At 40.8% G+C, this 114107-nt stretch overlaps 11 protein-coding genes, 1 long non-coding RNA gene and 1 other non-coding gene across 16 annotated transcripts; 7 read left to right on the top strand and 6 right to left on the bottom strand.

Moving 5' to 3' along the window:
* Window positions 1–15354: 15354 nt before the first annotated feature.
* On the bottom strand, window positions 15355–16670 carry LOC107281330 (AT-hook motif nuclear-localized protein 27). Its single transcript, XM_015787083.3, has one exon. It carries the CDS (start codon window positions 16455–16457, stop codon window positions 15681–15683), a length of 777 nt encoding a protein of 258 aa, XP_015642569.1. The 5' UTR covers window positions 16458–16670; the 3' UTR covers window positions 15355–15680.
* A 3773-nt stretch (window positions 16671–20443) lies between these two features.
* Window positions 20444–29297, bottom strand: LOC107278729 (protein STRICTOSIDINE SYNTHASE-LIKE 10). Its single transcript, XM_015786907.3, has 2 exons — window positions 28472–29297; window positions 20444–20757 (listed from the first exon to the last, which is right to left on the bottom strand). The coding sequence occupies exons 1-2, from the start codon at window positions 29295–29297 to the stop codon at window positions 20540–20542; spliced, it is 1044 nt and encodes a 347-aa protein (XP_015642393.1). The 3' UTR covers window positions 20444–20539.
* LOC4341560 (cinnamoyl-CoA reductase 2) lies at window positions 24705–27754 on the top strand. Of its 2 annotated transcripts, none has more exons than XM_015785501.3 (6): window positions 24705–24900; window positions 25077–25243; window positions 25464–25649; window positions 26552–26714; window positions 27059–27245; window positions 27416–27754. In XM_015785501.3, exons 1-6 carry the CDS (start codon window positions 24771–24773, stop codon window positions 27546–27548), a joined length of 966 nt encoding a protein of 321 aa, XP_015640987.1. In that variant the 5' UTR covers window positions 24705–24770; the 3' UTR covers window positions 27549–27754. The 2 variants fall into 2 exon arrangements, with proteins under 2 accessions (XP_015640987.1, XP_015640988.1); XM_015785502.3 differs by having other exon boundaries at window positions 24998–25243.
* Window positions 29298–32903: 3606 nt separating the features above from the next.
* Window positions 32904–33941, top strand: LOC107281309 (protein STRICTOSIDINE SYNTHASE-LIKE 10). Its single transcript, XM_015786906.3, has one exon. It carries the CDS (start codon window positions 32904–32906, stop codon window positions 33939–33941), a length of 1038 nt encoding a protein of 345 aa, XP_015642392.1.
* Window positions 33942–38354: 4413 nt separating this feature from the next.
* Window positions 38355–41168, top strand: LOC4341559 (cinnamoyl-CoA reductase 1). The gene is made up of 6 exons (XM_015785651.3): window positions 38355–38534; window positions 39008–39177; window positions 39494–39679; window positions 39960–40122; window positions 40374–40560; window positions 40935–41168. Exons 1-6 carry the CDS (start codon window positions 38408–38410, stop codon window positions 41065–41067), a joined length of 966 nt encoding a protein of 321 aa, XP_015641137.1. The 5' UTR covers window positions 38355–38407; the 3' UTR covers window positions 41068–41168.
* A 2706-nt stretch (window positions 41169–43874) lies between these two features.
* Window positions 43875–48514, top strand: LOC9266919 (cinnamoyl-CoA reductase 1). The gene is made up of 6 exons (XM_015785652.3): window positions 43875–44055; window positions 44128–44301; window positions 44475–44662; window positions 44809–44977; window positions 45195–45399; window positions 48097–48514. The coding sequence occupies exons 1-6, from the start codon at window positions 43890–43892 to the stop codon at window positions 48227–48229; spliced, it is 1035 nt and encodes a 344-aa protein (XP_015641138.1). The 5' UTR covers window positions 43875–43889; the 3' UTR covers window positions 48230–48514.
* Window positions 48515–49103: 589 nt separating this feature from the next.
* On the bottom strand, window positions 49104–49184 carry TRNAL-CAG (transfer RNA leucine (anticodon CAG)). Its single transcript has one exon. It is a non-coding gene; the product is annotated as a tRNA-Leu (tRNA).
* Window positions 49185–56055: 6871 nt separating this feature from the next.
* On the top strand, window positions 56056–60129 carry LOC4341556 (uncharacterized). Its single transcript, XM_015787783.3, has 8 exons — window positions 56056–56582; window positions 57085–57208; window positions 58394–58520; window positions 58747–58783; window positions 58890–59109; window positions 59207–59322; window positions 59400–59495; window positions 59610–60129. Exons 1-6 carry the CDS (start codon window positions 56349–56351, stop codon window positions 59290–59292), a joined length of 828 nt encoding a protein of 275 aa, XP_015643269.1. The 5' UTR covers window positions 56056–56348; the 3' UTR covers window positions 59293–59322; window positions 59400–59495; window positions 59610–60129.
* Window positions 60130–60396: 267 nt separating this feature from the next.
* LOC4341555 (brefeldin A-inhibited guanine nucleotide-exchange protein 1) lies at window positions 60397–68882 on the bottom strand. 2 transcript variants are annotated; one of them, XM_015787781.3, is made up of 12 exons: window positions 67740–68882; window positions 66465–66782; window positions 65929–66256; window positions 65365–65787; window positions 65000–65292; window positions 64647–64920; window positions 63894–64396; window positions 63467–63788; window positions 63032–63377; window positions 62255–62913; window positions 60982–61728; window positions 60397–60892 (listed from the first exon to the last, which is right to left on the bottom strand). In XM_015787781.3, exons 1-11 carry the CDS (start codon window positions 68744–68746, stop codon window positions 61120–61122), a joined length of 5082 nt encoding a protein of 1693 aa, XP_015643267.1. In that variant the 5' UTR covers window positions 68747–68882; the 3' UTR covers window positions 60397–60892; window positions 60982–61119. The 2 variants fall into 2 exon arrangements, with proteins under 2 accessions (XP_015643267.1, XP_066167963.1); XM_066311866.1 differs by having other exon boundaries at window positions 65929–66266; window positions 67740–68347.
* Window positions 68883–70792: 1910 nt separating this feature from the next.
* LOC4341554 (bZIP transcription factor 50-like) lies at window positions 70793–72983 on the bottom strand. The gene is made up of 3 exons (NM_001421651.1): window positions 72489–72983; window positions 71865–72085; window positions 70793–71403 (listed from the first exon to the last, which is right to left on the bottom strand). The coding sequence occupies exons 1-3, from the start codon at window positions 72926–72928 to the stop codon at window positions 71150–71152; spliced, it is 915 nt and encodes a 304-aa protein (NP_001408580.1). The 5' UTR covers window positions 72929–72983; the 3' UTR covers window positions 70793–71149.
* Window positions 72984–80080: 7097 nt separating this feature from the next.
* LOC4341553 (cell division cycle protein 27 homolog B) lies at window positions 80081–90331 on the top strand. 2 transcript variants are annotated; one of them, XM_015788841.3, is made up of 16 exons: window positions 80081–80457; window positions 81517–81589; window positions 81803–81912; window positions 82781–82827; window positions 82933–83030; window positions 83656–83951; window positions 84544–84690; window positions 85670–85802; window positions 86773–86987; window positions 87066–87131; window positions 87913–88032; window positions 88120–88196; window positions 88476–88595; window positions 88715–88934; window positions 89287–89568; window positions 89834–90331. In XM_015788841.3, exons 1-16 carry the CDS (start codon window positions 80353–80355, stop codon window positions 89900–89902), a joined length of 2178 nt encoding a protein of 725 aa, XP_015644327.1. In that variant the 5' UTR covers window positions 80081–80352; the 3' UTR covers window positions 89903–90331. The 2 variants fall into 2 exon arrangements, with proteins under 2 accessions (XP_015644327.1, XP_015644326.1); XM_015788840.3 differs by having other exon boundaries at window positions 85670–85910.
* Window positions 90332–95064: 4733 nt separating this feature from the next.
* Window positions 95065–101311, bottom strand: LOC4341551 (AT-rich interactive domain-containing protein 6). Its single transcript, XM_015788495.2, has 14 exons — window positions 100866–101311; window positions 100105–100710; window positions 99973–100012; window positions 98766–98818; window positions 98592–98637; window positions 97938–98030; window positions 97397–97516; window positions 97270–97321; window positions 97129–97201; window positions 96836–96902; window positions 96532–96582; window positions 96134–96226; window positions 95911–96045; window positions 95065–95543 (listed from the first exon to the last, which is right to left on the bottom strand). Exons 2-13 carry the CDS (start codon window positions 100698–100700, stop codon window positions 95944–95946), a joined length of 1386 nt encoding a protein of 461 aa, XP_015643981.1. The 5' UTR covers window positions 100701–100710; window positions 100866–101311; the 3' UTR covers window positions 95065–95543; window positions 95911–95943.
* A 5111-nt stretch (window positions 101312–106422) lies between these two features.
* LOC136356803 (uncharacterized) lies at window positions 106423–107406 on the top strand. The gene is made up of 2 exons (XR_010741800.1): window positions 106423–106987; window positions 107106–107406. It is a non-coding gene; the product is annotated as an uncharacterized lncRNA (long non-coding RNA).
* The last annotated feature ends 6701 nt before the right edge of the window (window positions 107407–114107 follow it).

Here is a 114107-nt window from a genome sequence, read left to right as displayed (position 1 = left end):
CTTGCCCCTGCTCTATCTATGAATGAAGTTGAAGATGTGATTTGCTAGTTCATCCTTATTAATTGATGAAAGGAAAATTTGTTAACGAACTCATGATTGGTACCTAAACAAGCCTGTCGCCACGTACGTCTTTCTAAAATTAAAGTACACCTAAACAAGTAGACGCAGAGAATGTCTCTCTCATGCCTAAGCTCTAGCTAGGGCGTCGGGGCACCTAATTAACCTAATTCGGCATTGCAAAGTCTGCGCTAATGCTGATTAATTAATTAAGCCTTCCATTTTCATAAGCTATTATTGCCTTCTTCACGAGACCAGAATGTATATATATATACATATATACATATATATATACATACATATATATATACATACATATATATATACATATATATATATATACATATATATATATATACATATATATATATATATGTACATATATATATATATGTATATATATATATATATACACACACACACACATATCACTAGTCATGCATGCTATATTGCTATGTCTATCATAATTAATCCTACCTACACACAACCACAAAGTCATTTTGTCATTAGACGAGTGACGAGAGCTAGAGCATCAGAGAATCTTGATTAATTTCTAGTCCTTGCAGAGCTATTGGTTGACAAAACCGCAAAGTGCTGGAGCTCAATTAGGCAATTAGTATAGCGTAGTCTTTGTCTCCCCGACCGTATTCGTTTGCTTGATGTTAACATGACGATTTCGGTGTTCAGAGACGACGTGAGCTCTGTACCTCGCTGAACTCTGTAGCCGGGCCTTCAGAAATTCAGAATGGTGATTAGGTTTCACACCCGGTCACGACCAGATAATAACAGCGAAAACAACATCAATCGTTGTATGAGAAATAAACAGGGCACCATATGCAGTGGCATTTGATTGGCCAAGCGACTACAGCAAATCTGAAAAATCATTTGGTTGGATGGTTTCTCTAGACTTGAGGCCGACGTGTAAAAGTCCCCGTGAAAAATACATGGAACTCGATCGATATCATATTGCCCGGGCTCCACGACGTGGCTCCACACCATTGATTTGTGACATAGTTCATCTATTTTAAAATATAAGCAATTTTAGGTTCTTTAGAAAAACTAAGGTAGAGGGAAAATATTCTCTTTTAGTCACTTCAGTGAAAATTTTTTTGAATTACTTATATTTCCTTCCTAAACAATTCATTGATTAAAAATGTGTTGATTTCCGTACATTGGAAGCAGTGACTAAAATACTTATTGTGACGTAAATATTAAATCCTAAAAATACTTATATTTTAAAATAGAAGAAGTATAATTGTGGAAGAAAATCATGACAGGTCCTGTGTGAATGGGTTAACACAAGTCAGCAGGAGCTAGGTCAGTCAACTCAGTTAGTTAAGATGATCATGCATATAGATTTATATTGACGAAAATGCTCGTTTGACATCTTAAATCATTGACGAGACTAGCTTGTAAACTTATGTTGACAAACCAGCTCCGAGCTAGCTAGATCTGGCGTTCAAACATCCAATCCAACCTTTTTTCTTAAAAGAAAAACCTTTGGAAATGTACGTTTTCATTTGAAACGCATGAAAAATATCCGCGTTCCTGTATATATATCCTCTAGAATAACCATGGGAGTTCACCTTTTTTTCCATAAAGTTGTCTTTCTTTTATGAAGAAAAAAAGTATGTTGAATTTCGTTTTTTCGATGCACCAGGGACGTCTTTTTTCTTCGTCTTTTTTTTTCCCCTTGAGACTGACCAGAGACTCCGAACAGGGGAAAGCTGAGGATATATATGGGCGACAATTTTGTCACGGCAGCTGGCAATAGTTTGGCGATTGGTACGGCGATCTGAAAGTTTCTGATGAATTGTTGCGCGCGACAGGGGGAGGTCGCCGGGCGCGGGCATGACGGCGACAGGGCCGCGCGCCGGTCTCCAGCTCCGGTTCCACGTACGACGTTGGGCAAAGAGACACCGGACAACCCCAGGTGCCCTGCCGCGTACCACTGTCTGATCATCAGCCAAACAAACAGGAGAACATGCATGCGCGCCGAGATTGCACGGCGCGTCGGCGCTACCTACAGCAGTTTTATCTGTTCAGGGTTGTTTTCTCCATCCACACGCTGCTGGCTGCTGGAGATGGTCTTGCCTTTGGTTTGTTGCAACGAGCCCATGACACAAATTGTAGGATCGAAACACAAGAACTAAATTAACCAACTAAGAGGGGGTGAATGGTTGGTATGCCCAAAAACCCAATCTAGCTTTTTGCAGAATAAAAAGTTACCCTTAAATTCGATGATCTGCGATCTGACCGAAGATGTAGCGCCGGTCAGACCGCCTGGCAACGAGCCCATGACACAAATAAGGCTGTCAAAATCTTGATTATGTCATACAATTGTATGGCTTTACTCATCTAATTAAGGGATCTAATTCTACTGTAGAATTTTACAATCGTATATTCTACAGTAGAATTTACGATTATTATGTATGCGATTCTATGATTGTAGTCTTACTTATAAACCTCTGATCCTTACTCCGGACCGTGATTTTAACACTTTTATATAGGTTTAAACATTTTTAAAAGAATTTTAGGATTCTTAAATAGTGGTATACTACAAATATTCTGGCACTTATATATCTTGACCTCAACAAAATGGATCTTCAAATATTGTTGTGCTTTTTGCACTTTTTTTAAAAAGCATTATTAAAGTATTGGATCTTCAAATGTTGTCGTGCTTTTTTTCACTTTTTTTTAAAAAATATTTTTAGAAAATAACGAATTCCTAGTTGCTAGCTAGGGCCAATTCTAGAGCACCACAATTCACAAGCACCGTTATGGCACCATGTATCATGCAGTAAAACCTCATGAAAGTATGATCATTGCTTGCATAACTTGAATATGACATAACCAGGTTTAAAATTCTGTTAGAAACCGGCAGGGTTCAAAACGTACATAAACCGCTCGATTTTTCTGTTAAGCTTAAACAAAATTAAATTAAATTCTAATTTCTTTAACAACATTTATCTAGATTTTATCTTATTTTCTTTGGGGTTTATCAACGGTTTATGCACAATCTAAAGGTGGTATCGCTCGTAAGAGGTTTTAATACAGTATCGGAATTATAAACCTGGACAGGACAGCGACAAAACGAGCCCCAACACGTACTATAGTGTCCCCCAACCACAAGAGAATGACTATTGTGGTGTGGTGAAATGCAATGTCAGCAGATCGAGTACGTTGCAGGTGCAGCACAGGCAGCACAGTCCACGGAGTTGGAGTTTAGCACGCTAAGCAAAGCCGCCGAGGGGAGTGAAGCCAGGACGAGCCTTTCGCCGTCTATGTCGCCGCGCTGCCTCCCAAATGCATCCGCACACAAGACACCTCAGGGCCCCAGTGCTAAACTCCCCATTTGTCTCTGCTATCTCCTGGTTCTCTGAATAATGATTGGAGTGTGCAACATGACTGTGCAGAGATTCACTAAGAACAGTGAACAGAGGATGATGCTTGTTTAATGCCTTTGGCCTTTTGGTATTTAGGGTTGGGGGTCCTAGAGATTCCAAAGCAGGATATAGGCTCGTTTAATTTGTTGGTGTAGAATTATTCTTTTAATAAGAAGGAATGTGTTTGGGTATGGAAGATTTGGTGGCAGGTCATATCAAATGTTGTTCTGTATGGAGAAAAGTTGTTTGAACAATTTATTGCGTGTTCTACGTGATCTTGGTCGAGGTAACAGTAGGTTAATCCGAGCAGGGAGTGCACAGGGAGCTTGGTCTTGTTTGATCGGCCGCAGTAGAGCAGCAATTAATTAGGCCCTGTTGGTGAGTTGGAGATTCTAAGTAGTAGCGGGTGAGAATATGAAATATTTAGGTTTCTTATACTCTGGCTTCTGTTTTATTTTTTATTCTACAAGTATAAATTCTTAAAATATGTGTTAGAGTATGGACAGTTTGAGGAGCTGTAAATTCTTATAGTTGCCAGAATCCTTCTAAATAGGGTCTTAGAAGTGATTTGGTATGACTAGGAATCTAGGATGATGAAGGCGCAACAAGAGAAGTTTCAAACATCTCATCTCAACCACCTTGAACTTTCATTGGGTTCTCTCTTTAAAATCATGTTTAGAAAGCATGAATTTGGATTTTGTATAAACAATGTAAATTATTAGTTGTCTCTTTATTGAAAGAAAAATAGTTGTCTCTTTTATTTAGGATGGTATATGTCTATGTATACTATTGGACCTAAAACTTCGATCTAAGAAAAATCTTGCAAATATAAATGAGCAATTTGAACTGCTTGTACAACAACTTATAAATACAAGGGCGTCAAACAAATCTCTATTTGCAATATTTATAACTTATAAAAGATCATACCAACTTATAATAGTTTAATTTATAACTACTACATTCTACTCCACCCGTCCTATAATATAAGAGAATTGGGTGGATGTGACACATTCTAGTACAATGAATATGGACAGATGGTGATAAATCTAGACAGACCATCTGTTCAAATTTATTGTACTAGGATATGTTATATCCACTTAAAATCTCTTATATTATAGGACGGAGTAAGTATTATTAAGTCTACTGGCTAGGGGTAAAAGCCATATCAGTTTTTCACCCATTTACTGTTGCACGTGCACACTGACTTTTTTTTATAGTAACATACTCCATCCATTCCAAATTGATCATCATATAATCTTTTTGAGAATATTCCAAAATGATCATCATATTTGTATTCATTTATTAAGTTTATTTGTTATTTGTGCATTGAAGTAAATAAACATTGATGCATGCATCCATGCACAAAGTGTTTTGATTTCCTATTGGCTAAAAAATAGTGGGTAATGTGCATGCATCGAGTTTGTTGTCAGAATAAATGTAGTATGAGAGAGTTATTATATTTTCTTGGTCTTAATGCACCCATGTAATATGATGATCAATTTAGAATGGAGGGGGTATGATCCTTGATAACATATTTAGTGGTATGTTTTCAAGTACATTCTTGTTGGCTTATTGATTATTGATTATCGTGAGCACGTTTCTCAAGTTAGCATATACTTCCTCCGTCCTATAATATAATAATCTAGGACTAGACGAGATCATAGTACAACGAATGTGTCCAGATTCATTTACTATGAAATGTCTCGTCCGGTCCTATATTACTATATTATGGGACAGAGGGAGTAGATATTTTTTAAGTAAAACTTTCTTCATCTATATTTCTTATTTTAAAGTCAATATACCTTATTTCTATCAACTTTTTTTAACATTGATAGGTTTATAGAAAAATATAACAACATTTTTGCACAAAATAAATATAATGTAGATATTTAGTGGTAGACTTGATGAAACAAATTTGGTGCTGTTCATACTGTTACTAAAATATGTTTCATCCATCATGTATCGAGATCGCATCCTTGAGTTCTGAAATATACACGCTCCTTGAAAAAATACTTTCTTTTACGACCGTAGGTAAGATCGAGGTCTGGGCTAGAAAACCATCGAATTAATGAACGAATAATCCAATATACACCCTCCGTCTCAAAATATAAACATTTTTATAATAGTATCAAGTCAAATATTTATAACTTTGACTATTAATAATAAGAAAATAAAAAAGTTCAATCATATAAAATTGATGTTAATATATCACTAAACAAACTAGATACAACTCTTTTTATTTAAAGCATATTATTGTTAGAGATATTATTGATTAAAGTAGCATTTTAAAAACTGTGTCAGAGTCTTAAAAGTATTTATATTTTGGGGTCGAGGGATTACCAATTTGTTTAGCCCAATCATGTTGCTTTTCCAGATGACGTCCACTACAGTGAAGAAAGCTCGCCTATATATATACGCATAGCACGCACAGCTCGCCATCCTCCATTTGCCACGCACCGGCCGCGATCACCTCGCAGCAGCCTGCGGCGGCGGCGGCGGGCGGCAGGAAGAAGCGTGCGGTCAATGCCGACGACCCGTCAGGGGAGCTACGGCAAGCCGGCCAGCAGCAGCCGGCGGCGGCGCCGGCATCATCAGCGTGGCCGCGGCGGCTTCCGGCTGGGCCTGCTGCTCCGCCTCCGCGTGCGGCTCTCCGGCCTCCTCGGCCTGCTCGCCCGGAGCGTGGAGGAGCTCCGGTGCTGCCCCGGCGTCAGCAGGATCAGCTGCTCGACGGTGGCGGCGGCGGCGAGATCAGCGCGTAGCAGAGCGCCGTCGTCGTCGTCGTCGGCGGCGGCGGCGCTTTGCGGCGGGCCGCACGGCCGCCGAGCCGCGCCGGCGGTGAGGGACCAGAGCTCGTTCTACGCGGAGGCCATCGCCGACTGCCTCGAGTTCATCAAGAGCAGATCATAAATGATTTGTCAAATTAGCTTCTTTTATGTACAATTTCTCCCCCCCCCCCCCTTTTTTCACCTTAATTTGCTACTCCCCCGTTTTAAAATGTTTGACACCGTTGACTTTTTAGTATGTGTTTGACTATTCGTCTTATTCAAAAAATTTAAGTAATTATTTATTATTTTCATATCATTTGATTTATCGTTAAATATACTTTCATGTATTTTACAAAAAAAATTTAATAAAACGAACGGTCAAACATGTGCTAAAAAGTCAATGATGTTAAACATTTTGAAACGGAGGGAATATTTGATTTATTCGTAGCATTCTTAACAAGTGTAATGTACATAGTGTTCTACTACTAGTATACATAGAAAGCTTGATATTTTTTTAGGGTGTGGCTGTTCATTTTGTGTTCTTCAGAAGAGCAAAAAGCTTTGCACATGGGCGCTAAAATTGTTCGAATTCTACTACTAGTATACATAGAAAGCTTGATATTTTTTTAGGGTGTGGCTGTTCATTTTGTGTTCTTCAGAAGAGCAAAAAGCTTTGCACATGGGCGCTAAAATTGTTCGAATTTCAACGAAGAATTAGGTGAACTTTTGCTTGCAATGAGCCAATGACCAATAGTGATTGTTCGAGTATCCAACCGGTGCTTTTGTCCTACCAGAGTCCCTAGTCCCTACGGAGAGTACAAAATTTTGAAATAGGATAGGCAGTTAGAACAGATAATTGACACCTTAATTATAAACAATTAACGATAGGTTGAAAGCCTGGAATGGTACTTGCACCGTTTTCTTCTGACAAAACAATTAAAACAGGCTTTTACCAAACTCGATGATTTAAGTAGGTTACTACACTCTTCGTATTTTTAGCTCCTTTCATTTATCCCGACATAAGTTTATTTTTAAATACTCTATAATGATTCTATTGGAGTTTATAAAAGTAGAGGATAAATACTTTGAGAGTAGATAAAATTGAAAATGATTGTATTGGGATTTAATAAAGCGGGTATGTCAAGATTACGGATAAGACATACCCTCTATCCTTGGAGTTATGAGATATACGGATACGGTATATCTACAAGTATAGGGAAAGAATCTGTTTAAGTTAGGAAATAGTATTCACAAAAGGAGAAATAACAGAGTCCTACTCGAAGAAAATTAGGATACTGCTTTGTCGTACAGGGCCTGTTGTCTCCGAGTTCTACTTAGAGACTAAGCTGATCTACGGTATAAATACAAGCCCCCGGGGTACAGGGCATCGAATCTTAGTGCAAGACACCCGCCACTACAGATGCAATCTAGAGGACTTGAAGCCTACTCAGCAATAGATCTCGTCGAGCCCCTCTCGACAAGGATCTCGTCGGTAATCTCGGAGTTCAGTTGTTCCTTTTTTACTATGTTGTTTCTTCCACAATCCCATATAAAATGGATTAGGACAATTATCTTACGAGGGGTCTAAACCAGTATCGTGTAGATTCTTGTACCAACGTACCCCAATATGCTTCGAATACGGTTCACGGGTATCCCCATCAACAGGGTGTACTCTAGTCTTTTTGGTTTTGTATTTGTACAAATGGGATGGGTGAAAAATAAATTTATTTTGGCACGGAAAGAGAGTACAAGATAAGGAGAACAGCATTAAGAAAAAGCAAAGAAAAAAGAAAAGTAGGATAACAAAGGGAAATGATCGTAGTCATGACTCATGAATAGGGGTAAAAATGGTTAAAAACACAACCAATCATTTCCATAATAATAATTTTTTTCAGGTGGCACATGGATAATTTCTTTGGCCAATGGAACGAGGAGCTCCTTATTAATGACACGAGGTTTTGGCCCTAAGAGGAACGTTCTTTCTGCGGAGGAGAAATTTACGCAATTTTGTCAAAATTTCTTCAGAAACTGAGAGGCCCAGCGTGAAACAAACCAACAGAGGAAAAATTCAGCATCAGCTCAATGGCCCATATCGCTCTGGTCGGGCCAGGCCAGATCCATCTCCACCTACAGACCGGCCCACGATTGCGCCATCCCTTGGGCCGTCTCCTAGATCAACTACCACCAGGCCCATTCACTTGGACTTTGCGCCATTGCGATTTCATTTTTTTTTTCGAATATCGTTCAAACAGTTTTACATTGACTCGGATTTGGCGCGACGCGAAGTACTCCCTCCGTTCGATAATGTAGCAATCTATAATGGAACGAAACCTATCCTTAAACTACGAATCTGAACATAACTATTCTAGGTTACTATATTATATTATTGGATGGAGGGAATACAACATCGTGGAAATATGCTCCGCGCCATGCTCGACGAGGTGATAGTCCAGTCTCCCCTGACGCCCGTGTCGCCGAGGCTGCAGGCTACCACCGATCTCACACGGGAGTCGGGACGTCGGCACGTGCTCTGAGGAGCCACGAGTCGGAGCGCGTCCATGGCCTCGATGCCGGCATAGTCCGCCGGTGGAGGGCGTCCGTGAATGGCCGAGCTCCTCAATGCCGCGGCCACCATGGAGAAGTTGTCTGAGGTGCTCGAACACAACGACGAGATTGAGCCACTTAGTTAGGAAACGAAAGGTAAATAAACGATGAAAAACAATAGATTAATCACATAAGACACGAGATTTAACGTAGAAAATCCTCTCAAAACAAGAGAGAAAAAACCACGGGCACCAGCCAGCAAAATACCTTCACTATATCGGGATAAGATTACAACGTTGAACATAGATACAGTTAATCGAACCTAGATATCCAGTATTTGTTACTGAAGTAAATATTGCATTAAGGGTCCCTTTGAAATGGAGGATTAGCAAAGGAATTTTGGAGGATTCATTTTCCTAAGGATTTTTTCCTATAGAGCCCTTTGATTCATAGGAAGAGGATAGGAAAACTTCCATAGTATTGCATTCCTATGATCAATTCCATAGGAAAATAAGCAAGAGGTTAGACCTCTTGTGAAACTTTCCTTTGTTGAGTGTATCCTGTGGTGTAATCGAAGGGCTCTTCTCTTTATTTCCTATGTTTTCAATTTCTGTAGGATTGGAAAAACATACAACTTCAATTCCTACGTTTTTTCTATTCCTGTGTTTTTCCTATCCTGCGTTTCAAAGGAGCCCTAAGAGTAATATAGGTCAAATACTCCTTCTGGTTTCAAATAACTGTAGCAATTAATTAGGGCATGTTCGTCTAGATGAAGATAAAGGTTTTTTAGTGCACGTAAAATGAAACAATCCATTAGTATATAATGGTTAGTCGAGTATTAATTATTATAAATTTTAAAAATAGATTTGTTTGTTATTTTAGAGCATTTTTTTATAGAAAGTTTTTATGCAAAACACATGGGTAGTATTTATACAGAAGTATTTTCTTAGAAAAATAAGCGGTCAAAGTTTAAAAATTACGAGTATGTAGAGCATTTCGGTGCTACTCTCTGTAAAATATAGCAATCTAGAATTGAATAAGACATATCTTTATTACAACGAATTTAAATATAGCAATATATAAATTTACAATTCATTATATTAGAATATGTCATATGTCCACTCTAGTTCTAGATTACTTTATACTGGTAAGGAGAGAGTACAAGTTCCAGTCAAGAACTTCATCATCAAATCGACCTCCCCCACACCTCACCTCATGCTCAGTCCACTCCTTGAGCAGTTTGAGTCACCCGTGCATAGCACATGCAGTCAACACCTCACACACACACACCCACGGAGCAGTCTCGCCAAGGCCAAGTACACAAGCAATGCGTGGTGGAGCCGTGGACACTGCGCTGCATCAGTGCATCGCATCGCAAGAACCAAAGCAGAGCTCTCGGTTTCGGTTCTCTTCTCACACGCGCGCGCACGGCGCGCACACACATGTTGCAATGGTCAAAGCGTCAAGATTCAAGAACCTGATCATTTCTGGGTTTTTGTCATCACACCGCATCGGCACTGACAGGCATCAGACCGTCAGAGGAGACGCCCTGCACAGGAACACATCGATTTCCTGCTTGGCCCTGCAGAAGAAACTCATCGATCACACATCTTCAGAGCCATGGAAGGCAGATATTGGACTTGGAGTACTTGGAAATGATGAAGCAGTCAAGCTGACCACCAAGGAAGCATTTGCAAGCAAAGTGAAGAAGGAAGAGGGCAATGCAACATGGTCAGGCATGGAAGCTACTGCCTCCGTCAAAAAAAAAAAAAAAAAGACAAACCCTGGTTTCCGTGCCAAACGTTTAACCGTCCGTCTTATTTTAAAAAATTATAAAAAAAATTAAAAAGACAAGTCACGCATAAAATATTAACCATGTTTTATCATCTAACAACAATGAAAATACGAATTATAAAAAAATTTCATATAAGACAGACAGTCAAAGTTGGACACAGAAACCCAGGGTTTGCCTTTTTTTTGGGACGGAGGAAGTAGGCTACAGAGAGATAAAGAGCATGTTTAAATCCCCTAACAAATTTTTACATCCTGTCACATCGAATATTTAGACACATGCATGGAGTATTAAATATAAACGAAAAAAATAACTACTTCCTCCGTCCTGAAATATAAGCATTTTTGGACCTCGTCACAGTCTTTGAGATGCTACTTTGACCAACAATATCTACAAAAATAAAATGTTATAAATAAAAAGAGTCGTATATTATAGTAGTTTGATTAATGATAAAACTAGTAACATCAATTTTATATGATTGATTTTTTTTATTTTATTACTATTAATAGTCAAAGTTAAAAAGGTTGACTTCACACTATGCTAAAAATGCTTATATTCTGGGACGAAGGGAGTAATTACACAGATTGTGTGTAATGTGAGACGAATCTTTTAAGTCTAGTTACGCCATGATTTCACAATGTGGTCCTCTCTTTTTCCAACTCGGATTTACCATTGGCTACTAATAACGGATTAATTAGGCTTAATAAATTCATCTCACAGTTTACTGACAGATTCTGTATTTTTTTTTGTTATTAGATTACACTTAATAATTTAAATGTGTGTCTGTATATCCGATGTGACACGCCAAAATTTTACAAACTTGGTCTAAACAAAGCCAAAGCTGCAGAATCTTGCAGTCAATCTTATGCCCACTGCTCCTTCCCTTCTCATGTTCATGTTCCCCCTCTCTCTCCCTTCCATGGCTGGCCTAGCCGCCTAGCTAGCTCAGCCTCGATCCAATTCCCAAGCTCAAATCAGAGTGAGAGAGACCTGTAAAGGCCAAAGGGAATAAAAGAGAGAGAGAACAAAAACGGACACCATAACTGACGCTGCTTCCTTCCTTTATCAAGGGTACACTTGGTTCTTTGTGGTTTGACCCACCAGTAGCTTTGCTTGGACAGTTTCTTGGTGGGCCAATTGCTCTGTGGTTTTTAAACCCTCCTTCAAACACTGTTTGCTCAAGCTTAGGCTTTTTTGGTGGTTATATCATGACATTTTTTTAGCTAACTCTGCCGTTACTTTAGACTGTGTACTGTAAGAGCAAGTTTAATAGTATAGACAACTACTAGGTCCAAATCATTTATAACAAATGTAATAGTTATTTCATACAATAGTTGCTTACTATGCTATTAATGCATGGCCCTACCTGTCATACACACATTACGTTTTGAAGTCCGTGCTACAGCTAGCTATAGATTTGTAGTTCACTGCTCTTCTCTCTTATACTTTATCTCTTTAAAATATGTTTATAGCTAGTTTATAGCATGCTATTATACCTGCTCTAAAGCTGTCCGTGCTACAGCTAGCTATAGATCTGTAGTTCACTGCTCTTCTCTCTTATACTTTATCTCTTTAAAATATGTTTATAGCTAGTTTATAGCCTGCTATTATATCTGCTCTAAAGCTGCGTCTCTCTTTAAGCCTCTCTCGTTTCACAGTGGAACAGGTAAAGACTAGAGAGTTATATGCTGACGGTATGTTTCAGCTAAAAGGGTTGTTCTAATAAAAGATAATTTAGTAAGAAGGATTTTGATATGGTAATACTAAATGTTGTTTTTTATGCATGATGAAATTATCCATTATTTATTCTTAATTTGTTTGTTATTTTTCTAAAATTTCTTTGGATAATTATGTTTGTTACTTTTGATCTGAAGATATTAAATAGTTTTACTCATCTGTTTAGAAGTTGGTTTGAATGTATTAAAAGATATATTTTACTCGGAGTATCTACTTTATGCATGGCTATATAGTTTAGTAGGAATGATTTTTTTTCTTTTATAAAACTACATCTAAATCCTATATATTGGCTTCGGTTTTGAGCCAAGTTACAAAGGTGTGATAAGGACAATCAATTAATTTATTTTTGCATGCCAAAAATTAGAGACAACAATCATGCACATATTTGTCAACTTTGGAGATATAGAATTGAGTTTTGAATAAGTTGTATCTCTTCATTTTAATGGCTAAATTGTCTTTTCGTCATTATTTATTAGATACTACTTTTGGCTCATGTGTGTCAAAGACAATATAATAAGTGGCTATAACTTCTATTGAATGGATTTTTCCATTATAAAAAAATGTTTGTTTGAGCTTTAGGGCCTGTTTGGGGAGCTTAAGATTATAAGAAGCAGCTGATTGGTAGCCAGCTTATGAGAATCTAGAAAAGCTAGGTTTTCCAGCTTCTGAGTTCTAGTTCATTTTCTGAATTCTACAGCTACAGCTTATCAGAATCTAGATCAAAAACTGAACTGTTTGGGAAGCCTATGATTCTGAGAGAAGCTACAATAGCTAGATGCTCCCCTAAACATGCCCTTAGACATAGCCAACTTTAAAATTTTTACTTATTGTCCTAAAATATAGTAATAACTTCACGAGTCAGGCATAAGTACATGGAAATTAAATAGAATAATGTTATAATTAGTTAAAAAGAGAATGTAGACTAATATATTAAATGAGATATTGTTGTGATTGGTTAAGATAAAAGAGCAAGTGTGCTAGGAGTATTATATTCTGGATAAATTTTGAAGGGAGTAGTACTTGATTATAGGTTTCTTTGGAACAATAGAAACTAAAAATTATAGGAATAGAAAAAACACATGATTAAAAAAGAAATATATATATGAAAATTAAGACTGTATGGTGATATATTAGATAGAGAAGGGAGAGAGAAGTTGCATGGGAAACTCTTAAAAGAATATGAAAACATAAGGTTAGACCTTATGCTCGAATTCATCTAAAATGTGAAGGTTTTTTTCCTACCTTTGAAATTCATTTGAATCAAATCTAAAAACCAAATGACCTACATAAAAACTATTCCTTTGGATTGAATTTCTCTAATTTTCCAAAAAAAGAATCCTTGGATCCGTAGAAGTACAAGCGGTTTTTTCATCTTTTTCTATCCAGTCTTGACTTTTAGACTAGTAGTACAATTTTGCATAACATTTTTATCCTAAAATTATTTTTAGTTACATGGTTAGTGCCTTCTGCTTTTAAACCTGAAAAAAAATGTGTAGTGCAAACTTCGTGTGTAATGCATACCTAGAAACTGTTGTAGGAAAGTTACTCATAGTAAAAATTTACTCATAATAACATGGATAAATCCCAGACGAATATTTTTATCCTAAGATAGTCTTTGGTTTGTATTATATAGACATACACGGAGTTCATTTCCCTTTAAACCTTTACCCAATAAACACCTTCTATAGAAGTTGGAAGTTTGCTAGCAGTCTATCAAGTTTCACACTGTCATGTGTGTGATCCTTTCTCTCTGATAGTCTGACCAGTGCTAAAAGTGAAAAGAAAAGGGAAAGAAGAGAAGGATGCTGGGTTCAGTGGGTTCCATGCACATGCAAAAGCCTAGCCTTTGGAAGTTACAATGGCAGGCTGCTGCTTCTTTAGAAAACATCCAGGCTATGGTGCTTTGCTGCAAGCAAGATGCTGCTGAATCGAACTTTTCTGTTTTCTAGTAAAAATAGCCATATAAAACCAGGCCAAAGAAGGAAATGAAAACACAAGATATGGTCAATTGAAATTCAAGTAGAACTGACCAATGATCAAAGCAAATTGAACTTAATGTACACCATATTATACAAAGGATAAATCAAGCAGATCATCACCTAGTCCCGTCTGAAGGAGCTGGGGCAAGGTTTTTGGAGGAATTATTTCAGTTCTTATTGAAGATAGAAAAAAAAGTATTTCAAACATAACCTTTGAATTTAATTTTCATACCATTCGAATGGAGGGCGAGAGTTCAATCCTGAGATGGGTAATAGTGGGATGGTGTGAGGAGAGAGAAACACAAAATATGGCGTGCGATCATGTCAGATGGAGGAGACACTACTTTTGGTGCTCGAGATGGCATGTTTGCGGGTTTTTCGCTCAGACGTGCTATCTTCTGGATGGCATTCGTGATAGCTTGACTGTTGTTGGAGATGCTTTTATGTACGTTACAAATGCGAGCAAATATATATCAATTCTTTTTAGAAAAAAGAGTGAAGGCATTAATACTTCAACGTTCTCGAATAAATGACACTGGCACATTCATGTTTGAACTTTCATCACTCATCTTTTTTGAAAAAAAGAGAAGAGAAATACTTAAAAAAAATATTCTACATTATCGAATTGTTTAGCGTCGTAAATGTAATCAAACAACTTTCATTCACTTTAATGTAATTACTAAAGGTATTTTGTGATCATTAAAGGAAATTTGTGATCAAAGTGAGACGGCTATAGTAAACAGTAATATTTATTCGAGAACAAAGGGAAATTTAAGATACCATCTTTGTCGGACAAAAACAATCTCGAGTGTATACATCTGATCTGTTTTCTCTCTACATATGCTAGATGGAATTTATCCTTACATAAAAATCTACATTGTCACTTTCTTTAGGATTTCTTTTTGACTAATTGAATGGCATATACAAACACGAGAGCATGTGTAAACAAACTGTCTAAAACGTCCAACAAGTATAAACAAAAGCAAATTGGAATCGGATATGACTGCCACGAGGCAAGTAAATGGAATAAGAGAAGATAATTGAGTTTTTCCCTAATTTAGCTTAAGATAAAAACAAAACACAACCCACAAGCATTAACCAAGATTTTGAAACTAGAAAAAGTTGGAACATTAGCCTCAAATTATCACACAAAATGCTTGGGCTAACTGATCGATGCACCTCACCACCCTTTGAATTCTACTGATATCTTAACTCGAGCTTAATTTGCTTCCTTGAGGTCACACACCATTTCCCATATTTTCTCCACAATAAAATCACAATGAAAAGGTGAAACAAAATTACAAGACTAGCCCAAGAAGAGCATTTTCCGCTAATCAATTGCACGAACTCGCGAAAAACCTAGCTTCCCTAGAGATTGTTAGGTTGAAGAACGCCATGGATGATTCAGCTCAGATCATGATCATACGCCGCCTGCCCAGGCGTATGGCGGCGAGCGGTGGTCGGGGTAGGTCGCGGGCATGGCTTGAGGGTGGTGCGAGGATGGCGGCAATGGCAGCTGCTGCTGTTGCACTTCTTGCGGCGCCGAGGTGGACGTGGCGGCGGCGGCGGCGGAGGAGAGGTCGGGCTTGACGTCGGCGACGTCGGCGGCGTCGGCGAGCGGGAGGCGCTCGTAGACGGCGTTGGCGAAGGTGGCGGCGAAGAGGGTGACGGGGCCGGCGGCGACGAGGGGCCCCACGACGCAGCCGCCGACGACCTGGCCCTGGCCGGCGGAGAGCAGCACGGAGAGGCCGGACGCGCCGGGCGGCGCGGGGGGCGGGAGCACGGTGCCCGTTACGGAGAGGAGCTCGAACCTTCCCGGGAGCGGCGCCGCCGCGCCGCGCACGGCGACGTCCGCGACGGCGCCCGACGCGCCCATCAGGCACACCCCGCGCCCGCGCCGCCGCGCGTACTCCGCGACGCACGCCGCCACGTCGGCCCCCGGCGCCACCTCGATGATGTGGGAGTGGAGCGCGTCGGGGCTGTCCCGCGTGATGATCACCGGCGGCTTCGGCTTGTTCTTCGACCCCAGCGGCCTCCCCCTCGGCCGCCGCAGCGGCACGATGGCCCCCGCCGCCGCCTGCTGCTTGCTCTCCGGCGACGCGGCCCCCGCCGGAGCCGCCGCCGGAACGTTCACCGGCGGCGGCGGAGGCGGGAAGTCGAGGGCCGCTTGCCACCACTTGTTGTTGCTGGCGGCCATGCACGTATCGATCAGCTTCTCGCGCTCTCGCTGCTCTGGCGTCGCCGGTCAGATCTCGAAGGCGATGGCTATAGAGATAGAGTGTAGAGAGAGAGAGAGAGAAGAAAGAGTGAGAGATGGGAGATGGGGTTGGGTCGTCTCGTCTTGGCTGGCTTTGCTGTTGCTGCTGCTTTGGTGCGGCTGTTTCGGGTTGGGGTTGCCCTTTTGCTTGCTAAGTTGTAACCATGAGAGAGAGAAGCATATGGAGGGGAGGGGAGGGTCGCGACGGGGGCGTGGACAGGTGGAGGGCGGTGTGGTGTCCAGTGCAGCAGTTCGCTGCTGCAGTCGCGGGACACCGGATACGTGTCGCCGGAGGCAGACACCGTCCCGTCGGCTCGGCGCCAACCTGTAAACGAAACGACGTCGTCTCCATCCGCCCCCCCGCGTACGTTTCCGGCGACCCTTTTTCACCACCCGACGCAGAAACCGCCGAGAATTGTTCGTTTTACATCTTTATACGGATCGACGAGTTAACTTTGGGGCTGTTCTGATTGAGGCTGTGTTTAAATTAGGGGGTAAAAAGTTTTGGTGTGTAACATCAGATATATGAACACACATTCAAAATATTAAACGTAGATTAATAATGAAAAAAATTATAGAATCTGCCTGTAAATTTTAAGATGAATTTATTAAGCCTAATTTATCTGTCATTAGCAAATGTATACTGTAGCACCACATTGTTAGATTATGGAGCAATTAGGCTTAAAAGATTCATGTCGCAATTTACACGCAATATGTGTAATTAGTTTTTTTTTTTGCATATATTTAATATTACATGCAGCATGTGTCCAAACATTCAATGTGACATGGTGAAAAATTTTGCTAGGGGATCCAGACCATGATACCATTTTTCCACCATATTATTTTTTGGGTAAAGTTGCTAAAGAGTATCTATATTTGGTTTGTTGTCAAACTTTGGTAAATAAATAAGTAATCCTATCAAAATTTTAGTAATATTGCTAACTTACCATGATTTTGACATTAACAAAATTTTGTAAGGTTTATTTTGGCTATAATCTAAACAGCCCATTTATTTTCCTTTCAAAAAGAAAAAAAAACAACCTTGTTGTGCATTAATGGTTATAGGTAGATCTCTATTTTTTTCTTTCAAAACATCATATGGAGGTACCCTCCATCACATAATAAATTAATCTAGTACCGTTCGAAGTAGACGCTAGTACAGAACACATACACTCACTCCAAATTCTCATTGTTATAAAAGTTACGATATAGCAGAACGATGGTTAAACTTCTCGATCGCTCCCCAGACACGTCAGATGACGATATAGGAACACATGATTTTATTAACGAAGTTCAGACAAAACCTACATCTCTGGAGCTAGATTAACACTTTGTTGTACATTATATATTTTACAGGAATTTTACGCTGAACAGTTCGATTTAAGTGATTTAACCATAGTGTAGAGAGTTCCTTGGTTTAGAGGGTGAGTAGGACAGATATATCTGATTTGATGGATATGGTTAGTGATCTGTCTGGGATGGACGGAGCTAAAATACGTACAAACCTGTCAAACTGACCGCAAATGATGCTAATCCTCTGTACCTGACCTTGCATTCTGCATCTCTTGGCCTATAATAATACGAGGTCCTAAAATATGATTATCCTTCTCGTTAATCTATTATTGAGTGCAAGTGGCTCTTAGTCAACTGGTTGATCCAGGTTTCAAACTATTCAGGCCGCGACAACCAATCTCTATCTAGCTATTGCAATTTTGTTATACTCGAATTGAGTTCACAGAATTATTACTCCATAATATAATAAATCAATCATTTTGTAGTTTACACACAGCGACAAGATTTTACTTGCACCAATCAGATGATAGTCTATCTGATAGTACTATGATTCAATGGTACTATCAGAATGCAATCCGCTGCAACAATCATAATGTTCAGCTGCCTTGTTCCCTGCAGTCTTCAGTTGATGGTTACAAAATCAATAACTACCTGCTGCTGGAATTGGACAAAATTAACAGCGACTGTAATCAGCTGGCTGGGTTAATGGCTTAATGACTTCATGGAAAATAAATTAAAGATATTCAGGCCACTGATCTATGCTTGACCGTTCAATGCGTGTTTATTGAAGAACTGGTCCGGAATATCGGCGTCTGATCATATGACTTTTCCATATTATCTTCAGGTATAGTCTATCTATCCCTGCTCATAGATAATGACCCTAGTTTGTTGCCCTATCAGGAAGGCCGTACGTTGCAAACATCCACAAGATAATAGTAACATTTATGGAGTACGAACACTTAAAAAATCTGAACATATAGCATCTAGATTATGACTGGTTTAGATATCTTCAAAAAAATATGCTTTCTTAAAAAATAATTTCTTAAACCACTTGTTTTATCATGATAATACTCCCCTGTCTTAGACAAAACTATTTTTAGAGTCCAATATAGACATTCTCGATGTCCAGAGTCGAACTTATCAAAAGTTCAATATTTTTTTTCTAAAACAGATAGAATATTGTTAAGTTTTTTTTAAAAAATATTTAATTTGTCTATACCATCGACTAGATAATTTGTAGTAATAATGCACTCAATAATCTAAATCAAACTGCGCCTTAGACCCTATTTAGAAATCAGAACAGAAAAGTTTTTTTTTCTGTATATGCTGAAACGAGAACCACCAATTCCACACCCAAAAAAAATAAAAATATTAGAAAGTGCTTAATTTCATAGAACTTTGATGCCTTCCTTGAAACAGAGAATTACTGCAAAAGCTAAACTGGTATGATGTGCTTAATATCTTAAAATGCATGAGTTCCAAAAAGGAAAAAAAAAACCCTTGATCAAATTGAACCATCCTGCATCCTGGAATCTGGACCATGCCAAGCATGCCCTTTTCAGCTTTCACCCACACCACACCATGTCACCACCATGCACACACAGCTAGCAGCTAAACCACTTCACAACTCCACTCTTAATTAACCTTTCTTCTCACACAGCTGTACACACACAACCAAAATCTTTAAATTAATCAGCCTCATAACATGCCAATCATCCCTAGCCCTTCGAACTCGGCGACAAACAGATCGAGTCACCCCCGGGCAGGGGAGATTAAACCCTTAATTAATCCCCATGGCTAACGCCTAAACCCTCCAACGTGTCGTGTAATCGCGTGTATTATAGTAGGCGGCAGCGGCGCCGTGCCGTGCCGCGAGGGTGAACGCCCATGTGCGCGAGCGAGCCAGCCCGATGCGATCGAGAGAGAGAGATTAGATTAGCGACAAAATCATCATGGCCATGGCCGCCTCGGAAAGCGTTTTCCAGGGCCCTAATCCATCCTGTGTTGCTGTCACAGCTTGGGGGGTGTTGTTCTTGGATTAGTTTAATTGATCTGCTGCGTGATTGAAAGCTAATTAAGCTGTGGTTGAAGTGGTGCCCCATCAGGGCTTTTGTGCCGACCAGTGTGTGTGTGTGTGTGTGTGTGACAATGTGAGGTGATCTCTGATCGATCTTAGGTGGATCTGGCCCCTTTTGCAACCTCTGTCAGAGTTGGCCATTTGGCATTAGCTGGGAGCACAAGACAAGGTATCTTTGGTGATGTACTAGTATTAGCTTGGTGTACTTGCGTGATGAGTTTTATTTGGGGACCTAGTCCGAGAGTCTGGACGAGTATTCATTCCAGACCTGGGTCGCCATCGGTTCCCCTAATGCAGATTATAAGCCATATGGCTTACTAGAGAAAAACCATTAGTGAAATACTTATATATGTGTTCTATGAGATTTAAAAACTTATCAATGTTGTACAATAAGGTATGGTGAAAAGTCACAAAATAAATTTAAGTTTTAAATTTTAACCTTTTTAGTAGCAATTTATAAGTTGTAGGACAAATAATGGGAGCCTTGAAGTTACAACTTCGGTCTGCCTTTTGCAAGTTCAAGAAGTGATACACATGTAAATAAACTAATCTGCTTACAAACTATATAGGTACATTGCAAAAGAATCAAAAGCACACAGATAATGCAGAAATCTAACATATATCCTAAATCTAAGTGCACAACCTAAATAATCTAGCTGCTTTTGACGACTCCGACATACGGCAATTCAACATTTCCCATGTATATTTTGCCATCCTTCCTCTCCATCACTTCGGTTGGCCTCAAGCTCTTTGGTCCTCTCATCTGTTGAACCAGCTTCCCACCAGCACTAACCCTCATAGCAACCAAGTGACTATCCGGACCAAAGGGAAGCTCATACTTCTCGCGATGAAGCGCTATCCAATAACCACCTTTTCCATCAGGCCTCACATTATCAGGATAGCCTGGCAGGTCAACAAATGGTTCAGATTTGCCAGTCTTCGGGCCTCGGATCCAATGCCTCATCAACTTACATGGCCCGGTCAATGCAACGATCAGATGTGTTCGGTCAGCGCTCATGGCGACACCGTTCGGGTAGGTTATGTTGGATTGAAGAACGGTGACTTGGTTAGTTCGTGGGTCATACTTCATGAGCCGTCCGGTCGAATCCTTGGTCGCCGTGACTTGCTCGTGCTGAGATCGTTGGTAGTTCATGCTGCTGTCGGTGAAATAAACATCTCCGGTAACCTGATCAATGTCCACCCCATTGGTGAAGCGAAGTGGCACGCCATCAGCCTTCATGGCTAGCACGGTTGCCTCCCCGCCTTTTGGACCAACTCGCATCAATCCCATGTAGGCGTCGGCGATGTACAGGTTGCCGGTTTTGTAGTGAAACCGTAGGCCTAACGGGCGGCCGCATTTGCTCTCGGTCTGGACCGTGGGGAGAGTCGATGCCGCGCACTTGTTTTTCGTGTAGCTGGGGCTGTACGTGTAGGTGCTCCAGCCAGCGGCCTCGCCGTTCCACCTCATGATGCGGCCGTCGGAGACGCCGCTGTACGGGCCGCGGCCTTTGCCGTCGAACGCGACGCTCTCCGGGCCGACCAGTGATCCGCCGAGGTCCAGATGCTGGCTCCGCCGGGCGTCAATGGTCTTGAACATTCTCGTTGTGGCTGTGGCGGCGGCAGTAGGGGACGGCGAGAGCAGCACGAGGAAGACAATGAGCGCGAACGCCGCCGCGGTCGCCGCTTGCCTCGCCGTGCTTCTCATGGCTGTAGCCTGTAGGAGCTCGGCCGTGTACGCGCGCTGTCTCAGTCTGATCAGTTGGCTGCACTGCACGTACGCTTGGCTCTCGTGCTGGTGCTCTCGTTCGCTGCAGCTGCAGGCTTTGGTTTGGTTGAGAGATTGGAGGAGCAGCGTGGTGCTTATATAGTAATATGCGGCTGGGTTTTGTCAGCCAGGTCCGAATCGGAGCTCGGCCGCGGGGTGACCTGCGATCCGAGCTCGATCGATCGCAAGGTATGTTCGCTCGATTCGGACTCCGAGTTTTGAGAGATTCCGAGTCGGGAGAGGCCCGGTTGCAGAGGGTTGACAGGCCAGATGATAATGGACTGTTGGGCCGGACCGGGCTCGGTTTATTGGAACATGGACCTGCGGACTCCGAAGCCCATCTCTCAGAATTCAGTTATTCAGCACAATCCGTTGCAGTCTTGCAGAAGTCCAATTTCTATGGAAGTATATAGTTTCTCGTTAACTTTTCTTAGCATACATAACAAAACTCATGTACCATGAACTCATGTATAACAAATCTATTATTGTAAAAGTGTGGTCTGACAATATTATGCAACATGGTTGTCGGTTACAATACTCTTGTCTATAACAGCGTTGTTGGAAAAATAGGTCACCGACTAGGCTATCACCTACTTAATAAATAATACCCTAAGCTGTTGGATTTCATTTGAGCTGTTGTAAAAAACTGCAAATTCATAGAGATGGTACAGTCGTTGACACTAGATTGCAAATTTGTACTCTTTCCGTCCGATAAAAAAATCAATCTAGCACTAGATTTTATACATCTTAGTACAACGAATCTAGATAGATATTTGTCTAGATTTATTGTACTAAGAAGTACCATATTCAGTTTTAAATTTGTTTTTTTTACGGAGGGAGTACTGAGGAAGGACTTGGGATGGCTAGCCTCCACACCTTGCTAAACTTGGTTAGTTGACTGCAACTTTTAGCTAACGAGATAGCTAGCCTGGACCCATTTTTTAATGTTGGCTACAATTTGATATTATGGTTTTTTTTCTTACATAATAGAAAAGGGCTATATCTCCGGCCTCTGCTCATGGACACACATCCAACAAGTCTTAGAAGAACTTAAAAAAGATGTGATGGGACAAACCCCCCAACTCCCGCCCGCCAATAAAAGGGTCAACTGAAATAACGTTTTCAAAATTACGTAGATTCTAGCACGAAATTCTGTAGGTACTGTACCATCCAAATTGGAATAAAAGCTCCTTGGCTACCAATTCTAAACATGTAGCACCAATGCGCATAGTATCATGTTATTCCTATAAAACATCGTACCCAAGAATGGAGTAAATTGAAACACATGAAGATAACCTATAATGTTAGACAATTTCTTATGGTTAAAAAATTTATCATTACGGCAACGTCAGATTGACCAACAAAGCGCACTAGCTTCAAATGAAATTATTATTTTTTGGGCCTAGGCACTCCCTTTAGCCATGATACTCCCTCCGTCCCACAATATAAGGGATTTTGAGTTTTTGCTTGCAATGTTTGACCACTCGTTTTATTTAATTTTTTTTTTGCAAATATAAAAAACGAAAAGTTGTGCTTAAAGTACTGTGGATAATAAAGTAAGTCACAAATGAAATAAATAATAATTTCAAAATTTTTTGAATAAGACGAGTGGTCAAACATTAAAAGCAAAAATTCAAAATCCTTTATATTATGAGACGGAGGAGTATTATGCATTTGGTGACTACCCATAATTATTCTCTTTTTTTTTCTAGAACACAATAATTATGACGACCCACACTTCTCATTATGTGCCAACAATAATGCCGTACACTATAATGGGATCCGAAGAAATAGGAAATAATTACTTATGGGAGAAGGTGGGCATGTTTGGTTTTTTATGTTTGTTTTTTCCCTTTGTGCGCGGTATGGTGGGAGGGGATGTGCAGAGGGCGACTGTGTGAATAGGATGTGCAGACACTCCACATGTTAAATTTTAAGGCTGTGTTCGTTTCCACAAGAAACACGGAAAATGAAATATTCCATTAGCGCATAATTAATTAATTATTAGCTATTTTTTTAAATAAAGTGGATCAATATGATTTTTTAAACAACTTTTATATAGAAACTTTTTGAAAAAAAACGTACCGTTTAAAAGTTTGAAAAGTGTGTGCGTGGAAAACGAGGGAGAGGGGTTAGGAATCATGAGAAACGAACTCAGCCTAAGTCTCAAGTTTGTTTGTGGCTAGAAACCAAATAAACTTCATGGTTTTACTATTGGTCCTTTACATATTAAAGGTTTCTTCGAAACACGTGATTAAGAAAACGAAGGAATAAGAAAAAAAATATAGTTGTGCAATACAGAAAAAGAAAAGAAAAAAATAATCGTTTGATTGAACCATAAAAAAAACATTAGAATTGGATAAGAGAGATAGATCCATTCGAAACTTTTCATGAGACTGAATCTTATGTTAAAAAATCCTTCAAAACTTATGTGGATAGAGGGCATTTCTTAGAAATTTCATATGATCTAACAAATTGTTATTTCCAAGGATCATATAAAAAAAATCCAATATGATATGTTTTTACTTCGAATTAAAAATGGTCTAATTAGGGGTTCTCGAGATGTGAACCTGCAGTGCTATCCTTATCCTCTGTCCCAAATAATTATACTCGTCTCTATCCAGTTCAGTTTTTGAAAAAAAAAAAGATCACTATCCAGTCCCAATCAGCTGCTACAACATTTGTCAACTCTCACGTTCTGCACAGGCTCAATAACCAGTTTGTCTGGTGAGTTAATTAATCAGTGCTGCTCGAAGTAGACTAAAGGTGACATCGGCTGGCCAATTGCTGAAACTATATCGTTTAACGTATTAGCAGAAAAGATAATTTAGAATTTAAACTTTTACATACATATTCTTAATTATTTAAGCGTTAATATTAAAAAAGAAAACTACAATGAAACAAAACCTTTAAAATTAATCTCAAAATTAACTTGTATAAGACTTAAATTTTGATATCCATGCGACATAATATAGTAGAACTAGCACACTACCGGTAGACGGTAGTACTACAACTCTACAAGCCACAGACAGGAAACAGGATTTCTCCTCTTGGGTGACACTGACACGAGCTAACCGAAGTCTAGACGTCGTGCTGTAGCAGCAGTTGTACCATAGCAATGTTGGGCGGCGACGGGAGAACGAAGACGGTGTGCGTGACCGGCGCCGGGGGCTTCGTGGCGTCGTGGCTCGTCAAGCTCCTCCTCTCCCGCGGCTGCTACACCGTCCATGGCACCGTCCGTGATCCAGGTATACCCTCACTTCCTGGGATCTTTGACGAAATCGATCTCCTCCTTGCTGAGTTCTTGGATGAACCATTCAGAAATTTCCTTCTGATGCTGCTCAGAGATTTTGATATTTACGGCGTTCTGCTCTTGTTCTTGATTGATTGATTGGTGCGCGTGTGCTGGCGATTTTGTGCGAAGGCGACGCCAAGAACGCCCACCTGATGTCTCTGGACGGCGCCGCGGAGAGGCTGCGGCTGTTCAAGGCCGACCTGCTCGACTACGGCAGCGTGGCGGCGGCCATCGCCGGCTGCGACGACGTCTTCCATGTGGCCTGCCCCGTGCTCCTCTCCGCCCCCAACCCAGAGGCACACCTCTCTCTCTCTTTTTCAGCAAAACAATTCCTTCTCTTCTCCATTGACTTGTTCAAACTGTAGACTGCAGTTACTGAAAATCGACAAAATCAACAGTTTCTACTAGAAATGATTTGTTGAAACAGTTGATTTCTCAACAAGCAGTAGTAGCTGAAGTCTGCAGAGAGTTGTAAACCGTCATGTTCTTGTAGCTAATGAATTGATGTTGCTGTAGGTTGATATACTTGCTCCTGCTGTAACGGGCACGACGAATGTGCTGAAGGCTTGTTCAGAAGCTAAGGTTGGGAGGGTTGTGGTGGTGTCATCTGTCTCTGCTGCGATGGTGAATCCTAACTGGTCTGAGGGCAAGGCCATAGATGAAGATTGCTGGTCTGATGTCGATTACTGCAGAGCCACTAAGGTGATACCAACCAAACCAACACAAGGCTTATTGCTCATGTACTATATGCAATGAGATAAATGACTGAGGGGCCCCTTCGAATCGTAGGAATGAAAAAACAAAGGAAAAGGAAAAATATAGGATTTTGATAGGAATTTAATTGTAAAATAGAGAATTGCAATACACAGGAATGACCGTTTGATTAGACCGCAGGAAAAACACACGAATCGGATTAGAGAGATAGACTCAAAGGAAATATTCTAAGAGGTTGGAGCTCTTGCTAAGTTTCCTTCAAAATTTCTATAGGATTATCCGTTTCATAGGAATTTCAAATGATAGGATATGATTCAATCCTTTGTTTCAAATGCCTTCATAGGAAATTTTCCTATAGGATTAAAATCTTTCCAAAATTCCTATATTTTTCCTACAAATCAAAGGAGCCTTGAACTCTTGACAAGTACTTCCCCCGTTTCACAATGTAAGTCATTCTAGTATTTTCCACATTCATATTGATGTTAACGAATCTAGACATATATATAAGTCTAGATTCGTTAACATCAATATGAATATGAGAAATGCTAGAATGACTTACAATGTGAAACGGAGGGAGTAACAGATTTTGCTTGCAACATGATGTTGGATTTACTAGATAAGTATCCAAAAAAACTTACTATTAGAAATTACAAAGCAAATTTGCATGAATAAACATCTTGATAGTCAACGCTAGTTGGAATACTGTTTCTGTTAGTTCACTAGTTTTTGCTGTTGCTTAAATATTCGGTGCCTTGAGACTTTAGTCTGAGATGATTAATTCAAGTGAGCAATAGTGCAATACTTTGCCTTTTTTCTTCTTTACATATCTTGGTCATGTAGGCATATGGTTCTCATATGTTCCAATTTCGCTTGATACATCGGTTTGGCAGAATTGGTATACCCTTGGGAAAACACTTGCGGAGATTGAGGCCTTTGATTATGCGAAGAGAAGTGGATTGGATCTTGTGACACTCTGCCCATCGTTGGTGATTGGACCTTTGCTGCAACCAACTGTGAATGCGAGCAGTACAGTCATACTTGGATGTCTGAAAGGTTGAGCATTTTGCCTCACTTTGCTATGCTCCAGTGATTCATTATACTCCCTCCGTTTCAAAATGTTTGACACCGTTGACTTTTTAGCACGTGTTTGACCGTTCGTCTTATTCAAAAAAATTTGTGAAATATGTAAAACTATATGTGTACATGAAAGTATATTTAACAATGAATCAAATGATATGAAAAGAATAAATAATTACTTAAATTTTTTGAATAAAACGAACGGTCAAACACGTATTAAAAAGTCAACGGTGTCAAACATTTTGAAACGGAGGGAGTATAAATTATCTTTGTTTCTGTGGCTGCTTCAGATTGAGATCCATTTTATTATCTCTCGGCAGGTGATTGTGAGGTAAAAATCAAACTGAGGAACTTTGTGGATGTCAGGGATGTTGCCGATGCTCTTCTTTTACTGTATGAAACCCCAGGGGTCTCCGGACGATACATCTGCAGTTCACACGCAAGAAGGATGCCTCATATCATTGACTTACTAAAGAGCTGGTATCCCGGTTACAAATTTGCCGACAAGTGAGCCTCTGCTCTTGGGTTGAAATGTAGAATAGCGAAATCTTTCCTTCGTATGTATGAAGTATTGCACTTTGCATCTGTAGAACACGGCAATCGTTATGCTTTTGCTGCATTTTGAATTAGTAAAGTTTCCATATGAATTCTATGAAACCCCTACATTTCAATTACAGGTTTGTGGAAGTGAGCGATGAGCCGCAATTCAACTCGGGGAAGCTAGAGAAGCTAGGATGGAAAATCAAGCCATTTGAGGAAACACTCAGGGACAGTGTTGAATCTTATAGAGCTGCAGGTGTCCTGGATTGAGCAAATGGTGTCCTGTGTATATACCAACACAATTGAAGGAATTACCAACACATTGATCGGGTTCTAGGCTTAGTTTAATAGATCTACTACATAGGTGTTTGTTTTGATCGACCTTAATTGGATCTGGCCTCTTTGGCAACATCTGTATGTAAGAGCTGCCTATTTGGCAGCAGCTGGGAGTAGAAGATAAAATTATCTTTTGGTGATGGATTTGCGCTGAGAATTATGCCATTTATGCCCTGAACATGAGAGTGACTTGATGTACCTGTGTGATAAGCTTTATATGAGGCCTTACGGGAGAATCTGGATGCATAACCAGAGGAATGAAAATCACTAAAATGCACATGTAACCAAACTAATCTGCTTACAAATTACAGTACACAGCAAAGGAATCAAAAGTACACAAATTACGCATAGATCTTACACATGCTAAAACCTAAGGCATCGTTCGTTTAGGGGTGATAGGGGAGATTGGCTCTCTTTTTCCGCGCGCACGCTTTTCAAACTACTAAACGGTGCGTTTTTTGCAAAAAAATTTCTATATGAAAGTTGCTTTAAAAAATCATATTAATCCATTTTTAAAATTTAAAATAGTTAATACTCAATTAATTATGAGCTAGTGGCTCACCTCTTTTTACGTATCTTCCCAATCTCCTCAATCCACTTCTCCTCAAACACTCCCTAAGTGCACATCCTAAATAAATCTAGGTACTCTTCACGACTCCGACATACGGCATCTCAACATTTCCCATGTATATTTTACCATCCTTCCTCTCCCATCACTTCAGTTGGTCTCAGGCTCTTTGGTCCTCTCATCTGTTGCACCAGCTTCCCACCAGCACTAACCCTCATAGCAACCAAGTGATTGTCCGGACCAAAGGGGAGCTCATACTTCTCACGATGGAGGGCTACCCAATAACCACCTTTCCCATCAGGCCTCACATTATCAGGATAGCCTGGCAACTCGGCAAATGGTTCGGACTTACCAGCCTTTGAGCCTTGAATCCAATACCTCATCAACTTACATGGCCCCGTCAGTGCAACAATCAGATGTGTTCGGTCAACACCAATGGCGACACCGTTCGGGTAGGTTATGTTGGATTGAAGCACGGTGACTTGGTTGGTTCGTGGATCATACTTCATAAGCCGTCCCGTCGAGTCCTTGGTCGCCGTGACTTGCTCGTGCTGAGATCGTTGGTAGTTCATGCTGCTATCGGTGAAATAAACATCTCCGGTAACCTGATCAATGTCCACCCCATTGGTGAAGCGAAGTGGCACGCCATCAGCTTTCGTGGCTAAGACGGTTGCCTCCCCTCCTCCTGGCCCAACTCGCATCAATCCCATGTAGGCGTCGGCGATGTACAGGTTGCCGGTTTTGAAGTGAAACCGGAGGCCTAACGGACGGCCGCATTTGCTCTCGGTCTGAACCGTGGGGAGAGTCGATGCCGCGCACTTGTTGTTCGTGTAGCTGGGGCTGTACGTGTAGGTGCTCCAGCCAGCCGCCTCGCCGTTCCACCTCATGACGCGGCCGTCGGAGACGCCGCTGTATGGGCCGTGTCCCTTGCCGTCGAACGCGACGCTCTCCGGCCCGACGAGTGATCCGGTGAGGTCCAGATGCTGGCTCCGTCGGGCGTCAATGGTCTTGAACATTCTCGCTGTGGCGGCGGTGGCGGGGGACGGCGAGAACACCAGGACGACGATGAGCGCGAGCGCCGTCGCCGCCGCCGTTGGCCTCGCCGTGGTCCTCATGGTTGCACGATCGAGCTCGCGAGCTCGTGATCGTTGGCTGTTGGTGTTGGTTTTGGTTGGCTTTGGTGGAGGAGAAGCGTGGGGATTATATAGCTAGGCCGCGGCGCGCGCGTTGTGCCATTGCCAACAATGCCAAGCTCCGAGTCGGACAAGTTTTGAGTCGGAGAATCCGAGTAGGCAGGCAGCATGGCTCGCTTGACAGTCGACTCGGATTCGGGGCTCCCAGAGTTTGTCAGAGTTTGCCGAGTTAGAAGGCCCAGTGAAACTTTTCCTAGGCTAGTTTGGACAAGTAGCCAAGTAGGCCAGATGATAATGGGCTGGTTGGGCCGGATCAGCTCGGTTTGGGTGTTGTGACATGGGCCTGTAGAATCCGAAGCCCGCCTCAGAATTCAACACAAATTGGTCGGTGAAAATGGTTTTCTACGCATGATTAGCAAATGGATACACTGGCTCAGTTGGTTACCTCCCTTTCCAACATCTCTCCATTGTTTTCCAAGTGTACGCTTTCAAACTACTAAACGGTGTGTTTTTTGCAAAAAATTTATATACGAAAGTTGCTTTAAAAAGTCATATTAATCCTTTTTTAAAAAAAATTAGTAAATACTTAATTAATCATACAATAATATATGCTTTGTTTTGCGTGCTGGGGAGAAGGGTTCCCACCAGCTTAGTTCGTATGTAGTAGTTGGTTGCTCATTTTGGAAGTTGGGAATGTCTAGCACTCTAGCATTCTTGCTGGGGCCAAGGATGGCAAGGAACATGATTCGTATATGGATGAGAACTCAGATGCTTATAATTCTTTTTGTTCATTTGTATCTAGACATATCTCTGATCTCAGAGGCGGATCTAGTATGGGACAGTGAGGTCTTAAGCCCCAACCGATGGCGCGAGTACCATAGGAGCTCTCACAAAGTCCTAACTTTTTGCTATATATAGATAGGAAGGGGGCTCTAACTTTATCTAGTTTGTTTAAACTTCCCAGCTATCTCTTCCTATATCCACCACTATCTGATCCGTTTGTTCATTCCATGAGGTGTCGATTTCTTGTTTCTGACTAGCAGAACAGATATTACATTGCTATATGAATATATGTATTTTATAGCTTATTATAAAATTTTAAAATTTTATTTGACTTACTATACTTATAAGCTAAATTTTAAATTTTAAAACTTAATTATTTTATTTGACCTTTTGGTTTTTTTCATCATAATTTTTTTACAACATTTGCTTTTGAACCATAAAGGACACACATATAAAATTTTCGTTCACAAATTATTTTTTAAGTTGATAATAAGCAATTCAGATAAGTATATGCATAAGAAAAAGATAAGACTGGAAAAATTGAGTAAGGATCTTGGCCAGGCTGAAATTGAGCGAAGATTAAAATTCCAGGTCGTATTTTGCAGGATGGAAGCATAAAAACTTGTGTATTTGTGCAGTTCTCTCCCCGAAACACCATAATATATAATCAAATCTTGTATTGTTCTCATATTCCGGTGTGGCCAATAGGCAACATATCCTATGTACACAGGCCCTCACGTGTACACACGTGCACACCAATTAAAAAATGTCACCAAAAAATCTAGAAAAAATCATATATATATTTTCAATTGTATTACACCTAGGGTTAAAATCTTAACATCAAATTCATTATATTTTAGCCGTAACAAAAAAAAACAAAAAATCTGACAGTTTTAAGGTTGCAATTTTGTCAGAATTTTATCTTTTTTGTTATTCTCTATGTAGAATGAATTTGAAGATGCGACTTTATACGTAGATGTAATACTATTGAAAATACATGTATGAATTTTCCTAGAATTTTTTGTGATAATTTTTAGTTGGTGTACACGGTGTGTACACGCGAGGGCCTGTGTGCATAGGATATGCTCCCGTGGCCAATAATAATTTAGTACTGGAGTGTTTTACTTGATCTTGTTGTTGAGATTTTTTTTATATTGTTTAGTGTTTGGAAATGAATATCTGCAACGGTGCTCACAGATCTATGAGCACCGTTGCAGATATTCTAGAATAAGATACGATTGACTGCTTGTACATGGTTTATATGGCTGGTGTCTGTTGTCCGTCTTTACCATTGAAAAGAAAAAGACATAATACAACGGTGGAACAACAGCGCTTGATATGTTATTACCAAAATGTATAATACGAACATTGAACTTTTTGTCATTTTTTTTAGTAACATTTACAGTCAACAACGTTTACTCAGTATCCTTATATATAGTAGCAAAGTCATTTTGATGCCAATAAATATTCCTCATTTCTCGTATGTCATTTAAATTAAATAGGTATGACAAATTTTCACATGCAAGAAAGGATAAGAGAGATAGACTTAAAAGAAAAATTTTCAATAGGTAAAAACTCACGCTAACTCTTCTTTAAAATCTACGTGTATTGAGCCATTCCTTAGAAATTTCATAGGATTTGAGAAACTACAACTCTTTTTTTGAAAGGATTCATATAAGATTTGAATCTTGTAGAATTTCTCAACAAATCATTTGTTTCAAATAGGGCCTGAAGATGTCAGTTTGCCCTTTGCAGTATTGTTCTCTCCAATCAGTTACCACAACGTTTGACAACTGTCACATTTGGCGCGAGCTCAATAACGAAGTTTGAGAAATCACACATGTGCTCACATTTACTCCTATTTATTCTTTCAGTGGTAGGCGACATACCCGTCGACAGCGAGACGTCTATGGTGACTTCATCAATATAAAAATATGCCGACCGATTCCTTCGAAGGTGCTCATAGGGATAGGGTGTACGTGCGTTTTTAAGGGTGGGTGTGCGTGTGTTGCGTGTGTTCTAAGCACCTACGTTTCTAACTTTGTACTGTGTTTCTAAAAGAAAAGCTAGTGCACTACTGTAACAAATCAGATCAGTTCATACTGGTGAAGCCTGAAAGGTCCAAGCCGCAGGATCTTCTTCCCCTTTGGGTGACATTGACGCGAGCCCGCTGAAGTCTAGACGTTGTTGCAGTGCCAATTTGCCATTAGCACTGACCCAACATATCTGATCGTTGCGTGCATTGACCGATGCCGGAGGCTTTTGTGGCGTTGTGGGCTCGTTAGCTGCTGCATCCTGCATTTCAGCATTCACTGTAATTATCTGATCGCGCCAAGCTCGTTGGATTTGCTCAACGTCTGAAACTCTGAATCCTTGTTTAGAAAAAAAAAAAAACCTGTTGTATTGCACTTGTAACACTGAACTTCATTGAAACCCATCGATGATTTTCTGTTAGAAGACTCAGTCGTGTAAGTTCAGTTCTAAACGGGCTGGGCTTGTAATGGAGAGAGAAGCCGCCCAGTTAGGCCCACCAGGCCCATTTATCGTTATATTCCATGACAGGCCGGGCCCACGATCGGCTAAGTACACCCGAGTCCGAGTCGATCGAGTGCTCCGCTCGTCTTCTCCGATTCGGAAGCTGGCCATTGGCAACACGCCAAAACCCAGCAGTATATAATCACCACGCTGCTCCTCCACCAGCAGCGAACGAGCACGACTGCACGAGCACCAACCGTACGTGCAGCAACAGAGATCAAGCAGACGAGACGCGTGCACCAACGAGCTCTCCCTCCCCTGCAGCTAGCCATGAGGACCACGGCGAGGCCAACGGCGGCGGCGACGGCGCTCGCGCTCATCCTCGTCCTGGTGTTCTCGCCGTCCCCCGCCGCTGCCGCAGCGAGAATGTTCAAGACCATCGACGCCCGACGGAGCCAGCATCTGGACCTCGGCGGATCACTGGTCGGGCCAGAGAGCGTCGCGTTCGACGGCAAAGGCCGCGGCCCATACAGCGGCGTCTCCGACGGCCGCGTCATGAGGTGGAACGGCGAGGCGGCTGGCTGGAGCACCTACACGTACAGCCCCAGCTACACGAAAAACAAGTGCGCGGCATCGACTCTCCCCACGGTTCAAACCGAGAGCAAATGCGGCCGTTCGTTGGGCCTACGGTTTCACTTCAAAACCGGCAACCTGTACATCGCCGACGCCTACATGGGATTGATGCGAGTTGGGCCAGGAGGTGGTGAGGCAACAGTGCTAGCCACGAAGGCTGATGGCGTGCCACTTCGCTTCACCAATGGGGTGGACATTGATCAGGTTACCGGAGATGTGTATTTCACTGACAGCAGCATGAACTACCAACGATCTCAGCACGAGCAAGTCACGGCGACCAAGGATTCGACCGGACGGCTCATGAAGTATGACCCACGAACTAACCAAGTCACCGTTCTTCAATCCAACATAACCTACCCGAACGGTGTCGCCATTAGCGCTGACCGAACACATTTGATCGTTGCGTTGACCGGCCCATGTAAGTTGAGGTATTGGATTCGAGGTCCAAAGGTTGGTAAGTCCGAACCATTTGTCGACTTGCCAGGCTATCCTGATAATGTGAGGCCTGATGAGAAAGGTGGTTACTGGGTAGCGCTCCATCGTGAGAAGTATGAGCTTCCATTTGGTCCGGACAATCACTTGGTTGCAATGAGAGTTAGTGCTGGTGGAAAGCTGGTGCAACAGATGAGAGGACCAAAGAGCTTGAGACCAACTGAAGTGATGGAGAGGAAGGATGGCAAAATATACATGGGAAATGTTGAATTGCCATATGTCGGAGTCGTCAAGAGTATCTAGATGTAGCATTAATTTGTACTTATATCGTGCTAGATTTATGCATTATTTGTGTGATTTTGATTCCTTTGCCCGTGTATCATAATAGTAATATACAAGTGTATCAGTTTGTTTTTTTAATAATGGATTTTCAGTAATTCAGCCTCTATATCCACGAAGGATATACACAACAAAATGATACAAGAGTTCTTAAACTCACACCTCAACAAGGAGGAGAATACAACAAAAAAATGAAAAGAAAACCAAACGACCTCAGCACGTACATCATGCTTCTCTGCGTCCCGCCATATTCTCCTGAAACGGCCAGATTTGACGAGTGGAAGTCTACCAGTCGCGGCCACCCCTAGTACGCTGTCGATGCAAAACTCCATTGGTGCTAAATCAAAATCAAACAGATTCAAGAACCTAAATCAAACAGATTCTAAGGGCTCCATTCCAAAACCCCTTACAAATGAATCTTACAAAGTCCTTAAAATTACAATAGAATGGCTTGTTTCGAACGAATGAGGCTCAAAATTTCTATGCCTTTTCAGTGGTATTACCAAACAATTTTTTTAAAACAAAATCTTCTAGATTCATTTTTCTGTCGGATTCGTTGAAGCATGATATTTTACTCATGGCATTTTCATGTTTCTGTATTTTTCGGAATCATGTACTCCAAAGGATATATTCCTGAGTAGACCAAATTGTTTGTTTGGTTAATAATTTTGTAAATCTCACTAAAATTTTGATGATAGCAGTTTTTGGTGGCAAACTAAAATTTCATTTACTTAGGGGTAGCAGTTTGGATGGCTCGAAAGAGCATCGAACAGTAACCCAGATCCCAACAGTCACCATGCGAGGAAGGGCCGTCCCTAGGAGGCAACGAGCACGGCAGGGAGGGGGTGAGATCGAGAGGAAGAAAGTGAAGGAGAGAATTAAATTTGAAAATATGCTATTTATTTTTTCACAAATATTCGGGATGTAATTCTTTTAGTAAAAATACTAGCCACATGGTTGCGCTTTGCGCAACTCTAAATACATGTTTAAGAACCTGTGTCAATGGCATCCACCCATACACAAACACAATCATCTACGTGGCCAAGACCCCTAAGTAACAACTTGATCCTAAGCATTTATATTGTGATACGTAGTAGTACATTATAATGTACATGCCCACAAAAAATTTGATCCCAAATCTAATAAAATAACAAAAACAAATGTAGTAGCTTTGTGTTCTTCCACCAAATGCATGGTGGTACCGTGGTATTCACCTGGAAACATAAAAAATATAATCTTTTTAAGAGCAAATCATAGATTAGCAGGACCAGTTGATTTATGTTCTTCCACCAAATGCACGTTGGTATTCACCCACAAAAACAAAAAGTATGAAATTCTTATGAGCTAATCTCATATGAGAAGGACCAGTAAGGACATAGTCTCATGTAAAAATGATAGAAAGATATGCTCCTCAATTTGTACAATGATTAATGAGTACGGAGTACTACAGTATTACAGATATAGATAGGTGCCATATGATAATCCAATATCTAAAGCTCTGCCAAATATTCCAATAGCAGTATGCATGGTATTGCCTTTGGATTGATAAGAAATGCACCTAGGCCTATTAGGACAGTAAAGAATCTACGGGTTCGTGGAAATTACCATAATACCGTTAATTAAACTTCTAAGCAAGATTTATGGGTGGTGCATAATCACAAAGCTGGCAATTAACGTATTATAATTCTTTCTTGTAAATATGCCTTGTTTAATTTTAAACGAGAACCCATTCTTCCTGTCGACACATCATTCACACTTCTACACATACACAAAATATCATTGAAACTCATTGCTCTTATAGCTCAATTCTATGCTTGATCAAGTAGTCTAAGACATTTTACTGGCACTTGGAAAAATAAGGATAGGTGTAAATATTACTTACCGATGGTCAGTACAGATAATTTATTTCTCCCTCCTCCGCTGCGTACCCAAGCATAAGGCCCCACCACTGATGTCGATGATTTAATTACAACGCTGCAGCTGTGCAGTGCCTGCTGATGCAAAATAAAATAGGATCAGAATGAAGCATCCTAATATGGGCCGATGTTGGCCAAAACTACATCTTGTGTGAGTTAACCTTTTTTGTTTAAACAGTTAGGGTTATCCCTAAATCAACATGTACTACTGAACTTTCTACTGTTGCAGGCGCAAGGAAAAATAATTTCAGTCGAGATGTCTTCAGTAACAGCGATATAAATAACTTCTAGAAAAAAAATTAACTTAGAAAATATGCCATTTCAATAGTTAACTTAGACTATTTTGGCTTCAATCCAAACACAACTTTGTCTTGCCAAAATTAGCCATGCCAAAACTTGAAAAAATTTAGCATTGACAAAAGTTGGTAAGGCCAATTTAGGTCACAAAACAAACCAGCCCATTGTTTTCACACATCGGTTATGTGAGATGAATGATATATTTCTGTCAAATAAATTGCATCCCGAATATTTGTGGAAAAAATTGAATGAATAGTGTATTTTCAAACTTAATTCGTGAAGGAGATACATGTGGGTGTTGATGGTTCTTTTATTTTCCTTAAAAAAAAAGTTTTGCATGTAATGAGATGTGACACGTCATAATTATCATGTAAATGTCACGTAAGGATGAAATTATCATCTAGACCACTCGGGAGACGAAATGAATTGGTTTTAGCATTGAAAGATGAAAAGAAGCTTTGTATCTGGTTTTGAATTACTCTCTTCGTCCTATAATATAATATAACAGGTTACTCTCTTTATTGTAAAAATTAAGGATGTAAAAAGAACGCGAAGTACAATTGATGGTACAAAAGAGATGGTATAAACTAATTTAAAAATGATAGACGTAGAATAAATTAGTACAAAAGTGGGTGGGTAAGTGAGAAATAAAGAACTCCCTCCGTAAAAAAAAATAAAAGGCCAACCTAGTTTATACCATCCCGCTGTCTAGATTACTTGAGTAGCAGGGGCAGGGTTTACGATTCCGACGAAATCCGGTTGGATTTCGCGAAATTTCGGCGAGGCTCGAAAGTAGAAACCATCTAAGATTTCGAGGAGTGTCATCCAAATTCAAATTTGAATTGATAAAAAAAGAAAAAAATCTTATAAATACTATGATATTCATAGAACTTATTGGGATATAAATTTTCGAAAAAAATGATGTATTGTGTGTATTTACTAAAACTTACATCAGGAAAGAAAAAAATAAAGAATTAAAAAAAGAAACAAATTACCGATCGGAATTTCTATGATTTCGATCGGAATTTCGCCAAAACCGATCGGTTTTCGAGAACTTGTCGGCAAACTCAGGGATTTGTATTCAAAATTTGGTTTATGAAATTTGTTCAGGATTTACCGGTTTTTCACTGTATTTCATGAAATTCCGAATTCCGCCGGTGCCCGAAACGGAAGGGCCTGTCGGAATCGTAAACCCTGAGCAGGGGTCACATTTTCTACAGGTTGGCTTTTTTTTGGGTAAATAGCCAAAGTGATCCTCCAGGTTTCATGCAAGGATCAATTTAGTCTTTAATGTTTCAATCTGTCCATATTAGTCCTTCAAGTTTTTAATTTAATTCAAACTTATAATTGAACCCACATAACCAATAACTCTCTTAATAAATGACACTTATACCCCCTCATTCACATATATAAGAGAAAAAATTGCATGCTATGAATTCTTTTTATAGATAATACATAGCAATTTATGTAAAACAAAAACAAATTATGTACTTGCAAGTGTATTCGATAGCCATGAGGCTCAAGTTCATATGCACATGTTGAAATAATGGGAAGTATATATGCAATGTTGTTTATTCATTTTGGTTTTCTTTTTTCTAATGTATAGTTGTACACAAATTAAGGGCAAAATGGATATTTTCTAATATAATTGTTGACTAGAAATAGTCATATGGCATATTAAGTGGGCCCAAGGATAATTTTAGGCCAAAACAAATACTTAGAGCAAGTTCAATAGTATAGCCCACTGCTAACTTCAATCTATAGCCAATCTAATAGCTAATTTATACAATAGTTACTTACTATATTGTTAATATATGGTCCCACCTGTCATACACACCTTGCGTCTTGGAGTCCTTACTGCAACTGGCTACAAATCTGTAGCCCGTTGCTCATCTCTCTCATCGTTTATCGCATTAAAATATGTTTATAACTGGCTAATAGCCTGTTATTATACCTGCTCTTAGAGGACCTATGTGAACAAAATGAAACCTGAAAGACTAAATTGAGACTTCGGTAAAACTTAAGGGACTAAATTAACTATTCACCCCTTTTTCTTATATTTAATACAAATTTATTTCCCATAATCAAGGAGGCGATATCGACTTTTTTTTTTCCCAAAAACGAATGGGAGGCCATAATCGAGACGGCGCCGTGCGGCCAAACCGAGCTCCGCAGCGAAGAGGAGTGTGGGGTTGAGGAAGTCGGAAGTCCGAAGGCATGGCAGCGGCGGCGGCGAGGCAGACGGTGTGCGTCACCGGCGCCGGGGGGTTCATGGCCTCGTCGCACGTCGAGCTGCTCCTCTCCCGGGGGAACTACGCGGTCCGCGGCACCGTGCGGGATCCAGGTGAGGCCGCTCACACATACACCTTCACAGCCCCTCCAAACCTCGCCTTGCTTTTTTGATTCGTCGCCCCGGAGTTGGTGAAATTTGGGGCGGAAGTATGCGAGGTGGAAGCGTGGATGATGGAGTTAGGTTTCAGAGGGTATTATCTCAAAAAGAAAAAAAGAAGCAAAAAGGGTTCAGGGGTGCAATACTCAAATAAATGAATAAATAAATAAATAAATAATGATCCGTATGTTGCTGGAAGCAAAGAGGAGAGTTTCTAGTTCCTAATTTTGAGTTTTTTTTGTTGGCCTGAAATGTTAGTTTGGTCTTCGTACAACTATTTGTTTATCTTTAGGTCGAATCACAAGAATTTTGAAGGTCCTAATCTTTGAAGTTATTTTAAAATTACATTGTATACTTATTATGGCGGGACAAAAGTTTTGCTATGTATGATGGTGGTGACGTGGTGTGCCTGCTTCTGTATGCTGTAGGTGATGCCAAGAATGATCATCTCAGGGCGCTACAAGGTGCCGAGGAGAGGTTGCAGCTGCTCAAGGCTGATCTGTTGGACTATGACAGTGTAGCTTCAGCGGTTGCCGGCTGTGAGGGCGTCTTCCATGTCGCCAGCCCTGTACCCTCGGGCCGATCCACCAACCCTGAGGTTAACATTTGACAAGAACATATATTTGTTGTCAGTTGGGTTGATGTCGAACAATGGAAAATAGGGTGATTTTTTTGTGTTGAATCAAGGGGCCATCGCTGGTTATGGTTTTAACATGGTGAAATTGGTGATATTAGTATAAAGCAGTTGATGTTAGATCAGAAGTGAAGTCACATATTTCAGGATATCTGTGTTCCCCATAAAATTAATGATTACAGACAATTCATTCTGATTTATGCTTTGCACCATCGTTGACTCCTGGCTCTATGATCTTGTATTCCTATGTCGACATTATATAACTATTGTTGTTTTGCAGGTAGAGGTCATAGCTCCTGCTGTAACAGGCACACTTAATGTGTTGAAGGCCTGCCATGAGGCAAAAGTTAAGCGAGTTGTCATGGTGTCTTCCATTGCTGCCGTGTTCAGTAATCCTAACTGGCCAAAGGATAAGGCTTTCACTGAAGACAGTTGGTCAGATGAGGAATTATGCAGAAAGAATCAGGTAATGCTCTTAATCCTTCAAGTAAGCCAATGCCTTTTCCGTTGCTAAATTTATATGTACTAATGTCCTTGAGAGGAGCAAAATTTCAGATACCTTTTTCAGTATATGTTGCTACTGGGCAAATTGATTGCTATGACATATAGTTACTTTGTGCTTTCTCATAATAAATGATCTTCCTATATTGACAAAGAATATTCGTGACTCTTGTTGTTTGTGGTACATAACTCCCTGTGCTGTATTACCCACTCAAAAGAAGTTATCTGTGTTGTTATTCTGGCAGGATTGGTATTACCTTTCGAAAACGGTGGCAGAGCGTGAGGCTTTTGCTTATGCAGCAAAAACTGGGCTGGACATTGTAACTATTTGCCCATCATTGGTGATTGGACCCTTAATGCAATCTACAGTAAACGCGAGTAGTAAAGTTCTCATTAACTATTTCAAAGGTAACCGTGTTACATCGTTATATTAGTTTCCTCTTGGTTTACATGGAGTTAGATAGTTAAAATCATAATTCTAAGCAGTATTATGTTTGAGCTGTGTTATCAGAAATGATATCCACCTTCTTGTGTTCCAAAAAGGAAAGCTTACTAACGAATAGCGTGAAAGAACTTAATACTAAGATCAAGTTATTTCAATCAATAAAGTATTTTAGGCTTTAAGCTTTCTGTTAAAATGAAGTACTCATCTTTTGCAGGAGATCGTGACACTGTCGAAAATAGACTCCGGAATGTAGTGGATGTTCGTGATGTTGCCAATGCTCTCCTTTTGGCGTATGAAAATCCAGCATCCGGACGATACATCTGCAGCTCAGCTCCAATAAGAGTCTCTGATATGATAAACATTTTAAAGACCTTATATCCAACTTATACTTATCCCAAAAAGTAAGCCCAACCCCTCAACAAGTTACTGGATGTGTTTTACCTGTGTTGTAGCTGTTAACTCTGCATTTGTACAACAGATATGGCTGGCATTTCATAAAAGGGGAGGGTACATAAACTTGAGATAGCTAGGTAGAATTGAAGATCCATAATATTTTTCCTGAATTCATACACCCACATCACTTGGTTCAATAAAATACAACTGAGTACCAAGTTTATCAAAGCGGTGTGAAATTTTTATGGGCAATTATTTCACTAGACCAGTAAATGCTTCTTTTTTTTACAAGAACTAGATGCGTCATATTTGTTCCTATCTTCAGCTTCTCTATGCTTAACTTTCATGCAACTTATTCTCCTCTCATCCAATGATTTTGTAGCTTTGTGGATGTGGAAGAGAACACCATATACAGTTTTGAGAAACTTCAGAAGCTTGGCTGGAGTTTCAGGCCTATTGAGGAAACCCTCCGGGACAGCGTGGAATCCTACAAAGCATTTGGCATCCTTGATTGAGGATCCAAACTGTGAGAACTTCAGTGTCTGTTAAACTCTCCATGATTCATGTAATCTGTGTTGAGATCAACCGGGTCAATAAAGAATCGTTATTAAAACCACCAGTGCATTTCCGTAAAAACAAAACAAAACAAAAACAAAAACCACAAGTGTATCGGTGTATCCTGATTCCTGAATCTTGTCCATTGAGCAATGCAGATATATATAGTTGACAGTTGTTGGCTCGGTGGTGAGGACGGCTTAGGCCCTCTTTGTTTAGGCTTAGGCTTATTGGTTTAGACTTTTAAGTCAGCTTATAAGTTTAGTGGTGGAGTCATACATCTACCTCATATAAGCTAAAAAAGCTTCTCCAACCTAGCTTTTGGCTTAATAGTGTTAGAGTGGCTTATGTCTTTTAAAAAGCTAAACGAATAAGCTGCTTGTTTGTTTAGGCTTAAACTTTTCGGCTTTTAAGTTGGCTTATAATACTAAACAAAGAGGGCCTTAATATAAACTGGTTTGTTCTTGCGCTAATTCAGTTGGTGATGGATTAGTTTTGAATCTTGCCTATATGAAGTTATGTACTAGTGTGCTGTGCACATTAGTTCCGTAGTTACTTGGCTCAAGGCATCATACTCTTTCCATGTTCACCTAAATTACCAACGTTCTCTCTGCCATCTTCTTTGCGTGACCTTCCCTTGATGACCATTGCAATTTGCAAACATTAAATAAGGCAACAATTAGCACATTCCCAATTAGGTGGACTGAGGATCAATCCTAAGATTTCATTCGTGGCATGTACTTAACTAAAAAAAATGTTTTTTTCCCTCAGTGTTTGTCCCAATTTCACTATCATATTAATCTGTTTCCGCAAAACTAATATAATAATAATATTATTATTACAGATGGTTACTGATTTCAAATTTTAGTTTTTCCAATTTCTGTCGGTGTGACATTGAAGTTGACAGTTTAGTTAAATTCATAAATATGAAAATTTCCTAATTGTTTCCGTTCATTTCCGAAAATAGTAATGAAATAATTATATTGTTTCCATCCTTAGCCCGTGGTGATTTTATTAATCTCAAGATATATCAGCTAAGTCTTTTGGATGTACTCATAGGGGTAGCGTGTACATGTCAGCATGTGAGCACCTGCGTTTCTTCCATGTTTGAAAAAACAAAACAAAATCTTATGCTTTTAAACTTTATATATATACTAGAAAAAAATGCTCGTGCGTTGCAATGACCAACGGGAGAAGTTTATTTTAATCTTATTATTATTGTTATATGGTTTAGTTAAGATAAAATTCACTGTGGGAGTTCGCTTGGATATATATATATATATATATATATATATATATATATATATATATATATATATATATATATATATATATATATATATATATATATATATATATATATATATATATATATATATATATATATATATATATATATATATATATATATATATATATAGAAAATCATGAACTGCAATTAAGAGTCCGATCATCTCAAGTTAGCATGCAAGTTTTTTTAAACAGATTTCTTATATGATTCCTTCTGTATTACCAAAAGTAAACGATCTTAAAAATCGACTCAAATAAGGATATGTATTTCCAAAAGCAAACGAACTTAAAAACCGACTCATACATGGATGACGTACTAAATTACCGGCAAAAACATCTTCAAGTTTTATAATAGTAGAGATTTTAATTTAACAATGAAAGATAGAAAAGTTTTATTAAGAAAAAACTAAAACGAAGTAATTTAAAATGGTGGTTTGTTCAAAAAACGAAATTCTTAAAAAATATAGTCACAATTTTTTTTGTCTATGATGGGATTTAATCTATCTTTTAAAAAACGAAGGGATGTAATCCATCTTTTTAAAACTAAAATGTCCAATCTAGATTCTTTTTAAAGGGACCATCTACTCCTCATTTGATAGAAACCCCTCCTAATATTTTGTAAATTTAGACCGTTGGATTACGTTTAGATTCGTAAGAAGTCCACAAAACCCTAACTCTTTTCCTTTTCCCTCCTCGCCACCGCACAAAGCCCTTGAGTGCGCTGCTTCCCGACGCCTCCTTTACACCACCTCCTGCGCCGCTACTTCGGCTTTGCTGGCTAGCCGGAAAGCGTCAACCACCGGCGAGGCCCTCCCGGGCCCCGACTGGCCCCTTCCCCCTATCTTTCCCCCTCTTTCTCCTATCCTTTTCCTCAATCGGTGGTGGCGAGCTATCCTCGCATCGCCGTCTTCCCCATCTTCGACGACGGGGCATCACCACCGGCCACCTCCTCCTAACAGTCCTCCTGCTTTGCCCCCGCCGCCTACACCAGCCCACTGCTCGCTTCCGACCTTGGCGGCGGGGCTGCCGCCTCCCACGACCATCCTATAAAGACAACGAACTCCCCCCTCTTCTCCCTTTCCCTCCCACCTCAACCTGGGACCCTAATTCGTCGGCCCTCCGCCAGAGTTTGGGTTGTCGCTAGGATCGGAGTTAGAGAAGAAACACCTAAAACACAAATCACGAAGCACATCTAGTGATCCAAAATATGTAAGATTGGGACTGAATTTTCTGTCGAAAAATGATTAGCAATTTCATTCCTTAAAATGGGTCAAATATTTTGCGGAGGAATTAGGGAATATGCCAGTACATATCACCTACGAAATGCTATCCATAGAGGGAGCAGCCGCACAGGCTGTACGGGCGGCGTGGCGGGCGCACGTGTCCCGGCAGCCTGCGATACGTGTCGCGCGCGCGTGCAGCCGGGCAGCCACCGCTCGCGTATATAAATGGAGGCTTCCGGCGATCGAGGGGACGAGGAGAGAAAACCACCATGGACGACGGCGCTGCCGCCGCCGCCGCCGCAGGGAGGGAGACGACGAAGAACAAGAAGAAGACGGTGTGCGTCACCGGCGCCGGCGGCTTCGTCGCCTCGTGGCTCGTCCATCGCCTCCTCTCCTCCGGCGACTACGTCGTGCATGGCACCGTCCGTGACCCAAGTAAGATATCGCGACGACCAATCGAATCGAATCGAATGCACGCGCGTTGATGGCCGCCGGCCGTTAGTGCAGGTGATGCCAAGAACGGTCACCTGAGGGAGATGGACTACGGCGCCGGCGAGCGGCGGCTGCGGCTGTTCAAGGCCGACGTGCTGGACCGCGCCAGCGTGGCCGCCGCCGTCGCCGGCTGCGCCGGCGTCTTCCACGTCGCCAGCCCCGTCCCCGCCTCCAAGCCCCACAACCCCGAAATCACATTAGAAACTAAACCCGGAAGAAACGTCGTAGAAGATCTAAACACGATAATAACACCGAGGCACGATATTTGGTAACGGAGTCCAGCAGCCGAGACCAGACCTGACCGGCGACGTACGGCGTCCCGTCGCCGTTTGATTTTTAATTTCTCCGGCGCTGGCGCTGGCAGGCGGAGGTGCTGGCTCCGGCGGTGGCGGGAACGCGGAACGTGGTCGAGGCGAGCCACGAGGCGGGCGTCCGCCGCGTCGTGGTGGTGTCCTCCGCCGCCGCCGTCATCCTCAACCCGGCCTTCCCCCGCGACGCCGTCCTCGACGAGGACGCGTGGTCGGACGAGCACTACTGCCGATCCATAGAGGTAAACACAACCGAAATGTGTCAAAATGCAACACAAACAAATTAAACCATCGATCAATATTCAAAAAGAAAAATAGAAATAAAATCATTCGCACGTATTTTGAGTTGCCATGCATCGAACTGAAATTATGAGACGATCTTGGTTAGAACTGGTACTGCCTCTCCAAGACGCTCGCCGAGCGCGAGGCGTGGCGTTTCGCGGCTGACAACGCCGCCGCCATGGACGTCGTCACCGTCTGTCCGCCATTAATTCTTGGACCTCTGCTCCAATCGACCGTGAACACCAGCAGCTCCATCCTCATCAACCTGATCAAAGGTAATTAAGAAATATTCAGAAGACTGTCTTTTACATATATTCAGAAATTGATTAAGCTCGATCATGATTAAACAGCAAATGCATCTGCATCTGACAGTAATACCGACTGAATTCCAAGAGCTAGTAGCATATGAACATCTGACAGAAACTGAATTCCTAGATGTGTTTCTCACCGGTTAATTGCTTTTATGCACGTGCTCGCCGGCGGCGGCGGCAGGCGGCGGCGGTGATGATGAGGAGAAGGCCGCCACCACGGACAAGAGGAGGAACGTGGTTGACGTGCGTGATGTCGCCGCCGCACTCATCCTGACGTACGAAAATCCGGCGGCTTCCGGCCGCTACATCTGCAGCGCATACGACATCAAGGTGTCTGAAATGGTTGACATCGTCAGGCGCTTCTTCCCGGATATCAACTACCCAAAGTAAGCACATACTCTACGGATTTGGATCGTCTGCCTTCGCAGAGTGAAGGCACGAGCATGCAGTCAGCCCCTTATCCACCATTGAAGTAATCCAACGGCTTACGTCGCATGTGCGCTTAAAAAGACGAATAAATTTGTCTGTAAAAGACTGCGATGGTTCTATCGCAAAAAAAAAAAAATCCCACGATGATTGTTTTGGTCTGGGAAGTATACGCGAGCTGAAGAAACTTACAAACTATATTAGTGCTAATACACATAAAAAAAATGGATGATATCACTAAATTAAAAATACAAGAAAACCGAAAGTTTCAAATAACAATACTAATTCATTACAAAGTAGTTCTCCATCTTTTTCATATTATAAGTCATTTGACTTTTTTCTAGTCAAAAATCGTTAAGTTTGACTAATTTATATAAAAAATAGTAATATATAAAATATCAAATTAGCTTTATTAAATCTAACGTTGAATATATTTTTATAATATATTTATTTTGTGTTAAAAAGTTAAAAAAAAGAAGTTTGACTAGAAAAAAAAAAGTCAAGCGACTTAGGCCTTGTTTAGTTTGAGAAAATTTTTGGGTTTGGTTGTCACATCGAATATACGGACACACATTTGAAATACTAAACGTAGTCTAATAACAAAACAAATTACAGATTTCGCTAGGAAACTGCGAGACAAATTTATTAAGCCTAATTAATTCGTTATTAGTAAATGTTTACTGTAGCACCACATTGTTAAATCATGGTGCAATTAGGCTTAAAAGATTCATCTCGCAATTTACACGCACACTGTGTAATTAGTTTTTTTCCACATAAAAAGTTTTTATTTTGGGAACTAATGGGGGAGTATGACGCAATGTCAAGTCACATCATAAAAGCAAAAGAAAAATTATGATTAGAGCATAGGATTGATAAGAAAAATTACGAAACTTATAATGCAAACATCATTGGTATTCGGACTGAAATATAGCAGTAGTGCTTCGTGGGCTTTGACAGACAGATATCCATTCAGACGTGCACAGGCGACGTGAGCCATTGGATTATTTGAACGGTGGATGAGGTGCCGACTGCACGCTCGTGCCTTCAAGCCGTGAAGGTAGAGGATCCAAATCCATACTGTACTCCCTCCATAGGATTATGTGGTTCGAATTCTTTTTTCTCCATTGATCTAAGGGTTATGGAATACTTCATCTGTTTTTTCATTCATTTTATTTTTTCAGAAAAACATCAAATATAAAAAATAAAAAAATATGAGTTCATGCTTAAAGAACATTTAATAATAAATCAAGTCACAACAAAATAATGATAATTACATAATATTTTTGCATAAGACAAAATGATGTCATATCTTAAAATATCAATGATGCCATATATTAAAAAAAAGTAAGGAGTGCTATCTTTCAATCTATCCAGTCACTTGAGTGCTATCTTTCAATCTATCCAGGCACTTTATCTATTGATGACGGGTAGCGGCTATTAAGTTTGACTAAGTTTATAGAAAAATTTAACAATATCTAAAATATAAAATTAGTTTCATTAAATATAGTTTGATAACATGTTTGTTTTATGTTGAAAATACTACCATATTTTTTTACGTCAGCGCCCGATTTACGTGCAAAACTGCTTTAAACTGATTTTTCTCCTAAATTACTTATCCAAATCATGATCTGATTGTTCCATTAAATTCGTTGCAATTAAATCTTCAAAACAAGACCACACATGGATATATTTCGATGAAAAAAAATTAGCTTATTATTGAATTATTTTTAAATGTTGCACGATGTTCCACCAGGTATATCGGAATTGTTTCACTAAGAAGATCGAAAATATTTCACTCGTTTAAATCGGGTGTTGTTTCACCTTATATAAAAACAATGTTTCAGCAAATAGCGAAAGAATGTTTCAGTTCACTGCAACATTAGATCTGTACACAGTGAAACATTGTTATTATACTAGGTGAAACAAAAAATAAACCAAATTCCCTTAATAGGGGTTTTCCAAAATATGTGGATTTTTTTCTTGCAATGGAATGTTTCGTTCATTGCAACATTAGATCTATACATAGTGAAACATTGTGAGTACACTATGTGAAACATTTTTGGTGGAACAAAAAATAAACCAAATTCCCTTAATAGGGAGTTTCCAAAATATGTGGTTTTTTTTTTTGCAAAAGAGTATTTTAATTCACTGCAATATTAGATCTATAAATAATGAAACATTGTAATTATATTAGGTGAAACATCTTTTGTGGGAAAAGGGAAGAGAGAAGTGAGTGGGCCCATAGGTTTGCACGTGGGGGGAGGGGCGCGCGGGGGGAGCGCCCGATACAGCTCCCCCCACGCCGGACGCCCGGCTCTAATCATTCTCATATTTTTTTTTCATAAATTTGGTCAAACTTAAAATAATTTAAATAGGAAAAAAAGTCAAATAACTTATAATATGAAACGGATGAAGTACTAAACAACCTGAAATCTCTTATATTTATGGACAGATGGAGTGTATACATATCCCCAATGCACCTGTGAGGCTGTTGTCATGTCAAGAGCTCTCCCTCTATTTTTATTTACATGACGTTGGTTAATTAGTTCGATAAAATAAAAAAAACATTGTTTAAATTGCTTGATATACATGTGAGTGAATCATATAAACGTAAAACTTGCAGTTTTTTTAGCTTGGTGATGATTAATTAATGGCAGGTTTGTGGGAGGGGAGGATGAGAGGATTTTGAGCTCCAAGAAGCTGCAGAAGCTGGGGTGGAAGTTCAGGACGGTGGAGGAATGCCTGAGGGATAGCGTTCAATCCTACAAGGCTGCTGGGATCCTGAAATGAGCTAGATATTGGGATTTGAAAGAAAAATTTTAAACTAGCGTAGTGAATTGTTGAAGGTTGGAATAATTTCATCTGTGTGCAATGCAATAAAACTTGTTAATTTACGAATTGCATCGGTAGGCAGTTAAATGTGTGTGCACTCTTTTCTTAGAGGAAAGAAAAGGAGAGATTTTAAGACTGGAGAGTGCATTGTATGTTGATTGTGAAACCAGGTTGCCTGAGGAGTGAGAGTTTGGTTCCCTACCTCTTGGCAGTAATAAGTAATAACAACAATTTGATAGGACCACCGACCACAGCAGGAGTGCTTGTTTTTCCGGTGTGGTTTATGCATGTAAAGTATAAAACTAAAAAATATAGTTCGTTCTTGTTTTGGGTGTTGTTCATGTACGTAAGTAGAAAACCATAACAGAAACCCAGGAAAAAAACAAATTATAGGTTGAGCTTGTTTTGGGTGTGGTTAAATTTAAACAAAGGAAAAAAGGCTGTGTTTAAATTAAACAAGGCAACAAAAATTTTTGGCTGGGTGTAGTTAAATTTAAACAAAGGAAAAGAATTGGGTGTGGTTAAATTTAAACAAAGCAAAAAAAATTATCCATGGTTAATTTTTTAAAAAATATTGTCTGGTGTGGTTAAATTTAAACAAAGGAAAAGAATTGGGTGTGGTTAAAACAAAGCAAAAAAATTTTGTCCGTGTTAATTTTGACCGTGGTTAAAACAAAGCAAAAAAATTTTAAAATTTTTGGCCGTGGTGTGGTTAAAACAAAGCAAAAAAAATTAAAATTTTTGGCCGCGGTTAAATGGTTAAATTTAAACAAAGGAAAAAAAACAATGTCAAGAATGGGATTCGAACCCAACCCAAGGTCAAAAAAAATATTGTCAAGAATGGGATTCGAACCCATGCCCTTTCGGACCAGTACCTGAAACTGGCGCCTTAGACCAACTCGGCCATCTTGACTTCGTGCCAAGTGAATCAAGCTTGGCTATAAGATCAATAAGTGGACCGGTGTTGCGTCGCGTGCCGCGCGATGCAGCAGGGAAACCGGATGGGCCGTGTGCGCGTTACCCCAAAAGGCCCGTGACCACATCGTGCGTCCCAATTAGGCCCTTCTCGGACGCTCTCCTGCTAGGCCACGGTGCTGACCGGAAGCAACGGCGACTACGGTCCCTCCAACACAACAATCTCAAAACTAATTCGTTTGTTGTGAGAAGTTGGTTTTTCTTAAAACAAAGATCTTAAGAAATATGTCGCATATGTATGTAACACGCACACTCACCTACTTCCAAAGATTTAGCGATGTCTTACTGCTAACGGGTGCATCGTCTATCAATAAAAACCAGGTGGACTAAAAGTATAAATAGTCATAAATATAAGGAAAAAGTACTAATTACCCCCGAACTATCGCGGTTGTCCGAATTACCCCCCCTAAACCACAAAATCGGGCATTCTTCACCCCCAACTATGCAAACCGGACAAATTACCCCCCTCGACCTAATCTGCGGTGGTTTTGGTCTACGTGGCGTACGGTGGCGGTCCAGTCAGCATTTTATTTATTAAAAAATATGGAGCCCACATGTCATACTCATATTCCACTTCTCTCTCTCACTCTTCCTCTCTCTTCTTTCACTCTTTGTCTCACATGCGCACGGCAGCAGAGGAGACGGCAAGCGGGGGATGGGGCGGCGCGCGGCCGCGGGGTGCGGCGGAGGAGGCGAGGCAAGACTGCGGCGGTGGAGGAGGCGAGGCGGCGGCGGCGGGGTGCGGCGGAGGAGGCGAGGCGGCAGCGGCGGCGAGGCGGTTGGCGGGGGGCGACGGACGACGGCGCGCGGCACGGGCGGGGCTCGAGGGGAGATGACGACGGCGCGCGGGCGGCGGGGTTGAGATGCCGCGGATCGGGTGCCGGCGGTGGTACTCGCCATCGCAGCCGACGATACGGCGGGACCTCTTAGCGGCGATGGCGTGGCCCGAGTAGGAGGCGAGGCTGCGGACGGCGGGGTTGACCGGCTCGGGCGCGTCGTCGTCGGTAGTCACGTAGCTCCGTGCACCCGAGACGTCGCATGGTTGTTGAGCTCCGCTAGCCGCCGCGACTCGGCCACCGCTCGTGTAACACCCTTAAAAAAAAAAGGAAAAGCTAGCAGCAGCAGGCCATAGAGTGCATGCGTGCATGCGGCCCAGCAGCGAGCAGAGCAGCAGCGCTACAGTATTGCGTGGTACTGTAGCGGCCTGTTTGGGAAATATGGACTTATTTTAAATCCATGTCACATCGGATGTTTGGACATTAATTTAGAGTATTAAACATACACTAATTATAAAACCCATTCCATAACCTTGGACTAATTCGCGAGACGAATCTTTTGAGTCTAATTACTACGCCATGATTTGACAATGTGATGCTACAGTAAACTTTTCATAATTATGGATTAATTAGGCTTAAAAAATTCGTCTCGCAGATTAGCTCTCATTTATGAAATTATTTTTTTTATTAATCTATGTTTAATACTTCAAATTAGCGTCCAAACATTCGATGTGACATGGACTAAAAAGTTTTAGCCCCATCTAAACACCCCCTATATATAGTCCCACCTCGTTAGTTTGGAGAGGTGGAGAGCAGCTTATAAGGATGAGCTGTCCGAGACTGTAAACTCCGATTTCAGGATTTTTGCGTTAAAGCGAGGACGAAAAACGCAGTGAGTTGCAGTGTTAGGTGTGGACCAACTGAGATGGACCAATGCTGTTTTCGGACCCTGGGCAGGGAGGGGGGAAGCCGCGCCGCCGACCCGTGAGAGAGAGAAGAGAGAGTAGTGTATGACAGGTGGGTCCTACAATTTTTTTTATAAATAGAATGCTGACTGGACTGCCACGTGTACGCCACGTAGACCAAAACCACCATGGATTTGGTCGAGGGGGGTAATTCGTCCGGAATTCATAGTTGGGGGTGAAGAATGTCCGGTTTTGTGGTTCGGGGGGTAATTCGGACGACCACGATAGTTTGGGGGGGGTAATTTGTACTTTTTCTTAAATATAAACATTCGTACTGAAACCCACGAACTTATTCCACCACGAGAAATATAACCAGTTGAGCATTTCCAAGTTCCAACCATCTTGCGACTATGTACCCAACAAAAAAATGAAAAAAAAAAAAGAAGAAGAAGGTTCCAACAATCCTGGGTGAATCCTGACCTCGAGTCAAGGTGTTAATCCCAGCAACTATCCGTGCCAAACCGGCAAATACTATCACCATTGCAGCAACATTCACAAAGTGCTACCCATGTACTAGTAGCGATTACGTAAGGTCAAGCAACAGACTCTGACGCCAGCATCAGACGTGACGGCATGTTGCATTGCAATGCCCCTCAAATTATTTCACCAAAAAAACTGGACTGTGATGTCAATAGCACCGGCACTTTCTGTGCAAGCGTGTTCCTCTAGCTAGGCTGTGTTTAGTCCGGCCAAAGTTTAAAATTTAGTTGAAATTAAAAAATTATGACTGAAAAGTTATGTGTGTATGAAAGGTTTGATGTGATGGAAAGTTGGAAGTTTGGAAAAAAAACTTTGGAACTAAACACATAAACACATAGTCTACCTCCACTTTTTTTCTTTTTTTTTTGGAATTCTTCTCGCTGATACTAGTGCTATTCACTCGTACATATGTGCCGCTGAAGTCAGAACGGCAGAAGCAAGAATTTGGTTCAGCTTGCAACCTCCCATTCTCTGCTGCTAAATCGCCTGAAGAGAGAACATAAACATCAAAGAGCTCTATTGGTTGCCATAATAAGCCAACGCTAAAATTTAAATTTTTAAACTCAATTTTGAAGAAGATTTTAAGCTATTTTCAACGTAATTTCTTCTTCAACATTTGGTTTTAAGTCGCAAAGAACACGTAGTTTTGGTTTATTAGGGAAAATGAGCGACCCATGGGAGCTCAACTGTCGCAAAGTCCGTACTTTACCATGCATGGCTATGGACCCAATTATATGACCTGTTTAGATTGTACTAAAACTTTTAAGTCCCTATCACATTGAATGTTTGGATATTGATTATAAATATTAAATATAGACTATTAATAAAACCCATCCATAATCTTGGACTAATTCGCAAGACGAATCTATTGAGCCTAATTAATCCATGATTAGCCTATGTGATGCTACAGTAAACATTCTCTAATTATGGATTAATTAGGCTTATAAACTCTGTCTCGCAAATTAGTTTTCATTTATGTAATTAGTTTTGTAAGTAGTCTATATTTAATACTCTAAATTAGTGTCTAAATACAAGGACTAAAGTTAAGTCCCTAGATCCAAACACCACCATAGTGTCTGAGAAAAGAAGGCAATTAAGCAGAAGGACCGACAACTAATTTCTTTCACCAAATTTACCTCGTCGTGGTCATTCATACTACGTTCTCTATAATACTCCCTCCGTCCCATAATATAAGGGATTTTGAGTTTTTACTTATAACGTTTGATCACTCGTCTTATTCAAAATTTTTTGAAATTATTAATTATTTTATTTGTGACTTACTTTATTATCTACAGTACTTTAAGCACAACTTTTTGTTTTTTATATTTGCAAAAAAATTTAAATAAGACGAGTGGTCAAACGTTGCAAGCAAAAATTGAAAATCCCTTATATTATGGGACAGAGGGAGTAGTTGGCTATATCTTCTTTAAAACATAGACCGAAATAAATTTCACTATATTTAAAATAAAAAAAAGTTACCTCAACTCCAGATGTCCTGTTGCATACCTGCATGGTGTAGCTGCATATTTGTATCCAGTTCGAATTGGGTCAAGAATCTTTTTCTGTGTGGTACGTGCAAGCATTACTATCTCGATTGGGATATGGCACTTCGGCAAAGTGGAATGGAATTTGCATACGCAGCAGAATATAATAGGTTCATTGGGAGTTTGGGTCAAGAAGCTTCTTTAGTTCTTTCCCTGCAGTTTTTTTTTTTCGAGGAACCCTTTCCCTGCAGTTTTGGATAAACATACAGAGACCATGTCTCTTTAGCCCCTTTGTTTTCTCATAATTTATTCAGAACTCCTCCACTCTTTACGGCAAAAGGGGGAAGGGTGCTTCTTCCTGCAAAATCTCGATCGCAAATCCACAAAACTGTTCAAACAGAATTAGTAGCCCATCCTTTGACATTATAAACCGTAACACTTATTAGCAGTAGAAAAAGTTTTACGCAAAACTTTTTTATATATGCTCTAAGTGACATGCTAAAAAATAAACTACAATAATAATATTGAAACCAAATCCAAAATTAAATTTTAAAATTTAAATTTTAGTTACATTTTCTATGCAAAAATAAATCTAAGCCTAAAGCAAAGTGAGGGGTTTTTTATAGTGGAACCTGCTTATTACCCAGATTCAACTTGTAAAATTGACATGAGGCTAGTTGTTCTTTCAACAGTGGATGACGTACTCATCGATGGTAAGACACATGTGATGATTTGGTTAATCTCACAACATTTACGTGTGTTACGCATATTGTGCGTGTATTGTCAGCGCATATGTGGTGTACGGTGTTTTAGAAAACAAACTCTAAACCTAAAAAGAGTAGAAGCCTGTATTACACACATCAATAATGGTAAAATGATAAAATAGTGAAATGCCGGCACTTTTTTTCCGGACAGGAGACCTTTTCACACAAGAGGTGGATTAGTAAGCATCATTCTGCAAAGATGAGTATTGGCTGAGATGGCATGGACATAGACGTCTAGAAGTATCAGGACACAAAGTAGGGGACCACTTAATTCAGTTACTCTAATCAGTGGATATGTTTATTGTTCTTTCATCCTTCCGGAATGACGTGCACTAACCCAAGTAGTTCCTTTTTTCTGGAAAATCAAAATATTAGGCTTGAACAATCCATGTGATATGCACTACTCAATTTATAATTAAAAAAATCGAGATTTTGACTGCCAAATCCTAGTTTGATGATTTAACACTGCTGAAGAGCTGTGTTATCATTTTTTCACTATGTTATATAATTATAACTAAAATCGAGATTAACTAAAATACATTTTTATATTAGCATATTCGAAAATTGAATAAAAGGTGTCCCTAATATTTTAATTTGTGCTCGTTTGTTCAAGACATGTACAACCTTTTGCTTGTATGGCGAGAATAAGTCAGATGTTGTTAGTACACAAGACATATCAATTTTTTTTTGTTTAGTCTCTCACTGCAATGTCAGGTGGATCCTGCTTTATGCATTCTGAATTACTACTTGCTCCCTCTAATTTCAGATACTAATCATTTTAGTTTTCGTAATTTTTTCTATAGTAACTTGTGTTAAACTTTTAAACACTGTTTCCATCTTTTATTCTATGCCTACCTTTGATACATAAATGCTATCGTTCTCACAAACGAGCAGTGCTATACAAACTTTTTTTTAAAAAAAATCTTATAGAACTTTTACAAACTAAGATCTCAACCATTAAATCTACTTAGTTCGTGGTTATGAAAAAAAATATATTCATAGTATGCCACATCATTTTTCTTTCAAGTTTATAAGAATTTTTTTTACGCGTGCCGATGATTTGTCTTCATGATTTCCAATGTTATATATTCAGGGCAATAGTGTCATTTGAGTTACTAATTCTTGTGTCACTTGTGTACAATTCTAAAATAATTTATAATTCAACCATATGGAGTAGGGCAATGCGATTGTGCTTTGGATTATAGGGCTGGTTTGGTTTGTGGCCTAAATTGGCCTTACCAATTTTTGTCAATGTCAAATTTTGGCAATTTTTGGCATGGCTAATTTTGGTAAAGGTAAAATTGTGTTTGGATTGAAGCCAAAATAGCCTAAATTAACTGTTTGAATGGCCTATTTTCTTAGGCATGCTAAAATTTGGCTCCAAACCAAATAGACAATAAACACTATTGAAATTGACAAATATTGGTAAAGCCAATTTAGACCTTAAACCAAACCAGCTCATAGTCCAAATTTATCTTGAATTTGAAAGCTTAATTTTGAAGTACAATAAGACAGATTTTTTTCATGTCTTCGTGGTATTATGAAAATATTATGAAAACAGATGACGTCGATAAATAAAATTCTAAACTTGAGAATCAACTTGGCATTAAAGCACAATAAAGCATTGCATGTAACGCTGAGCTTGCTCCACCCCCAAGCTCCATCACATCCTTTTTTTTTCACCTATACTATATAAAGGTGGAGGATTTAATAGAATTAATTTAACGTATAGATGTTATTATATTTTAAATTTTATAAAGTTTAACTTAAGACAAAACCAAAACTATCTTACATTGTGAAACAGGGAAGCAGGATATATATAAATCAATTTAGCCATGAAGGATATTTCGTTGAAGGTAAAGCAATTATATTACAAATACCTTGGCACCAAGAAAATTTCAGGGATCAATTTATAAAAATAAGATTTTTTAAAAGGACTAAAATATACATAAAAAACCCCCCAACTAAAACACCAACTAAAACAGGCGAGTAGGATATACTACCTTCAATTATATTAATAGATAATGCCGTTGTCACATGTTTAACCATCCGTCTTATTTTAAAAAAAATACATAATTTATTTTGTTGTGAGTTGTTATATCACTTAAAGTATTTTAAACATGATTTATATCTGATACGTTTTAATAAAAAAATTTAGCAAGGAAGGAGATATTTTGCAATTACAGATACAGAAAAGCACAGAAGCAGAAACAGAAAAAAGATCATCCAGGCTGAGAGAGTCCATATAAAATCCAAATAACAATAATTAATCAGCACGAGACAAGTCCCTATCCAACCCAAAAAAATATAAAATCCCCAAACCACCCTCTCTCTCCCCTTCTCTTCGCGTGATCTTTCTTCGCACGCAGTTGGCACCAACTCCCCACCACTTCGCTTCGCTTCCCTTCCCTCCTCACCTCTCCCGCGCGCGCGAGTTTAACCGCTTAATTATAACCGCCTCTCGGATTAGCGCGGCTATAATACCGCGCGCGATTGGCTGATTAGCCCTAGGCAACGCTCGCTAACACGCCACCACCTCGGCTTCGCTGTTTGCTGTTTGCTGCTGCTGCTTCTAGGGTTAGGGTTTGGGGTGGGGAGGGGTGGATGCGCGTGGGCTGGTGGTGGTGGTGGGGATGACGCCGCAGCGGTCTCCGGCGGCGGCGGCGGCGGGGGGAGGGGGCACGCCGGCGCTGCACTACCTGAGCGGGCCGTACGGGGACACGACGTACACCAAGGTGTTCGTCGGGGGGCTCGCGTGGGAGACGCGGAGCGAGGGGCTGAGGGCGCACTTCGAGGCGTACGGGGAGATCCTCGAGGCCGTCGTCATCACCGACCGCGCCACGGGGAGGTCCAAGGGCTACGGATTCGTGAGTCCTCCCCCAATCCTCCTTCCTGTGTTTCTCTCTTCTTTCTTTCTTTCTTTTTTCCCCTTTTTTTGAAGCTAGATGTTGCGGGGTTTTATTTTTTGTGGCTCGGGGATTGATTTTGGGGTTGAATTGGGAGGTTGTGTGGTGGCTATTGGTGGTGATCGGCCGGGAAGGTTTGTGAATCTTTTGGGAGCTTTGAATTCCCTGGTGGTAATTTGGGGAATTTTATGATTGTGGTGCGGAAATGGGGAAAGCGTTTGAAATTTAGTGGGGAATTGGAGTCCAAAGCCTCGCTGCTAATGAGGTCTAGGGTTTGGATGTTGCTATCGTTTTTAGTTCGTTTGCTACCTTTCCGAGCTTCCAAATTGGAGTTCAATTTCGCGTTTTTTCCAGTGTGAATTTGGAATTGAAGAGGGAATTTGAAGCAATTTCGTTCCGCAAGGGGAAATCGGGTCTTCTGGTTTTAACGTTTAGTCTTAATTTCGCGTGGAGGCTTGTACAGGTGACCTTCCGGGACCCAGACTCGGCGAGAATGGCGTGCATGGACCCGTACCCGGTGATCGACGGGCGCCGCGCAAACTGTAACCTTGCCATCCTAGGCCGTCCTGGGCCAGACATACCTTTCGGTAGGTCTTCTAGCTTAGTTTTCAGCTACCCTAATTGCATAACTGTCATATCCATATACTATTGTTTCCTCCAGCTTAAAATTTTGTTGTAATGCATATTTTTTTTAACCATTATCCGTTCCCAACAAACTGGAGTTATCATGATTAGATATTTTGTACCATGCCAGAGTTGTTGCCCATAGCTTTTTCTTGTTACATCTTTTCTTTCATTTGCTAACTAATGGTTTTTTTTTTCATTAATTATAATTCTAAAAGAAAAAAGGGACTTGTCATTGTACGATTAATAAAAGCAAATGTGTAGAGTCTATTAAGTTATTTATGATATGAAAGCTAGTTGATATAAAAAATGTCATCCAAAGCTGTAGAGTCTAGTACAAAATCAATTTCTGATAGAAGCTTGATTTTTTATGGGAAAAAAATGGAGATGATCAAGTGCTACTAGTCCTTTTTCTTTTATAAATTTTAGAGGAAAGGTATTGCAGGATTTGGTTTAAATGAAAATTAGGTAACAGAATCGATAACAGAAAGGGGACAACTCATGACTCATGATTTGGTAGTTGGTACAATCATTATTGCTTTTCGACAAAATTGGTAATTTACAAGCCAGACATCTTTTTCATGGCCTGCAACTTGCAATGACAGATGGATTCTCAGATTTTGCTGGAAAGTTAGTGATCTGGCATAAGATGGAATTCCTGTCTGGAATGTTTCTCTTGCACCTAGACCAACCAGCCAGTAACCAATGAGTTATTGTTCAATCTTGGAACAAATTCAATTTCTACCCAAATTTTTGGTGAAAATTTCTGAAAATGTGAACTTCATACAACACATAATAGTAAATAGGATTAAAAAAAATCAAGTATACAAAATAGCGTATAGCTCCTGGTATCCACTGATTTTTATCCCTAACTAGAAAATCTTTACATCGCAAAAACTCAGATAGAGCAGTATGCATTAGTAGAAAGATCAGTTGCTAAACAGCTCATGGTTACCCTGGAAAAGGGATGAAGTCCTTGCTTTATTCTTAAGTTTCTTTTATATTCTGCCATTGTCAGGACTCTACAACAAAAATATATAGTTGCAAAGCTCTCTTACTGGTTTATGCATGCTTAAACACCTTATGAGGTCCGTGTGTATGTTCAATTATTGTGATAATTTGTTCCCTTCTTTGTAATGTGGTAATAGCACCTTTAAGGCCGGTCATCCCATACAATGGAGGTGTGGCGGTTCCAGGGGGCATGTATGTGCAAAGCCCAACATATCAGCAACCCCCCTACAACTATCCACAGGCATTTGTATATCCTTCTTATGGGTAGGTTAACAGCTCATTCAACGCATACTTTGCAATGATCATGCACAGCTAAGGATCTGATCTCCTGTTAGGCTGTGAATATCTGTCACATTGTTAAAGTCATAGCTAGTCTGGAATTGTGCTTTGTGGGATTGTAGTATAGATAACGTCTTTGTGTGTTTCTTTTGTTTTCAAATGAACAACCTGTCTGTTGCAAGTAAATGATCGATTGTTTTTTCAAATGCAGACCATCAACTTATGGGCCAGAATACATGTATCCTCAGGTTGAGAACTCCAGAATCTTTTGTTCCCATTTTTCTTGGTATATTATATAACGTGTTCCTTCTTAGCAATTACTTTTGCTAATTTATTATACTTTTAGTTCTGTAGAATGCATATGGTTCATATGTTGGGCAACAGTATGTTCCAGTATATGGCGGTCCCAGGACAGTAGGCCCAGCAGTTTACCCATATGGGCAGTTTGGCCAACCTGTGCCAGGTGATCAACCGTATTCACCTGGCTATGTACCAGGTCACATTCTGCCGCTATCTAATCAGAATGCTGCAAATGTTGTACGCATGTCAACAGTTCAGCAACAATATCCTCCAGGCAAGAAGTCAATCTTTGATGAATGGATTGAGAATACTTTTGCGCGCACACCCTATATTATTAATATTTCTAACATCTGCCACTTTTGTGGAAACAGGAGCTCCACGCCCTCAGCAACAGCTCTTGATCCCTGCTCGTGCACAATTCACACCAAACAACATTTCGGAACAAACGTCGGGCTGACATAAGGATGCCAACAAGTACAAATTTGAGGTGCATCCACCTTGTTATTATATGTTTTCAGCTCCTGTCAGATATAATATTCTGACACTTGCCTTTTGTCATTGCAGGTATCCTATAGTCTGCAGCAGGACTAAGAACAGCAGAACTGCTAATTGGGCGGCATGCTTCTTTTCTTGCAAACTGTCATCTTTTGCATTCTAAAGGTTGGTTATCCAAATTCATCTAACCTGACCATGCTTCTGTTTTATTTTTTTCACCTGGAGAATGCTACATCTATATTCTAGATTGAATCATCTGTTTATCGCTTTATTCCACAGGTTCTCCTTATCCATGGTTACCTGATCCATATAAAATGTGAATGTCAAGCTGCTCCGTTGGAAGGGGCAGGAAGGCGTGAGAGTTTCGAAGCCACTCTTGCGCTGCTTCTGTCAAGTGTCTGTGCATTCCCCATCTCCTGCCAGGAATTCTGATAGCTGGTGGCCTGTACATGGACCAAAACTGGATGCCGGAAATGGAGTCCGGAATCCAGCCCTGTGTATAATAGCTCAAGTAGGGTCCAAAATCGTAGAGCTAGTCAATTCTTTCAAACGTTGCTGATGCGTCTGGTTACAGTTGTGTATAGCCCAATTCTCTCATCTTCGTCCTTCTCGTCATCTCCAATGCATGTGATTGTGTTGCATTATGTACAGCATTAGGGCGTTGGGTCGCGTCCTCGGCTGGTTGTGTAAATTATTCATCCCAAAACTGTAAAACTGTTTATATCACTTTATATGCAACGTGTAACTAAATAATGGCAGTTCCAATCCTAGAAAATAATCAACTGCTCCTACCTGTTAATGATTCTCTGGCGTTTTGTTTCTGTAGCTTAGCTGATTTGTTGTCAAAGGGTGCAAATCCATTGACGTTGTCATATTCATCTAGCCTTTAAAAGACAGTTGTTGTCTCTAATATGGAGTACTTCACATCACCTATATTGTCTTGTAGATAGTTTGGAGAGCTGTGTCCGAGACAAATATTTTTCCACTCAACACTAGCAAAATTCTATATTCATTGCCTTTAAAAACGCTCCTAGCAATCTGTTTGATCCCAGTTTGCATATGTCAGTAGCCAAAACAACATTCTTTTCGCTATATTATGCATTAAACAAAGGAATACGATACAAAACATTGCTCATTTTAGGTACAAGGCTAGTCTAGCTCTACTTTAGTTTCACAACAAAAGCTATTACAAAAAGAAAAACAAAAACAGAATTTCATAGAGCGAATTCATCTAGTAGCTCAGGTGTTTCCACGGCACATGGTTGAAAGTACTATGGAACTAGTAATATACATGATGGATTGTGGCTTTGCGAGCAATGAGCATGCTGTCCTTCAGTTTGACAATAACATATTACCTCCACACATCGGGTAAATCTTATGTCCGCATTATAGGGTTGCGAAATATTACCTCAACACATCATCGGTCTCAAGAGAGTCCAGCCATAAGGGGCAAATTCTATGTCAGTCTACAATGTTCATTTACTGATAGTCTCGTATTGCCTGAAATGAATGCTGGCAAAATCGATTCTATTCCCTCACGTATCTGGATTGATCATATTAAACTGCAAAATATAAGATAAGCAGGTTGATCTCAGTTGAATTTATAACATACAGCATAATATGCAAGTGCACAGAACTAATGAATTTTTACCTTGAACTCCAGGATTTCGAAACAGATAAGATAAATCAAGGATGTCGAAAGATAGTCCTGGGCCCCCTTAGTTAACTGGAATAACGTGAACAAAATAGAGTAACAAAATCGTAGACCTAGCAGAACAAATATGTGCTATTATACTGTTAGCATGGGGCCTATTGATGATTGGAAGATTTTGTACAGTGCATGTTGAACTTCTCCAGAGCTATGCTCACAACGGATCAGATCAACTAGCAACGGGAAAAACCAGGGCAGTACTCTCCTAAATGAATCCTCCTCCAGGTTTCCCAGTAACTGCATCACGAGGAGGACCAATGAAGTCCTAGCAGCCAATTCCTCTTTTTTAGCAGCACCCAGTGGCACTATGCAATGTATAGATGCGTTTCTGTGCAAAGCTTCATTGGATGGTTCTCGCTGTGCACACTGTAGATATATCCGAAGTATTTTCTCACAAACACGAAGTATTTGTGATTCAATGTCCATTTCTTCCGACATGGATGGATAGTCACGAAACAGCGCTTGCAGAAGCTTGAGGTAGGTCTGGTATGACTCATTTTCGAAATGGACAATTGCTGGCTCAGATACTTCCATAAGGGAACATGCTTTATGAAACTTCAGCAGCAAGGAAGATTCAGAGCTCACTTCACTTGCATGTGTCGCAATAGCTGATATCATCTCCAAAAGAATATTAATATGATCGGAAGACAGATATTTTCTGTGTTCTTCATATAATTTAATTATTCCCTGCAAAAAAGGGCAAAAGACTGAGAGATACAGTGATGTGGCTGGAAATGTTAGAGCGAAATAGAAGCCACAGCAAATGGCACATCTGGGTCACTTGTCCTGTTGTCCACCTAGGAAAGGACAAGAGATTCCCAATTATCACCTAGAAAAGGAACATGCTTCGTAACCCTACTTTGCCATAAGAACTGGCATAACCGTTAGGTAAAAACCAAACTGTTCCATAGAGGTAGCTAGGCAAGGTCAAGATATGTAGTGATTGATTATTTGATTCTCACACCCTTGCTTTTCGTAATAACATCATTATTCCACTCTGCTCTTTCAAAAGTTACTGCCTTAATTGACGACTAAAATTTTCAGGTCATAGTCACTAGAGCATTGGAGTATTGGACGGCAAGTAAACAGCCTAGGACTAGGTTCCCAATTGTAGAGTTAGGCCCAGAGTCGACGTGAATAAAAAGTGCCATTAATCAAACTTAACATGTTATGGGTGGATTAACAAGATAATTTGTTTAACAGAGAAAAGTACCTGAACAACTAAGAGGAGCAGAGCCATATGATTCTTCAGTTTGACAATAGCATAAGAAGTTGTCTCCATATTAGCTTCCTCTTCTTCATTACCATAATTTTCATGATCTGAGTACTGATCATTTTCTGAATAAGATTCAAATCTATCAGGAATTTCAATATCTTGCATCATTCTCACAATTTTGGAGAATACAAGAAAAGTATGTGCCACCGATTCCTTGAAGCGCAGCAATATGTCTTTCCATTCCTCCTTGGAAAGTTCACCACCAACTCCCTCAATTAAGCGCATCAAAGCAGATACACCTATGCTAGCAGAATGTTTGTAGGGACTTCGGATAAAATATGTGACTATAGATGCAACCCTAGCAAGTTCTGGACGCATCACATCAAAGAAATTAATAAACAAACCCACTAAACATTTCACTGCCAATGTTTGGGTTTCAAGATTTGAAAAGTCATCCTCAGGGATACTCGGTGTTGAGGTCGGATCATTTGATGAAGACCTTTCACTGCTAAATAGAGGATAAATAACAGATTCAAGGATGTTGGTCCAAAAGGACTCTGAGAAGAGTTGTCCATGATCCTTCAAAATGTCAAAAAGTACTCCCACAGCACTTCTCTTGATGGTTGATCTTGAATCACTAGTCAATTTAGCTAAACCTGAAAGGTTAAAAGGAAATATAAAATAATAATCTTACAAATGAACCAGTCCTTACGTTTTTTAATCCAACAAGATTCACACTGCATGATAGTAACTAACACTAAAAGATTGCCACACCTGCAAGGAGAGGAATCCATAAGGAAATAGAATCATCCTTGTCCACAGTGGCATTTCCATCTGACATGCCTAAATTCCTGGGTTCATCAGTACACTTTTCCTGACAACCAAATCCTTCATCGGCAAGTTTAACAGCACAGAATCGGAGAAACGCAATAGCATTGAGATTAGCATCACTATTAAATTGGCTGCTTGTAAACGCAATAAGACAGTTAACACAATCAGTGAATGTGGTGTTCTCCGTCTCAGTTATGTATGGAAAGTAATCTCGAACAATTTTTTCCATAGTTTCAAATGCCAATAGGACAATACTTTTTGTATCATCAGCTGCAGCAGAAGTAAATACCTGCACAGTGCAAAAATAATTCAATAAACACCATAATAATGCATATTTTAGTCTTCTTTTCATGAGAGAAACGTTGCTGCAATACATACCATAAAAACACCCTTCCAGCCAGATTTTATGTTGTTGACACGACTTAGAACCATCTGTGAGACACACCGGACAATCAGCTCTCGTACTTCTGGAGCATTACTCTTCTGCATAACAATCACGAAAGGTCTAAGGAACTCATTCTGGAAGTTATAGTTTGCCAGTTCCTCTCTTTCCAGAAACTTCATTGCCAGCTGCCTCAGAGAATCCATCACAAATATTGCAACAGAAAGATTTTCTAGCAGTCCAACAGATACAAAAAATTCTGACAGAACTTTCCAAATTCGAGACCACACCAAACGTATGCGGTTCACGTTGTAATGCCTGCACGAATTTAGTTCAGAATTAGAATAGTTGACAAGTACTGGGTCACAGCTACTATCTGCTAGTGAAAGGTAGGTTTTACAAGTGGATCTAGGAAATTCTTACGCGATTTCTACTATTTTTGTAAGGCAGAAGATACGAGGATCCGTTGGAGACTGCAACTCAGTCATTGAGACCTTGCAAAGAGCTTTCACAAAAGCAACAATGGCATCACTGTTTAATCTTTGGCTGTGGGTAAATATATGATTTAACTCAACAATACCAATCTGGTCCAACAAATTTAAGTTCGATATGAAATTACTGATCTGTTCAGGAGTAACCAATGACGAGGCACTGGTTTTTGCCACTGTGCTGTCGTAAGAACCTCCTCTAACAGCAGCCATTACAGCAGGATTCTGAAGAGCATTGGTTCTCTTTGAAGATAGACCAGAGCTGGACTTATGATTTTTTTGTTCGGACTCAACTAAGGGTACTGTAAGAAACGACGAGTCAGTAGGTACCCCTTCTCCAAGCAGGTGCAAATGCTCAAACCGTGACAAACAAGTCAATACATGTTCCCATGCTTCCTGCAAGTAATTGCCATCTTCGATTGCGATGGATATAATAGCCTGTCGAAATTATAGACTAAGTATATCATTCCACTGTTTCAAAACAGTCAGATATGCCAGACATGGAATGCACATACAGAACATATGAGCTGAAATCGTTCAAACACATCTAATATGCTCCATCTATATGCTTCAAAGATTATAAATTTATATGCTTTTTTTAAAGTAGAAGTTGGTTACTTGGAAGTCAGAAGCAACATTTTTATGTAAATTGCACAAAAAAGGGTAATGTTTTTGTGTGGCCTTTTACCTTCATAGCATCGACATTTTTTTGTTTCATGTCTGCAGCAGAATGGAGGGATGTGAATTTGGCTATGGTTGTCAAAAAAGCATCTCTCTGTGTCTGCATGCACATAACAGATGTGATATGCACAGCAAATCTTAATCCCTTTAAACACTGCGCTGCAGAAGCCTTATCATCGCTTTGGTCTAGTGTCACACTGAATGCTGCCATCATAGGAGCCCAACAGGCCTCCATCATGAATCTTAAAATGGTTGCATCAGAAACAGTATAGAACACAGACCTGCATCATGCACAAGCTTAACCTCATCAAATATCAGAGCATATGAGTACTTAACAAAGAAAAATCATGTTGATCTTACTCCGATTTCCTGCATTTTGCTTTAAATTTCTCCTGTATGTGCTTAATGAGCAAGTCATTTGCACCTAATGCTTTGTCTTCTGCCTGTCCCCAGTTGACAAAATTGATGATATTGTCTAAGCCAAGAAGCTTGCTTATGCTATTGGGTTGTTTGATTTGTGTCGTTGAAGAATCAGCACTCATTTTAATTTCCTTATTGACAATTTGGTCATATAATGCACTAAGATAATCTTCAGGTAAGTCCTTCCCATCATCAATTCCTCGGTTATTGCGCATGAAATCAGCCTTAGACATCTGCACAAGAAATCTTGCAATATAAGCGAGCCATTCCCAGATGACAAAATAGGAAGATCACCAAAGACTAACCTTATCTTTCACCATGACACTGTGAGCATCAGTGTTTAGCAAGATAACAGAGTAAGCAAGAATATAGGCAGTATCTGCACTAGTAAAAGCATTTGGATTGCATTTACAGTAGCGTTCAGCAAATTTTTCCATGATCCGGTCAATTTTCTGTGCTTCCCCTGGTAATCTGAAACCTTGCAAGAAAAACCTGATTGCTTCACCGAAGTCCATGCCTTTAAAGTTCAGTGCATCCACATAAGCATGCATGACTTTTAGGGGGAAGTCATCCCTTTCACCCAAATAGTCTCCTACCATTGTTGCATTTAAGCCAGCAGTGTTTTTCAAGAAAAGAGCCACATCTTCCGGCGAATGGCCTATTTTCTTGCTGCGGACAAGAAAATCGATACCTTTGGAAGGCTTCCTGTTAAACAAGGCAATTCCTTTCTGCCAAAAGAAATTGTAGGCCCATCAGTCATCCAAAGTACAAACTATTGAACAGAAGAAAAAAAAAACACTTCAGCCTAAAGAAAGAGAGAAACAACGTAAAAATTAGGAAACCTAATTCAAATTGGAAAAAAGTTACACCTGAAGTTCTATTTTATAAGCACGTCGTTGCTCAAGTGAGGAAGAATCAGATATGTCAGAGCTGCTTGTGTCAGGTTGCATGTCATAATCCATTCCACTTCCATCTCCATTGGTAGTATGATTGTCCATTGAGCCTGGAGTTTCTGAACTAATCAGGGAAAATTCACCAATTCTCAGTTGTCGGTCCATCCATGAACACATTGACTTAACAATAACTGCAAGGCACTTGACAGATTCAATTCGAAATGTTTGGTCTTGTGCAACAGTTAATGTTGTTGTTGATCCAGCAGGGACACCTAAAGCAGTCTTTACTAGTCCATTGACAATCCTGTGAAGATCTGATGGAATTAAAATTGCTTTACTAAGAAATCATAGAGTGACATATACTTTTAGTAGAAGTGATGCTAATGGCTCTTATTGATAGGAAAGTTATAAAGAGAGTGACAAATATTTTCAGTAGAAGTAATGCTAATGGTTCTTATTGACTACAAAACAAAAATAAGGGTGTGTGTCCATCAAGAAGAAAAGTAGAGTACCTTTCAAAAATATTTGGCGCATCAACATCACAATCATAGTTCACAAAAATATCAATGATAACCTGAGGCTCTTTACATATTTTCTCCAAAAAGTTTAGAACTGTCATTTTCTGCAGAAAGCTAGGCTGAAGGACATTTTCAAGAACTCTTAGGATAAGCATAGGAAAAAATAATCCAATTTCCTCTTTCAAGCCAGATCTAAACCTTGACAGCAGACCAACAAAAATGGAGCACAGAAGCTGGAAAACACTCATTGCTGACAAGGCACTGTTCTTCAGCAATGATAAAAATAGGTGCTTCTTAATCGCTTCAAGATACCTGCATCAGTAGGGGAGAAGGTCAGTATTACTGAGCTATACCTTCTGTTGAACCCAATATTCAGTTCAACATTTAGACATGGAATGACCCAAATTCCTCATGCATGAATTTGTTTGGGTGCAATTATTTGATGCATTCCTATATGTATGAATTGAATATTAAACTTTAAACTATTGATGAAAAATGATTTAATACGCAACATGAAGTGGGGACATCAACATATAAACTAAAACCCCACAACTTTAGATTGGTAACCATGACTTCATAAGTGTCAAGTGACATTTGCTCTTCTTTCCTAACAAATGATCAGTGCAGGTCTGCAAGTCACAGGGTGCATGCGCCACTGTCTCTACATGGTCTGCCAGCGTTTGGAACATTTATTGAGGATTTGAAGGGATGCCACAAATTGACTAGAAATTGAAAATCTCCAATAGAACCCAGAATCAGTTGCTCAATAATCGGTATATCATTTGGAAGAGCTAGAAGATTCATTATCTAACAGTAATTCCTTACGATTCTGACTCTAACTATAAACAAAATTGATCTAATATCAGGAATATTCTTTTTAGATTGATCAAGAACTTATCAAAGCATGCATAGCTAAAAGTATATTTCTAAACACATCAGTCTCCACAACAACTGCCTTGTTCATATGCGACATGCATCTTCACCTGGCCAACCTATCATGCAGAAACAACACGGGCAGATGTCATCTGGCTAGAGAAATAGTAAATACTACTCTCCCATACCCCAAATCGTAAACCTTACCCCCCCCCCCACCAAAAAAAAAAATCCACTATTGTTAGCTGAAGTTTTTCTACATTTGGCAAATCCACCTTAATTATCGTCTTTTAGCACATATCAAGACTCATGGCAAAATTAATGAACAAAATAGGCAATGCTGAATTCTAATGGATATAATTAGCACAAGCATGTATCAATCCAAAACATACATACATTTCATTTGATTTCCAGAATGGCCCTGCATTGTCAACGACTGTTCTAAGCAGCTCAAGTGACAAAACCTTCCCCCGCAGCAGCACCGGATCATCGGGGTTATCCGGCGTGGCAAACTTCATCGACAGCTTGCAAAGGTTTTTGAACAATGCCAGCCCATCCTCCCTGATCCTGCTCATCCCCACATCATCTCCATTTTCATCTGCCTCAGCTGGCAAATCCGATGGGGGAACCTCCTCTGGCACATCGCTCCCCTCCATTGCCTCGTTTATGAACGCCTGTGCCGCCTGCACTACGCTGGAGTCATTCAGGCTGCGATCGGAGAGGTCCATCATGTCGGCGGCGGAGACGGTGCGCACGCGCACGTCCATGGCATCCGCCTCGACGCGCGCGAACACGATGGCGAGCACCTGCGCGAGCGCCAGCTTCGCGCAGAGCTGGTTCCCGCCGCTCGCGCTGCCGAGGTATAGGTTGTAGCACGCCCTCACGACGTGGCCCAGGCAGTCCCCGGAGACGGAGACCGAGGGGCACCGCGCGAAGGCGACCAGCACGCGGAGCGCGGCGAGCTCGAGGCCCTCGTCCCCGAGCCCCCCGCAGGAGACCACGGCCGCGAAGAGCTTGGATACCGGCGAGGCGGCGTCGTCGGCGTCAGCAGCGCCAGCGGCAGCGACGGCTACGACCTCGCCGTGGAGGAGGCGGAGGGAGAGGAGGGTGGAGACGCACTCCAGCGCGGGCTCGGCGACCTTGGGGGAGGCCGGGTCGAGCGCGATCAGGAGAGCGCGGATTGCCGCGTCGGCGGCGGCCGCGGCGACCCCCTGGATAGGGGAAGCGGAGGCGGAGGCGGCCTCGTCGACATCCGGGGAGGCGGAGAGGAGGTCGAGGGCGGACTTGGAGGCGGCGACGAGCGCGGAGTGCTTGCGCCAGGAGGAGTGCTTGATGACCTTGTCGAGGGCGCGGGCGAGCACGCGGGCGGCGGCGTCGGCCTCGCCCGCAGCCGGCGACGACATTGCGGTGGATGGGAAGCTAGGCGGCGGAGGTCATCGGCAGTGGAGGTGGGGGGAGATCTGGGGGAGCTCGCGCTGATGGGGGGTTGTGGTTGGAAGGGGAGAGTGGAGGTGGAGGTGGCAGGGGAGGGGGGAGGGAGATGGGAGGTTTGGTTGGAGCAGATCAACGGAGTAAACTACAAGTCTTGACACTTGCCGTCTTCTTCTAGAAAGTCCCCACCACCACGGCGGGTGAGCTGAGAACCAGCAGCAGCCACCAGCCCAACATCTGATTCTCCTTCAGATTATAAGTAGATACTGTACCTTTTGCTTAATAATAGCATGACCAACTTAATGGGCTCGTTTAGGGCCTATTCACTTTGATGAAAAAAAAACCTACCAAATTTTGGCATTATAAAAATTTTGGCAACTTATCAAATTTTGGCATGATTTCTTATATAGTTACCAAAAAATTGGTAGCAAACTAAATGTAGCTATTTTTTGGCAACTTTATCAAAATTTATTAAGGTTGAAAATGGCATCAAAGTGAACTGGCCCTTAGTTTCAAAAAAAAACTTTTCACTCATCACATCGAATGTTTAGATGTATGTATGGAGTATTAAGGACTTATTTAGTTTCTAGAACAAAAACTTTTCACCCATCATATCGAATGTTTTAGAACATACATGGAGTATTAATTTTGGACAAAAAAAAAACAATTACACAGTTTGCACGTAAATTGCGAGATGAATCTTTTAAGTCTAATTGCGCCATGATTTGATAATGTGGTGCTACAGTAAGCATTTGCTAATGATGGATTAATGAGGCTTAATAAATTTGTCTCGTAGTTTCCTGACGGAATCTGTAATTTGCTTTGTTATTAGACTACATCTAATACTTTAAATGTGTGCCCGTATATCTAATGTGACAACTAAATCTAAAATTTTTCCCCAACTAAACAAGTCCTAAATGTGAAAAAAAACAAACCAATTACACAGTTCTGACGGAAATTGCAAGACGAATCTTTTGAGCCTAATTGCACCATGATTTGACAATGTGGTGCTACAGCAAACATTTACTAATAACGGATTAATTAGGCTTAATAAATTTGTCTCGCGGTTTTCTGGTGGAATCTGTAATTTTTTGTTATTAGACTACGTTTAATACTTCAAATGTGTGTCCGTATATCCGATGTGACAACCAAGCCCTATGCGTATAGAAATTAGTTTGTCTTTATTAATTGTGTAAAAACCACAAATTTATGGAATGGCCTAATATCAAATAAATAGAATGGGGTGAGACTTCGAACCCAAACCAACTAGTCCACCACTGTCCACCATCTTATGAAGCTAGCTGAAAAACCCCTAAACGTTTCTCATTACTTGTGTAGCTTAGCCCGTCTTCTCAGTTAGGCCCTGTTTAGTTCAAAAGTTTTTTTTTCCAAACTTCCAACTTTCCATCACATCAAACCTTTCATACACACACAACTTTTCTATCACATCGTATCAATTTCAACAAAATTTCTAAACTTCAGTGTGAACTAAACACAGCCTTACTACTTGTGTAGCTTAGCCCGTCTTCCCAGATTTTTGCTAAGATCTTTGCTACAGATTATTTGCTTCACGTTTTTAAAAAGATGATTTTTTTAGAAGCTTTCTTCTGCTGCATTAGACTGTCTATCCTAAGCTATTTGTGAATTTTATTTTTCTAATTTATCATACTAATCATGTGTAAACAACCCGTATCAATAATCTAAGGAAATACAGTAGCTGTTTCAAACAGGACCTTAACCTTGAACAGTTGAACTGTCAACACCATGGCCAACTTTGTTTGTGTTGCGTAATCACAGTTCGGGTTAGTAGTAGCTACGAGAAACTGTTTATCTTACTCAATGGTGATTTTGGGTGGTCATACAATTAAGCTTTCGACAGAACTATAATGAACTGAAGCAAATGGGAAAATTTCCCTGAAAATCATACCGGACAGGAAGTTGCGTTTACTGTCGAAAATTTATGGTAGATTATATGTTCACGATTAATGATTAATGGAAAGCAAAGATCAACTATGTTTGCGCTTGTTTGTTTATTTGTTTCATTTACTCACATCAAGGCAAATACTGCTGAGGAACAATATATCTGTTTTTTACTGCCATACACTTCCAGAGAGCCTGGCAAGTAGGAGTGTAGGAGCAACTGTAAATCTTCCGACAAGATGAGAAGCCAGCAAACAACTCAACAAAGCCAGATTTCAAAACTACCTGGATAATGCATTATGCATAGGAGGATATTATAAAAACAAGGGGGGAAGGAACCAAAAAAAGAAAAAGATAGTCCATGGATAAGCGGCAGCACGACAGGCGATAGACACGCCAATTTGATTTGCTAGCTACAATACAGACTGGAAACAACTTTGCAAGGAAGCGGCAGCCTAGCAAGCAGCTGCTGCTAAACGGAACGGTCCGGTATCTAGCTTGATCCTCGCCCTCGAGCCCTTGCAACGCCTCCCATGGAGTAGTAATGTTTCTTCTAGCTGTTGTTCACTGCTTGTCTTCTTTCCGGTTACCGTCGCGAGATCTCTTCCGGCGCTGCTTCGAGCCACCGGGTTTCGGTTGGGTAGACCGGGCACCGGGAGTAGGCACACGATGCTCACGAGCCAAAGCAGGGAAACCAGCGGCAGGGTTTCTGCAAACAGGAAAAGGTTACCTTTAGCATCAGGTTTATGACACAAATATACTGTAGGAGCATCAGGATTATGACTCAAGCATACTGTAGGATAGCAAAGAAACCATGTTCCAGTTAATGTCAACTTCGGTCGGTGACTGATTAGGTCCAAAGTTGGAAAACAAAAGGCTAAGCAAGTGTTATTGTATAAACAATGCAGATTTGTGCATAAACCACGCATACTTGTACACAGAAAATGTAGTCAACAATTGGCTATAACTACAATAGCTAGCTGTTTGATTTCATGGGAATTCAACAAAAATTAGCTTAGGCGGATCATCCATGAGACCACACCGAATATATTGATGCCAAGCACAAGTTTGTCAGCATACTGAGCAATTCAAAATGATCGGCAAGAAAAGATTTGTTCATCCATGTCGAAATAGAAGTATGAAACAGAAAATGTTGTCGATATGTCTTACCCGTGAGTACGGCAGACTCCTGCATGGCTGTGGCGGCACCGACAGGCCTATCCTTCAACAAGCTCTGGCGCAGCGCCATGTTCTCAGCTGCGCAGCACTGAAGCGCGTAGCTGAGGCGACGACACTCGGCCTCTAGATACTTGCTCTTAGTCTCTAGGTCCTTAACATACATCTTCTTCCTCTCCCTCGATTTCATGGCAGAATCCCTATTTCTCATCTGCCTGATAAATTCATAACACATACTATTAGATTATTGTCTAACTAGAACATCTTTGATTACGGAAAACATCTTATAGTTGAAAAGACCATACACTCTTATAATTGAAAGCCTAGCAATTTCTTACAATTTCACAAAGGATTAGCACTAAAAAGACCATGCATCTTATTACGACAAATTAGATCATATACTCATGTATGTACATATATAATGTTTTAATTAATAAAAAAAATGTACTATGGGTGTAGTGCGGTTCTGGACTTCTGGCACTCACTGAATAAGATCAATTGTGTTGAACTAAAACCTGACCATTATTCCTAGCTACCTATGTAAATTCACAAATCTTTGTACACACGAAATCCCCCTGATTTTTAGAAATCCCAAGTTTTTAGGCAATTCATACATACCTCCTCTTCTTCTTGCTCATGGGATCATCGCCATCCACCTCCGCCTCCACATCCTCCTTCTCCGCGTCCGGGGTAGCCACCTCATTCTCCTTCCCGGAATCCCCATCCGTGCTTCCCCCCGCCTCACTCCCCTTCCCCTCTTCTTCCTCCTCCTCCTCCCCGCCGTCGACGAGCAGCGCGTCGAAGAAATCCTCCGCGCCGACCCCCTCCTCCGCCGCGGGGCCCTCCTCCATCAGGAACCTCTCGATCTCCGACAGCGCCGCCTCCCGGGAAGGGCTGGGCCGCCGGGAGCTCACCGACTCCGGCGACCCCGCCTCCGCATCGTGCGGCGGTGACGGGGCGAAGAGGCCCGAGACGCCGGAGCCGGCGGCGGCGGCGGAGGAGGAGAAGGAGGCGAGGAGCGCGTCGAGGTCGAGGTCGGCGAAGAACTCTACATCCATGGAGATCGCGATGGAGATATTTTTGTCTCTCGCGGTGGGTTGCCGCTCGTGGGTGTGTTTAAATATGGCGGACTCGTCGGAGATGCTCGGATTTTGCTTCGGGAGGAAGGAGGAGGGGAAAGTTTCGGCGAAGGGAGGTGGTGGGGCCCACGCGGGGTGGTGCCGTGGCATGGCCAATGGGAGGGCTTGAATGTGCCATGTCATCTCGCGTGGTTTCGTTTGGTTTATGTGGGCCTTTTGGGCCAGAGAGACCCATGTAAGTCCAGATATTTCAGGCCGGGCTTAGGAATTGGGCCGAGAAAAAGCCTTGTACGAACTAAACGGGCCTGGCCTAATTAATATTGTCCTGAAAGACTTCTAAGAACAAGTTCATTTTAGGTCTTATTTTTGACGGCAAGTTTAACAAAATTTTGACAGCGAGTTTAAGAATGTTTTGAACCGCAGTACCAGATATAATACATCCTGGTCTTGCAAAACCATCTCAAATGGAGTCCCAAGGCCATAGAAAGGTAACGGTTGTGGTATAAAAAGGTAATAGAAACTTTGGATAGTATTTAAGTGCATCGGAAACTCTCGATGTGTAAATCAAAACCCGGGAACTTTTGAAGGCATGGAGCCAATTTTGCAATTATATACTTGTTGACAGAAAACACGAGGCCTGGGAGATCTGCTTAACTCCAGTGCAGGTCCAAAGCTCGCCTTCGGATGTGCTAGCGTGCCAGTTGATTTGATCCTATAATCAACAAGAAATAGAAGCAAAGAAAGCGTAGTTAAATCTATAAATGATAGCCGATCGGCTAAATGCTGATGACATATCATTTATGTTTGAGCCGATGTCCTATGTGTATCGATCGGCAATCTTGAATAAGTAAGAAAGAACTAAATCTACTTGATTGGCTGTAGATGTTAACGATATGAACTCCTTATATCGATATATACTTAAATCAAGTGATTGGGATAGATCGGTTGCCATACCGAGACAGTATAAATCACTTAGACCGAAATATATATTAATAACATGACTATATATGTTTATAGCATAGCCGATCAGATAGATATAGCATGTATTGGCTAATACTCCGATACTACTTTATATCAGGATATTAAAACAGGTATAGAATATCAAGCAAAAGCCTAATATATTCAAATACAGTAATATCTTGGCATAAAGGGCAGATTTAACATGTCAATAAAACATATAGAGCAAATATAATTAAATCAGATAAGATCGGCTGAAACTCCGATGCTACCCTAATTGGCAACCAGAAAGCAGGCTAGAGATTGATATTCTAAGCACGACTTAATATATCAAACTCAACTGATGCAGCATTAAGTATGAAAAGAATATCAATATCTAGACAATCAAGCCGCTAGAAGTTTCATACAGTGGTAGATATCTTATATAATCTAGGTCAACGTCGAAATCTAACCTAATCGACTGCCCTCTTCGACGGACGTTAGCCGATTGTAGATTAGATAGCGGTGTTGCCAGAGATTATATAAAATATATGATAACTCGACGAATTACATAAACAAGATTAGAGTGTCATAAAGATGGAAGCACTAATCCCGAGAATGCAAGCCGTCATAACAAGTTTTACCTCTTGTTGAAGATCGAAACCGATGCAGCTCAACCCGAAAGCAAGAACTCGTCGAAATAAAACTAAAGCAAAAAGGTGGCGATGCGCCGAAATTGTATTGAACGTGTGTGTTAAAAGTTACATAGGGCTCGGGTCTATTTATACCCGAGAATTACAAGATATGTCCATAACGGACACGACTACTGTCTCTAACAAACTCTAAGATACTATAAGTCTTTGCGGCAGACTTTTGCCCAATCATATCTCTAAGGAAATTACATAAAACATCCTAATTAATAGATACAATTGCCTCCTCAGGACTTTATCCATGTGCGGCAATCACCTTGAAGTACCTCAATCCAACCCGACATCACACATCAAGTTGTATTGCTAGGATCGGCTACATCAGCTTACCTAGTCCGACCCAGACTCAGCCGATCTCATCGTAGCCGATCTGGACTCCAGCCGATCCCTGCTCTGTTTTCGAACTCGATCTCTGCCTCCGACTTCGCTTCAATCTAATCTTCCTTTCCAATGCCGATATTACCAAATTTGGTTGTTAACACATGCCCCCTAAGTCCGGAATATTTGGTAATGTTTCGGATTTGCTGTAAATCAACTCCGAGCAAGTTTCACACTTTGCCGTTTTCCGACCATTATTGCCGTGCTTTAAATACTAACCGTCACCCTCGAGGAATCTCACACCGTGACTTCCGTTTTCACCGCTCAAGCGAAACTTTATCCTCTCTCTCTCCGGCGATTCCTCCGACGCAAAAGCGACTCCCGGGCGACTTCATCTCCGACGAGACCTCCGCCTGTAGCGATGTCGTCTTCCACCAATCCATCTAATGCGCCATCAGCCGAGTATGCTGAGGTAAGTCCCCATCGGCTAGATCCCCTTTCTTAGCAGCAGATCGATTTTCTCCTATCTTACATCGCTCTCTTTCTCTCGGTTGTCTTGGATTTGTAGCATCTCTCAAACCAAGTCGCGATTCCCAGCCTTTCACACAAAAACCACTATTTTCTCAGCCCAATCGGCAATCTCGACCCCACTGATTTCATCATTGGTGAAACCAACCGGATCCCCTTCAGGCTAGCCAACCCTGACCTGGGTCACTGGAAGAATACCTTCAAGTCTTGGCCATATCTCGAAAAACCCACACCTGATAAGAGCTGGACCACCTGGTACCAACGCGTATCGGCTAGTAAGAAAGTTCACTGGGATGAGATTGGAATCGGCCAAGCACTTGCTCTCACCATAGCCAATTCTGTTAAGGATGAACCTCTGATGGCTGCCACCACCTACTTCTGGTCGAATACCATCAATGCTTTCTTATTCAACCAAGGGCCGATGACTCCAACTTTAATCGACATCACCATGATTACTGGATTAGATGTGACTTCATCGGCTAACCCCATGAGTATGAACACTAAGAACCAATTTGACTTCAAGACCAAAAGCATAGGTGGTTAGTCTGGCTATGTGGCGGCATATATGGGCCAAGGATCCGTTACCCCTCGAGAGCATGTAGCTTTCTTGCTTATGTGGCTGGAAAAGTTCCTCTTCTGTGGATCCAGCTGTGGCCCTATAACCAACTGGCAGTTTGTAGCCGAAGCCCTAGAATCAAAGAAAGAATTCCCTTTGGGCAAAATACTTCTCGGCTATCTGTATCAAATGTTGAACAATGCATCGGCTAAAATAGCCGTCGGCTCAGTAGTTGGAGCAGGTGGACCATGGTGGCTGCTGCAAACTTGGTTAAACCTGATAGTCATGAAGGTTGTCAATCGGCCCTCTGTAACAGAAGCTGAATTCCCACTGCCAGAGCCGATTGTGGAAGATGAAGGAGAAGAGCGCACCCATCGCAGATGCATGTCATATGGAGAATATGCATCCACACCAACCGATGCTGGAGCAAAGCTGTCGGTCGAGCTGCTCAAGGACTGGTTCTGCAGCTTCTACGAAGGTTTTAAGAAAGATGCACGAATCTGGTTTCCTTATGAAGATACCATATAGTACTATAGATATGGGCATATTTTAGGACAGATGGAGTATTTGCTTCAACTTCAGCTGAGAGTTTCACAAAAGTGCATCAATGATTTTACCAGAGAATTACAAATGTTTAACCGGCTCCACCTATCAGGCACACTGTTGAAAATTGGGCTGACGTAAAAAAACATACGTCCTATTTAGTTGGAGGAAGTTGGTGATAGGGAATAGGAGTTTAAGTTTGTAGTTTGGTTCAAAGACTTGGAATTCGAGAGGGTTTGGGATGGAGAATTAAGGGATCCAGCTCCCACCGATCTCTTACTGGGGAGGCCTGTTAATTCATGAGACTGGGAGGGAATTCCATACAAAAACCAAACAATGGATGGGGACTAAAAATGTACTCCTATGACCAATCCCACGATCAACTCCCTCCTTCAAACTCCCATTCCTTTTCCCTTTTCTTGCCAAATAGGTTGATAGGGGATTGAAAATACTTTGTTGTTGCAGCTTTGAAAAATGTCTAACTAAAGTTGTAGCAAAGTAATAGTTTTGACAAGAAATTTGTAGTTATGTGAAATTTACTCTTCTAATTTTATAGTACCAGGCTAGCAAGCGAGTTAAATTTTGGTTTATTCATGAAAACTAGTCCATCTCTCCAACCAAATGACTTAGGCTTGTCTGGCAACTTGAAGGAAGGGGATTGGGAGTTTACACGAGGGAATTGATGGTGAGATGGGAATTTGATTTTTAATCCCAATATCTTGTTTGGTAGAGGTGGTGGAAATTGGTAGGGAGTTTAGTTGGAGATTAGTTCATTATTGAAAACGGATAGTTGAGATTTGTTTAGGCTAAGTAAAGGAGGAATTCCCTCGCAATTACCACCCCTACCCAGGTATTGAAAAGGAGGGAGTTACTTCCTCAATTCCCCATCCCCATCCTACCAAAAATCTCATGTCTCCCAACCAAACAAAACAGTTAATAGCATCATCCCTCTAAACTCCCAATCTCTCCTAAAAACTTCCTCCAACCAAACGGAATTATAGCAACCCATATACTCTTCTGAGAACCATATACTTGTAAAGTCGCCACTCGAGGAATCGATGTTCGAGTGGATTTTCTCAAATTAATTTTAAGATCTTGTTCTAAAGTGCTGATGGATGATGGATAAAGTTGACTTTATAACAATTAGAGGACACAAACGAACGAACTAAATATTATAGATTTGAAAAGCTAATTTAAAGAGGCATGTTTATAAGTGTTGATGAAGAGAGTTCAAAGAAATAGTACAATTTAAAGCTTGAAAAGTGTACCTATGATAATTCATAATCCATAAGCCAAAAAGATATCAGAGGTAGAAACCAAGATGAACATAGAAAAATGATTCGATAAGCAATAATAAAAGCCGGTCAAGATGAACAACATGATGCCATGAGTTTATAAATATAGTAAATTTCATAGAACTACAGATATTTTGACTATAGATTGAAGACGTTGTATGATAAAACTACATATTTAGCGGTAAATTTATCACACAAGTACATATTTAATGCCAAGTTTCGTAAAATTACATATTTTATACTGAAGTTATGATGAAACTACATATTTAATATTTAAGTTATCACAAAACTACAATTTTTAGAGTTTAAATCCATGGTACTAACATTATGTTAGAACTTATAGTTTTGGGATAAATCGACACTAAACCTGTAGTTTTGTAACAATTTTGCTACTTAATCTTTATTTTTGTGACACTCCATCCAAAATCTGTAGTTTTGTGAAAAATTTTGCTCTAAATCTGTAGTTTTGTGATATAAGACCTTAAATCTATTGATTTGTGATAGTTTGGTCCAAGTATCTATAATTTTGTGAAATTTACTCTTATAAATAAGTACCATTAAGAATACTTTTAGTGTGCACTTAGGGAATGTTTGGCTCATGGTCTCATCTTACCGCATCATATTTTAGTCATGCTATAGTTTATTATACATTTCTTTGCTTCAGTGTCATAAGTTAGCTTTACTATACTTTCCTCTAAATTTGGACTCATGAATCATCCACTTAAATTTCTAGGCTAACCATGCAATACCGGTGACCAATAAATTCATGGGCGCACTTCTATATTATGTCATACTCACCGAACATTAGTTGTGCAAACTTAGGCAACAAGCAAACAACCCCTTAGAAAACCACTACACTCGCTCCACACTCATACAAGCATGTTCATTTACACATGCTAAAGGAGAGATCAAAGGACTAACACCTCCAATACATGAGATCGAAGCAAACAACCCTTTAAAGACACACAAAACACAACACCACCACCCTTACTCAAGAGTCAAGACACATGCGAGCATGTTCTTTTACACATGTTAGAGGTGAGATCAAATGACTAACAATACCTCCAATGCATTTATCACTTAGTTCTACTGAACGCGCCCCACGTGTTTGTACTTATAAAGAAAGCCCCAGTGAGGCAATACAATTTTAATTCCAAATTCAAACTTGTGTTGCCCAATTGTCACCATTATATTTTAACTGAACACTGAGTTACGGCATAATCGTAAGGTAAATTACATTATAGTTTAACTAAATAAACGAGTTTGGGTTGAGGAGTGCATGGTCGGTCCGTGCCCATCCATAAAGAACACGATCTAGCCAAACACGGCGAAGCCTAAAAGCAGGTACAATAGCAGGCTATAAGTAAGCCAGCTAGGGAGAAAAGCAGCGGGCTACAGATTTGTAACTAGCTGTAGCACGGACTCCAAGACACGATGTGTATGATAGGTGGGATCATGTATTAATAGTGTAGTATGTAACTATTGTATGAATGAACTACTCCCTCCATACTCATAAAGGAAGTCGTTTAGGACAGCGACACGGTCTCCAAAACACAATTTTGACTTCTTATTTCTATAAAAATATTTATTAAAAAGTGATATATGTATACTTTTATGAAAGTATTTTTCAAGACAAATCTATTTATATAATTTTTACATTTTCAAACTCAACAACTTGAGAGTTATTTATGATTTATATTCCCAAGTTTTGACTTAAACATTGTCCTAAACGACTTCCTTTATGAGTACGAAGGGAATATTAGATTGGCTATAGATGAATTGTAGCTAGTAGTTGGCTATACTATTAAACTTGCTCTAAGGGTGCGTTTGTTTCAGCAGTTGTGTGGGGATTTTCGGTGGCTCGCGCAACGAGATAAATCATTAATAGTGCGTGATTAATTGAGTATTAATTATTACCACAAAACATATTTTATACTAGCAATTTAGGAAGCATGCTAACGGAAATCTAGAAGGTTGTAGTTTGGATCTTAAGGCTAATGCCCTGTTTAGATGAGATTAACTAATTTTAGTCTAGTCCCTCCCATCCAATGATCCAAACAGCCCCTAAACTTGAACCAAATTCAAATCTCACACAGCCTGCCCCACATCACACATCACAGTGGCGCAATTCAAAACAACCAACCCCGGGTCCCACATGTCACAGACGCACCAGACAAATCCCCCGTGTCCGCGTAGCCGCGGTTCCCCCGCGCCGCTCTAATCGCCAGCACCACCGCACCAGCCAGTCAGCCCACCATTTCAAACGCCACACTCACTCACACCAACGCGCACAGGCGCAAGCCCAAACTCCGATCCGTTCGTCCGAATCCCCAATCCAAAAAAATCAAAAATCCCAACACAACACCAAAAAAAAAAAAATCCCCCTCGAATCTAACCCAACCCCTCCCCTCTCCTCCTCCTCGATTCAAACGGTGCCCACCCTCGCCGCCGGCCGCCGCGCGCCGCCGCAGTAGCCCGACACGCATCGCCGCCGCCGCCGCCGCTGGAGCGTTGGCGGCGATGGAAACCCTAATGGTGGACCGCGTCCACGGCAGCCTCCGCCTCTTCATGCACCGCAACGCCGTCTTCCTCTGCGAGCGCCTCTGCGCCCAGTTCCCCGCCGAGGTATGCATGTGTTTCCCTGGGAGTAAGCGCGGTTCAGATCGGGTGCTTGGTCGGGGGGTGGGGGCGGCGATTTGGGGTGCGGGCGCTCGCCTGCGCCGGGGGGGTCGATTTATTGGCATTGTTTAGGTTTTAGTGTTTAGGCGTGCGCCTGGAGCTTCAGTGGTGAGATTTGGGCCAAGTTCATGGGAAGGTTGAATGAGAAGGGCTTCCTCTAGCTATTTAGCCATTTGGGGAAGTGGTTTCAGTAATTCAGTCTGTAGAGAACTAGAGCTACTGTAATTGGTTGCCATAGGGTTTATGGATAATCTGGGTGCCGAAAGACTTTTATGGCCTAAGATAGGATACGATTTCACTCTTGCAGTCTGTTTTAGTGATTTGGTTGGGAAATAGCTATGGTGATGTGTTACATCTTATTATTTTACTGGGTGTTTAGAACACTAGCCATTGTAAGTTGCAAAGGCTAGATTAATTGTACGTTAATACTATGTAGTTAGCTACCCATACTACCATGCTACTCCCTCCGTTTCAAAATGTTTGACACCGTTGACTTTTTAGTACGTGTTTGACCATTTGTCTTATTCAAAAAATTTAAGTAATTATTTATTATTTTCATATCATTTGATTCATTGTTAAATATACTTTTATGTACACATATAATTTTACATATTTCACAAATTTTTTTAATAAGACGAACGGTCAAATATGTGCTAAAAAGTCAACGGTGTCAAACATTTTGAAACGGAGGGAGTATCTTGCAACGTGGACTACTGGAGTGTGTGGATTTAGCTGCTTTAGCTTTTAACAATTCGAGTAGGACTATGTTTGGGCAGACCAAATATTACTTTTTTCATGTGTTCAATTTTCTTTTGTATATGACTTTAATTGTTTGGCAGTTATTGAGATGAAGCTAGATAGTGAGTAAACTGAATCCGATACTTGTTTGCTGTAATAAGAGTCTTTTCAGTTTTCTCATCGCTGATAGCGTGTAGTTTTGTTCTCTTAGTTCGTATATGACCAGGATCACATGTTGTACTAAATGTATACTACTCATGTGCACAGACAAATGTCCAGTTGCTAGCGACTTGCTACCTTCACAACAACCAGCCATATGCTGCATACCACATCTTGAAAGGTAATAACATATGCTCACCACGTGACCACTTATTATTGTGTAGAAGTGAAATCACATTATTTAAAAATCAAAGAAATGTGAATATAGTATCTGTCCATCTTTTTGGGCACATTTCTATCCTGTTTTGTGATTTCAGTATATTTTATTCTGTGGTCGCAAAGTGCTTTGGTCTTTGGAGCGATTTCTGATTTTTATTTCTGATATAACATAAAGGAAAGAAGCTGCCAGAGTCCCGGTACTTGTTTGCTATGTCATGCTTCCGAATGAACCTCTTACGGGAAGCTGAAGAAGCCTTGTGTCCTGTCAATGAACCAAATATTGAGGTATATAGCATGTTTTTAAACATTATTTGTTCATTGTGTTCCTGAAATATATTTCATCCAACGCTCTTAATTTTTTCGTAAGTGCTTGAACTCAAGTTTTGTTCTGGACAAGGGGTCGCATGATGTATCATTTGTTCCATGGTGTCTTCTGGATTCCAAATCAGAAGTAGAAAATGGGATGTGCAGCATGTTTGATTATTCATGAATTAAGAGTTCCAAAACTGGTGATATACCATTTGAAAACATTAAGATTGGTTGCCTGTCAATGAAATCGTATCAACAATGTTATCAATGTGAAAACAAGAAGTGTATCATGTCTTAAAAGAAAATATGCATGTATGATTAAGTGATGTACACGAGAAACATTGTCACTACAAGTTGATGTTTTGCTTGCATAGAAACGTCTGCAGACATCTTTTTTTTCTTTGGGTGCATGACAGCATTTTGAGGTTGTCCACTAACTGTTTGATTCCACACGGGTGAAGTAATGATGTGGAAAAAAAATCAGTTTGCATCTTTGCTTACTGTTATACTTCCTCCCTTTTTTGCAAGGCTTCTTCAATACTTTTCCAAAATATAAGGAATGCATGTGAGTTTATTGCTTTTATTCCTTGTTTACCCTCATTTTTGACATAATACCTCTTAAATTAATGCGAATGAACTCACTAACCATCAGCTCTATATTTCGAATTTATTTAAGTACGGGTAGAATGGTCATCTACTCATCTTAACCTCTCTTTCTCATGGTTTTAGACTCTTCTTAATCTTGTGCCAACTTGACAACTCCTAATATGACCTATAAATAGAAACTGAGGGATTGTTATTTTGGTAACTTATTTCTTATATGTTGTTTCGTTCCTTTGTGCAGGTTCCAAGTGGTGCAACAGGGCACTACCTTCTTGGAGTAATTTACAGGTTTAATATTCATGTCATAACTCGTAACTAAATCTATAATCACAGCATATCTTGATCCATTAGTTGTGTCAGATAGTTCATTGTATTTACCACATCTGCATGTAGGTACACTGGCAGAGTGGAAGCTGCAGCTGAGCAATTTGTACAAGCTCTGACTCTTGATCCTCTTCTATGGGCAGCATACGAGGAATTGTGCATACTAGGTTGGTGCGTTAATACACTATGAGTGAAGTTTTTTAGCACCTCCATTCCTAGTTTTATACATTAGAATTACATGCGTCAAGTGTTGCTTCACCACAAAGATTTATTTCCTAAATGTCTAGTAGTAGGAAATGAAAAGTACAGTGTTGATTTTTCTGAAGAAGAACACGTCATCCAAAATATGTGACTTGCAGTAGACCTTCAATAGGCCTGTTATGTGTTTTGCATCATAGTAGTTTTATTCTGTCATTCATTATTAGCTTGATAGATCAATAAACAGGCATAATATTTTTAGCCATTATGTTCATTACTCCCTCTGTCGATTTTTTGACCAACAAATAGTCCAACAATATGCAGAGGCTGCGATACAGAATTGGTGTCATTAGATTCACTTTTGAAAGTACTTTCTTGTTATCATGATTTTCACATTTAGAGACCTTATAAAAAAAACAGGGATTAGTTCATTGCCATACATGCCCATTGATATGCCTAATGTTGATACATTATTATTTTTGCATACCGTTGCAGTTACACTATGGCCCAGTAGTCCTTATATTGAAGGCCTCATACTCACTAAATATAAAAGCAAGCATATACCATGTGTGTCACTAATTAACTATCTTGTAGGTGTTGCTGAAGATGCAAATGAATGTTTCAGTGAAGCAACAGCTCTACGTCTTCAGCAGGAACTCACATCCACATCAAATGTGGAAAAGTCAAACTTTGTTAATGAAAATCGGTTTCTATCTTCCAATGTGTCAGCAAGTTTTGGTGATAGTCCTAAGCAAATTAAACAGCTGCATGCTAACACCACTGCAGAAGTATCTGGTTATCCTCATGTAAAGTCAACTGCATTGCATATGCAGAACGGTGCACCATCTAATTTATCACAGTTTGACACTCCATCGCCAACTTCAACGCAGGTCAGCAAAACTTGTTTGGTTCTTCACCCAGTAGGATTAACCAGATACAATCAATTCGTACTTTGAGGAATTCTCCAGAATCTGCACATTTGGTTTATCTAGATCCTCTTCTTACCTTTGTTTGCAAGAAAGATTTGGCATATTGTCATTATTGTTTCTCTGAATCACATGCTTTCAGTTGACCTTTTTGCACATGAAGAGTAACAACTTGGTGTTAGACAGCAGCTCTTGAAGTGCAACATACCCTTTGTAGTGCAGTTGTGCACTTTCTTGATGTACTTCTCATTTACTCTGACTAGGTGTAAAAAAATCAAAATCAAACTAATTACATGTTATGAGTAACAAAAATGTAAATAATCTGCCAAATGTTAAATCACAAGGAAAAGGAAAGCGAAAAATCAAATTATACTCACAGCAAAGTTTGTATCTTTTGGTTCACTGTTATATGCTTCATGGTGGATATGATGATGAGCAGTGAAAGAGTGACAGAAGCATATAGCACACTTTAAACAACATCACAATACAGTGTAAAGACATGTGATCTATGGTTGCGCTATCACAATTTTCTATTTAATTAATTTAATTTTTGCAGGCTTCTGGCATTGCTCCACCACCACTCTTTCGGAATATGCATGCTTATCAGAATACAGCAGGTGGCAATGCTCCTTCCAAACCAAAGGTTAATGCTCCGAACCTGACACTCCGAAGAAAATACATCGATGAAGCAGGCCTAAAGAAGGTTGTTGTTTCCTCAACTGAAAGATACTGTCTTGCAACTTCTATAATTTCTACTGATCTCTTGAGCTTCTAGGTTTCTCTCGGTCGACTGTCCTCTTTCAATAATTTAAATTGTTAGATTAAACCTCTCGGAAAATGATACGTGTTTGGAGTAAACCACATACTTGCTGATCCTCTCCAGTTGTGCATACTAGCATTGCTTGTTAATGCATTAGTATTCATTGGCTCATTGCATTTACAGCCTAATACTTCCTGGTTGTATGAGTCTGTAGAGTTTCAGTCATGGCTGTTCTATCAGGATTCAGGATGTTGATCCCTTGCTTCTACCTAACTGCGTCTGCATTGCAAAGTTTGTGATTGCGGTCTTCTTTTTATTTGTTAGTTTGTATTGCCCATTAATTAAGATTCATTGACTATGGATAGTTCTGTTTGACAGTACCAGACTACCCATCAAGTTTGTACCAACACCCAGCCCCAGCGACGAGATAGTTTACCTGATAATAGCTGATTTGTCAATTTTTGATAGTTTACCATTCATTAACTTTGAAGTATATCTCCGATGGTGTTTTTGTAACATTCTAGCTGCTAGATTGTTGCCTCATTTTCATCTTTGCATAGCGCCTTACGTTCTTCACTTTCCATCAGCATTCTTTTGTTCAATAATAGTGGGATATTATCATTGTTTTCATTTTGTTTTCACAGGTTTGTCCATGTAGTACGGACTGTGGAACCAGCAAATATTTTTTGTAGTTTCGTTCTTTTCATCTTTGATTTATTATTGCCTTCGTTAGAGCTCATCTCGTCTAATATTGGACCTATGTTTCTATTGTTCTGTTGCTTTGAGGTCTGGCTGTATAGTCTCTTTTATGTTCTTTCTGTTGATAGTCCTCACACCATGCTCATACCCCACTTTAGATTTGACTTGTGATGATACCAGACTTAAAAGATTATTTTTCTCAGTTAAAAGATTATTTTCTCAGGTTTCTGGAAGGCTGTTTAATCAGAGTAGTGATTCAGTTCCTCGAAGAAGTGCAAGACTTTCTAGAGATACAACAATAAACTCAAACTCAAATATCTCTCAATTTGGAGGGAATGGAACAGATCACTCGTCAGGTAAATTGCGAGTAAACTCGTCCACACCATCAAAATTGTGTTCAACAGCTCTACGTTCCGTGCAAGTTAGGAAAGGGAAACCACAGGCAACAGAAAATTTTGATGAAGGTGATTACCATTTCGACATGGATGACTCATCAAATTATATAAGCCTCAAATTATATAAGCCTCAAATTATATAAGCCTCGCAAAAAATGTGGTTGATATGTTGTTATAGACACTGCAATCAGGATATATCTGCATGTTTGCTTATATGTTCATGTGCAATGGGTTCACATTAGTAAAACTCACTCATCAATATTGTATTGATTGTACTTGAAAAGTACAATAATGACACCAAGCCACAACTCACAAGGCATTTAGGATGCTAAGAAACATCATGCAACTACTCACCGAATTTATTGGCTGTTCATGTTAATCCATATACCTTTTAAATATCTCTATTATTGAGCTGAAATTTTAAGCATCTATAATACCACCAGAACATTATCAGCTATCATTCAACCCTTGAAGTGTCTCCGTTATCATATTGTTTTTAGTTTCTTCTTCATGTAGCATATGAACTGCAGAATTGCTTATCCTTTTCTTTGGCGCCTCATGTTAGATCATTATTCCTAAAATACATAAATATTTACATCCAGATTCATACATTTTTACTGTATCATTGCTTGTTTGAACTTTTCACTCCTATGGATAAGGTTTCCTGATTATTGTGATAAAAAAAAATCGAAAGGAACTTCTTGCACCATGAATCCTGTTTCAAGAGCCCTAACACTTAAGACTTTTAAAATGATCACACATCCTTCTCCTTCACTGGATGCAGGATCATCCAATCCATCAACTTATCCTTTTCGATATCATAATTACGTGGTTTGTGAAATTATAATTATCATAATAATCGCATCAGCTTTCTCTATATGAATGGTGCATTAATATTCACGATGGTTTTATTTCCCCTTCTGAACCATAGGAAACAGGTACCACGTTGTTGATGAAATGTGGACAGATAATGTAACTTCAACTTCGTCTTCTACAAGTATAGTTGATGGAAGATATCCCGAGCAAGAGAAATCTGAACGAGTTCTGTCACAGGACTCCAAATTAGCTATTGGTATCAGGGAGCTAATGGCACTCTTGCGGACACTAGGGGAAGGGTATAGGCTTTCTTGCTTGTTTAAGTGTCAGGTATGTTCACGATGTTTGTGTTGGAAATGCTAACCTACTATCCTGTTATGTGGTTGATTTCATTCACTTAATGATCAGGAAGCATTGGAAGTATATAGAAAGCTCCCAGAGGCACAATTTAATACTGGATGGGTTCTTTGCCAGGTACAGCCCCTGCAAAATGGTTGGCGACTTATCTTCATGCTTTTGATTTTGTAATGAAAAACCTTTAGTTTTGTACATGGTTCAAGAAGGTGGTAGGCGCTAGAGGGTCTGCAGGGCCGTAGCCTAGGTCCAACATGATTAGTAAATCCCAAGCAATTAGCAAGTATATGACATAGAAGTTAAACAATAGAACACTAAAATAGCTACACCAGAACCTTCATGGATAGTTTGCCGCCTAATTGACAATCTAATGCCTAATTGGGGTGGTTACTCTGCTCCTAGGGCTAACTTTTGGAAAACTGGTTTTGTATGAGTGTATCTACGTTATTCATGAGGGCATGAGGCATAGGGACTGTATAGTAATGATTCAGGGTCTGTATCGTAATGTATAGCATATTTGTTTCCTTCGTTTTCTAAAAGAAACTACGAGTTTATTTAAATTAATCTGATACGTGATAATGTGATGAATTCATTATGGTAATTGTATATATGTTAGTTGGGTCAATCTGGAGAATTGACATTAGTAAAATGATAACTTGAACTGTAGTTGAACATTGGCCCTGAATGCTGATTGTTGGAATTTCCAGTCACTCAGCATAACCATGTTTACTTGCACATGAGCCACTCTACATCTGGTATTTCATTTCCACTTCTATATACTCAACTTAATAATAAAAAGTCACGCCATAATATTTTTTTCACTGTACAGATATTAACAGTACCCTGTAATTTTGTTCCTTTTCACAATTAAAAATTGTTTTCATTTTGGTCAACGGTGCAGGTTGGGAAGACATATTTTGAACTCGTCAATTATTTAGAAGCCGATCATTTTTTTGAGTTAGCGCATCGACTATCACCATGCACGTTGGAGGGAATGGACATTTACTCCACTGTTCTTTATGTAAGTGGACTAACTGCTCTTGTACTTGAGAGTACTTTATTCCCACCTTTTGCCTCAAATTTCACCAGCTTTGTTTCTCTTTTGCAGCATTTGAATGAGGAAATGCGGCTAAGTTACCTTGCTCAAGATCTTGTTTCTATTGATCGACTATCTCCCCAAGCATGGTTCGTCTTTTTATGCCCAGCAAGTGAATGATATTTTGGACCAAATGCCAAAATGGAACTCTGCAAATGTGCTTTACTGAAAGTAATTAATAGATGTTAAAGCAACACATCTACTTGATTGATTTTGTTAGTCCATGATAACTTTGTCTTAGTCCTGATGCTGTGCAAAACATCTGGATGAAGCAAGGAGACAATTACAGATCTTTAGTGGAAATGCTTTTAAGCTGACATAATATTGTGTTACATTTTCTAATGTATCTGTTTTTAAATGTTCAAAAGGTGTGCTGTGGGAAATTGCTTTGCCTTGAGGAAAGATCATGAGACTGCCTTGAAGAATTTTCAACGTGCTGTACAGCTTGACTCAAGAGTTGCATACGCTCACACGCTATGCGGTCACGAGTATGTTTTCGTTCACACTATCTTATAACTGGTGCACATATGAGTTTCTTATCTTGTATTAATGTTTGAGATCACCTGTCGAAAATTTCTAACTATACTGCCATTCCTTTGAACTGTAGGTATTCTGCATTGGAGGATTATGAGAACAGTATAAAACTATACCGCTCTGCACTTCAGGTAGATGAAAGACACTACAATGCCTGGTATGGCCTTGGAGTGGTGTACCTTCGCCAGGAAAAGTTTGAGTTTGCTGAGCATCATTTCAGAAGGGCATTCCAGATAAATCCTTGCTCTTCTGTTCTTATGTGCTATCTTGGGATGGCCTTGCATGCTTTAAAGGTGATATAATACTCCCTCCGTTTCGAAATGTTTGACACCGTTGACTTTTTAGCACATGTTTGACCATTCGTCTTATTCAAAAACTTTTGTGAAATATGTAAAATTATATGCCTACATAAAAATATATTTAGCAATGAATCAAATGATAGGCAAAGAATTAATAATTACTTAAATTTTTTGAATAAGACGAACGATCAAACATGTGCTATAAAGTCAACGGCGTCAAACATTTCGAAACGGAGGGAGTACCATATACTAATTTTTGGTTTCCACTTACCCTCAAAACTAGAATTTTCATCATCATCTGGACAATGATTAACTATGAACCTTCTTTCTGAATCGAAACTTTCAGAGGAATGAGGAAGCCTTGGAAATGATGGAGAACGCTATATTTGCTGATAAGAAGAATCCACTCCCCAAGTATCAAAAGGCTTTAATCCTTCTAGGCCTACAAAAATACCCTGATGCTCTGGATGAGTTGGAACGGCTAAAGGAAATTGCACCTCATGAAAGTAGTATGTATGCACTGATGGGAAAGATTTACAAGCAACTTAACATTCTTGACAAGGCTGTATTTTGCTTTGGCATTGCCCTGGATTTGAAACCTCCTGCTGCTGACGTTGCTATAATCAAGGTATAGTACACTATCTTTGCTTATCCCACTCCCAAAGCTCCACCTGCCTCCCTCCACCCCCATTTTGTTTCCTGCACTACATATTATTTTAAAGAACTTATCTTGGTGTCTCTTCCTACGGTGGTCCAGCAATCATTGCTAGTTAAAATTTTGTTTCTCAGTTTTAGTATCTTACCATTATCGTACAAGTCTCAATGCTGCAATTCATCTGCGTCTGAATAACCGAGTCACAAGTCCATGTCCATGTCCATCTGATGTTTAACAGTCTGCAATGGAGAAAGTACACCTTCCAGATGAACTTATGGATGATGATGATGATGATGATGAGATTTAAGCTCACTCCGAAGAACAGAGGGGAGGAACCAACATTGATTGGCATGCCTGTGCTTCCCGAGTTTGTAGCCAGCGTGGCTGCGTGTGCTTCACTGCTTCCCGAGGGAACCTGGAGATTCAAGGAAGAATGCGCACCGTGTGCTGTTCGTAATCTGCTTCTCCTGTGGACTAACTCTCTTTGGGGCGCGACCATGTACCATTAACCTTCCAGTTTTGTAGCAGTAGATGTAACATGTAAGAGCCTAGATCACACAAGGCACACCAGGGCATTAGTTTAGATGTGTAAGTTAAGAGCGTTGGCAATGTGATCTGTATCATTGTAGAATTGTCAGATTACTGAAAGAAATCATTGACAAATAATGGTAATTATCGGAGCGATCTGCTGACTGAAGCAGATCGCGTATCGCATGAACTGTTTTACCTGGTGTCATATTCAAGGTTGTTAGCATTTCTGCTCAAGTCAAAAGAAATGGAGAAGGCACAAGGATGGATTGCTTCAGTGAGTCAGCTTTGTTCCACTGTAAGTGGTGCATAGATAAAGTTATGAAATATGAAAGCCTTTATTTTCAAGCAAAGTCTAGCCTTCGTTCTCTTATCTTGGCAGTAGCCTTGTGATTGCTGCTAGCCCATTATGATTAGGAAATGATTAAAGAAAAAAAGTAATAGGGATAAGCAATTACTGGCAAAGGTGAGTTTACTTTTAGATGCTGTGAATCTGTAGTGTGTGGAGTACTTATTTAAAATTGGTAGTACCTGTTTAAAATGATCTGGTGAGATCTATTCTTTTGGTCCCCCCAAATATGGCGGCTGATCAGGTGCACAAAACACGAGGTGTCTGTATCATTTGAAGCTATTTCCAGACGAATTGTTTCGTTCGTTGTCATTTGAGATGGTAGATCTTGCCCAATGCTTTCACGTAATGGTGAGTTGAGTACCATTAGTTCTCTCCCTTTTCTCTTACCTAAACAGGGAAAACACTGGGTTATACTCGAAACACTCTCCTGATATTACATTTGCTTTCATCAAGAGACGAGAGACCAACAGGTTGTTGCTGTAAACATTTCTTTCATTTTCTTCTTGTTTCTTAGCTAAAAGGCCAGAGCAATCATCACGATGGCGGCCGGCTCGCAATTATTGCTCATGTACTTGCTACTAGCTAGTGTATTTGTGTTACTAACTGACTATATATGCATTGGCATTGCAAAGGAGTTCATAATTTCATTCGAACTCAAATGACTAATATAATTGACCTACCAACACGACGCACTGATGCATATTATGCATGCAGCAAAACCGATTAAATTAAGTAATTAGTGTGCATGCCGTGCTGGCACTCACTAATTAATCACATCCAGATCGATGTATATATATGCTTCCTCTTTTTATCTGTACAAGCAATTCAATCGTACGTGGGCTTCCCATTGGCAGGAAGTCAGGCAGAAAGCGTTGTCGTCGACAAAACAATTAGCGATCTAACAAACAGCTGCGACTCCGATCGAACAGAAATCAAATTAACCACGTCGTCGTCGTCGCCGCCGCCGCCGCTAGCTGGCCTCGTCGGCGCCCGCCGTGATCACAGTGATTCGATCTGCTAGTTGCCTCGTTCTCACGTACGTGAGGTTTCTTGCTCTTTTTTTTTTACTGGATTTTACCCAGAAGCATGGGTGGAGGTCTAGTTTACGGATTAATAGCCACTAGTTTCTGTCTTTTGTGATAGAGAAGTCTTCTTAGATCTAGTTTTTTGGCTGTGTACATTCTATGCAGAGGCCGGGGATAGACTCGATTGAAATATATCATCTTGGTGTATTTAAGCTTTCATTATCTAAAAAGATCAACGGGTGCTGTGTTGCATGGTTTTTGCCATGCTTAATTGCATAGTGAAAGTATCAAATCTGAGTGTTATTTTTTATTACTACTTACGGATTTGATGGGTGGTTTTTCAGAAAAAGGGGAGTGGTTTTCTAGGGAGTTTTTTAAAGGAAGAAGAGGGCGCGGTTTTTTACAGAGAAAGAAGACCAACTATGGTTTTAAACTAGTAAAGAAAGATATGGAAAAACATGTATCAATATGTGCACTCACCACTATACATCACATAATTGGGGTGCTAATACCTAGTTCCATTTCGAACCGACTAAAACCAAATCGAGCAATCTTAAGCCCAAGATTAGAAGAACAACTCAACGGCTAGTGGATTAGCTCATTGGCTCTCAAAATAAATAGTTCACAAATGAACAGCCTAGCCATACACCCCGGCGAATGTCTCAAGATATGGAGACTAGCTATAAATCCCTTATCTTGCTAAAATTTGTATTGGCTCTCCACAAAATTAATAGTCCATAGATAAACAACCCAGCGCCACGTCCCTGCGAACGTGTCTGCAAGAGATGAAGACCAACGATAAATCCTCCACCTTATTTAAAAATCTTACTAAAAGCGTGTACATATATGCACGTAATATTTATGGACACCAATATTTAAATCTTGGTGGGTAGACTCATACATTACAACTTCACCAACATATTATCGGTGCTTCTCCCCTTGTATCAATCATATAATGTGTATATGAAATTGATTAAACCGTGCAGTGTTGTTCATTTGTGCTTAGCATGGTGACCCACTGGTTTTAACTTCTCATGGTACTAAGCCTTGATATAAGGTAGTGTTTACCTTCAGATATTTTAAAGTGAAAATCAGTCCCCACCGCCGTTTGCCAAGAACTAAACGAAAACATGCCAAAAGTTGTTTGACTGTTAGTCAACTCCATACAAATTAATCGGTTTTTACAAACCAACCGCTGACAGTTTCATGAAAACCGACCGATTTTGTTAACCTGTTATGGTTACGGGCATACTTAGAGAGTCATGGATTCCTATTGATTTTGCCGGGTTGGCCAAAAGTTCGGTCGACCAATTTCGTTAAGATTGGGAGATGGATTCCAATTGATTCCTTTTACGCTATGTGGTCATCCTTGATGTTGAAGAATGGCTACTACCGTAGCCTATGTAAGAGTATATATGCATGTATTTGATTTGTTGCTAAAGCAAAGAGGCACTGATTGATCGATGACCCATGCTGGAATTTTGCAGCCTTTTTCCAAGAAAGCAAAGGATATATATATTGTAAGACAATGGTCTGGCACATTTTTTATACATCCGTTTCATAACCTATAAAAATCTCCAAATTGGTTATGAGCTCAGTGATCACCATCTATAAATCATCTGTCGATCTGAGATACGTCAGATAATTAACCAATCATACACTGTCACTGTGTTGTTCAGTTCCTGATTCCGAAAAGAAAAACCTATGGTCCGTGAAAATCATTTCTGTAGTAGGACGGACGCACACATCCATCATCGCTTGTAGCATAAGCGATTTACACGGACTCCTCCACTTCGCCGACATGTTCTTACCGATACAAAGTGCATGGATCTCTATACTCTATAGTGCTCTGCTCACCAAAGTCGCCCTGAAGGCTATAAATACGCGAGCCAGCCACCCCAAAATGGCAGCCTAGCTCATCACACAGCTGCCAAGAAGGCAAGGGGAACTAGCGAGCTAGCTAGTGTGTACGTGAGGCAATATGGGCCAGAGGAGGAGAGCTCCGTGGCTCGGCCTGCTCTTCCTCGCCGCCGGCGCGTTGCTCCTGCGGCTCGCGCTGGCGGAGGAGGAGCTGCAAGCGGCGACCTCCGCCGTGGCAACTCCAAACGGCGGCGTCGAGGAGTGCGAAGATGAGGTGGTTCTCAAGAAGGGGGAGAATGCGGTGCGCGGGGACGTGGACGATGTTAAGCGCCATACGAGCTTGCGGGGATGGGGGGTATGGAGCGGTGGAGGTGGAGGAGGCGGTGGTGGTGGCGGGGGAGGTGGTGGTGGTGGCGGCGGTGGCGGTGGTGGTGGTGGAGGAGGAGGAGGAGGAGGTGGTGGTGGTGGTGGGGGGGGTGGACGAGGAGGGGGAGGTGGCGGTGGCGGTGGTGGAGGAGGAGGTGGAGGTGGCGGCGGTGGCGGAGGAGGAGGTGGGGGTGGAAACGGAGGAGATGACGGTGATAATGGTGACGATGGTGAAGATGGAGATGGAGATGCGGGGGGAAGAGGGGGAAAGGGGAGGGGTAGGGGTAGAGGTAGAGGTATGGGCAGTGGCATAGGTCGTGGAAATGGTCAAAACGGAGATCGAGGAATCAACAGTGGTGGCAGAGGCAAAATAAAAGGATCTAATGGTGGTAGCAGAAATGTCATCGGTGGTGGAAACAAAGGAGGTGGAGGTGATGGCGGTAGCGACAATGCGCAAAGCGGTGATGGCGGTGGCGGCTGGGAGAGTAGTGGTGGTGGCGGTGGCAGAGGCGATGTAAGTGGCGCCGGAGGAGGAGGAGGAGGAGGAGGAGGGGATGATGCTAATGGCGTTCGTCAATTCATTGTACCTGGTCCGAGCATCTGTAGCAGCCACCGTTGCAAGCATGGTGGAGATGGCACAGGCAATGGCCAACGTAAGATCACCACAACCGGTGGCAACCACGGCAGCAGCGGCGTCACAAAACCAAAAGGGGAGCCATGAGGATGACCAAAATAATATCCATCTCGTAATTATGCGAAATTGTCACGTGATCTAAATCTAATCAAGCCGTACGTAAGCATAGTGGCTAAACAAAGTTGCTCCACGTAACAAGTTTAAAGTTTGTGTGTGATTCTGGTGGTGTCTGTCTCTGTCAGTACGTAGTGCCTATCAGCGTATCATGGGTGAATAACGAACCGTGTACCTCGTGTTCTACGTTGCAATTGCAGAATTTCTTAAGATTGTTTTCAACATCATATATTTGTACCATGGTTTTGTGTTTGTCGTTTGCTAGTACATTCAGCACCTTGTAGTTAAATAGTAGCTCTTGTATTGTGATAGACTGATAGGACAAGAAGAGCCCTGAAAGGGTAATTTCATTTGCTATCACTGGCATGAATAACACAATAATGAAACAAAATTTCTGCAATAATTTTGAAGATATATTATAAGCAATGTAGTACTAGTAAAGCAACGAGGTTCTGAATCCTCTGCAAGCACCAAGGCCAATCCCCAAGAAAAGAGAGAACAGCATTGTTCTCATCTTTTAACTGACTTGACAACGCTGTGATATTTCACTTCACGTAGTTAGCCAATTAGAACTAAGACTCGTTTCAAGATAACACTAAAAACAATTGATACACCATCAGTAATAGTTTCAAGGGATGGTCAGGCACAGTTGTCAATTCAGTTATACAGATACAACAGCAATGCACAAGGCAACAGTTACATCCAAGAATCTATCTTGTCTTCATGTTCTGAGTAGTATGAGAACTGAGTATTAGGAATAACCTCACAAGCTACATGCTACAAATTATCACCTTTTCTTTAGTTGAGAAAAAAAAAAGGAAGAAAGAAACCATGAACATGTTTAGCATCAGGCTATTAACATTCTAAACTAATAGAGCTGAACTTAAGCTACATATCACAATTAACGAACTACAAGATACATAACTAGACCATCTAGTTAACTAGAATTAATCAATACAGAATAGACAACATGGCAGGAGTAATGAAGCAGAAAGTAACTAGTTTGCAACGAAGATCAGGATGAACAGGCCCAAGTCAATCACATAAACCCCCACCTACAAAAGCAACCCTGCAAGAAAGGAAGTGGATTAGTTCAGGTGTGTCCTAGTCTCAAAACATGTGCTTAATTTAACTCGAAAATAACACTAAAGAATGCAAATCATAAACCCATTGCAACTTACTACTGTCCAGCAACAACAATGTTGAGTTCTACCATTTATGACTCAGGAAACAAACAGATTACAACAGTTCAATGGCATTCAACCACAAGAAACTATCTAAACGACTACACAAGATTTACAGTTCACTAACATCCTCTGCGCCCATCTTAAAATTTTACCAGTTCACTAACATGCTTTCATTTTCATTACTTTCATACAGACGACAACTTCAGAACACGTAAGTTTGCAGCGCATCTTTAGGGAACAAGGGCATACTTGCATGTTGCGCTTCATCTTGTAGAGCACCATTTACTTTGACTGCTCGAATGGTGCACGGACAAATAGCTGTCCATGGAGAGTGACAACTGCCGAAGTTTGATGAGGATCAATGCGGGAGGGCAAACTAATAACCTGAAGTAAGTGTACCGTTTTCAATGCCAAAGAATACAATTATAAAATGAAACATCAAATAAATTCAAAAGGTTAACACTTGACAGACCTTCTTGAATGGAGTAACACCCCAAGGATTGTCTAGTTGCTCAGGCTCTCCAGTAACTATCAAACGGCCAGCAGGATCTGACTGAACATGTACCTGCATCAATGTATTAGATATGAATAAGGAATATCTAGAACCAAAGTACCAAAGTCATTCCAACTTTTGCAGTATGAGTCTAAACTTGAAATTCATAGATAGGTGGAATAAGATTACAAGTATACGCAGAAATTCTTTTGGATTCTTTTAGGGCATCTCTCAGTTGGTGTGCACAGTTAGTGCAACCGGAACTTGTGTGCATAGGACACGTTGCCAACTTATGACAGAGGAGTGCTTGGTAAATGATAACTGAACCAAAAGCGTCTAACTGCATGCTTGCTAATTGAATGGTAGAATTTATTTACCTCCTCACGCAGAAGGCCAGGAACCAATGCATAGACTTCATAGCAATCTTTCTGCAAGAAAAAAGATATTTTCCTTTACAAAATGACCATGAAAAATATGTTTCCCCTGATTTCTGGTTAACACATGCTGTTTCTAACTTCCACGATAGTTCTACAGATTTCAAACATAATATGCGTTTCGCTAGCATTGTTTTTCAGAACTTCTGTGGAGAACTACTAGAACTGGAAAATATGGGCAAGTGGCTAAAAGAGGCCAAAAAAGCATGAAAAAGGTAAAATATGATGATCCAAATGAGATACTTACGGTTCTCCGAACGTTTATCTTTACCCAATCAGCTGGAGGGCCAAGGTCAAGAACCATTGAGTCATTTCTGCCAAATAGAAATAATTGAAATCAGTTCACAGTTTCACATCCATACAAATTGAGGGTGGAAGAGTGAAAAAATCAATTGGCATGCCAAAACCCAAATAGTTAACTGGATGAGCCTTATAATATCATCGTGACATTCAAAAGAACAGACTGGTGCCTACAGTAATATTACATGATTCCTGTGGATGCTCGATGACAAAGGAAAGAGAATCATCTGCAAGACTTACTGTAGCTTGTCAGGTTTATATGGTACAATCCTGTCATCTTCCAAGGTCGGTGTCCTTTTCCTCTTGGCAGAACCTAAAAAAAGCAACATAAGTAAATAATAGCATGATGATGTTTAAAAAATAAAAATCAAGAAATGGTACCGCTGCTTTTAGGAGTTTTATCCTTTTTTAAGACAGACACCGTCCCTTTATCCTGGTAAAAACAAAAGGTTACTGATACAACAAATTGCAAGTCACTAATGACAATTTGACTTGAACGAACACGTACTTTAATTATTGGATCAGCAATTTCACCATTGCCAAGCAAGCGCTGAGAGTGCCAGCCTTGCATAGCTCGGGTTGCAGATTCTCTTCTAGCTCTTCCAGAACCAGAAGCATGGATGCCAACCTGTATCAAGATTATAAGCTCATCCTTTTTAAGATCCTTACTTACACATCTCAAAAAAATAACATATTTCCTGCTGAAGTATTTAACACAACTAAACAAACATCTGCAATAAAGGAAGTCAAAAATTTAAATGCAGAATGAATCTTCATTCCATCTGAAATCAGTTCCTTTTAAATTACTCCCAAAATATAACTTCTAGCATTTCAAAATTTATTCCAAAATATAACTTCTCTACCTACATTCTCTTCTCAACCAATCACAATCTTTCCCCATTTAATTTCACCTACTTTCTTACTACCCGTGTCTAAGCCCAAAATTTCTTATATTTTGGGACATAAATAATAGTTAGAAACAGGACCCATTTATGTCTGATTTCCACAGGGATCATGGAAAACTTATGCTAGCCGTCATACTACTGTACCTGACTTTCAGAAGTAATCCTCTCTGTTAAATTAGATGCAGCAACTTGAAACTCGCCCGTTTCGATTTTGTGTTTCTCATATTCAAGGAGTGCCTGCATGGAACAAAAACAATAAAGAGGGTCGGTGAGACAGAAGGGGGCAAAAATAAAACCAATGCTGATTTAAAATACAACACTACTCTTGACAAAATGCATTGGTGTTTAAATTTTATTATACACGCAGTTTCCCCCAGATAAGAACCAGTGTTCCTGCTGCATTCTGCTTGTGCAATTCAAAGAGAAAAACAAATCATGCAAACCAGCACCTGTGCTTATCTACCAAGTAATATAAACCAAGAGAAAATAGCCTCAAATATGATCCACATCTATGTGACGGTCATCGAGATGGGATCGCATTTAAGGGCATAATCTTATGTTGACAGTTTGGCAAAACTTCCAAAGTATTGCGTGTACTTTTGTTTCAAGACTCCTTTTACAAGAATCATGCAAAATCTTAGAATATGTTAAATGAATTGATTTTTTTTCTTCAATTAACTACTGTGGTTGTCATTGGCTCATGACGTGAGAGGGGAATACAGGATTCAACCACAACAGTGCTGCAACTAGAGAACTAAAACTGCAGACAAGGTTGTCCAGGCTCTGAAATCTACATACCTTCTCATAGAAGTTACGGAAGGTCCATGAAACAGTTGTGCATGTCCTGCATAAAACATAAAGAGTATTCAAATCTGAGCTTATGCCAACCAAGTTCGAGCTTCCATCATTGCACAATTCAATTGAGATTCACCAAATGGCCTGAACAGAATGCAGAAGAAATCAGATACATACTTCGGAGGTTTGAAAGACTCTCCCACTTGCCGCCACAGTTTGCACGATGTCACCTGTTGATGCAACTAGTAAGCAAGCATGCAGTGCACATTACCTAAAGATTATACAACAATGTCACGAAATCACAATGCGGCATATAAATATTTTAGTAACACAAAGAAATTAATAATAGCTTAGAGATATCAATTTGGTGAACAAGAACTGAACTTATATATGGTCAGTCTCACTACTGTGCAAATGGAACTGTCATCATGATTGGTGTATGTACTGTAGGAAATAGAAGTGTCGATTTTGATCTCTATTTTCTTGACTCACTTAATCAGGTCAGTTGAATATTTCAGGAGAAAAGGTCCGAAAACAGATTAGATTCAGAAATAATAGTGGCAGACACTTTGCACACAATGCATCAAATTAATAGGATCTGATGGTATATGGAAAGAAAAATAGGTAGGCAAATTAAAATCCACATCTTCCACTTTATATACAGGTGTGGAATCAGATATGCACGTTATGATAACAAACTGGCATACCAAAAACTCATTACATGCTAAAAGCCTAAATCCTTTTTTTTTTGTTGTTGTTTTGCTTGGCTTATAGCTTGCTGTTGGAATCATTTTCAAAATTCCAAATGGGCCTTCCATTCTAACATAACAAAAGGAAGTAACAACTGGATAAGCATATTGCCGAAGTGCCAAAAAAAAAACTCACATAACCAACCCTGTATGATACATATATTGGATTTGTTTTCTTGAACTAGTTTATAAAGGGAAAAAATAAGTAAAACAGTATATTGTAGTCCTATAATCTTAATGTTCCCAGCTCATAAATACATAATATGTGCAGAAAGTAAATATTTAATCTTACAAAAGGACTTGGAACCTTTTGGGAGTGACAGGTGTGTTCTACAGCCACCCTCAGTTCAGAGGATCTTCTGTGGCTATATATACGTGGTAGACATGGATGTATTGTTTGCAAGTTTTTTTAATAAGGAAAAATGCATCATTTTCACATGATCATATATAGGCCAAATGATCTCATGTGGTCATACAAGTTTTGAGTTGGAAATATTTTTTTCGTATTTTTTGTTTTGAGTTTTGTAGTCTATTTATTTGCTGTCCATTGCAATGCATAATAGCAAGCAAGTAATCCAAAAGACACTATAACCCAGATGGTCAGATATTATTCAATAAGGCATCAAAATGAGTACCTGATCATAGCCACCCAACCCAGTCACTTGTCTCCACAACCTATAAAAAAAATTAAAATCAAGATAAAATTAGTTCATGTCCATAGCACATAACAAATTCTAACATACAGACAAAGAGGTCCTTGTACTAACTTGAGGCAATTCAACCCTTCACCATAGAACTTCGGGGGCTTGAATTCCATAAGCTTCTCCCTGTAAAACCGCTCAAGTTCCTTCATGAAAGCAGCCTGCTCCTCCTCAGTCCCCGAGTCATCACCACCACAGCTGTAATCAAACATGAAGGAGTTGCTTGCAAGCTTGGACAGCACCGGGTCCTCCACGTCCTCCCCAGCTGACGCTAACATAAGCTGTTTCTCACCATCAGCACCCTTGTTATCACCATTGCTATCGCCGTCCGCCTTCAAATGCCCATCACCATTCTCCAATTTTTCAACCTTCATTTCAGCCACCTCATTTCCGCCAGCATCCGTCTTACCGTTACTAGTCACAGGAATATCCTTTGCCTTATCCGCTGCGGCCCCACCCTCCTGCTCCACCGCCTCCTCCTTTGCATCCATGCCTTCAGGCTTTGCTGAATCCTTCACGGAATCAACGGTATCGGCAGCCTCCTCAATGCCATCCTCACCCTTACCAGATTTCTCCTCTTCCACAGCATTGGCTTCATCCACAGGGCCATCGGCGCCTGGCTCCGCCTCGCTTTCCACAGGCGCAGACCTAAACTGGGCCATGGGGGTTCAGCTGTACCCCAAAATTATTTTTGGAAACAAACAAACTGCCATTAGCACCACACCACGCATGCAACAAAATTAAGCAAATCGAACGAATTGGAAGTGTTAATTAGAGAGAAACAAATAAATCCAAGCCCATATCGCATAGGAGGATGAACAAAATACCTTCAATTAGGCTCAAATCCAGATGCTCGCCGTCCGGGCGCGCGCGCGCGACGACGCCTCCACACAGCGTAGAAGGCTAGGGCAGAGAGAGTGAGATAGAGAGAGAGGGTCGGGGAAGGAGAGGAGGAGGGCCGTCGCCCGCACCGTGCCTCCGAGGAGGAGCCGCGACGCCGCGGCCGCGCCTCCGCCCGCCGGAAACAGCGTCCCCGCGGGCGAACAGACACGAGCCGAGGCGGGGAGGGTGTAGAGCCGTAGCCCGTCGGGGTCGACGGGGAGAGAGAGACGGGAGCGGTGAGGTGAGAAGGGCTCCCCCTGGCGAGCGGCGGCGGCGGAGGCGGAGGCGGAGGCGAGGGCGGCGAGCGGCCGAAACCCTAGCCGGAGACGGGGGAGACGACGACGGGAGAGGAAGAGAGAGGTCGAAATGAACAGGGGGAACGCTTTGAACTGAAGCGGGTTTGTTTCACCCGCTCCGGTTTATTGTTTTTTTTCCCTTCTTTTTTTTTACTGTTTCTGCATTTTTTTAACCGCTTCTGGTAAAGAAAAATCTCGCTTGGGAGATAGTGGCTTTATGCTGCTTCTGATCTTCGCTATGAGAATCGGACGGTGTTGGAAGCTTTGCTGTTGTACTCCTATTTTTGGTAGTACTTTTTCATATTCCTTAGGAAAGCCACTTGGCGCGTTTTATTGTATGAAAATACAGTTACATCGTTAGCTAGAATGTTTAGCAAAAAAAATTATGAGGCTCATCAACCTAATCAAGAACACTTTAAAATAGACGTATGTTTAAGTATATTTGCTAGAAAATTAGCTTCCCTATTATAGCGCTCGACAAAGACTTTTATAATATCACATTAAAAAACGTTGTCCAAAAATATTCGGGTTACATCGTTTCCACCACTTGCAAGTAGTATGTTTGGGTAATAATATTTTGACAACCAATTTGCTAATTTGCTAGGTAAGAATGTATCCTTCCCTGAGGACGTAGCCTTTAGTCTTCTACCATGGCTACATCAAATAGTATGAGGTAAGTACATGCAAGAACCAGCTATAAAATTTCCTTGTGCGTCTTGTATGATTGCTCCGGCTCCTCCTCTACTCGAAACAATACCAAAAGAAGCATCTACATCCTTCATATGTGGTTTTGCATCCATGTTTTTCCTTACCATTTTATAATTTAGTGTAAGAGCAACAATAGATATAGCTGATGTAGCAATCATCTGAATCATTTCACCATTTGCCTCCTTTCCCACCAAATGTACCATCCACTGTCAAAAACAAGTTCAGCGAATCCCAAATCATTAAGGTGTAATAACGTACCTTCCCTCATGATTATTTGGTAATATTGTTATACCGGTTTATAGTAGTATTTATTTATTTAGTGGACTATCTAAGAAACTGTCACAAGTTTTTTCTATACAAAACATTCAAATGTAACTATAGTGTAACAAAAGTGTAAGTATATTGTAACTTGTATATAACTAGGATAAAACTATCACAAAAATTGTATGGCGCGATGGCAGCATAGATCTTCAATGAACTCAAGGGCGTGAGATTGAATCACAGCAGCTGCACTTGCCAATTTATTTGTTCTCATACTTGCTAGCATGAATTTTAAAGCAAATATAATAGTCCAAAAGTTAACGGAGCAATGTCGATGGTAATCTAGAAATTCCCTTTATTTTGTTTTTTGGTTTTAACGGAGAGGAAAAGTTGGGCCAATTCCTTTTTTTTTTTCGTTTTCTAACGGAGAGCAAAAGTTGGGCTTATTACAGGGCGGCCTGCTAAACATGGGCCATTACGAACACATAGGGTCGTCAATTTTCAGGGAGAAGTTGCCGTTGTTCTTCTAGCCTATTTTTATATGCCATTTAGAGCATTTTTCTGATTAAGATACATATTTTATCTCTTTTTTAAGCACGGTTTGTTGGTTCTGCAAGCCTGTGTGACTGGCTGGTTTTGCTTTGTTGGTTCTGCAGATTGTTATTTTGGATCACTAAAGTTTAATCCCAAACAGAAAAAGAGTAGTTGGCACAGCCTTGCTGGGAGATCATCTTAGTTTTGCATTGCCAAAATGATAGATACAGACTCCACGACTCAAATTAAGGGCCTGTTTGGTACAGCTCCAACTCCTAAATTTAACTTCAGGAGTTGGGTCTGGAGTAGAGTTGTGGAGCTGCCTAAACCCAACTTCACAACTCTAGTTCATTTTGTGAGACAGCTCCACTCCCAGTTTTAGTGGAGATGAAACTGTTTGGCTGAGCTCCAGCTCCAGGAGGGGTGGAGCTGGAGCTGGAGCTGTGCCAAACAGGCCCTAAGGGATGGAATGCAAAGGCTCGTCGACTGAAGATTCGACGTATTTCTGAACACAGATGTGAATTGTTCTTATGTATGGCTTTTGATTACAAAACAGGCTATAATTCGAATTCTCGATGGTTCCTCCAATAATGGCGAAGAAGATACTCCCTCCGTTCCTAAATATTTGGCGCCATTAACTTTTTTAAACATGTTTGATCGTTCATCTTAATTTAAGTAATTATTAATTCTTTTCCTATCATTTGATTTATTGTTAAATATACTTTTTATGTATACATATAGTTTTACATATTTCATAAAAGTTTTTGAATAAGACGAACGATCAAATATGTTTAAAAAAGTCAACGGTGTCGAATATTTAGGGATGGAGGGAGTATTATATAGTTGGCAATGGAGGAGATCGACAGGCACCGATCACTGTTAGTGTCAACCTTCATCTCAAGATGGCCATGCTCCATCTCAGCACTTTTGCCGCGACTTGCTGGTCTCTCGCAAAAAAGAGAGAAAAAAATTGTAGGAGCCATCCAATTCGATCAGTAGCTTGATTGAGTGAAAGCGATAAATCTCTAAACCATACCCTCGATAGGAAAAACAACAAAAAAAAGAAAAAGAAAATCGGTCGGAGAATAAAAGTCCGACCCCCTCACTCGTCCAGGTTTGCAAAATCACTGAATCCCAGAGTCTCAAATGAAATGTAAACAGTTTGGAATTGTTGATGCTTGCAACAATGGCGATAATGTAGCACCGCAGAAGACAGGAAAAAACAGAGGTGGGCTAGCCCGTCTAGGTCCTCACCCCTTCTAATTATTTAATATCAGACCATTTCATAATATTCATGTTTTTTATTTAATTGGAGTGGTTTATGCAATTTTACCTTTTTTCTGAACTAGAAAAAAAAGCCCGTGCATTGCAACGGGTAAATTCTATTTTAATTTTATTATTGTTATATGGTTTAGGTTTGGTAAAATTAACTGTGGGAATTTGCTTGAATATTTCTTTTAGAAAATGATGAGCTGCAATTAGGATTATGTGTTTCATCTCAAGTTAGTATGAGTTTTTTAAAAGAGATTTATTATACGACTCCTTTTATATTTCTAAAAGTAAACGAGCTGAAAATCCAACTCAAACACGAATATGTATTTCCAAAGGTGAACAAACTTAAAAACTGACTCAAACACATATGACATACTAAAATACCGGAAAAAACATCTTTAATTTTTATAATAGTAAATAGAAAAGGAAACCCTCAATAAAAGACCTGGGACATAGAAACGTCGTCGAAGAAGGTGACAATACAGGCTGCAATAACTAGGAGAAATAGGGAAAGAAATTTCTGACCCGCGGGGTTCGGATAGAGAAACAAATTCCGAACCCCCTTGGTCGTCCAGTCCAGCGACCAATGCTAACTCCGATTCAGATCAGGTGCAGTTATAGCTATGACTGCAACTTAAGAACTGCATGCAATTTCAGCCATCCATTTCTGTGATCAACGGCTCAGATCTAGTCATCTAGCGATACAGTGACCACACCAACAGTATTCTGTGCTACAGTGTTTTCTGCTACAGTACGATGAACAGTGCGCCTGGCTGATCTGGACCGTTCCATCTGCATCCGTTAATAAAAACTGGTACTGCCTAAGAGCACCCGCAATGGTAAAGTAAGTTGCTCTCTATAAAACATGTACATCTCAGCAATAGACTAGATTAATAGTAAATCACCTCAATAGTATGTCTACATCGGTATCTATAGCTCTCTAATGCATTGCCTCGTTTTTCTCTATAGACTATCTCCAGGTTAGTAGATAGTTTTGCTCTCTCTCTTCATTTAATATCTTCCAAGTAAGAAAATATGTTGACATGGATCTCTTGTAGAGATTTATAGGCTCTCTATAAGATTTTTATGTCAGCATATTTTATGTCAGCATATTTTCTTACTCGTTTGCAATGCTCTGCCGAGAATGCACCAAAGGACCGGAATGCATAGTTTCTTAATCACAATCTCGTTTGCAATGCTCTGCCGAGAATGCACCAAAGGACCGGAATTCATAAGCTCGACTGAAGATTCGATATATTATATACTCCTATTTGTGAATGCATGCAGAGGACCAACTGAAATGTGCTTACGTGTAACTTCGCTTAGAGCAGGTATAATAGTAGACTATTAGCCAGCTATAAACATATTTTAGTGAGATAAAAGATAAGAGAGAAGAGCAGCGGGCTACAAATATGTAGCCAACTACAGCACGGACTATAAGACGCGGTGTGTATGATAGATGGGACCATATATTAATAGTATATTAAACAACTATTATATGAATTGACTATTAGATTGGCTATAGATGAATTGGAGCTGGTAGGTTGGCTATACTATTAAACTTATCTAATTACCAGCTCCAATTCATCTATAACCAATCTAATAGCTCATTCATACAATAGTTACATACTACACTATCAATAACTGGTCCCACATGCCATACACACACTGTGTCTTGGAGTCCGTACACTGCATCAATTTATAGCCCGCTGCTATTCTCTCTCCTCATTTATCTCCTTAAAATTTGTTTGCAGCTGGCTTATAGCCAGCTATTGTACCTGCACTTACAGGAAACAGGCTTTAATTAATTCTTCACACTTGAAACAATTGTGAAGAAGATAGTGGTACTGGAGCTTGAAGAAATAAACCAAAAAAAATTCTAGACCATAGGGGTTCCCCTCCTAGGGTGTGTTTAATTCCTGAAAAAAAAGTTGAAAGTTTGAAGAAAGTTGGGAGTTTGAAAAAAAGTCGGAAGTTTATGTGTGTAGAAAAATTTTAGATGTGATATGATGTGATGAAAAGTTGGGAATAGGGGGAACTAAACACGGCCCTAGCCTTCGCTTGGAAAAAGCAACTTAAAAAGATGGAAAAAGTCCACTTTGACTCCCTTAAAAATAGACCGAATCTGATTCATACCCCTCAACCAGAAAACCGGATAAAACGACTCCCCCACCTATTGAAACCAGTGCAATTTGACTCCCTCAGCGGTTTTGGAGAATGGTTTTGCTGACGTGGCGCTGATGTGGTGATGTTGACCTGGTCTTCGTCCTACATGGCGCTTACGTGACATTAGAATTAAAAATATATATGTGGGACCCATTTGTCGTTCACATAGGAAAAATACTTGTGGGACCCACAGCCATATCATCCTCTCTTTCTCTCCAACCCTTCTTCCTCCTCCCTCTCCTTCCTTATCTCTCTTTTCTTATCCCCTTGGCTATGGCAGCGACGTGTACTGGAGTGGCGGCGGCGGCGAGCTGGCGAGGGCCAGAGCGGGGCGTCGGCCGATTCCCCTCCTCTTCCTTGGCTCCCCAAAATCCCTAATCCCTGCATCTCATTTCGCCTCTTCCCGCGTGCAACCTCCATATCGCACGCCGTCGGCCGCCGGCGTCCACTCTCATCATAGATTACCGCCTGCGCGAGCCATGGACCATGTCGGGAACTCGGGGTTGGCCGCACTCGAGGGCGGGGGAGCGGGTAATCCGCCGGAGCCGGCGCCGCACCTGGGTCATCCTGCAAACGAGGGGAGCACAAGCACCAAGAGAGGAGTGCGTGATGCTCGGGGAGGAGATTCGTGGTGTGGTGGCGTGCGAGGGGGTGGAGCTGGTGGAGCGGCACGAGCGGGCGCGGCAGTGGGCGGCGCGGATGAAAGCGGACGGCATGGAGCCGGTGGGGTCGTACGGCCATGCCTTTTTCTTCTGCTGGCACAAGAGGCCGCTTTGCGCCATCTCTGCGTGGCGGCCGGCGGCGGCCAGCTAGCTGCTCGATCGATCGAGGTGCACGTGCATGTGTTCTATGTGTGAAATTGACAGTTTGTTTGGATTGGATCATTGGAGTGGAGAACTGCATTAATCAGCTTGCGTTGTTCACTGTGAGATTGTTGCTACTTGCCAGCATCATCATCGTCATCCAAGATGCCGCACGGTTGAATTTGCAACCTGCCCGCCGTTGCCACCGCTCCAGCCCTCGCCCGCTCGCCGCCGCCACAGCTCCAGCACCCATCATCCCGCCCGTCACCGCCGCAGCCGAAGGGGATAAGAAAAGAGAGAGATAAGGAAGAGAGAGGGAGGAGGTAGAAGGGTTAGAGAGAGAGAGGATGATACGTGGCCCCAAATGTCTGTGGGTCCCACAATATATATATATATATATTGTAAATGATAAATAGGTCCCACATATATATTTTTAATTCTAATGCCATGTAAGTGCCACGTAAGACGCTGACCAGCTCAACATCGCCATATCAGCGTCACATTAGCAAAACCACCCTCCAAAACCGCTGAGGGAGTCAAATTGCACTGGTTTCAATAGTTTAGGGAGTCGTTCTATCCGGTTCTGTGGTTGAGGGGTACGAATTAGATTCGGCTTACTTTTAAGGGAGTCATAGTGGACTTTTTCCTAAAAAGATCAGCCATGATGGGATTGGGCCGGTTGAGAATAGCCCATCAGGACATTAAGCGCTTACTTATTTAATAGGCCCCAACTTATTCCCAATCACACCAACATTGGAAGAAATATATTTTGTCCCAAGTCCGATATCTCTCTCTCTCTCTCAACAAAACAATATATGAATTCTCCCTAAAATATCAAAAAAAGGTTAATTTTGCCTCTCCGAGATATTTAACGGTGGTTTCATTCGAGGTGGTGTATACGTGCAGTACAGTCAAGGAGAAAATAATAAAACAAAGGTGGAACCTATATATATGTCACTAGCCACCTCTCTTCTCTCTTCCACTCAAGCCTAGCACCTCCATTGTTAGCGAAGGAGAGCAAGGAGACCGGGACTAGAAGGTGGAGAAGGTAGGCGATGATGGCTGGGAATAGGCGCCTAGAGAGGGAGGCGGGAGGCGGGAGGCTCACGGTGCCGAGGGGAAGGTGCTCGTGGCATCATCTGCCTTGGTGTAACTCACAACACTGTCCGACCATCCTCCTCCATCTCTAGGCTATCCTCCACTCTCTCGTCCTCACCTTCAACCCACAATTGAGTTATCTTCATATTAACAGTGAAATTTGGTAAGCCCAAAGTCATCATCGGCTTAAAGTCAGTGTCGGCTTCGAAGTACTAAGATTAGCCGATGAGAGTTATCAAGTCGTCAGTTGTTAGATTCTTGCTATATTCGGTTAAGGAAATTGATCTACTAAAGGAAGCTATCGAGAAGAGACCGAGCTCAAAGAGAATGCGGCATGGCAAGTTACCTATTAATTAGGAATAGTTTGTTAGTTTCCTTTTATCTTTAGGAAAGTGTGTTTAGTGTCCGATAAGGACTCTATGTTTTTCTTTTATCTTTAGGAAAGTTTCTTTCTTGTCTGACAAGGACTTGTATCAACCCATGGGTATAAATATGTACACCCGGGGTCTATGTAATCTATCCTCACGATCAATACAATTCGGTGCATCGCCACCTTTTACCTTTTTACTTTATTTTATCGTCCGGCGGGACTTGGCACCTGACGCGGGGCTGCATCGGTGTTCGATCTCCGGCGAAGGGGTAAGTCCAATGTTCCGTCGGCCCAGGCAATTGTATCGTTTACGTCGGCGTCGTTCAAGGCTACATCAGTACATTCGACCTCTTGGATTGCTCTGGTTTGGATGATATATTTGCCTACCTATTTATCATGTCTCTGTTAATCTAGTCTTAGCATATCAATTTAGCTCTATCGGCTGTCTCTCGCTTTAGGGTTTCTGCCAGTATCGGCTAAATCGCATTGCTAGATTAGATTAGCCTAGGCATCTATCACCCTGAAAATCAGTCAACGGCTTTATTGTCTAGATATTGTGTTTCTTTTCATACTTAGTGTTGCATCAGTTAAGTTTGATCTACTAAGTCGTGCTTAGAACCATAATCTCTAGCCTGCTTATTGATTGCCAATAAGGGTTTCATCGGGGTTTCAGCTGGTGAGTTATCTGGACGTTGCATCGGCTCGTAAGGATTGCATATACATATAAGTTGGATTTAGCCGATGACAACAAAGGTTTCACTGTTTAATCTAATCTTGTGGATTTCATGACATCGGACCTCCAGCCGATGTGTGCTTTAATATTCGGATCGATGCTTATTTATCATATCATTATTTGCCGATTGGTTTATATTGGATTATATTATTATTTTATTACATCATCATCAGCCAATTGCCTTTATAGCATTATCTACATTGGACATATAGCCGATTGCTTAAACCCTATCGCTATTGGCTGGTATCGGCATCGGCTATTATCGGTTTTCGGCTGGAATCACTACATCGGTTGTTTAGCCGATCGGCTATTTTATCTGCTATTTGCATATCTTGTCAGTTGCAGGATCAAACTAACTGGCACGCCCACATCTCATCAATCTTTGGACCTGAACTGGAGCTAAGCAGATCTCCCAGGCCAGTGTGTTTGATTTTTCCGTCAACACTTCACCACCACTGCATCCTTGTCGGAGTTTCACCAACCATTAACCTAACCTCTTCATCTATTCCTCATTGAGACCTCGTCAACTCGGTATATACAAAAGCGAGGAAGTGGCAAGTGGTGAGTTCAAAAGCTTGAGCTGCTATTCGGTGATGGCAGTGGCGAGAGAGGGAAGAGATACCATCTCCATGGTGAGAAACGGCACGCATCGATCTCATCCCTGACTAATACCTCTCCATCAAGACAACCTCAATGCATCGCCTCCCTGAGCATTGAGGAAGGGGGAGCTTGCCGTAGCCACTCGCGCGAGGGGCTTGAACTCGGCAGTGGTTGTGCTGTATAGGAGGAGGGATCACAGGAATTAATGGGGAATGAAGGGACATAGAGGACTCCACCACCCGTAGTCAAGCATGGCATTGTGGCGAATGGGAGTTGCAGTCATGGCTTTCAGTGGAGATCTTGGCCTTGGGTGAGCTCGAGCCGATGACACCTCCTTTGTCACATAGCTCTCCCTTAACCAAGCTCGATGTCTAGGTCGGAAAAGGAGAGGAAGGGAGAGGTCGAGCTACGCCGGTGAGGAAGGTAGTATGCTTTAGGTTGAGGGATGATGACAGTTGTCGGAGAATGAACTCCTCCACCAGGGAACCATGAGGCCCCCCTTTGTGAGTTCGGCTGGGGGCAGCGGGTGAGATTCGAGGGCTTAGTGAGCGGAGCTGTGTGATCTTGAGGGGGTTAGGCCCCTCCAAGACGATGAGACAAAAGAGGTTTATACAGGTTCGGGCCACTATGAAGCGTAATACCTTACTCCTGTGCATGATTGATTGAATGTAGAACACCGGTGCTTGGGCTTGCGAGACCCAAGCGCCAGTTCGCTCGGAAGTCCCCCCTCCACCACTAGGCCTGAACCTCCTTTTATACCTAAAGGGGTTACCACATGGGCCCAACAACCTAACCTAGCTCCGGTGGAGAAGTATTATAATCTTTGCATTAAATGCATGTCTTGTCTCTTGACTTGGGAAGCCAAGCACACGTCGTCTTGATGATGGGGCCTGTCAAATCTTGTCGCCTGACACGGGGGGTGCCCCTGTCAGTCACCATTTAATGGGTGAAGACTTCTGGGCTCTTATTACACCGGGAAACGGGAGCCTTGCTTTGACCAGAGCGGGAGGACCGACTCCGGCTGGGATAAGAGGATGAGAACCTCTCACCATCATTATTTGATGGGATATGTCGGGCTGCACATCGCCTGACACACGCGATGGTGCGCCTGACATCTTGGGTCCCATCAGTCATTCGACCGGTCACAGACCGGTTGAGTGCACTGCACACCGCATTAAATGCGGCGTGGCGCGACCGCTCAGGACGCCATAAATGTGGGTAAGTGGGCACCTGGAGGCGGACACCTAACCCACCATATGTGGTGACCTAGAGAGGGGGTCGGGAAAGCCCGACCCCTAGTCACGGGAGGGGGCGGCCGCCACCCGACCTCGGGCCCGATCCCCCCTCGGGGGGGGAGCCACGTGGCGCCTGGGGCGGCCTTCTCCCTTTAGTCTCGGCCAGGGAGTGGCCGCTGCCCTACCTCGGGCCCGACACGTGGCATTGGAGGGTAGTCTTCTCCATCCAGTCTCTGGGAAGGAGTGGCCGCGGCCCTACCTCGGGCCTGACTCCCTTCGGGGGAGGGCCACGTGGCATCGGGGGGCAGCCTCCTCCGACTAGTCTTTGGGGAAGGAGTGGCCGCCACCCCACCTCGGGCCTGACTCCCCTCGGGGGAGGGCCACGTGGCATCGGGGGGCAGCCTCCTCCCTCTAAACCTGATACCCCCGGGCCCATATCACCGACAACAGTGAAGGCTGGTGCCGAGGGAGGGAGTAGTGGGGAGGTCAGCGAGCTTTGGGACAGTCATTGAGCGATGCTAGAGAGAGGAGGTAGGGGAGAAAGAATTAGAGTTCGGTTCTTACTGGTTAAATTCTTTTTTTTCCAATTGTGATGCCACGTAGTCATGTAGACACCATGTCAGATGAAGCCACCTTCAAAACCAAGGTAAACTGATATGATTTGATATTTGAGGGAGGTATTATGCCTAGATTTACGGTTGAGATAGGAAAATTAGACATTTTCCTAGCATAGTTTCTCACGTCAATTTAAAAAACATAGTTTCTAATGAAATTATTGTGAGTTTGCACGCGAAGCCTAGTTTGTAGCTCCCTTGGCGGGAGGACCACGTACTATGTTTCTGGGCGATGATCTCCTCGCCCTCTCGTGCCATCAAGGTGTTGGGGGGAGGGGGGGAATCAAAGAACTCCTCTTTTTTTAGTGTGAAATTTATTTGAGACTTACTATGATATTTCTATTCTCTTTTTCAAAACAGGGTCAATATATATAACCTTCTCTAATTTTTATAGTAATATCCTTTTTCGCTTTGGCCCTACTTTAAGTTTCACATTGGCTTGACGCAAACGAGCTCTTAGCTACAAATATGCAGACAATAGCCAAAGGTCATCACGTATGCATTGTGGATTCTTTTGATATTTTCTGTATCTAATGTGCCTTCTCGGAATCTGCACCAATCCTTCGGTTCTTCCTATATTTCCAGATTGATTATCACAAAGATGTACATCATCACCCAATAGTATTACTATTTTAAAACATCTTAATTGATTATCACAAAGATTGATTATCACCCAAGACTGTGTTTGGCAGCCATTGCTGTGCAGCCGCAGCGTTGCATCTCACGTCTGCAACAACTGAATCATCAATAGTAGCATTGTTTAAGCTGCTACAGCCCAGCCGCGTTAACGGGCAGCCGAACATGCCCTTAAATATCGTGCAAACATAACACACATCATTAACATTTCATTATAGAGTTCAACCTATACAAGTATATCAAATCATCATCTTCATATTCTTTATATAATTTTTATATAGTTAACATACATTTATTCGTGTGATTCACAATAAAATATAGGGTATGATACTAGTAGTATTAGTATCACTAGAAAGTGATTATACATATTTCTATGCTCGATATATATAAACAACTAGCGTTCCAGGAACGCGTGAGAGGATGTTGAATTGTCTGGCTACTACTCGGCTATTCCATCTCTGTCTGGGTTAGCACGGATCGTGCATAGCGAGAGCAGGTTCGTTGAAAATCCCAACTTATCACGTACATTACGCTATACCTTACTTATTCCTCATTAGTTATATATTGGATTTATTGTCTCAGTTACTATTGCCATAGTATTTTCTTAGCATCTTAGCTCACATGTTAGACTTATTAAACGCTTAGCTAACTTTATCTTAATTGTGACCAACAAAAAACTGTGGCAGCCTTACTGGAGTATAAGAGCAAGTTTAATACCCCTCTGTCCCAAATTACTTGTCTCTTCAGCATTTAAACTTTATCCTAAAATAGTTATCACAATGAAATAGTATTTGTCCCATCAATCACTTCTAATTCAAATTTATCTCTTTTCTACCCCTAACCACCCTCCTATATCCAACCATACAATATTTAATTAGAGATACTATAGTCTTTTTTTCTCAAACCTTAATCGATGCTAAATTACCTGGAACAACAACTAATATGGGATGGAGGGAGTAGTATAACCCACTACTAGTTTCAATTCATTTATAACCAATATAATAGTCAATTCATATAATAGTTGTTTACTATACTATTAATATTAATATATGATCTCACTTGTTATATATACATTATGTTTTGAAGTTCGTGCTGTAGTAGCCCACTGCTCTCCTCTCTTATCTTTTATCTCTTTAAAATATATTTATAGTTGGTTAATAGTTTATTGTACCTAATCTAAGGTGAGTTGTGACAGTATTAGATACTATTCCTAACCCCTTTCCATGTGCTTGTGGCTATATAGCCTATATTTTGTCCTCCATACCATACGAGGCCATGATGACTCATGGACTCTTTTCCAATGAACTGAGGCTCGGACTCTACGACGAAAGTTTCCATAACGCTAATTATAGCGATTCAATGACTGCTATGGTAGTTAGAATGATAGCTCTACATACTACTAGTATGATCTTATTAGGTCGTGATTTAGATTATTATACTATGAATTATTAATATATTATAGGTATAAATGAAATATTGTAAGAAATAAACTTTATAGATAGTTTATAACAAGTAATTTAAGAAATGAGGTAGATTTTTTTAAAATGTACATATCGAAGTGTGGAGTAAATAATCCATTTTAACAATTCGATGTTACAGTTGAAAAGAACACGGCCTTAATTCTCGCACTACAATTTTTAACCATTATTTTTGGGACTATAATAATATGTTGAACTTCTCATAAATAAATGCCCAACAAATATAGTAGAAGAAGCCACAAATAATATCTGGTGATATAGTAGTGAAGTCATGGATACATAACTTTAAATTTATAGTATTTTACTAAGGCTAAGATATGCCGTTTGGTCTATACTCCACCGTTTAAAAAAAACGAATCTAATACCGGATGTGACGCATTATA

Source organism: Oryza sativa, chromosome 6 (assembly GCF_034140825.1).
Source record: "Oryza sativa Japonica Group chromosome 6, ASM3414082v1".
In the NCBI taxonomy this organism is placed as follows: domain Eukaryota; kingdom Viridiplantae; phylum Streptophyta; class Magnoliopsida; order Poales; family Poaceae; genus Oryza; species Oryza sativa.
The sequence above is the reverse complement of the archived record's forward strand: the minus strand, read 5'-3'. Positions and strand labels throughout refer to the sequence as shown.

Coding starts and splice junctions, on each gene's coding strand:
- LOC4341554 (NM_001421651.1), bottom strand. CDS start 72,928: ATGGATGTAGAGTTCTTCGCCGACCTCGACCTCGACGCGCTCCTCGCC. Junction 72,086..72,488: donor ATGAGCAAGAAGAAGAGGAG/GTATGTATGAAT, acceptor TGAATTTATCAG/GCAGATGAGAAATAGGGATT. Junction 71,404..71,864: donor GGAGTCTGCCGTACTCACGG/GTAAGACATATC, acceptor TCCTGTTTGCAG/AAACCCTGCCGCTGGTTTCC.
- LOC4341560 (XM_015785501.3), top strand. CDS start 24,771: ATGTTGGGCGGCGACGGGAGAACGAAGACGGTGTGCGTGACCGGCGCC. Junction 25,650..26,551: donor ATTACTGCAGAGCCACTAAG/GTGATACCAACC, acceptor TCGGTTTGGCAG/AATTGGTATACCCTTGGGAA. Junction 27,246..27,415: donor GGTTACAAATTTGCCGACAA/GTGAGCCTCTGC, acceptor TTTCAATTACAG/GTTTGTGGAAGTGAGCGATG.
- LOC4341559 (XM_015785651.3), top strand. CDS start 38,408: ATGGCAGCGGCGGCGGCGAGGCAGACGGTGTGCGTCACCGGCGCCGGG. Junction 38,535..39,007: donor CGGCACCGTGCGGGATCCAG/GTGAGGCCGCTC, acceptor TGTATGCTGTAG/GTGATGCCAAGAATGATCAT. Junction 39,680..39,959: donor AATTATGCAGAAAGAATCAG/GTAATGCTCTTA, acceptor TTATTCTGGCAG/GATTGGTATTACCTTTCGAA.
- LOC107281330 (XM_015787083.3), bottom strand. CDS start 16,457: ATGGCCGCCAGCAACAACAAGTGGTGGCAAGCGGCCCTCGACTTCCCG.
- LOC9266919 (XM_015785652.3), top strand. CDS start 43,890: ATGGACGACGGCGCTGCCGCCGCCGCCGCCGCAGGGAGGGAGACGACG. Junction 44,663..44,808: donor ACTACTGCCGATCCATAGAG/GTAAACACAACC, acceptor GATCTTGGTTAG/AACTGGTACTGCCTCTCCAA. Junction 44,978..45,194: donor CCTCATCAACCTGATCAAAG/GTAATTAAGAAA, acceptor CGGCGGCGGCAG/GCGGCGGCGGTGATGATGAG.
- LOC4341555 (XM_015787781.3), bottom strand. CDS start 68,746: ATGTCGTCGCCGGCTGCGGGCGAGGCCGACGCCGCCGCCCGCGTGCTC. Junction 64,397..64,646: donor AAAATGTCGATGCTATGAAG/GTAAAAGGCCAC, acceptor TAATTTCGACAG/GCTATTATATCCATCGCAAT. Junction 63,378..63,466: donor GCTGGAAGGGTGTTTTTATG/GTATGTATTGCA, acceptor TGCACTGTGCAG/GTATTTACTTCTGCTGCAGC.
- LOC107281309 (XM_015786906.3), top strand. CDS start 32,904: ATGAGGACCACGGCGAGGCCAACGGCGGCGGCGACGGCGCTCGCGCTC.
- LOC4341553 (XM_015788840.3), top strand. CDS start 80,353: ATGGAAACCCTAATGGTGGACCGCGTCCACGGCAGCCTCCGCCTCTTC. Junction 83,952..84,543: donor CATCGCCAACTTCAACGCAG/GTCAGCAAAACT, acceptor TAATTTTTGCAG/GCTTCTGGCATTGCTCCACC. Junction 88,596..88,714: donor CACACGCTATGCGGTCACGA/GTATGTTTTCGT, acceptor TTTGAACTGTAG/GTATTCTGCATTGGAGGATT.
- LOC4341556 (XM_015787783.3), top strand. CDS start 56,349: ATGACGCCGCAGCGGTCTCCGGCGGCGGCGGCGGCGGGGGGAGGGGGC. Junction 56,583..57,084: donor GGTCCAAGGGCTACGGATTC/GTGAGTCCTCCC, acceptor AGGCTTGTACAG/GTGACCTTCCGGGACCCAGA. Junction 58,521..58,746: donor TTTGTATATCCTTCTTATGG/GTAGGTTAACAG, acceptor TTTCAAATGCAG/ACCATCAACTTATGGGCCAG.
- LOC4341551 (XM_015788495.2), bottom strand. CDS start 100,700: ATGGCCCAGTTTAGGTCTGCGCCTGTGGAAAGCGAGGCGGAGCCAGGC. Junction 97,322..97,396: donor TTGCTGATCCAATAATTAAA/GTACGTGTTCGT, acceptor TGTTTTTACCAG/GATAAAGGGACGGTGTCTGT. Junction 96,903..97,128: donor TATAAACCTGACAAGCTACA/GTAAGTCTTGCA, acceptor TCTATTTGGCAG/AAATGACTCAATGGTTCTTG.
- LOC107278729 (XM_015786907.3), bottom strand. CDS start 29,297: ATGAGGACCACGGCGAGGCCAACGGCGGCGGCGACGGCGCTCGCGCTC. Junction 20,758..28,471: donor TGTGAGGCCTGATGGGAAAG/GTGGTTATTGGG, acceptor CTGATGGAAAAG/GTGGTTATTGGATAGCGCTT.